Source organism: Artibeus jamaicensis, unplaced genomic scaffold (genome assembly GCF_021234435.1).
Source record: "Artibeus jamaicensis isolate MK-2021 breed Jamaican fruit bat unplaced genomic scaffold, CSHL_Jam_final contig_851, whole genome shotgun sequence".
NCBI classification, from domain to species: Eukaryota; Metazoa; Chordata; class Mammalia; order Chiroptera; family Phyllostomidae; genus Artibeus; species Artibeus jamaicensis.
Genome location: NW_026521986.1, coordinates 22019495 through 22163673, shown reverse-complemented (window position 1 = coordinate 22163673; position 144179 = coordinate 22019495). Strand labels below are relative to the sequence as shown.

General features: G+C 41.0%; 3 protein-coding genes and 1 pseudogene across 5 annotated transcripts; 1 reads left to right on the top strand and 3 right to left on the bottom strand.

The window, feature by feature from the left end:
* Positions 1-5296: 5296 nt before the first annotated feature.
* Positions 5297-6421, bottom strand: LOC119038716 (leucine-rich repeat transmembrane protein FLRT2-like). Its single transcript, XM_037131268.2, has one exon. It carries the CDS (start codon positions 6419-6421, stop codon positions 5297-5299), a length of 1125 nt encoding a protein of 374 aa, XP_036987163.2.
* A 2069-nt stretch (positions 6422-8490) lies between these two features.
* On the bottom strand, positions 8491-15059 carry LOC119038715 (40S ribosomal protein S18-like; annotated as a pseudogene).
* Positions 15060-36284: 21225 nt separating this feature from the next.
* Positions 36285-131203, bottom strand: FLRT2 (fibronectin leucine rich transmembrane protein 2). 3 transcript variants are annotated; one of them, XM_037142049.2, is made up of 2 exons: positions 130778-131203; positions 36285-43008 (listed from the first exon to the last, which is right to left on the bottom strand). In XM_037142049.2, exon 2 carries the CDS (start codon positions 42627-42629, stop codon positions 40647-40649), a length of 1983 nt encoding a protein of 660 aa, XP_036997944.2. In that variant the 5' UTR covers positions 42630-43008; positions 130778-131203; the 3' UTR covers positions 36285-40646. The 3 variants fall into 3 exon arrangements, with proteins under 3 accessions (XP_036997944.2, XP_036997953.2, XP_036997935.2); XM_037142058.2 differs by lacking the exon at positions 130778-131203 and adding an exon at positions 128117-128165; XM_037142040.2 differs by lacking the exon at positions 130778-131203 and adding an exon at positions 127399-127499.
* Positions 126459-134496, top strand: LOC128628571 (uncharacterized). The gene is made up of 5 exons (XM_053673208.1): positions 126459-126590; positions 127090-127333; positions 127450-127906; positions 129305-129453; positions 134125-134496. The coding sequence occupies exons 1-5, from the start codon at positions 126459-126461 to the stop codon at positions 134139-134141; spliced, it is 999 nt and encodes a 332-aa protein (XP_053529183.1). The 3' UTR covers positions 134142-134496.
* Positions 134497-144179: the final 9683 nt, after the last annotated feature.

Below are 144179 nucleotides of genomic sequence, written 5' to 3'. Positions count from 1 at the left end.
ACCACTGTCTTTCACAGTTAATTTTCCAATAGAGCTTCTACAAGTAATTAATACTTCTTCACTGAAATGTCATGATTTCATCTTCTAATTCAAATTCTGTCAAATAAATAATTAGTGAAATGGCCAAGAGGAAATAAAAAAGTGGGGGGAGGGTTCTGTACAATCATGATGTTAATCCAGGCTCACACTTCAGCATCTGAATAGATGTGTTTTCTAAGTGCTCATTAGGACTACAAGTGAACAACCTATAATATTTTCTGAAGTAAAGGAGGACCAGGATAATTCCTAAGGAAATGGGACACCTAAATCAATAGTGTGCAGAGGGAACACTACTCTGATTAGGTAACTGCCCTGGTATTTACTAGAGACTAAACAAAATGGATTTCATAAATGCAAAATAATATGCTCAAGGTATGTGTATATACTTCAAAGCTCTTTGTGGGAACACACAATTTAAAAAATAGAAGAGAATATTAAGATTCCATATAAATCCCTTGCATGAAAAGAATCAAACAATCTTTTACCCCTGATTTTGTCTTCAGGTAGGAGAAAGCAAGAATCCTATTACCTCCTTCATTTCTGCCCACCTTCTGTATCATCTTCAACCATCCTTCATTTCTCTTTTTTTTTACTTTTTTTTTGATTATGCCATTACATTAGTTCTACTTAACCTTCTCCATTCCCCTCTACCCTGCACACCCCTCCCCCACCATTCCTCACTTTAGTTCATGAACACGTGCCTCAAGTTCTTTAGATTCTATATTTTCCATACTATTCTTACCCTCCTCCTATCTATTTTAGGTTTACTGTCTATGCTACTTACTTATTTCCTGTGCCTTCTTCCCCCTTCTCCTTCTCCCACTCCCCTGTTGCTAACCCTCCATGGGATCTTCGTTTCTATGGTTTTGCTCCTGATCTAGCTGTCCTCTTAGTTTGCTTTTGTTTTAGGTGTGGTTCTTAATAACTTTGAGTTTGCTGTCCTTTCACTGTTCATCTTTTTTATCTTCTCTTTCTTAGGTAAGTCCCTTTAACATTTCATATAGTAAGGGCTTGGTGATGATGAACTCCTTGAATTTGATCCTATTTGAGAAGCACTTTATCTGTCCTTCTATTCTAAATGAAAACTTTGCTGGATAGAGCAATCTTGGTTGTAGGTCTTTGGATTTCATGACTCAGAATACTACTTTCCAGCCCCTTCTTGCCTGTAAGGTGTCTTTTGAGAAATCCTCTGACAGTCTGATGGGAACTCCTTTGTAGGAGTGACTGTCCCCTTAGCTCCTGCTGCTTCTAGGATTCTCTCCTTCATTTTAATCTTGGCTAATATAATGATGATGTGCCTTGGTGTGTTCCTTCTTGGGTCCAAATTCTTTGAGACTCCCTGAGCTTCCTGGATTTCCTGGAAGTCTATTTCCTTTGCCAGATTGGGGAAATTCTCCTTTATTATTTGTTCAAATAAGTGTTCCACTTGTGGGTGTTCCTCTTCCCCTTCTGAAACCGGTATAATTCAGATGTTGATACGTTTTAAGATGTCCTGGAGGTTCCTAAGCCTCTCCTCCTTTTTTTGAATTCTTGTTTCTTCATCCTTTTCTGTTTGGTCATTTTTTTCATCTTTCTGGTCCACTCTTTTGATTTGAGTACCAGTTTCCTTTCCGTTACTATTGGTTTCCTGTGCATTTCCATTCATTTCAATTAGTTTAGTCTTCATATATTCCTCTAATTTGTGACTATAATCAACCAGTTCTATGAGTATCCTGATCACCAGTGTTTTGAACTGTGTGTCTGAAAGTTTGGCTATTTCTTCATCGCTTAGATTTATCATCTCTGGGGCTCTGAGTTGTTCTTGAGCCATGTTTTGATCTGTTCATGCCTGTTACATATGAGGAGAGGAGCCTTGGTGTTTACCAGGGTAGGGCCACCCAGGTCGCTGGTTTGTGATGCTGTATGTGGAGGCGGGGTCAGAGAGGGAGCAATGGTGGTCCTCTCTGCTTGCCCAGTCCACCTTACTGCTTGCCCCAGCCTGCTTATCCAAGCGCAAATGTGCGAGTCTGCCGCCCTGCACCAGTTGCTGGGGCCTGCGAGATCTGTCTCAACGCTCACCTCTTGAGTGGTTTATCTGTGTGCAAATAAATGCATGACTGAGTGCAGACAGCCAGCAGGGCCTCTTCCCTGGGTTCTGCCCGTAGCTAGCCCGCACCTGGGATCTGCGCCCCCATCTGCCTGTGCACCGCCTGGATCTTTTTTGCCTGACTGGCTCCACTGCTGGTTTCGCCCCTCTCACTGGTTTAGCTGAGTGGCCCATTGTTTTTGGACTCCGTATTCGATTTTCTGTGTGGTTTGATTGTGTTTATTGTTGTTAAAACTTTTTTGTTTTTAGATTTGGTTGTGCGAGGATGAAAAATATTCCCACCTATGCCTCTGTCTTGGCAGAAGTCCCTTCATTTCTCTTTATCATTAAAAAGTATCAGCTTTCAACCAATAAACTTACTCAGATAAACACAATGTAGTTTTCTTTTAAAATAAGCTTTTACTGAATATATCAACAAGGTACTGTAGAGCGTAGAGTGAATTTGCAGTTAACAAAGTGTTTAACACGACAGGTCTCAGAAGATGAGTGATGGGGAATCTTCTAGCTCCTCGTGGTCCCTTGTCAGTGAGAACACACTAAATACAAACCAGCAGTGAAACATATGATTCAAACAAGAACAAATCGTCAAGATTAGCTTTCAGTGAAGATGTGCGGGTCCTCTGAGGAATGCACAGGGGAGGCACCTTCACCTTGCCTCTTAAAGGTCATAAATATGACATCCAGTAGATATTTCTACAAATGCCCCTGTGTGTGTGTTTGTCAGTGTGTACCCATGGGTTTTACACATGTGTGAGATGTCTGCTGTGATGACCTTGCTTTGTGCTCTTCTCGTGGGTGTGCTGCTAGAAACTGAGACGGCTAACAAAACAACCAGATCTGTGTTACACCGACTGCATCATGCATGTACAAACTTCCTCCCCACAGTCAGTAACAGGCATTCCCAAGCCAGCATGGTCTTCCAACCCGCTAAAGAAGTCAGAGAAGGGATTAAGTGACAGCTTTCTATGTTAGTATTTTGACTTAAAAGAGCATCCAGCAAGATTGGACAAGAAGATTAAGAACTAGGGAGGGACTTTTGAGTGTTTGTGTACGTATCTTTTCCCCAGTTGGGGACTCTTTCCTGCTTTGCCCTCCCACACAGCTGGAAAGGTAAGTCATGAGCAAAACCATTACTCTCAACTTCAAAACGGAAACCTAATGTCTCCTAGTTATAGGTTGGAAAAAAATGTTATGGAGAAAGAAGCCAATGGAAATTAACCACTTCACTGTCAGAAGTTGCAATGGGCTCTGAGCTGAGGTTGGCTGGAGTAGGCAGCATCTGCACCTGGGCACTGCCACAAAGGTGTCTGTTTGCAGTGGATGCTCTGCTCACATGGCCAGTGCATTCTCCTCAGTGGTGAAGGAAGTTCTGACTCCTAGGAAATGTCCACGACCATCGTGATCTGTGCTAGCAGGAAATGGAGCTGTGACATTCGCTATTTCAGTAACTTGCCAGACTGGGCACATGACACGGGGCACATGACACCAGGTTTTTTAACCTCAGAAAATATGGCTACTATATTTTTTACCACTATACAGATAACTAGAGATTGCAGTATTTCTCACAGGTTGAGAGTTTTCCACTTGTTACACAAGGAAAATAGGCTGGGAGCACAGTCTTGTCCTTGCCTGTGATTGTTCCATGTGATGGACCATTAATGCATCTGACAGTTTCCAGGAAAGCCCAGGGCCTCTCCAAGATCAAACACATCTCCCTAAGCAAGCAGGAATTAAAGGCACCCCCCGGCATGAATAAGGAACAGCACTCTCTCTGTGATCATGACTTTGTCTTTTCCTTTAGAACTTCCCCTGCGTGGTGGCATAGGTTTTACCTGAAATCACCTCACTTGGGCAGATGGCATCAAACTCTTTATAAACCAGTGAGGATGGCTTTGTTCATCCGTATCACTCAACTGAACACCTCAAAATACATAACAATGCCCACAACAGTGGGCTAAATAAAGGGCAGATGGAGCAACAAATTATATTCTCATAACTAAAAATGTCAGCCAAAGCATAACCCACCACTGATGGTCGTTTAGCAGGTTTCCTAACACACATTACAAATCTCATGATGTGCGTTGTGGCCTGGTGTAGGTGAGAGCCTCAGGGTTGTCACTACAAATGGGCTGAATGTCATTTGGGCCACTTTGTCACATTGGGCACCAGATGACAATGAAGCCTGTCATCAGATTCTACCTCTTCAGGAACACACCTTCTAGCAAAGGTTCCTGTTTAGATCACCCCAGCCAGTTCACGACACTAGGTCCCCAGTGTACCCCTTAGGCCCCAAATCACTCTGAGAATCCCTTAAGACAGCGAAGTCACCTCTCCAGCCTTGGTCTTCTTGGTGCTTCCAAAGCACATAACTTCAGCAGCCAAATATCCCACTGAGGGTTATACTCCCAACACCAATAACTAAGAGTGACTACTTTGTGGATAAAAGAAAGAAAGCCTCGAAGTACCATCATTTTAACACATAGTTTTATCTACACAGCCAAGTGGAAGAGGGTAGTGGAAGGAAATTATTGAGTTAAATGCACAAGACCCCATGTCGGTGTCCTGACTTTAGATGGCTGACTGCTTCACTGATCACCTGCACAGACTGTCTCATCCCTTCACTGTGTGGCCCTAGCTCTAAAAAAGCAACAGCCAGAACTCACTAGCTAATTGACTAAAACAGAGACCAAAAGCACAGTAGTGCTCTAGTCAAATTAATTCAATTTCCGAGCAACTGATTGCAGAGTTTCAATGATTGTGTCTAGAACATTGTAGCTTCAGTTATATTTTCAGCTTATTCCGAGTGATGAGAGAGAATAAAACATAAGTTAGGGCTCTATTGTTAAAGAAAATAAAGCTCTTACTACCAAGAAACAACTTACATAGCATTTTATACCTAAACATTTACAAAGAAGGCACATCACAGTTCTTTTTGTTAACAGTGAGAAAAGCAAAAATGATTGTAACATTAACTTTGGGGGTTCTTATAACAACGGCCGGTGGAAGAGGAAATACACAACACAGAGTGAAACGCCTAAATCAGGTGTTCAGACAAATTTTCCAAAGATGTGCTTTTTAGATAAAATGTGTGATTTATGTCTCTGAAATCTAAAGAAAGGAAAGGAGTGAATTATATACGCTCTGACAGAAGCATGAACATCAGTCTCCTCTCTACCCCACTTCTCTGTCAGAAGCTGTATTAGTGGTTTCGGTAAAGACATGACAAAAGTTCATATTCATCTCGGTGACAGCCATCCCGCGGACTTGCTCAGGGCCTTGGCACATGAAACCGAAGACACTGAGAGATGAAGGAATATATCTGAGCCATTCTGTGACCCATTTAATACCACAGTCACAAAACCAAGGGTTGTTTTGAGCAGTGAGCTGTTTCAGGTTGGAGAGACTGTCAAAGACCCCTTGAGTCAGCACGCGCAGCTGGTTGTTGGATATATCCAGCTGTTCCAGTTCACGGAGATTGGAGAAGGCCGTCAAAGGGATGTGGTTTATCTGGTTGTCCTGCAGATACAGCCGGAGCAGATGCGTACCTGGGAGGTCAGATGGGGGGTGGGAGAGCGAATTCCTTACCATTGACAATTCCTTGAGCTTGGTGAGATGGCTGAAGCTGCCCCTGGCAATGTCTTCATTGGTCAGGTTGTTCCCATCCAAAATCAGACACTCCAACCTCCTGAGGTAATGAAAGTCCACATCCGATACGAAAGCAATTCGGTTTTCATCCACTCTCAGCTCTTGCAAGTTCACAGGAAGCCCAAAGGGTACTCTGTTCAGATAATTCTTGGACAGGAACAACAATTTGAGGCTAATCGCCTCCCGGAAGGCCCCAGTTTCTACTCCCTCTGTGGATAAAAAGTTGTCATCAAGGTATAGTTCTTCAAGCTTCAAGAGCTGGGCAAGAGCTGTCCGTGAAATGGTCCGAATGACGTTTTCCTGCAAATGGAGAACTCGAACATTCTTGGGGAGGTTCACGGGGAACTCGTCCAGCTGGTTGCCGTAAAGGTAGACCGTGTGCACTGACTGCACGCTGTGTAGCTCTGTAGGAAACTCAGCGTTATTAATTTGGTTGTTTTGGAGGTAGAGGATGGTTGTACCCTCCGGGATCCCAAGAGGCACTGAGGTCAAGCTTCGCTCATTGCAGTAGACAAAGTTCCTGTCGCAGCGGCACACACTGGGGCACCCCAGGAGTTTGGACACTTGTGAGGAGAGTCCCAGAGAAATGAGAAGCCAAGATTTCAGGAAAAAAGCCCCATAGCTGGGCCACTGTGTGGTCTTCAGGCCCATTGCTAAAGCACAAAAATAAAATACAATGTCTTGGGGAAACAAGAACAAAGTAGAAAGCAAAACCAAAATGACTGGATGGAGTTCTATCAAAGTCCAGAAATCCAAGGAGAGGAAAAGACTCAAAGGCCCACAGTCAAAAAATCTTCCTGCAGTCCCTGGTTGTATCAGCCTGTGTTGACCTCCTTGCTATTGTCCAGCACATGCAAAAAAGAAAATTAAAAAGAAATTCAAAAGAGAGAATTTTCTACACAAGCCAGCTATAAAGCCATGTTATCAGCGGTCGACAGGGCCCCTGTTGGGCAGGCAGAACACCCACCTCCCGTTGTACGTCAGAACAGCATTGCTTAGTCTGTGAACTTCTTGGTTAAGCTCGATCTGCAACCTGTGTAGGCAAGCAGAGAGAAAAGAGTCAGTTGATGGAAGTACCAGAAGAAGTGTTGACCTGACTGTACTCCTCAAGAATGTTGTGATTGGGACCAAATGACTAGAGGCAGGTGATTGGCATTAAATAATATTTAAGTAACAATAATTTCATTGAAAAAATACTCAAGAAATGAAATGACTCAATTGTCTTCAAAACAAAACCATACTCTTACCTCTCACTGTCAATGATTATATTGTGAATTTTACAATCCCAGTCAGTACCATCTCATAAGTACTATTTGCATATCTAAATAAATGGGCACATCAGGAAATCCACTGAATCAAATAACGAGATCACCTACAAATCCAACTGGTTGAAAATTTGTTTCAAGGTGAAACACGTGAATAAGGAACTAATAAAATTTAAGAAAAAATGCAAAGACTTTTTAATTTATAAAAAATGAATGCAAATTGGGAACCAACAAAGTCAACTAAAAAAAATGCAGCCTTTTGATTTAACACCTTGAGGAAACACTACAAAACTAAGGCACAGAAGCTTGTGTGAATGTAGAGAGAAGACTTCCCTTCCCATTTTCTGCCTCTTCTCATCTTTAGTGTTCCTCTAAAACAGCTGAGATCCTGGTGACCAAGGAGAATGACCACAGTCCAGTCCAGAACTCATTGTCCCTCATCCCCTCCTTTGGAACCTCCAGATGTAGATGAGACAGGCACCTGTGAGCCCCTTGAGAGTCGCAAAACGCATGACTGAGAACACATTATTTTTTAACAACACAACCTTTTTCCCAGCTGTGAGTTTTTCTTGCCCTAAAGTAGGACTTTCGGGAAACTTTGAAATGATAGAAGGCACAGTTATGGAAGTAAAGGCAACCTACAGATAAGTACTCCTGCCTTTATGCTCCAGAACTTGTCCCAACTGTTTTTAGATTAGAGAGGTAAAGAAGTTAATTGAAAGGTGCCAGATTTGATTTTCCTACAGAATAAGCCAACATGACAGGACATGGAAAGCTGTGTGTCTCTTAATTCTCACCAATAACCTGAGACCAAAACTACTTACATCAAAAAGCACAGAAAACTATTTGAAATTGTTTCCTTAGCTTTCTTTAGAAACATAATTTATAAAAGAAAAAAAATGTTAGTGTTATTTAAATGTCAAGGATATTGTAATTTCTTTCTGTAATTTAAAAACCCCTCTATGCTTAAAGAATAATGTACAGTAGAACTAAAGGCAGTACAGAAAAATGAGTAGAATGCATAAGCATGCTGACATCTTAGCTCAGGTTCAAATTTTCAAACCATCTCAATGTTCCCTAATAGCTGGTTACTCAAGTGTGATCCTTGGTCCAGAAACATGCACTTGACCTCAGAAGTTATTAAAAACACAGTATCTACATGAGAGCCCCAGGTGGGCACATTAAAATTTGACAAGCACTGCTTGAAAGAGTGCTATCTTACTTAATCATTCAAATGTTTTAAATTTTCACATGTAAAATAAATGTAAAAGCATGTGAATTGACTGTTTTGAGAAAAGTCATAAGGCATACTCACCACTCCATCTCCAACAAATAGACTCAAATTACATCTTACATGTAAATGACATTTTATGAGGAGCAATGCAATGGATATCTATCACCTGGCCTCAGCGGACTCTTCTCTACCCAACCCCCAAGAGATGTATAAACTGTTTATTAACAGACAAGCCTACAGGTGTATTTCTTCTTGGACACACCCACAGTGTGACCCCAGAGGCCTGTGGTCTTGGTGTGCAGGCCTCAAGCACAAAGACCACAGAAGTAACACAGCCCTCTGTGGGCTTGGCTTTTCTTCAGCCACCCCAGGTCTTCACAAATCTTCTGTTCCAGACCCTTAGCCAGGACCTGGCTATATTTTCCACCCTTCACATCCTGCTGTCCTTTCAAGAACCAGTCTGCATTCCTGCCAGTCCTGGCTCTGCATCATGGTGATCACCCATTCTACCTCCTCCTCAGTGAGCTCTCCTGCCCTCTTGGTAAGGTAGATGTCTGCTGTCCTTACCATGACAAAAGTGTATCTTCACCCCACATCCCTCATTGTAGTAAGGGCAAAGGCTCTTTTCTGTCATTCATCAGTATTAGCATTGAGTCCTCGAAAATGTACTGAAACTTCTCAGGAACCACTAGAGATATCACTCCAGTGGTGTGTAGGCCTCCTGGGGAAAAGCCTCACCAGACTCCTGAAAAGTGTTTATCTAAATGATAAGCACTATTGTCTGATGGGAGTCATTGGTAATTAGAGGAAAGCCCTTTTCTATAGCATAATTTATTTAAGAACAAAAAGAAGTATGACCCAGGGGAGTCTTCAAAGTGTGATGTGAACACACAGAGCATAAAATTTCCCAAAGGTGAGAAACAGCTGTACCAGGGTCTCCAAGCAAGTTCCTCTGTACAAAGAACTGATGCTCAACTCTGTTTACAAACCAAGGTTTTAGGGCCTGAAAACAGTAAACCAGACTTGAAAATGACAGCATTTACTTGGAAAGCTCCTCAGCTACCAGCCGCAAAGCAGAAATCACTAGGAGTTAACAAAGTGCTCAGGGATGGACCTGGGGACTTTCACTGTGCAAACAAATTATCAATTTTCAACTTGCTGAGTTGTGTGCTCTGCAGAAAGAGGAGGAGTAAGTCCCTCTGCCCCAGACCTCATGCCCTTGCAGGTGTCTGTTATTGTGTTTCTTCTCCAATTACATAAGAAGAGGGAGTGGTCCTGAGGATGGCTCCTCATAGGATTACAAGGGGCAAATTATCACTGTTTATCCACCTTCCTAGGAGAAAAGTTCCATCTAGATCACAATGTCTTGATCAGTTATCACAACTGCTGGTTAGGGTGAGCACAAACTCTTAGGGTTTTCTGAGCATCTTGGGAATCCCACAAACCATCAGTGCCCAGTGTATTTGCTCTCATCCTTGGATCCACAATAGTCTAAATATCATGTCAGCCAATATATTGTATCTCTGTTCACAGTAGCACAAGTATAACATCACAAATATGCAGAAAAATATTTTTGAATTTCAGTGGGCTAAAATTTCCTCTATATGTTCAGCTTTAGTTCCTACTGAATACCTAAGGCAGAAATAGCACTAAGTGATAGTCAAAAGGCTGGGCCCTGAGAGCTCACCCCACCTCTGACCCTCAGTAGCTCTGGGACTTTGAATAAACTAGCCCTTTAAATCTGGTCTCCTCCTATGAAAAATGAGGATAATATAGTTCCCAAATCACAGAACTCTTGGGAACATTAAATTGGATAAATATGGCGAAAGGCTTATATGGTGCCTTATACATGGAAAAAACACAATATTATAAATGGTTATTTCCTGTGTACTGGTTATTATTAGTACCATCCAAAGATGTAAACTCCAACATGTAGAGAAAATGAAATCCCCTTTTTTCTGCCATCACCTGTGTCCTTTCACTTACCCCAGGATTTCTCAACTTCAGAACTATTGACATTTAGACCTCGTAAGTCTTTTTTTAAATCCTCACTGAAGGACATTTTCTTTTTTATTGCTTTTTAAAGAGTGCACAAGGAAGGGGGGAGAGAGAGAAAAAAAGAGAGAGAGAGGGAGGGAGAGAGAGAGGCAGGGGGAAGAGAGAGAGAAAGGAACATTGATGCGAGAAAGAAACACATCGATCATTTGCTTGAGTAAATAGCCTGAATGGGAAGAAAATCAGCCACCTATGTATGTGCCCTGACTTGGAATTGTACCCATGAGCTTTTTGTTTACAGGGCAAATCTCCCACCAACTTATTGGCCATGCAGAGTAAGGCCAATAAGTCTTTTGTTGTGGGTTTGCCGTGAGCACCCAAACATGTTCCCAGACAGTGCCATATGCATGTCTGTTAGGATAGCAAAACCTCCCAAGTTGAGAACCATCCTCCTGCCCCATCTTCTAAGTACTTTAGAAGGTTAACATTATTACTCTGATTTTACAGAGGAAATTGAAGGTAAGTTTCTAGTAAATGGAGCCTGAAAATGTTCCTTGCCATGGGCATGGAAAATGCAGTATGTATTTCATTTATTTCTTGAACAAATATTTATTGGGCACTAGAATGAGAATACAGTCTTTTGCAGAGCTGATGTGGTTTTTGGCTTGGTGAAGTTTACAATTTAGTGAAGGGAGAAAACTGAAGAACAGGGAATACAGTGCTGTGTAAGCAGCAAGAGGAAATTACATACTGTGTATGAAGTTCTAACCTAGCCTGCAATGTATCAGAATAAAAACACTGAAGGAGGACTGTCTAAGTGATGATCTGAAAGACAAAAAGGGGCAAGCCAGGGAAGATTCAAAAAGTTCTGCTCGTGGACCCAAGCTGATGATGATGAGGATCAAGAGGCAAATCCCAAACCAGCTGAGAAAAGGAGCAAAACTTTGACTTTCCCCCAACTTTGTCTGCTCCTCACTGAGGCAGTCCTACTTTTAGAAGATCAGAAACAAGCTCATGTTTCAAAATTGTTCTCCATTTCATTTGTGAGTCTCTATCATTGGAAACAAAAAGATTTTGCTTCCCAAGATAACTTTCAAATATTGACCACAAAAGTTGTATTTTCTTTTTCCTATTTGTTTGAATGTTTCATTGACCATGCTTCCTCTCTAGAAAACTGAAGAACATGAAAATAGGCTTCAGGGAGGTGCTAGGTAAAGACAGAAATTTTTATTGAAAAGCAGAAAACTATTTCAAAAGCCCAGTGTAAATCAACAAGCAACCAATGCACTTTGGAGACAGCAAGAGGTGGCCCTGCCAGTCTGTTAAAGATGGCAGTAACAGCAGAAGTTTTTCCAGACTACTTTACTCTTTTCATTAGAATTCAGACTCAAAGCACACAAATCATCGAAAAGCTTTCTGCAAAGTGTTTCCTTCCTAGTGCTGCCTAACAGCGTTGTTTTTTTTTAATAATTAATTCCAGGATCCTCTCTTTCAGGAGTGCTTAATAAACTCAGACTATAATAATCATAGTTCAGAAAATAGAAACTGTCAATAGGCACTGCCGATTACATAATACAATGACACTAGGAGGAACCTAATAAAATCTTAATGGTGTTAGCATTGGCTGGATTGAGACAGGACAGCACCGTGCGTGAAGTGATACAGAGGCAAAAACTCACCTAGAGACGGAGTCACCTAGAAACAATTCTGTTTACATGAGACTTGGAACTTGTGGAGTTGGGCAGTGTGTGCTTACAATCAGACACAGGCAGGTGCAGGGTCCATAGTCCTCCCTACACTGCAAATGTCTTTGTTACAATCTGGAATCACTAACGCAGTTTTAGCTTTTGTGCATTTTTCCACATTCCTGAAGATAGGTTATAAATACTGTGCACACGACAGTCAGGAGAGTTCTGTACTTAGTTGGTCAAGATGTGGGGATTAGCAGAGGAATTTTGGGGAAATATAACAACATTCACCACGTACGTAACTTGAAATCGTTTTTCCATTTCATTCACTGAGCCCCTAAGTTTCTCATTAGGCAAATATTTTTCTTTTGCTAAAACAAAGAGAGAGAAATAAGGGAAGAGAGGAGGAGGGAAAAAGGGAAGGAAAGAAAGGAAACACTTTATTTAAACAGTTGACAATTTTCTGGCTTCAGTCCATCTAGAATTGAAAGCATTAAAATTGGGGGAAAATTATTCTCCCAGCAAGCATAAAAATCTCTAACACATTTAAAGAGTTGTTCTCCTAAAACTTCCAATGCAGTTGGTTCAAATAATGGGGATAAGTGTAGAACAAGCAAACAATGTTAAAACTCAAAGGCATAAACTTGGAAGACACTCATTACTGCCACAGGCTGATCAAAACCTCTCAATCCACTAGGGAGCTCCCACTGACCATCCATTGGGTCCATTAAAATCTGCATAATCGAAATTACAGACAGAGCCTTCAAGGTGTTCAATAAATCTGGTGGTGAACAAACCCTAACAGAGAAGAATTTTACTGAAACAACATCAATAGAATTAAAGGAAAGAAAAAAGTGCATGATACATAAAGAACAGACCTCCTATGCCTCATATCTATATACGTTTAATATACATATATACATATATACATATACCTAACACATGGAAAACAGAATAATTATGTGCTGGTCATTCTTGCTAGTAGCTTAAAAACAATAACAATGGAATATTACTCAGGGATAAAAAGAATGAAATCTTGCCATTTTTGTTAACATGAGTGAAACATGAAGATATTATACTAAGTCAAACAAAGGCAACATACTATACTATTGTATTTATATGTGAACTCCAACACAAAACAAAAACAGATTCATAAATGAAAATAACATTGATGGCTACTAGATGGGAATAGTGTTGGTGGGGGTGGGACAAATTGGATAAATGGGGTCAACTGTATCGGAAAGTGATAAAAAGACTTTTAGTGGTGATTATGTTGTAGTTCAAATAGATGTCAAATTGCATGCTGTACCACCAAAATTTATAAAATGTAATATACCAATTTTACCTCAATAAAAAATAAAAACAAAAAATAATGAAAGTCTCTTGCTCTGGGGAGCTTTTGTCTCTAATTTATAGAGAGTTGGTTTGTTTAATGCATCAAATTATATTATCCTCTCTCATTCACTATCTTGATCATAGTTCTTTCCTTTGAACATAAACACATATACCTCTCTATTCATTAATCCTGCAAATAAGTGGAGATATTTATGTGTCTCTGAGATCCTCTCCTTTCCTGTGTAAATGTCCCATTTCTTCCATGTCCTTCAGACTCTTAGCAATGCTAACAACTTCACTGGTAATACCTTTCTTGGAACATGTTACCCAGAATGGAAAACAAGGCTCACAATGTGATTTGACCAGCACCAGCAAAGTCCAGCAAATGCCTGGGGAATGTTCACTTCCTGCCAGACATGGACATAGTTACTAGAAAGATAACTATCACATGGCCTTTGGTGTTGAAAAGAAGTTCATGACAGATCAAGGCATTCTCTACGTAAATCTCAGTTTAATTCCCAAAACATTTTAATGTTTCATCTAATCCTATAAAAACCCTTAACAAATATGTATATCAACCTTGAATGAAGTCCACAGAAATGAATCAATTTGCCTGAAACACATATAAATGATTTGGGGAAAACTTCCTGAAAGAAAATATGAGCTTCAGGTATGATATTATGAATAGTGTTAATTATAATAGTATTAAAACTGACACCTACTTCTCTGCCAAAATGAAAGCCCCTTCTCACTGCTTAAATTTATAAAACTAGCAGTAGCACAACACTGAACTAGGTAACACTTCCAAGCTGGACCTGTGTGTAGAGAAAGGGTAATTAGCCAGGGATCCATTACCCACTCTCCCCACGTCACTGCATGGCTCAGTGGGAGTGGGAAACCAAGTGGATGCCCAGCTGATAAACATCATTAAGGTGCTAAAGATTAGAGGTGCCTAAAATTCTTGATGGGCTACCTACAGGACGGTAGCAAGACAGGCAGATTCCCCTTGCCTACTTCAGTGTCAATGAGTCCCAATCTCCTGTCACCACATTCTACAGCTTGAAAAGGTCTCTATGTGTGGCCATGGAAGAAAAAACTCTGGAAGCTGAAACTAATCTCCAACTGCCCAACACAAGGCCACCTCACTTTTACTAACCACTTGAGATGAGATGTCACAGGTATCATGAATTCCTTGAAAAGCAACGAGAAAATACCTGTAGAATATGGCATCAGTAATCTATAAAACAGCAAATGTAGAGAAAACCTTGCTACATCTTTCTTTTCTTTACAAAAGACAGTGACCAGCCAATTTGATAAGAACGCTAAACTCCAGAAAGTGTGAAAGCTTTCTTCTTCCGTCATCTGCCCTACAAATCAAGCATGCAATGATAATTCAGAATGTGAGTGTCTCTTTCTCCGGCTGTCATGCACCCAAGTGCAATCTGCCAGCACTTGCCTAGAGTGGGGAAGGAGAGAATAAGTCACCCTGCTTCTCCCTTTTCCCTCCCCTTCTTTTTAGGAAGGAAAGCTAGGCTGACATAGAATAGAATATGCATATTTGAGGTTAATATGTATATTAGGTCTACCAGAAATAAGAAATTATTAGCCTAATGTGAGACCTCCCCATCTAGCAAGCCTATTATACTTCCCTGGAAAATACCTTCTCCCATGCTCCTCAAGATGGCACCAAGATTCACCCTTAGACCTTCAAACCTTCTCCCCTCACTCTCTGTAGACAGCTTAATTTTAATCTGCAGATCACTGGAAGACATCGGACAGCATCTTTGCCAAATGTATGAGTCTACCTGCACCTGAACCCACTTTCTTTTTTTAACCGTTGACAATGTCATTGCTTCCTTGGAACCCATGCCTTACACGCCTTTCCAGAACATAATTCTCCATCGCCTCCTTCTCTGTGTGTGAAACATCTTGTTCTCAAACTAGATCCATTTTTAAAAATTCTCCAATATTTTCCACTTGTAAAACTCCATTGATCCCAAATCCCTTCCTCCAGCTGTTGTCACATTTCTCTCCTTGCCTTTATCCAGATTCCTAATAGAAAATAGTCCATCATCAATATTTTTGTCATCTCACTTCCCATCTTCTTTCACCATCACAGTCCACACTGGTTCCTGCCCTACTTTCCCATACACATCTCTCACTGATGTCAGCAGTCAGGAAGCCATTTGGTATAGCAACAGCCCCAGGCTGCTAAAGCCAAATGGCTTTGCCTGTCTTCCTCCTACTTGAGGTCACAGCAGCATTGAGACTTGTTGTGCATGCCCTTTTTGAAATATCATCATTCCTTGGTTGCTGTGACATCAAAGGCTGCTGCCTTTCTTCCTATTCCTTCTGCTATTTTCTATTCTATACGATTTCCCTCTTTAATTCTACACATTCACTGTGAGTCCAGTAAACTTGGGTGACATACTGGTCTTATTTTCTCTCTTTAGGAAATGATCTCCAAGCCTTAAACTTAAATTGTCATCTTATGCAAATGGAACATACACTTAAATCTCCTTCTTAGACTGTCTTCTCAGCTCCTTACTTCTACATCCAAAACCCACTTGATTTATTCACTATGGTGTTTCAAGTTCACTTCCAATTTACCATTGATGGTTTGAGATATCTTTACATGCATTGTCTTCTAGTAAAGCAATGTATTTTATATTGTTACTAACCTCAGAGAAGGACTGGGTGCTTCAAGTTAAGTAGCTACTCCAAGGCCAATTACTGAATAAGTGACAGCTATGGCATTTGAATTTGGGCATATGCTGAACAGCCTTGTTCCTAACCCATGTCCTGGCTCCCTATAATTTCCACACAACTGAAAATGGCTCTGCATTGGCTCACTATTGTTTCCTCAGAACCCTAGAGCAGAATGTGGTAGGCATTCAAGAGTATTTGTAGAATAAATGATCAAGTCAAAAGTGATCTTCAGATGAATATTTTGTCTGAAGAGGCTATCTATAAAAACTCTTTGACATCTTCAACTTGAGGTTCTCCTAAGGAATTACCAAGACATTATTTCAGAACAGACTTTAAGGGGTTTAAGCTACTCTATCCTATCTAGAGAAATTGAGGAATGAATGGAGAAATGAATGAATAGTCCCTGAACATGAAGCTCAATGAAAGCTTAGAGAAAGGTGTAGAACCTTCAATTGAAAATCACTTGCAATTATGACAGCTCTCATTCTATTTTACAAAATCATATCAAATTCTGTGCCTTTACTGACCAACAGTACAACTGACCTGTGTCAGTTGGACCATTGTTATAAACTTAATTTGCTGTAAGGCATGTCTGATCCCACTAGATACCTAACAGTACAGTTCTGTGATTGTTACGACCTGAATGCAGGTAAGTCTTTATGACTTACCATGCACACACACACAAACATGTTTCTGCTTGTATGTCACCAACAACATATGTGTTTAAATAGCTTCAGTGGACAATTGAACTGTGCTTTCATTGCATAGCACATTGTCACTCGACAGAGTTAGACCCACACAGAATAGGCCAGCATGTTTGAGAGCTACAGAAATGTTTAGGCACTAATTTGAAAGAATATGTGCGCTGAAATGTTCACTGCAGTGTTATCTAAAACAGCCATGATGGAAGCAACCCAAGTACTCATCACCAGATTAGTGGATAAAAAAGCTGTGGTACCTTTATACAATGCAGCAGAAAGAAAGAAGAAAATCTTACCCTTTTCTGCATAAATGGATCTAGGTCTGATGAATATTGTGCCAAGGGAAAAAAGCCAGTCAGAGGAAGATAAAAACCATATGATTTTACTTATATGTGGCATGTAATAAACAAGATTAACAAACAGAATAGAAATAAACTCATAGATAACAGAGAATAGACTGATAGCTATCTGAGGGGAGTTGCTCTTGAGTGAAAAAGGTGAAGAGAATGGGCAAAAAAATAGAAAGCTCATAGACACAGACAACAGTATGGTTATTACTAGAAGGAAGGAAGGGGTAGAAGGGTAGAAGAGTGTAAAGCAGAGATAAATGATCAGAGAAGGAGACTTGAATTGGGATGGTGAACACACAATACAACATACAAATGATTTATTATAGAATTATATGCCTGAAATCCGTATTATTATATGAACCAATGTCATCCCAATGCATTCGAAAAATAAAAATAAAAAATAAAACTGTTTGTAAGCATAGAAAGAACGTTTGTGAAAAACATAAACTGAATCCAAAATATAAACATGATGTAGTTTCCAGCCAAAATGATGGAATCATCATAGGTGAGATATACATAATGACAGTAGCTTGCCTGTCTCCTCCATTAATACAGATTTTAATCCATGATATTGATTAGCACATGGAATAAAATTTGATTTCCAAGTGAGTTCCAGTATTGAGTCTAAAATATGAATAAAACATCAGATGAGAAGCATCTGTATTATACCCAGTGTAGCTACACAGATCATATAAGAAAGAATGAAAAGAAAAATAGTAAAAAAACAAAAAGGATTTTAAAAGTTACCTTCAAAAACTCTATACTGGTGACCTTTCTCATTTGATTGAAGTTTGAAATAGGTTCCCCAAACACAGAGGAATTTAAACATACCAGTAGACCATTTTAGAGGTTTGTCCATGGTCAGAGACTTGCTTTCATTTATGACACAGTAGTTTTCAAATTTTACCACAAGTGCATGATGGTTGTATTTTTCTTAAGGGTATTTGGTTTCTTAAAAAAAAAATCTTGCCCTGACTGGTGTAGCTCAATGGATTGAGCTCGGCCTGTGAACCAAAGGGTCGCTGGTTTGATTTCCCAGTCAGGGCACATGCCTGGGTCGTGGGCCAGGTCCCCATATGGGGCATATGAGAGGCAACCACACATTGATATTTCTCTCCTTCTCTTCCCCTTTTTAAAAACTGAATAAATAAAATATTTTTAAAAACCCACATATACCTACAAACACATTTCTCATCATTTTCTGACACTTAACATTTTATCTTTATCACCTAATTCCTTTAGATTAGAATGCTATGCTTTATAAATAGGAATATGTTCTGGCAGACTTTCTAAATCACATGAACCATAGCAGACCATTTCCAAAAGCTGGAACTTCACACCCATTCACTCATTGGACAACTGCTGAATGGCCACTCTGTGCCTGATACAGCACAAGGCCCTTGTAATGGGAGGTGAACCACACAGATGAAGTCCCTACCATCAGGAAGGTGATGGGAAGAGAGCAAGACAGAGAAAAATATTCAATGAAAACCACATTTGTGAGACTAGAGATAATGCATTTGTGAACCGTGTCAGGAAGGACACAATGAAGTATGATGAATAGCACTGGGAGGCTGTAGGTGGGGGTTTAGATGTGGTGGTCGGGGAAGGATTTCCCAGTGAACCAGGAATTCTTACTGAGGGATCCAGGACAAGGGGGTCAGTTTGAGGGAGGAGAAAGGCTAACACAATTATGAAGCCCTGGTAAGAGCAGGGGCAAAGGTGCACGGGAAGAAAAGCCTGACCACTTCCAGGAAAGACCAACATGTCTATGGGCTCCTGTGAGACATGGGGAGAGTGGCGGACCCAAGATTCCCATGGACCTGCTCAAGAAAAGGCTCGTGGCTTTGACAAACCTCTCAGATGTTGTTCTAAAGGCAATGAAAGCCTGCACTTAAATGGACTAGGGCAGGGAGGGTGCGTGAGAGAAGATGAAGATCAAAAGGAACCACCTTTATCTGTATAGTAACAGTTAAAAGATAACAGGATGGGCAGCCTGATTAACTGGAGCAGGAAACTGGATCAAGAGAAGGAGCTTGGATAAAGCTAAAAGGGGTAGGACTGAGAGTGGGAGGTGGGAGTGGTTGGGGCGGAAGGTGAATGCTGGGAGGGAAATGGATGAAACTGAACTTGAACAAAAATTTTTTACAAAATCAAAATTACTTGGGAGATAAAAAAAATAGGAGCTTGGAAAGGAAAAGTGAGCTTCAAACTTCTCCTGTCAGAATTTCCTCTTCAAAAGTTCTGTTCCAGAGAGCTTCCCCAATACACCAACTATACACACATTTTTCCAACTGCTGCAATTCTCTTTGGAAATAAATGATGTATGAATAATAAATAAATAAAACAAATACAGCTTTGACTGAACAAGAACTCTGATGACAAAGGGAGACACCCCCGCTGGGTAAAGACAGCCATGTAATTCATTAGAAGGGTCTCTCCCCTTCCACCCTGAGAACTGAAGCCTGCCCCCCTGCTTAGCATCATGTCCCTTCCACTGGGAAAGGTGCAGACCACACGCTGTTCTGTAACCAGTAAATAGGTCCTGATCTATAAATTATTCTATGTGTTGAACAAAAACATTGGCTTTTTTTCCCCCTGAAGTTATGAGCATAGCCAGAGAGGCAACCAGAGATAATTTGAAAAAGCAGCATTTAGTGACCCGAGTGACAAAAACTTTGCCAGAGAGGTCCGGAGTTGGACAAGGCTGCATCACTCATGAGCCTCTGTGCTGTCTCATGGGAGCACAGGAGAAGCTGCTGCCTAGGTTCGCTGCGGGGTGGGGGGGCCCACTCACAGGGTTCAGGGGCCAGTGCATTATCTGCTTCCACTTGAAACCTGCTCACATGTTCCCAAACCCAAGTCTCACAAGTGGTGACATGGTCCGTTTGGAGACTCATAGGTGCAGAGACCATGGGTATTTAGGGTCAGGGATTAATGAAGTAAATTCTCCAGTGAAATGGCTGCCTCTCTTAGCTAGCTCTGGACATGACAAAGCCCTGACCCAGGTATTTTCTCAGTGGGTCTCTCTTCCCAAGCTTATGACACCTTTAAGCCCATGTATCTGGGAGAAGGAGAGTACATGTCTGGTGTGTGTGTGCAAGGCCCCTTAGGGTTCAGGATGGAAGCCCCACTGTGAGTGAAGAGGCTGGGAACTGGTTCTCTCTGTGCTTTCACTTTCTATGCAGAACTTGGCTGTCTGAGGATTATAAAGTCAAAACTGCCTGGCTTTCCAGGTCATTCTGAAAGGCTGATCACTTACACAGGAGAACTGCACGTGTTTAAAACAAGTTATTGATGAGATTTACAACTTTTGAAAGATTAGAGCTATGGCGGGCCACTCTCTCACCCTTGCCCAAGGCCCTCCAAATGTTTGGGCAGGCTGCTCATGGCCGTGGCTCTTCAGTGATGAGTTACTGAGTAAACAGAACCATCACCATGGTATTTTACCTTCTAAGCATGTCGATATTCTCAAATATTGGTAGACTTGCTAGTTTAACAAATTTAGCAAAAACTTCATTCATTCATTTATTCATTCATTCACTGTTGAAGGAATTTTTGTTTCCCTGGATGAAAAAAGTCCTCAAAAGGAAATGTTTAGCCCAAGTGGAAGAGATGAAACGACAAATAGCAGAAGCACCAGAAAAGCATCACAATCAACAAGTTCAAAAACTATTGTGGAAAAAAAGTCTCAATACACATATTGCACCAACTGGAGAGGACTTTGTAGGTGACTGAAGTTTAAAGAGGTAAGAATAAATACACAATTTTTTATAAATAGATTTCTGTTTTGGAGGGTCAACCCTCAGACATAATTTTACCAAAAATACACAAACTAAATATACAGTAGCTGGCATTATGTAGCAGAAAGTTCCTTTCCATTGTTTCACTTTGTTCACATTTTGATCAATATACCATAAAAGTGCTGTGCACTCAGGCCCTACTGAAATACAAAGACTGCACCCATGACGTACTGATTGTTGCAGCTGCTCAGTATTCTTCTAGCATTTTCACACATGCTCTTGACTGGCCGGGTCTGGGCTTACCAAGAGATACAAACTTTTGTACTGTAATTATAAATGGGAACAAATATTTTCTAGAAAGAAACATAAAGGAAAAGTACAGAAAGAGAGTTACTGGAATGGAAACCTAGCTGAATGGTTCAGGAAAACATCAATGGCAAATCAATGGGAGGTTGGGATCAAGAGGACAGAATCTTAAAAATACATTGTAGTTCTGTGCTCAGATTACTCTCCAAGTACTTAAATGTTTTCATCCCAGAATAAGAATGTAAAGAGGAAATCAGAACTGATGCATTTGGTGGAGAAAACAGTATTAATTCAATCAGTGGTTCCACAGGCTGAAAAATACCTGGGCACTGTACATCAAAAGCTTGGCAAATCCACATCTACTTAAATGTTGGTGTGTATGTCTGTATAAGTAATTATTAAACATTTAATGAGCTGTTAATTTAACTCAATTTCCCAATTATGTGCAATTGATATTAGGTGACTTGTATACTGTATAAATTTTCAAATGCATATGTTTCTACCAGTCTCAAAACCTAGAAAACCTGTGACTTACTGAGGCAAAACTCAAGCAAAAGTGATGAGCACTGTCCAATGGGGAGAGCGTCCATTACTGAAATATAGTCCTTATTTCCAACTATGGTTTTTGAATTATTGAAAGCAAAATGTAGCTGAGAGAAAACAAAACACTGGGTTCCCTAAGTGGTTTTTCTTGAAAAATGTGAAAGAGACAGAAGCAGATAGAGATGATAGAATGGGAGAGAGGCAGAGAGAGAGGGAGTTATAGGTATAGGTTTAAATAGTATCAGATGGAGAGGCCTGGGTCCATATTAAGAAGAGAGATGAAATAACACTTGTTATTTAACAACACTCTGGGCCTTGGACTGGTACTGGTCCTGGCCTGTTAGGAACTGGGCCACAAGCAGGAGACGAGCTTGAATGTAATGCGCTTGAATCATCCTGAAACCACTCCCCCACCTTGGTCCGTGGAAAAAAAATTGTCTTCCACGACACCGATCTTTGATGCCAAAAAAGTTGGGAACCACCCTTCTAGACTAAGGCACTTAGGCTGCCTGAATTTTTTACCAGCTGCACTGTAGTTAGACCCCAAAGAGCTCTGGGTCTTTAGAGGTGTCTTCTTTGTGACCAGTGGTGAATCTGAACCCTTCATGTCAAAGATTCAAGTTTTTGCTAACTAGCACCAACAGCCAGACCAGGCTGGGAAAGCCAAGGCCAGGTCTCCCCATTTCCCTGGCTAATCCCTGCATTCCACCATTCAAGCATACTTACACACACATAGCAGGAAAAACTAATTTCTTCCTATTTCCTAAGCACTCTTTGAAGATATTTCTCAAGCACTGCTCTGAACTGTAGCTATTTAGAGCTGTTTCATTTATCTGCATTACTTATTTCTTCTACCATTAGTCCAATTTCTAAAACAGTAAAAAACAGAGTGGGGGTCACAAGATAGTGACAGAATAGAAAGATCTTTTTCATACCCGCTCCCAGACCAAAGTGGAAATGAAATAAAGGGGAACCATCACCTGGAATTACCAACCGAAGATGGTTACCTGAAGTCTTTTAACAAAAGATAGAGAGAAACCACCTCGAGACTGGTAGGAAGGGCACAGTAGGAAAAGATGCTGGCCTGTTCCCACAGAGAGCAGGCTGAGGTGGTGGAGAGACAGCACGGCATTGGGAGCTTACCACAGAGAGGAGTAAAGCCTGGCCACCAGAGAGGACTCCAGAACACAGAGTGCCAGCCAGAGCCTGTATCAGCTGCTCAGGTAAAATCCAGTAGTAAAAGGTGGCAGGGGCAGGGTATTTGACTGTTGGAGAGAGGCGGAGAAAAAGATACATTGCTGTTTTTTTAAAGGGCCAAAGCACAGGTTTTTTTTTTTTTTTTTGCAGCCACTCACTTTGGCCTCGGGCAAAGGGAAGGTGCAAGGCACTGGGGAGAGATGTGTGGAAACAGCTGCTGGGATCCCTGTGTTAGTCATTCACTGATATCACAGAAGACAATTTTCCTGAGAAGAGCAAACCTGCCCTGGGGAAGCAGCCTGGAGAAAAACAATTACCACACCCTGTGGGATATTGTTCATCCCACCCTCTGGAATCGTGCCTGGCCTCACCCTGCATCTTTTTTTTCTCTTCTTTCCCCATCCTCTATCTTATTCCTGTTAAAGAAACAAGAACATAGGCAAACTCAGAGGGTGTCAGAGACTGGTTTTGTAGTGCTACCATTCCCTATATCTTCCCAGGAACCAGTCTGGTGCTTCCCCCTCATAGAATAGCTCATAGGATCACCCTCCTAGTTTCTGGCAGACCCAAACTCTGGGCAACATAGGCCCCCACCCAATTGCCTAGTAGGCCTCTATCTAGCCTACTTCAAGGAAATAATCCCTGATAGATTCCCAGGTGTGGCTGGTGGGTGGGAAATCACACTCACCACCTTGCTTGAATTCTGAGTGACAACCACCCCCTACAGGAGATCTAGGGGTCCCATGCTTCTGATTCAAACCAGAAGTCCTTTCAGAAACAGTCAGTTCAGCAACTGAGATTGACAGCAGGTCGGCAGGCAGAGGCAGGCTGACGCAGCTGCCTGGAAAGGTTTGCTGACCCACCCCTGGGCCATGTACTGGTAAAAGCCAGACTGACATGTGCAGCCACGCCTAGCAGAGGCAGCCACAAACTGCATACCCTTTGTACCTTCAAAGGTTACAAAGGGTACCTTCTAGTTGAAGACCAGAAGAGGATGGCATCTGATATTGGCTTACACCAACTTCAGACAACATCAGAGCAGTATTCAAAGGGAGATCCCAGCAGGCAGATGCTAAGCTGTGCTGAGATGAATTTCACTTTGTTATTTTTCATTAATTTGTCTTTTTTTCATTGATTTATTATTATTTTTTCATTTTCTTCTGTTTTTTTCTTTTTTTCTCTCTATTTTTCTTTTACATCTCATATTTTACCTTCTCATTTTCTTACTCTGTAGTTTTCTTCTTTCTTTGTCTTCTTTTTTACTCTTTTTCTTTCTTTGTTCTTCTTTGGTATTTTTCTCTTCCTATTCTTTACTCTTATTGTTTTTTTCCTTTTCTCTTCTCATAACCATTTTTATTTCCTTTGGTCTTCTCATATCCTTTATTTTTCTTTTACTGTTCTATTTCACTTTTCTTATTATTTGCTCTTTTGTGTTGACTTTGCTCTTATTGTTGAGTTTCTTGGTTTGTTTTTTTAGTGTTATTTTGTTTTATTCTGTCAGCACCTGTACAGCAGTTCGCAAGACAAAACATCCCAAAACCATCTCCCCCCCACCACAGTCCATGGAAAAACTGCCTTCCATGAAATCAGTCCCTGGTGCTAAAAATGTTGGGGACCACTGATTATATGGGTGCTGAAGGAACTTAGTAAGAACTACAAAGAACTTAGTGGGAATTACATCAACATGAAAAAGGGCATGGAAACTCTGAATAAGAATCAGTTGCAAAGTAAGAATATAATGTCTGAAATAAAGGATACACTAGAAGTAATTAAAAACAGACTAGATGAAGCAGATGATTGAATAATCAATTTGGAAGACAGGGTCAAAAAAACCCCAAAACATCCAGTTAGTATAGCAAAAAGAAAAAGACAAAAAGAATGAGGATGATTTAAGATAATTTGGGGATAATATGAAACATAACATTATATTCATCACAGGGATACCAAAAGGAGAAAAAAGAGAGCAAGGGATAGAAAACCTATTTGAAAAAATAATGATAAAAACTTTCCTAACCTGGTAAGGAAAATCACACAAGTTTAGGAAGCACAGAGTGTCCCAATCAAGACAAACCTAAAGAAGCCCATACCAAGGCAAACCATACTTAAAATGGCAAAGTTTAAAAACAAAGAAAGAATCTTAAAGGCAGAAAGAAACAGTTAGTTACATACAAGGGAGCTCCCATAAGGCTGTCTGTTGAATTCTCAACAGAAACACTTTAGACCAGAAGGGATTCTCATGAAGCATTCAAAGTAATAAAAAGCAAAGACCTGCAACCAAGACAACTCTACCCAAAAAGGCTATCATTTAAAATTGAAGGAAAAATAAAGAGCTTCACAAATATACAAAAACTAAAGGAGTTCATTACCACCAAAGCAACACTGCAAAAGGTGTTGAAGAGACTGCTGTTAAAAAGAAGAAAAAATAATGACTTCCGCCAAGATGGAGGCATAGGTGGAAGCAATGTGCTTCCTCGCACAACCAAGTTTAAAAACAACAAAGTTTTAGCAACAAAAACGCAGTCAAACCACAGAAAATTGAACTATACTGAAGTCTGACAACAACGGACCCTTCAGCCAAACTGGTAAGAGGGGCAGAGCCAGCAGCAGGGCAGGGTTGGGCAGGAAAGATCCACCAGACCTACCTGGGCATGCAATCCAGGCACGCAGGCAGCGGTGGGTGGATCCCAGGTGTGGAGTAGCAGGCAGACTCACTGAGGGTGCAAGGCGGTGGACCCACTGAGGGCTGACCATGGTCACACATTCGTGCGCAGATAAACTGGTAAAGGAGCAAGCAGTGAGACAGACCGTGCAGGCCCCAGTGGCAGGAAGTGGCAAAGGGGACCGCTATTGTCCCTCTCTGACCCCGCCCTCACATACAGCATCACAAACCAGCAACCTGGGTGGCCCCACACTGGTGAACATTTAAGGCTTGGCTCCTCATACGTAACAGGCATGAACAGATCAAAACACGGTTCAAGAACAACTCAGAACTCCAGAGCCGATAAATCTAAGCAATGAAGAAATAGCTAAACTTTCAGATGCACAGTTCAAAACACTGGAGATCGGGATGCTCACAGAACTGGCTGATTTTAGTCACAAATTAGAGGAACATATGAAAGCTAAACTAATTGAAATGAAGGGAAATGCACAGGAAACCAACAGTGATGGAAAGGAAACTGAGACTCAAATCAAAGGAGTGGACCAGAAGGAGGAAAAAAAATGACCAAACAGAAAAGGATGAAGAAACAAGAATTCAAAAAAAGGAGGAGAGGCTTAGGAACCTTCAGGACATTTTTAAACGTTCCAACATCCGAATTATAGGGGTACCAGAAGGGGAAGAGGAACAGCCATGAGTGGAAAACTTATTTGAACAAATAATAAAGGAGAATTTCCCCAATCTGGCAAAGGAAATAGACTTCCAGGAAATCCAGGAAGCTCAGAGAATTCCAAAGAAGTTGGACCCAAGAAGGAACACACCAAGGCACATCATCATTATATTAGCCAAGATTAAAATGAAGGAGAGGATCCTAGAAGCAGCAGGAGCTAAGGGGACAGTCACCTACAAAGGAGTTCCCATCAGACTGTCAGAGGATTTCTCAAAAGACACCTTACAGGCAAGAAGGGGCTGGAAAGAAGTATTCCAAGTCATGAAATCCAAAGACCTACAACCAAGATTGCTCTATCCAGCAAAGCTTTCATTTAGAATGGAAGGACAGATAAAGTACTTCTCAGATCAGATCAAAGTCAAGGAGTTCATCATCACCAAGCCCTTATTATATGAAATGTTAAAGGGACTTACCTAAGAAAGAGAAGATAAAAAAGATGAACAGTGAAAGGACAGCAAACTCACAGTTATTAAGAACCACACCTAAAACAAAAGCAAACTAAGAGGACAGCTAGATCAGGAGCAGGACAATAGAAATGAAGATCCCATGGAGGGTTAGCAACAGGGAAGTGGGAGAAGGAGAAGGGGGGAGAATGTATAGAAAATAAGTAGCATATGCAGTAGATAGAAAATAGATATGGGGAGCCCTGGCTGGCGTAGCTCAGTGGATTGAGCACGGGCCTGCGAACCAGAGTATGGCAGTTTGATTCCCAGTCAGGGCACATGGCTGGGTTGCAGGCCAGTTCCCAGAAGGGAACACATGAGTGGCAACCATACATTGATATTTCTCTCCCACTCTTTCTCCTTCCCTTCTCCTCTCTCGAAAAAATAAATAATTAAAATATTTAAAAAAAAAAGAAAATAGGGGGAGGGTAAGAATATATGGGAAGTATAGAATCAAAAGAACTTGAGACACGTGTTCATGAACTAAAGGGGGGGATGGTGTAGGGGTGTGCAGGGTGGAGGGGAACAGAGGGGGGAATAGAACAACTGTAATGTCATAATCAATACAATTTAAAAAAGAAAAAAAGACTTCTCCAAACATGCAAAATAAACATGATAGCAGAGATGATCATTAATCTGGGATTATGGGAGATTTTCTCTGCAATATGTCTTCCAAATGTTTATTAGTTTTATTTTATACAAGAATGAAGGGTATCCACACAAACTCACATATCTCAAAGGATACAGCATCCACTTACAACATTCTAGCAACTTGGCTCTTAATAAATAAATCTATTCAGCTACCAGGCAAAGTGGTCATTGATACGAATGACTGGTTCCAAGACAAAATTATGCCTAAACTTCTCATGCCCATCTTCATAATAATTGAATGTTTTACCAAGTCATAATTGTTTTGTGTTTATACTTAATACAGAGTCCCCTTAAGCTACTCTGGCTCTGGGAACTCTAACTTGGCTTTGACCAACCCTGACAGAGACAAAGAGAGCAGGGAATGTAATCAATCCTGATTTCTCCAATTCATTCCCTGAGCTTCAGGGTGTCTTCATGAAATTGGAAGCACCACCTCTCGCCTTCCAGTGAAGAAGCTGAGTAGGGAAAGGAGCCAGGAGTGTACCAGGAATGATTCTGTGATGGCAACTCCATCAGAGCACAGAGATAGGTTGTTTTGGCAAGAGGTTTACATTAAGAAACCAGAATAAATGTGTCATCATTGGAAGACCATTTTGTTAGGAGTGAGCAAGGAAAATAAGATAGTTATATAGATATTTTCATGTAACATACATATAAATTTTATATGCATTCATGTGAACATATTAGATACACAAGTGTATTTATGCTCACAAAATACATTTTATTATATTTTACTATAAATAAGAATTAAAGACAAATTGTAGATATGCTTAAAATATGTCTGTTGTATAAAGAACCTTTCCTTCATTCCAACCAAAAAGTGCTGTCGATCCCAGAAAATGAACTCTTCTACTTGACCTCAAGGATCAACTGCTTTTAAAACCTGGTATTAAAAACATTCCATGGTAGACTCAAGGATAACTCTCCCTTTCCTTAGAACTGTATGTCAGATACAGGGCTATCCTTTGCTATTACTATTCCTAATAGATCCACACCTCTGTGACTTTACCAATAATAATGACAATTATTAAAAAGTCAGTATTGGCATGGAATTTATAATTTACAAAGTTCTAACCCATATATCTCTATAAGAAAAGTTTTGTCATCAGTCCCACTTTAAAAGTGGCAAACTGAGACTCAGGTAGTTCCACAGATTTGTTCAAACTCACCTAGGGAGTGGGTAGCAGAGCTGGGATTTCTGGGACTTAAGCCATAGCTAGGACTGGACTCTTTTCCATGCGTGAGGTCTTTGGAGTTTTTCTCCCCAGGCCATTAATTTACTGTGGCTTGCCATTCATCAGCTGCCACCACAGCCTGCTCTCTTCTATTATCCGGAGGCCCACACTCTCTCTGGGGAACTTGTGATGTTGGGCAGAATTTAAGTCCTGCTAGCCAGCCTGGGCTCCAAGACCTCTTTATTAGGAGCATGTTGCATCATTTGGCATTCAAAGGGGCTTGCAAGCAATGCTGATATAATGACTCAACAATGGTCTAGGAGTCCATGGCAGTTCAACCCAGCCCTGGTGGGTTTGGACTGACCCTACACTACTTGCCTTGGGCCACATTTTTTCAATTGGTCCGGTCCATGTTTTGCTTCTTTTCAATGTCACTCTACACTTTCTTCAGCACTTTAGCCTCTATCTACGCATCTTCACTGTCTTTCTAAGCATTAGCCTCTGCCTGGTATCAAATGAACCTACTTCTTTATGAAGTTGACTCTGTTCTTTATTCCTACCCTTCACATTACTGTCTATTATAGAATATGACTTTTATTTGTTTATTTGATTCCACTTTTAGTATTTAAATGAAGGTAATATTGATCTCTCTAGATTGATAAAGCATTAAATTAGTCATTCAATGAACATCTACTAAGCACTTGAAGTGTGCATCTTGTGCATTAAACACTCGACCTCAAATTAGGTCTTCCTTCTTGCATTTCTGTAAATTATCTCTATTTCTTATTCTCTGGCTCCTTATAATCAGCCTTGCACACCCTGAAGTTCTCTTATAATTGATCTCTAAAATGTCCACAGTATAATCTCAAAATACAAAATCTAAAAGGCTCTTCTGATCTTTTGTGTTGATTTCCCTGCTAGGACTGATATTCTGGACCAATTTTCTTTTCCCTGAACTCTCCCCTCTGTCAGTTTCTCTGATATCCTTTTACTTTCTCACCACATCTGTTTCTTACCCAACCCCTCAATGAGGATAGTCCTCATAGTTTTACTCTTATCTACCTTCTTCTCGATACATGATGAAATGCTAGTGCTTAACTCTTAAGGAAGACAGATCCCAAATCTTCAACCAGTTCCAACATCTGATCAGAAATTCAGTCCTATATTTTCATAACCATGGACATGAACAGCCGTTTATCCATTTGGAACTTCAAACCAAGTTTTTCAGGCCCTTCTGTGACTTCTTCATTTTGACCAATGGCAAAATGTTACCCACAGTGAAGAGGTCACCACCCCTCCTACTTCCTCCTAACTTACCTTTAAAATGAGTCACTGGTGATGACAATTCTTTCTTGACAGCTCCCTCTTGGAATATATATTGATTCTGCCATAAGTGAGCTGAACTTGCACTTGCCTTATACCTCATAGTCTCCAGTATCACTTTACCATCTTGCAGTTAACAATCCCGAAAGTATCATTGTATTGCCCTATTCAAAAATTCATTTGTACTGCCTCTGAGGATAATGTCATTTCAACTCTTCTATTGCTAGATGCAGCCTATCTATCCATTGTGGTCTCAGATTTAAATCTCAGATTTACCAATTTCTAGCTCTGTGACCTTGAGGGAGTTACTTAACCTTCCTGTGACCTGGATTCTTCATTTCTAAAATATACGTGCATTTGTTAACTCATTGAAGAAAGAAAGGTTTAATGAATGATTAAACTAAATATCTAAGGTGCAATAAAAAGAAGATAATTTTATTGTTCATAGCTCGTTATACATACTTGTTAATTCTTCAACTTTAATCAAGTCTTTAGCTTTAATTTTGTTAGTCCAGTGTGGTACAGAGGAAAATATGTAAGCTTGAGAGTTAGAGAAGCCAGTATTCATTCCTGAATATTCTATTGAGTACCTGTATGCCATTGTGAAGTCATTTAATATCAGAGGTTTCCTCCTGGTGAACAGGGATAAAAATACTTACATTACAAGGTTACCTTAAACATCAGGAGTAGCAGTAGGTTGTATCTGTAGTAGCCACAAACTTGATTTTAGTTAAAATTATTCTTGAGAATGGTTTATGGAAATAGCTACCATCTCTGACACTGGAAAATATTTTTAGCTCATTGGATCAAGAGTGTTTCATGGCTCCAAATGTTTGCATTTGTCTGAATTTAAACCAAGCCAAAGACCCTTTTTTCTTATTTCATCAGAGTGCATGGCACCATAAAATACCTTGCATATGATTAAATCTGTTGCTCAACACTACTTCTTAAAGAGAAGCTCTGTGAGTGATGGAAAGAGGTAAAGTCACAGATTCCAGAGACTTGGGTCTTTGTCTGAGCTTTGTCACAAAATAGATGTGTGGCCTTGGGGAAAGTCATTTCATTTCTCGGGACTTGAGCATTTTCATAATGCCTATGGTTTCTTGCAGCTAAAAAATTACATGAGCTCCAAAAATGGACTGCCACCTACTGTGTCCAACTGAGAAAGGTCTTTAAGATTTGAAGAATTCAGTGCATCTGAATGTCACCCTTAGGAGCCAAGCTCTATGATGAATGGAATGGACACAGTGTTGATGTTGATGACTGAGGTGACTTGGTTTCCTGAAACTTCTTCCAGTGTCTAGTTTCTAGTAAGTATCACTTGTGCACTGCCACCCATAATCACATGAAAATCTAAGGAAGTTTAGAACTCCAGTAGAATGCTGTTCCTCAGTTAAAAAACCTGTTTAATTCTAGGCTGAATAAATGTTGTCGGATGGACTTGTGTTTCTAAACATTTCCTTTGGCATAAGTGCACTGTGGGCAACTATTAAGCAAATCACATGATTTTTTCAATCTAAAAAGTCCTTACCCCATGGTTATAAAAATTAAATGAGGACACTTAGGCAATTTTTACTACTTCTGAACAGTGCTCAGTAAATGGTGACTGTTATATTTATCATTAGAACAATCTCTGTCTATATGAAGTGACCGGACTAATGATTTTGAATGAAACAACTGAAGTGAAATTGTGACGAGTGTAGACAACCCATTAAAGGAGTCTAAAATGGAGGGAATCAAGAGTTTATTTCTCAACTGCAAACAAATATATTTATACTGTAAGTAAGTCAATATTGCTGGTATAAAAAATGCCAACGGAGAATATCATCTCTGCAGACCCACTCAGCTTTAACATCCTGTCAGTCAGTGTATAATTCTAAGCCACACATCTTACCATATAATTCGTTGATGCCTTTAGGTTTCTGCAGAAGCAGAAATGACTGAACTGGGGACAATACATGGTGTCTCTGTTAACAGAGAAGGCTTCTCACAAAGTTTTTTATACCCTCTATGTATCTTAGAGTCAAATGCATTTTGCCATTTCAGGTATTCAGCTTTGAACTGTAAAAATTGTGTGTGGTTTAAAAAAATAACCTTGTAGACTTTTGTCCTTTAGCTGTGAATGAGAGCCAGAAAATCAAGTAGAAAATATTTAAAAGCCCAATTGACAATGACATCTCCATGATTAGGGATACTATTTGCCTTTTAATAGAAATCCTGACATTTCATTTTAATCTGAATACTCAAGGAGTTTGGGTCATCACATAAAGTTGGCAATGTCACCCTGTGCGTGTGACTTGGGTTTGGATGAAAAAGAAATGGTGCTAGTATCATTTACTCAGAGCTAGCTACTGTACCAACTGTTCTATATGCCTTCAATTCTGACAGCCACCATGTGTGTTAGACATAACTGTTTCCATTTACAACAATAGAAACCAATGAATATGAAGTGTAAGTTATTAACAAGGCCCATTGGCACGTCAGTGGCTGAGGCTTGTTTCGAAAATAAGTCAGTCTGATGCAAGTGTGAATTCTTAATCCCCACCACTGTCCAAAGCCTCCTTCTTTATGGGAATATCATTTCTAGAAAAGAATTATTTATTTTCACGTTGATAACCCAGATACTCAAAGATGTAACTTTTAATAATATATGCTGTGCTTTTGGTGTGGGATACAGCACAGTGAATAATGACTGTCTTTTTTGACATTGGTGATGGAAACCAAAAAAAAATCATCTATCTCCATGTTACATGTGGAAAGTTCATTTGGACTAGCAAACAGTCAAAATGTTTGATTTTGACTTAGTGGCTACTATACTTTTCATGATGGTGACATTTTGTTAGAATTACTCTTTAAGATATTTTTTTCATATGCTTTTTTTGTAAGATGCCTCAAATTTTGAGATTGTGAAGTGTGAAAGGGATGTTCTTCAAATCATTTTATTAGTTCTCTCAGCCTTCATGGGAATAGACACATGACGATTCCATGAGCTTTCAAGTCAGGCTAATATGTGACCAGCAAATAATCCCAAGCACAAAATTTGTATAAAAATAGTAATGGGTAACCAGGAGATTTTTAAGAAAATCTATCTGTTCTGCTCCTTGTAAAATGCATATTGTGGTGCTTGAGCAAAGCTTCTTTCACATACTTCAGAATTCCACAGTTCTTTCTGCGGCTGATTTTTAAATCATCCAAATGTAGAGAGGGACAGATCAGCTGTTACTTGAGCTGCTGCTGAGTGGAGCCCTTATTCCTCAAGGAGCCTTCCAGGCCCCATGTGCTCCATTCACACATTCTCCAAGAACGTGTACTGGGCACCTGTCGCGTTAAACTCCTTCCTCAGCACTGAATGAGATACAATAAATAGAACAGGTGCTCTGTCTCCAGGGGCCCAAACAAAAGGCAAACCCAGGAAAAATTAGAATACAAAGGTGCTATAAATGAAAGTGTTTTAAAGTTCTATTAACTGCACCAGAGGGGTCACCAGATTGACAGCTGTGATTCAAGAAGCTTTGGGGGGAGGTACCCTTGAACTATATCTTGAAAGCCAGATGTATCACCAGGCAAAGGCAAAAGTAAATGTCACAGAATAAAAGACTTTGAGCAAAACTACAGCAGTACGAGGAGCTTGAGATCCCTGGGAGGTAGGCTGAAAGCTAGTTTATTCATTTAAAATTTATATATCCAAAATAAAACACATGACTGAGGAAGAAGTATTGGTAGGAATGTCTGGGAGAAATGTGTGACAGGACATGTTGCACAAAGAATTTGAACACTATATTGAAAATAATGGCAATGGGATATTGTTTGAAAATAAGACAGAGCCACAGACAGGCATTCTTAATAGAGTAGCCTTTCTCCTACAGTGTGTAGGACAGGTTAAAGTGGCAGCAAACTGGAGGAAGGATCTAAGTCATGTAAGAGCTAGCAAAAGAGAGAACCAGGCACATGTGAGAAACCATGCCAGGCAGGCACTACCAAGGGTAGCTGATTAAATGTAGGAGAGTGAGCACACAAAGAAGGCAAAATGATGGCAATGACTGAGGCCATGTATTTGTGGAACACCAGCAGGTGCCCAGAAAGATTTTTTATGATAGAAAGTTAACTCTCCTTGGAAAATAGGCTTATGCAACAAATATCGGCTGAATGAAAACAAAACTAACAAAGGACCATACTACCCAAACCAGAAATTTTAGCAGACTAAGCTGGCATATTTTTATATTTGATTAGGAAAACATTGAGCCAATATGGCATTTTAATATATCATTGAAATGATAAGAACTTTAAATATATATTGAAAATTTTATCTAAGACTTTCTATCAAGAAAATGGACAAATGGAAATATCAATTAGTGTGTGTGCTAAAATGGCATCTGATTTGAAGCATAACATTAACAATGATTTATTCTTAACTTTGTATATAATAATATAAAGCTTGTGTATTATGCTTTAAAGAATATATTCTCCATTTGTGCTACAAAAAAATAATATAAACCTAGAACTTGGTTTGCTAATGCCCAGCAAGATTCTGACACGTGAACAGCTTCAGCAGCATCTATGAAGTACTGAGAGCAAAGTCTCAAGTATAAAACCAATTCATTCCTAAAAATAACCTGACTCAAGTCCTTTTAATAGTTCTCTCAGCTCACCCTGTGAGTGTAGACATCTCCACATTCTATCTGAACCTTTCAATTCAGGTAAGTGTGTAGCCATCAAATAATCACAAAACAGAATTTCTGGCAAACTATGGGAATGGATTACCAAGGGATTTGAAAGACATAGATATTTTCAAGCTTATAAAGATTCCCTTGATTTTCAGGAACAATAATTAATATATGCACCCAGGCTGAGGTTATATCTCCATCATCAAAGATCTTAAACTTTGACTATGAATTTGTCCTAAAGGCCAGGCAGTGTTAAGGCTAGTTAACTTATTAAGAGGCAAGTAAACAGTTAAGTATCCATGGAGTGATGCTGTGGTGAAGTCCTGACTCCTCCACTCCCAGGAGGCTGTAAAATCTGAACGACTGAGAGAATATCCCTCACAGGGTTAAAGACAATATGCAGTCATGCACATCAAAGCGTTTGGGAAGCACATTGTAAATGTAGATGCTCAATAATCGTCAGGCGCCATTATTGTTCTTTTAGTTTGACTTCCATTCTGCACTCAGTGGAAATTTTAGAGGTTGCTTGTGTAATTATGAAACACAATTCTTACATTTTCAATTGCTTGGTATAAATGTGAAAAGTTAATTCAAATTGCATTCTGATTTCATCAGTGCATCATCACTGTTTCGTCTTTTAAGCACCAAGATCATGTAATATATAAGACAGATGCATCATGAAGTTTACCAGTAGGATGTGTGTCTCCTTCATCACCTTAGGTGCTCTGTTGAGTGTAAGGAGTGAATGTGGAATAATTGCATGGGCTCTGAGACACCACATGGAATAAGAACATGAGTTTATCAATGATCTGTGGGCTCCTTACCAGTGGAGTCGCAGTTTTGTCTGGGTCCCCAGTAGAACCCCTCATAGTCAGTCCTCAGCGGAAGTGGGTGAGTTGTCAGCGCACCAAATGAACAAAGGTGTTTCTCTACAAACAGTGCAGAGTCGAAGGTCTGCTCGACCTGCCTGACACGGTGTGTTACTTGTCTGAGAGTCCTCTGTCCCAGCACAGTGCCTGGAGTGGAGCAGAAGTTCAATACCTTGTTCCAAAGAATTACAGCCTCAGCTAAGGGTTGGTCTGCATAGAATAAGGTATGTATCTCTTCTTTAAAGTAACATAAAACACATATTATTTTACATGAAATTCCACTTGTTACTACTGTTTTTCAGTTAATTTCCAAAACAGATTTACAAATAATGAATACTAGTTAACTGAAATATTATATTTTCTGGTTTGGTCTCTATCTAATGTATTGTAAATGACAAGGCCAAGAAGAAATCACCAGTGTTCTGGAAGATTGAGATTAATCCAGGCTCACACTTCAGCATCTGAATAGATGTGTTTTCTAAGTGCTCATTTAGGACTACAAGTGGATGACCTATAACTTTTTCTGAAGTAAAGGAGGACCAGGATAATTCTTAAGGAAACGGGACACCTAAACCGATAGTGTGCAGAGGGAACACTACTCTGATTAGGTAACTACCCTGGTATTTACTTGAGACTAAACAACATGGATTTCACAAATGCAAAATGGTATGTATGCTCAAGATATGTGTATATATTTCAAAGCTCTTTGTGGGAACACACAATTTAAAAAATAGAAGACAGTATGAAGATTCCATGTAAATCCCTTGCATGAAAAGAATCAAATCACCTTTTATCCCTGATGTCTTCGGGTAGGAGAAAGCAAGAAATCCTATTACGTTCTACCCACCTTCTGTAACATCCTCAACCATTCTTCATTTCTCTTTATCATTAAAAAAGTATCAGCTTTTAACCAATAAACTTACTCAGATAAACGCAATGTAGTTTTCTTTTAAAATAAGCCTTTACTGAATACATCAACAAGGTACTGTAGTGTAGTTGCAGTTAACAAAGTGTGCGACACAACAGGTCTCGGGGGATGAGTGATGCGGAATCTTCCAGCCCCTCGCAGTCCCGTCAGCGAGAGCACACTCAACACAAACCAGCAGCAAAACGTATGATTCAAACAAGAACAAATCATCAGAATTAGCTTTCAGTGAAGATGTGCGGGTCCTCTGAGAAACGCACAGGGGAGGCGCCTTCACCTTGCCTCTTAAAGGTTATAATGACACCCCAGTGCATGTGTTTGCCGGTGTGCACCCATGTGTTTTACACATGTGTGAGATGTCTGCTGTGATGACCTTGCTTTGTGCTCTTCTCGTGGGTGTGCTGCTAGAAACTGAGACGGCTAACAAAACAACCAGATCTGTGTTACACCGACTGCATCATGCATGTACAAACTTCCTCCCCACAGTCAGTAACAGGCATTCCCAAGCCAGCATGGTCTTCCAACCCGCTAAAGAAGTCAGAGAAGGGACTAAGTGACAGCTTTCTATGTTAGTATTTTGCCTTAAAAGAGCATCCAGCAAGATTGGACAAGAAGATTAAGAACTAGGGAGAGACTTTTGAGTGTTTGTGTATGTATCTTTCCCAAGTTCAGGACTCTTTCCTGCTTTGCCCTCCCACACAGCTGGAAAGGTAGGTAAGTCATGAGCAAAACCATTACTCTCAACTTCAAAAGGGAAACTTAATGTCTCCTAGTTATAGGTTGGAAAAATGTTATGGAGAAAGAAGCCAATGGAAATTAACCACTTCACTGTCAGAAGGTGCAATGGGCTCTGAGCTGAGGTTGGCTGGAGTAGGCAGCATCTGCACCTGGGCACTGCCACAAAGGTGTCTGTTTGCAGTGGATGCTCTGCTCACATGGCCAGTGCATTCTCCTCAGTGGTGAAGGAAGTTCTGACTCCTAGGAAATGTCCATGACCATCGTGATCTGTGCTAGCAGGAAATGGAGCTGTGACATTCGCTGTTTCAGTAACTTGCCAGACTGGGCACATGACACTGTTTTTTTAACCTCGGGAAAATATGGCTACTATATTTTTGACCACCATACAGATAGAGATTGCAGTATTTCTCACAGGTTGAGAGTTTTTCACTTGTTACACAAGGAAAATAGGCTGGGAGCACAGTCTTGTCCTTGCCTGTGATTGTTCCATGTGATGGACCATTAATGCATCTGACAGTTTCCAGGAAAGCCCAGGGCCTCTCCAAGATCAAACACATCTCCCTAAGCAAGCAGGGATTAAAGGCACCCCCCAGCATGAATAAGGAACAGCACTCTCTCTGTGATCATGACTTTGTCTTTTCCTTTAGAATTTCTTCTGCGTGGTGGCATAGGTTTTACCTGAAATCACCTCACTTGGGCAGATGGCATCAAACTCTTTATAAACCAGTGAGGATGGCTTTGTTCATCCTTATCACTCAACTGAACACCTCAAAATACATAACAATGCCCACAACAGCGGGCTAAATACAGGGCAGATGGAGCAACAAATTATATTCTCATAACTAAAAATGTCAGCCAAAGCATAACCCACCACTGATGGTCGTTTAGCAGGTTTCCTAACACACGTTACAAATCTCATGATGTGCGTTGTGTCCTGGTGTAGGTGAGAGCCTCAGGGTTGTCACTACAAACGGGCTGAATGTCATTTGGGCCACTTTGTCACGTTGGGCACCAGATGACAATGAAGCCTGTCATCAGATTCTACCTCTTCAAGAACACCTTCTAGCAAAGGTTCCTGTTTAGATCACCCCAGCCACTTCACGACACTAGGTCCCCAGTGTACCCCTTAGGCCCCAAATCACTCTGAGAATCCCTTAAGACAGCGAAGTCACCTCTCCAGCCTTGGTCTTCTTGGTGCTTCCAAAGCACATAACTTCAGCAGCCAAATATCCCACTGAGGGTTATACTCCCAGCACCAATAACTAAGGGTGACTACTTTGTGGATAAAAGAAAGAAAGCCTCAAAGTACCATCATTTTAACACACAGGTTTATCTACACAGCCAAGTGGAAGAGGGTAGTGGAAGGGAATTATTGAGTTAAATGCACAAGACCCCATGTCGGTGTCCTGACTTTAGATGGCTGACTGCTTCACTGATCACCTGCACAGACTGTCTCATCCCTTCACTGTGTGGCCCTAGCTCTAAAAAAGCAACAGCCAGAACTCACTAGCTAATTGACTAAAACAGAGACCAAAAGCACTGTAGTGTTCTAGTCAAATTAATTCAATTTCCGAGCAACTGATTGCAGAGTTTTAATGATTGTGTCTAGAACATTGTATCTTCAGTTATATTTTTGGCTTATTCTGAGTGATGAGAGAGAATAAAACATAAGTTGGGGCTCTATTGTTAAAGAAAATAAAGCTCTTACTACAAAGAAACAACTTGCATAGCATTTTATACCTAAAACTTTACAAGTAAGACACATCACAGTTCTATTTTTTTTTAAATGAGTGCATGAGAGAGAAAGAGAGAGAGCAAGTGCACAAAAAACATTAACTTCTTGGGTCCCTAAAACAATGGCCAGTTGTAAAGGAAATACCCAACAAAGAGTGAAATGCCTAAATTTGATTTTGAAAAAAATTTTCCATGGGTGTGTTTTTTAGATAACATGTGTGATCTATAGCCCTTCTAAATCTAAGGGAAGGAAAGGAATGAATTATATATGCCTTCTGGGGTGTGGCATGAACATTCCCTCTCTTCTGTACACCCTCTGCTCTGTGCCCAGCTCTGACAAATTTAAAGGAACAAACTCGTCTGACTTGTTTGTTTTTCATCTGTTCTCCTGTTAATAGAAGACTGATTATTCTTCCACAATTCCCAAAGAAAAGAAATATCTATAATTGAAAAGGAATAAATTTTTTAAAATGGGACAGAATCAATGTCCAAGAAAGAAATACATTAATGCTTTTAAAAACTACATTATGCTGGCCAGATGTAATGTGTCCTTACAGAATTTTAGCAGTTAAACTTTGTATCTGTTTTTAATTATGTAAGCATATATGTATATTTTGTGCAACAATGACTGGCATCTTAAAATTCTTTCAAATTTTGAGCAAGGGAGCGGGGGGGAGAAAAACGAACAGCATAAATAGCTAATTACGAAAATATATGTGAGGCAACTGGAAGACAAGAATTTGTGAGGGGGTAAAGGTATTAATTCAAGCTATTTCAACATGATACTAACAAAGGCAATTGACACAGTAGAGGAGGGGCACTGATCACTTGCTTTGTCTACATGGTAATCGATAATGAGTTGTTTTCGTATATTCAAACATCGATCCCTTGCTGATCTAAGTATCATGTTGACGTAGCTGCAATGAATCTACCCAAACAAATAATTCTCATTATCAAAAATAATTCCATTCAATATAATTTTCCCCTTATTTTTATTAGCATCTTCTAAAAAAGTATTCTAGAATATATCTCTGTTGAATGTGATTCAACCTGACATAGAATTTTGAACAGTAACACTTTTAAAGGGAATTTCCTTGCTGGGACATGTCACCTGTCCCTGAAGATGACTAATGTCAGACTCTGGTCTCTAACTCTGTTATCACAAAGGGCCAGGGAAGCATGAGGAGTGATCTTTAAGTTCCTGGTAAGAATGCCAACCCCCAGGTTTAAGGGTCTTTCCAAAATTCATCTCAGGTTTTTGACTCTGCCAGCCTTTTAGCTTCTCTCACAGGAACTGACTTCCTCGTGATGCTTTCTCCATTTCCTATTTTGGGTCAAATGAGGGTATAACTACCTCCATACTTATATATAAGCATCACGAAGCAATATATATATTTTTCATTTTTTCCAGACCAGGAAGTATAGAAATAGCATGAAGATATCCAGGTCCTTCCTTATTTGACCCCTTTTATGTAGCCTACCCTGATGAATCCATTTTCACCTACCCTCTCATCTGACCACCAGCTCTAGGAAAAGAATGCATTTCGACAGCTTCAACAGCAAAGTGGTTAATGTGCATCATAAGGAAGAATCACTCGTTCTTTTGCCTTGGCGTTGGGTTCTCTTTGTACAACCCTGTACAGTACTTCAGCAACTATATATTTTTTTAAGATTTAAAAAGCAAAGAGTTACAAAATTGTTTGTAATTAACTTGAAATAGAAAAGATAGCACTTTTTTTTAAATCCCATTATATAGTACACCATATAAATTACAGACTATTCAAATGCACAAATGCATCTGGGTAACATTTATCAAATGTAATTTTGCGTGTCTTTATGTGCACACATGTGTGTGTTCTTGGGCATTTCACTGTCTGCCTGTGCGACACGGGGCCTCGGCTGTCACGTGTGGCAGTGCTCCAGGTCCGGCACGCTGCTGTTGCAGTATCGCATGTTGTTGGGGATGTGGCAGTCTGTGTAATTAATGCCCCCATTTGGGGTGTAAATGGGCTGCAGTCGGAAATCTCCTTTAAGGAGCTGATCGTTATTTAAGGAGACGATCTGAAAGCTGGTTTCCGTCATCTCCAGGATGGAGTTGTCCTTCTTGGTGCCCGCCTCGCAGTAGTCATCTTTCCGCCGGCCTCGGTTGTATTTCCACTTCTGGGAGGTGTAGCGCCCCTTTTTGTGCATGTGCCAGCAAAAGGCGCTGAGCAAGACCACAAGTACGAATATCACTGCGCCCCCGATCAGGCCCGCCAGCAGAAAAGGGGAACCCATGCTGTGGGAGGTCGTCTGCTCATGGCTGGAAGCAGTGTTGCTGCCATTGTTCAAATAGGAGGCGTGGGTGGTGGCCTCGGAGCAAATGGTGTCTTCTACCGCTCGGTAGTTAAAAGCATCCAGTGGCACCAAACAAATCCGATAGGTGGATCTGGGCTCCAGATTTACCAGGCTCAAATGCTGCTTTTCCCCACTGACTATGCGTTCCTGAACAATGCCCCCAACTAAACTGTGGCCCATTTTCACCCAGGTGAGTTTGTAGGCCATCACAGTAAAGAGAGACAGCCAGCTGACTTGAATGGACGTATCATTCACAAAATGGACAGAGAGCTGGATCCGTTCAGAAATGGGCGGGGTCACTCTTTCTCTGCCATCCCACTCAGGAATAGTGGGAAGTTTGGAGGTGGTAGGAGTTGGAGGCGTATAGCTTTTGCTAGGAGTTAAGACAGAGAGTGTGGGTGGCTGAGTTGTTGGAGAAGCTGTACTTGGAGCTGAGGTGAAGACAGGCAGGCGGGGGGTCGTGGTGGGGCATGACAAAAGATTCATGTTCAACTCCCTGACAGCCATCCCGCGGACTTGCTCAGGGCCTTGGCACATGAAACCTCGGACATTGAGAGATGAAGGGATGTATCTGAGCCATTCTGTGACCCATTTAATACCGCAGTCACAGAACCAAGGGTTGTTCCGAGCAGTGAGCTGTTTCAGGTTGGAGAGATTGTCAAAGACCCCTTGAGTCAGCACGCGCAGCTGGTTGTTGGATATATCCAGCCGTTCCAGCTTACGGAGATTGGAGAAGGCCGTCAGAGGGATGTGGTTTATCTGGTTGTCCTGCAGATACAGCCGGAGCAGATGCGTACCTGGGAGGTCAGATGGGGGGTGGGAGAGCGAATTCCTTACCATTGAAAATTCCTTGAGCTTGGTGAGATGGCTGAAGGTGCCCTCGGCAATGCCTTTGTTGGTCAGGAGATTCCCGTCCACAATCAGACGCTCCAAGCTCGTGAGGTTCTGAAATGCCATGTCTGATATGACAGCGATTCGGTTTTCATCCACTCTCAGCTCTTGCAAGTCCACAGGAAGCCCGACAGGCACACTGCTCAGATGGTTCTTGGACAGAAACAACAACTTGAGGCTAACCGCCTCCCGGAAGGCCCCATCTTCCACCCCCACTGTGGATATAGAGTTGTCATCCAGGTGTAGCTCTTCGAGCTTCAAGAGCTGGGCAAGAGCTGCTCGTGAAATGGTCTGAATGTTGTTCTCCTGCAAATGGAGAACTCGAACATTCTTGGGGAGGTTCATGGGGAACTCGTCCAGCTGGTTGCCGTAAAGGTAGACCGTGTGCACTGACTGCACGCTGTGTAGCTCTGCAGGAAACCCAGCATTATTAATTTGGTTGTTGTGGAGGTAGAGCACGGTTACGCCCTCCGGGATCCCAAGAGGCACTGAGGTCAAGCTTCGCTCGTTACAGTAGACAAAGTTCCTGTCGCAGCGGCACACACTGGGGCACCCCAGGAGTTTGGACACTTGTGAGAAGAGCCCCAGAGAAATGAGAAGCCAAGATTTCAGAAAAAAAGCCCCATAGCTGGGCCACTGTGTGGTCTGCAGGCCCATTGCTAAAGCACAAAAATAAAATACAATGTCGTGGGGAAACGAAAAAGAACAAAGTAGAAAGCAAAACCAAAATGACTGGATGGAGTTCTATCAAAGTCCAGAAATCCAACGAGAGGAAAAGACTCAAAGGCCCACAGTCTAAGAATCTTCCTGCAGTCCCTGGTCGTATCAGCCTGTGTTGACCTCCTTGCTATTGTCCTCCATGTGCAAAAAAGAAAAAAAAATTAACAGAGAGAATTTTCTACACAAGCCAGCAATGAAGCCAAGTTATCAGTGGTCAACAGGGGCTCTGCTGGGCAGGCAGAACACCTGCCTTCCGTTGTACGTCAGAACAGCGTTGGTTAGTCTGTGAACTTCTTGGTTAAGCTCGATCTGCAACCTGTGTAGGCAAGCAGAGAGAAAAGAGTCAGTTGACGGAAGTACTGAAAGAAAGTGTTGACCTGACTGTACTCCTCTCCAGAATGCTGTGATTGGGACTAAATGACTAGAGGCAGGTGATTGGCATTAAGTGATATTTAAGTAACAATAATTTCACTGAAATAATATTCAAGAAATGAAATGACTCAGTTGTCTTCAAAACAAAACCATACTGTTACCTCTTATTGTCAATGATTATACTGTGAATTTTACAATCCCAATCAATACCATCTCATAAGTACTATTTGCATATCCATAGGCGCACTGATAAATCCTCTGATTAAAATAATGAGATAACTACAAATCAGACTGGTTGACATCCTGTTTCAAGATGAGACAAGTAAATGAGGAATTAATAGAATTTTAGGGGAAAATGTGAAACCTTTTCAAGTTATAAACAAGCAAATGCAAAATGGCCACTGACACAGTCACCTCAAAAAGATCTAGCCTTTGATCTGACACCTTGAGGAAACACTACAAACCTAAGGCACAGAAGCTTGTGTGAATGCAGAGAGAAGACTTTCCTTCCCCATTTTCTGCCTCTTCTCATCTTTAGTGTTCCTCTAAAATAACTGACATCCTGGTGACCAAGGAGAATGATCACAGTCCAGTCCAGAACTCATTGTCCCTCATCCCCTCCTTCGGAACCTCCAGATGTAGATGAGACAGGCACCTGTGAGCCCTTTGAGAGTCGCAAAACGCATGACTGGGAACACATTATTTTTCAACAACACAGCCTTCTTCCCAGCTGTGAGATTTTCCTGCTTTTCAAGGAGAACTTTCAGGAAACTTTGAAATGATAGACGGCACAGTTACGGAAGTAAAGGCAACCTACAGATAAGTACTCCTGCCTTCATGCTCCAGAACTTGTCCCAACTGTTTTTAGATTAGAGAGGTAAAGAAGTTAATTGAAAGGTGCCAGATTTGATTTTCCTACAAAATAAGCCAACATGACAAGACATGGAAAGCTGAGTCTCTCAATTCTCACCAATAACCAGAGATTGAAACAACTTACATCAAAAAGCATGAAAAACTATTTGAAATTGCTCCATTAGCTTTCTTTAGAAACATAATTTAAAAAGAAAAAAAGTTTAAGTGCCATTTAAATGGCAAGGATAGCGAATATTTTTCTACAATGTAAAAGTTTGTGAACCATATGAAAAAATGCCTTTGATGACCATAAGTGGTAAAACTCACTATTTATTATTCAGAGTTATTTTAAATTGGGGTAGAGGTGGCAGTATCTTTCCAGGAAAACAGATGTATATGATCCTTTGGAAAAAATTTTAAAAATACTTAATTTGTTAAACTTACAAATATCTGTTTTGCCTGATCATTAACCATTGCCTTCTTACAAAAACCCTCTATGCTTCAAGAATAGTCTACAGTACAACCAAAGGGAGTGTAGGAAAAATGAGTTTGATGCATAAGCTTGCTGCCATTTTTGGCTCAGGTTTCGAATTTTCAAAGCATCTCAATGTTCCCTAATAGCTTGTTACTCAAGTGTGATCCTTGGTCCAGACGCATGAGTGTGACCTCTGTTGCTGAAAACACAGTATCTACATGTTAGTCAGAGCCTTGGATGGGCATATTAAAATTTGACAAACACCACCCAAAACAGTGCCATTTAATTTAATCATTCAAATATTTGAAAGTATCACATGTAAAATAAATGTAAGAGCATGCCAAATGACTCTTTCAAGAAGAGCAAAGGCATCAGGCATATTCACCACTTCTGTCTCCAACGCATAATCTCAAATTGCATCTTACATGCAAATGACATTTTATAAGCGGAGCAGCGCAATGACTAGAAATGTTTCCTTGGTGGACTCTTGAAAAGTGTTTATCTGAATGTCAAGAACGAATGTCTGTAGGAGTCACTGGTAATCAGAGGAGTCCAATTTTGTAAAGCATGACTTATTTAAGAACATGAAACGGTACTATTTGTGTTTACTTTTCAAAAGGGGTAGGATATGAAGATGGAAAGCAAATCTAGTGTATTTTCTAGTTCTCTGCAAGAATCTTCAAAGTGTGATGTGAACACACAGAGCATAAAATTTCCCAAGGGTGAGAAACAGCTGTACCAGGGTCTCCGAACAAGTTCCTCTGTACAAAGAACTGATGCTCAACTCTGTTTACAAGCCAAGGTTTTAGGGCCTGAAAACAGTAAACCAGACTTGAAAATGACAGCATTTACTTGGAAAGCTCCTCAGCTACCAGCCGCAAAGCAGAAATCACTAGGAGTTAACAAAGTGCTCAGGGATGGACCTGGGGACTTTCACTGTGCAAACAAATTATCAATTTTCAACTTGCTGAGTTGTGTGCTCTGCAGAAAGAGGAGGAGTAAGTCCCTCTGCCCCAGATCTCATGCCCTTGCAGGTGTCTGTTATTGTGTTTCTTCTCCAATTACATAAGAAGAGGGAGTGGTCCTGAAGATGGCTCCTCATAGGATTACAAGGGGCAAATTATCACTGTTTATCCACCTTCCTAGGAGAAAAGTTCCATCTAGATCACAACGTCTTGATCAGTTATCACAACTGCTGGTTGGGGTGAGCACAAACTCTTAGGGTTTTCTCTGAGCATCTTGGGAATCCCACAAACTATCAGTGCCCAGTGTATTTGCTCTTATCCTTGGACCCGCAACAGCCTACATATCATGTCAGCCAATATATTGTCTCTCTGTTCACAGCAGCACAAGTATAATATCGCAGACATGCAGAAAAATATTTTTGAATTTCAGTGGGTTAAAATTTCCTCTATATGTTCAGCTCTAGTTCCTACTGAATACCTAAGGCAGAAATAGCACTAAGTTATAGTCAAAAGGCTGGGCCCTGAGAGCTCATCCTATTTCTGACCCCCAGTAGCCCTGGGACTTTGGATAAATCAATTCTTAAGTCTCAGTCTTCTCCTATGAGAAATGAGGATAATATAGTTCCTAACTCACAACACTCTTGGGTGGATTAAATTGGATAATAGGGTGAAAGGCTTATATGGTGCCTTACACATATCGAAAACAATATTACAAATGGTTATTATTTGTGTACTTATTATTAGTACTGTCCAAAGATGTAAACTCCAACATGCAAAGAAAAATAAAATCGTATTTGACCTGCTAACATCTGTGCCCCTTCACTTACCCCAGGATTTCTCAACTTCAGAACTATTGACATTTTGAGTCTAATAAGGCTTTTGCTGTGGGTTTGCCCTGAGCACCCAAACATGTCCCCAGACAGTGCCATGTGCATGTCTGCTAAGATAGCAAAACCTCCCAAGTTGAGAACCATTCTTCTAAGGACCTGAGGAAGGTAACATTTTACTTTGATGTTACAGAGGAAAGTCAAGGTAAGTTTCTAATAAATGCTAAAAATGCTCCTTGCTTTGGACACTGGAAATGCAATATGTTTTTCATTCATTTATTCAATCAATATTCATACAACATAGAATGAGTATACAGTCTTTTGCAGAGCTGACGTGGTTTCTGGCTTCCTGAGGCTTAACGTTTAGTGAGGGGAGAAAACAGAAGAACACAAGGAATACAATGCTGTGTAAGCAGCTCTAAGTCTGGGGCCTCAGGGAATTATATACTGTGTATGAAGTTCTAACTTAGCCCATGGAGTATCAGAATAAAAACATTGAAGGAGGACTGTTTAAGTGATGATCTGAAGGATAAGAAGGAGCAAGCCAGGGACCATTCAAAAAGTTCTGCTCATGGACCCAAGCTGGTGATCATGTGGATCAAGAGGCAAATCCCAAACCAGCTGAGAAAAGGAGCAAAACTTTGACTTTCCCTGAACTTTGTCTGCTCCTCACCTAGGCAGTTCTGTTTTTAGAAGATCAGAAACAAGCTCGTGTTTCAAAATCATTTGCCATTTCATTTGTGAGTCACTACTGTTAGGAATAAACAGGCTTAGCCATACAAGTTAAATTTAAAATATGGAAGCCACGGTTGTGTTTTTTCTTTCCTATTTGTTTGCTGCATTAACTGCATTTCCCCTCCAGGAAACCGGAGATGATGAAGAACAGCTTTGTGGAAGGTGCTAGGGAAAGGCAGAAATGTTTATTGACAAGCTGAGAACAGTTTCAAAGGCATGGGTGTAAATCAACCAATGCACTTTGGAGACAGCAAGACCTGCCCCTGCAGGTCTGGGAACAATGACACTAACAGCAGAAGTTGTTCCAGACTACTTTACTTTAACTCTTTTCATCGGAACTGAAACTCAAAGCACACAAATCATAGAAAAGCTTGCTGCAAAGTGTTTCTTTCCTAGTGCTGCCTAAGAAGGTTTTTGGTTCTTTTAAATTAATTCCAGGATCCTCTCTTCCAGGAGCACTGAATAAACTCAGACTATAAAAAATCGTAGTTCAGAAAATAGGAACTGTCAATAAGTATCACCGATTGCGTAATATAATGATACCAGGACAAACCTAATAAAGTCTTAATGGTTTCAACATGGCTGGATTGGGACAAGATAGCACAGTGCAGGAAGCAATGCTGATACCAAGAGATGGGCTGTAGACAGGTTGTCTGGATGCTGTGAGTGGACTGAGGGCGTGGCACCCAGCCAGACAGTACTGTCATGAACTACCTGGAGCCACTGTTAAGGATACTGAGTTTTATAACACTCCCATGGGCTAGCCGCTTTGCCCAGGTAACTGAGCTCCTGCCTTGTGAGGATGCTCCGCTGATACCAAGTGCTCTGCTCCTGACTGCTGACCCCCACCTCCATCCTTCAAGGTCTAGTCCTTGGCTCTGCCTGAAAGGTCAGGTGGGGTTTCCAAGGTCCCTTTACTTTGTTGGTGGGCCTGGAGTATGGGCAACTTGCTGTATGTGGGAACTAAGGCATGGGGGCAGGCACGGAGATAACTGAACTCCACCGGAGTCTCCCACCCTCCTGGGCAGGATGAGGACAGGAGGACAGCTAGGATAGGAAGAAAAGCCCCCCTATACCCTTCTGGTAATGGATTGGGGGTGGGACCAAGGGGAAGGCAGGCACTGCACACAGAGATCAGGGGCGGCAGGGGGCAGTGCCGGACCAAACAGACCTGTCAGTCTAGCCTGGGGAAGACAAGGGATAGGTTGGGAGGTGAACCCACCCAAATAATGGGAAAGTTTAGAAAGTTAATTAGTCATTCTGAGAAAGCATCTGATCTCACCTTTAACAGGAAGCTAAACAACAAAACAAACAAGCAAGTAAAATAAAAACAATGACACTGAAATAGAGAGAACAGGGGGACAGTGACCAGAGGGGAGACGGCAGGGAATTTCAGGGGAAAAAGAGGAGAGGTTTAGGAACTAGTATAAAGGACACATGGACAACAACTAAGGGGGGTGGAAATGGGAGGGAGGTGGGGAGCACGGGGCGGGGGGGGGGGCTGGGTGGGAGTAAAAGACAGAAAACTGTACTTGAAAAATAATTAAATAAAAAAATAAAAAAATTTAAAAAAAGAAAGCATCTGGTTTGTTCCAAACCCAAAGCTAATACAAACCCATGGGACAAAGAGGTCACACTATTGCTCGCAGCTGCTGCTGAGGACCAGCGCTTGGACAGTGTAGTGGACTGTCCTTTCTAGGGGCCCACAACTGCAGGAAGGAGTCTTTCTATTTTGCTGACATGGTAGAGCATTCACCAGCCTGGTGCATGAGACCACGTGGCCCTAGAAGCCACATGGCCAGTGGCAGTGCTGGCTACATACTCCATCTCCAGGTGGGAACCTGAAGCTTGCCGGAAGCTGAGAATAAGCTACGCTAACTCGATAAAAGCTTACAAGCTGCTTGGGTTTCAAAGGATGGTACTTTAAAATGGAGCAGGAATTTGGAGCACTGTGTTTTATTTCGGTCTTGCTGGGGGTGGCTAGATTTGGGCTGGGTTTCATGAAGGAGATGGGGAGTCCTCCTTGTCCCAGATCATCCTGCATTGGCATAAAAATTTCTCTCATATCTCACTAACCTCTGACCGTAGAGTTTGCCTTCTGGTGGCCATGGACAGTAGAGCCCCAATTTGGTTTGGTAACATTACGAATGTGAAAAATGACATGAAGAGGGATTCGCCAAGTAAAGATTCCTACGTTACATTGGATTTAGCGCTTCTGGAGTTGGGCAATTTGTGCTTAAAATGAGAAACACACAGGTACAGGATTTATACAGGCCTCCCTGCTCTACAAATGTCTCAGTTCCAATCTGGAATCACTAAAGCAGTTTTAGCTTTTGTGCATTTTTCCACATTCCTGAAGATAGGTTGTAAATACTGTGCACACGACAGTCAGGAGAGTTTTGTACTTGGTTGGTCAAGATGTGGGAATTAGCAGAGGAATTTTGGGGAAATATAACAATAGCCACCCCGTAACTTGAAATTGTTTTTCCATTTTATTCATTAAACCACAACCAAACCCCTTCATTAGCAAATACTTTTCTTCACTGAGACAAAGAGAGAAAAAAGGGAAGAGAGAAGGAGGGAAAAAAAGAAGGAAAAAAAAGGGAAACACTTTATTTAAACAGTTGACAATTTTCTGGCTCTAATCCATCTGGAATTGAAAGCATTAAAATTGGAGGGAAAAAAAGCAATCTCTAGGCAAGCATAAAACTCTCTAACACATTTGAAAAGTTGTTCTTCCAAGACTTCCAACAAAGTTCGTTCAAATTATGGGCATAAGTGTAGAAGAAGCAAACAATGTTAAAACTCAAATGCATAAACTTGAAAGACACATTAATTATTGCCACAAGCTGCTCGAAACCTCTCAATCCACTAGGGAGCTCCACTGACCATCCCTTGGGTCCACTGAAATCTGCATAATCTAAAGTACAGACAGAGCCTTCAGGGTGTTCAGTAAACTCAGTGGTGAACAAACAGTGATAGAGAAGAATTTGACTAAGACGACACCAGCAGAATTAAAGGAAAGAAAAGAGTACATGGTACACAAAGAATGGGCCCCCTACAATTCATATTTATATACTTTCAAACCATTTCAAAGGGTTCCTTAAAGTTCATTTGTTCATACATTCACATGTCTTTGCTGAAACAGATATGGAAAGACTAATGTTCCAGGCAATGAAAAAAACTAATTTCTTAGACTATTATCTCTGGGAGAGATTTTTTTTCCATATTCCATCCAGTGATTTCCCAACCCAAAGAGTCTGCCAAAACACTAGGGAAAGATGATGAAAAATAATTTCTGGGCATGTACATTTTGTCACATGTCCCCAGGTGGGGATGACCAGCCACTGTAAGCTTCTATTACCCAGACACTCCCTGTCAGGAATTGCTTTCAGGGCATGAAGACAACTGGTCCTTCTTTCAGCTGGTTCAAACCACCATGTGCGAGGTGAGTGCAGAGCAAAGGTTTGGAATCAGAATTTAGCTTCGATCACAGCACAGCCACTCATTAATAGCATGACAATAAGCCCATGACTGAACCTCTCTGAATCCCAATTTTCATCTCAAGACAAGAATTTGTGGGAAAAACTAGATATAATGCATGTAAAGTAACTAATACTCCCAAGCAGTGATTAAATAAACTCAATAAACTATGTTTTAAGAGAGGTAGAGATGATATAATGAACAGAAACAGGCTCTGCAGACGGTGGACCTAAACAGCTTTTGCATTTAACAGCTATGCTCACCTGGACACTTTGCTTCACCTCCTCATGCTCCACTTTATACCCATATGTAAAGTGGAGAAAAATGACAGTATTAGCCTCTTGTGGTTGGTATAGAGCTATAAATCATTTAGAATATTACCAACACATGGAAAACATAGACTGATTACTTGCTAGTCATTCCTGCTATTAGCTTAAAAACAGTAACAAGAACAATGGAATGCACTCAGCCATCAAAAGCATGAAAGCTTGCCATTTTTGAAATATGGATGAATCTTGAAGGTATTATGCTATTTGAGTCAAGTCAAACAAAGGCAAATACCACATGGTTCTACTCATACCCAAAAATCTAAAACAAAATAAAAACAAATTCATAGATACAGATAGCTGATAGTTACTGGACAGAAATAGTGTTGGTTTTGGGGAGAACAAATTGGGTGAATGGACTCAACATTATGGTGAAAATGGTAAATAGATTTGGTGGTGATCACTTTCTAGTGCATATAGATGTCAAATTACATGTTGGAACCCTGAAATTTATAAAATGTTATATACCAATTTTACCTCGATAAAAATACAAATAAAAAGTAAGTGAAGCCTCCTGCTCCAGGAAGCTTTTGTCTTTAATTTTATAGAGAGTCTGTTTGTGTGAATCTCTCAAATTCTACTATCCTTTAACTTTCATTCACTGTTGTGATCACAGGTCATTCCATGGAGATACACACATACCTTCTCATCCATTAACCCTGTAAATAAGAGGAGATATTTATGGGTCTTCGAGACCTTCTCCATTCCTGTGTATTTGTGCCATTTCTATCATGTCCTCCAGACTCTTAGCAATGTTAATGGCTTCCCTGGTAATATATTTCTTACTTGTATTACCAAGAATGGAAATCAAGACTCACAGTGTTGTCTGACCAGCACCAGCAAAGCCCCACAAATACTTGGGGAATGTTCACTTCCTGCCAGACGTGGAAGGAAGTGCCTACTCTACTAGAAAGACAACTATCACATGGCCCTTGGTGTTGAAAAGAGGTTCATGCCAGATCAAGTCATTTTCTGCATAAAGCTCTGTTTGATTCCCAAGCCATTGTAATGTTTCATCATTTAATCTCATAACCCGTAAGAAATATGTATATCAATCTCGAATGAAGTCCACAGAAATAAAGTAATTTTCCTGAAGCTAATAGTTGGTTTGGGTAAAGGATGGTATTACAGATTTACTGTTTGAAAAAACTAGCTTCAGGTGTGATGTTATGAATGGTGTTAATTATAGTGATAGTAAAACCAACACCTACTTCTCTGTCAAAATGAAAGCCCCTTCCCACTTCTAAAATTGATAAAACCTATAATAGCACAGCACCAAACTGGGTAACACATCAAGCTGGATCTATGCGTAGATGAAGGGTAACTGGGCAGGGATCTCCCCACACCACTGCATGGCTCCGCTGCCCAGCTGATAAGCAGCTTCAAGGTATCAAAGATTAGGGGTGCCTAAGAGTCTTGATGGGCCACCTATAAGATGGTAGCAAGACAGACAAACTCCCCTTGCCTACTTCAGTGTCCATGAGTCCCAAGTCTTCTGCCACCACTTTCTACAGCTTGAAAGGTCTCTCCATGTGGCCATTGAGGGAAAAGCTGTGGAAGGTGAAACTATTCACCAACCGCCCAACACATGGCCACCATTCATTTACTCACCTCCTTGGATGAAGTGTCACAGGTATTACGAGTTGCTAAGAAGTGGCAGTATTCTATTCTGCTAAACAGTAAATTTAGGGAAAGTCTTGCTAGATCTGCTTTTTCTCTACAAAAGAGTGTCTAGCCATTCACAAAAGAGCAGTGAACTCCAGGAAGTCTGAAAGTGTTCTTCTCCCTTCTTCTACCCTAGAATTTTAACATGAGCAGTCATTCTGAACGTGAGTGCCCCTTTCTACGCTGCCCCTGAGCTGTCATGCACCCAAGTGCAGTCTGCCAGCATTTGCCTAGAGGGGGAATTCCTTCAGAGGAAGTCATTCTGCCTCTCCCTTTCTTTTAAGGAAGGCAAGCTAGGCTGATATAGAACAAACATTTGAACTTAATGCTTATACATTTTCGATAATTCAAAAAAGAAATAAGTAACTATACTCACATAATTCACCCTTAGGCTCCTGTATGATTTCCAAATCGACTTCAGATGCAGCAAAATATTAAAATATCTATTGAACATTAGCCATGGCTAACATTGTGAAATACTCACAGAGCTATGAAAAATAAAACATCTTAATCCCTAATTTACAAATGAGGAAACAACCTGGGAAAAATCTGTGACTTAAATTCAAATAGTAGCATATCTTAGAAGTATAATTCCAATTCAGTTTTCATGGTTAAAAAAAAAATCAGTGCTCTTTCCACTATACCCCATTTCTCTCCCTTTTAGTTTAGGGTTCACGATCTATCATTTCACAAATTCTGCCAATACACAAGGTTCCCTGGGCTTCTCCACTCATCAAGCAAGCATCTCCCACCCAATCACAAGCCCTATCTCCCCTCTGCCTGCCTGAGTTTCAAATCCTCACCAGAGAATGTCAACTAACAGCAAAGACTAGGTCTACCTGAAATAAGAAATTATTAGCCTAATGTGAGACCTCCCCATCTAGCAAGCCTATTATACTTCCCTGGAAAATACCTTCTCCCATGCTCCTCAAGATGGCACCAAGATTCACCCCTAGACCTTCAAACCTTCTCCCCTCACTCTCTGTAGACAGCCTAATTTTAATCTGCAGATCACTGGAAGACATCGGACAGCATCTCCCATGTCTTTCTGTTGCCAAATGTATGAGTCTACCTGCACCTGAACCCACTTTCTTTTTTTAACGGTTGACAATGTCATTGCTTCCTTGGAGCCCATGCCCTACACGCCTCTCCAGAACATAATTCTCCATCGCCTCCTTCTGTGGGTGAAACCTCTTGCTCTAAAACTAGATCCACTTTAAAAAATTCTCCAATATTTTCCACTTGTAAAACTCCATTGATCCCAAATCCCTTCCTCCAGCTGTTGTCACATTTTCCTCCTTACCTTTATCCAGATTCCTAATAGAAAATAGTCCATCACAGTCCACACTGGTTCCTGACCTACTTTCCCATACCCATCTCTCACTGATGTCAGCATCAGGAAGACATTTGACTTTAGCAAGAGCCCCAGGCTGCTAAAGCCAAATGGCTTTGCCTGTCTTCCTCTTACTTGAGGTCACAGCAGCATTGAGACTTGTTGTGCATGCCCTTTTCAAAATATCGTCATTCCTTGGTTGCTGTGACATCAAAGGCTGCTGCCTTTCTTCCTATTCCTTCTGCCATTTTCTATTCTATAGGATTTTCCTCCTTAATTCTACACATTCACTGTGAGTCCAGTAAACCTGGGTCACATACTGGTCTTATTTTCCCTCTTTAGGAAATGATCTCCAAGCCTTAAACTTAAATTGCCATCTTATGCAAATGGAACATACACTTAAATCTCCTTCTTAGACTGTCTTCTCAGCTCCTTACTTCTACATCCAAAACCCACTTGATTTATTCACTATGGTGTTTCAAGAACACTTCCAATTTACCATTGATGGTTTGAGGTATTTTTACATGTACTGTCTCCTAGTAAAGGAATGTATTTTATATTGTTACTAAACTCAGAGAAGAAATGGGTGCTTCAAGTTAAGTAGCTACTCCAAGGCCAATTACTGAATAAGTGACAGCAATGGGATTTGAACTTGGGCGTGAGAAGAACAGCCTTATACCTAAGCCATGTCCTGGCTCCCTATAATTTCCACACATCTGGAGACGGCTCTGCATTGGCTCACTATTGTTTCTCCAGAGCGTAGAGCAGAATGTGGCAGGCATTCAAGAAGTGTTTGTAGAATAAATGATCAAATAAAAAATGATCTTCAGATGATTATTTTGTTTGAAGAGAACAACTGCAAAAACTCTTTGACACTTTCAACTTGAGGTTCCCCTAAGAAATCATCAAGATATTATTTCACAACAGACTTTAAGGAGTTTAAGCTATTCTGCCCTATCTAGAGAGATTGAGGAATGAATGGAGAAATGCATGAATAGTCCCTGAACATGAAGCTCAATGACCTTAGAGAAAGATGTAGAACATTCAACTGGAAAGTACTTGCAATATGACAGCACTGTTCTTGTTTTACAAAATCACATGAAATTCTGTGCCCTCACTGACTGATAGTACTGCTGAAAGGTGCCAGTCAGACCCATTGTTATAAAATGCTTTTGCTGTAAGGATCTCTGATCCCACGAGATATCTAACACCGCAGTGCTGTGACGGTTATGACCGGAATGCAGGTAAGTCTTTATGATTGACCGCAAAAATATTTTTGCTCATATAACACCAATAATTTATATATTTACAAAGATTCAGTGTGACAGTTGAACTGCACTTTAATTGTATACCACTTTACCACTGCAGAGAGTTAGAATCAATATAAAATAGTCCAGCATCTTTGAGAGCTTTAAAAATGCTTAGGCACTATCCAGGAAGCTCAGAGAGTCCCAAAGAAGTTGGACCCAAGAAGGAACACACCAAGGCAAATCATCATTACATTAGCCAAGATTAAAATGAAGCAGAGAATCCTAGAAGCAGCAAGAGATAAGAGGACAGTCACCTACAAAGGAGTTCCCATCAGACTGTCAGAGGATTTCTCAAAAGAGACCTTACAGGCAAGAAGGGGCTGGAAAGAAGTATTCCGAGTCATTAAATCCAAAGACCTACATCCAAGATTGATCTATCCAGCAAAGCTTTCATTTAGAATGGAAGGACAGATAAAGTGCTTCTCAGATCAGATCAAATTCAAGGAGTTCATCATCACCAAGCCCTTATTATATGAAATGTTAAAGGGACTTATCTAAGACAAAGAAGATAAAAAAGATGAACAGTGAAAGGACAGCAAACTCACAGTTATTAAGAACCACACCTAAAACAAAAGCAAACTAAGAGGACAGCTAGATCAGGAGTGGAATCATAGAAATGAAGATCACATGGAGGGTTAGCAACAGGGGAGTGGGAGAAGGAGAAGGGGGGAGAAGGTACAGAAAATAAGTAGCATAGTGGTAGGTAGAAAATAGATAGGAGGGAGGGCAAGATTAGTAGGGGAAATATAGAATCTGAAGAACTTGAGACATATGGTCATAAACTAAAGGGGGGAATGGTGGGGAAGGGGTGTGCAGGGTGGAGGGGAATGAAGGGGGGAATAGAACAGCTATAATGGCATAATCAATAAAATATATTTAAAAAAATAAAAAATAAAGAATATATGCAACCCTATGTTCATTGCAGTGTCATTTACCATAGTTAAGACCTGGAAGCAGCCAGGTGTCCATCAATATATAAATGGATAAAAATGCTGTGGTAACTTTACACAGTGGAATACTATTTGGCCATAGAAGCTAGAGGAAATCTTTCCCTTTGCAACTGCATGGATGGACCTGGAGAGCATTATGTGAAGTTATATAAGCCAGTCAGAGAAAACAAGAACCATACGATTACACTTATATGTGACACGTAATAAACAAAATAAGCTAACAAAATGAAAACAGACTCATAGATACAGAGAACTGAATGACAGCTATCATTGGGGAGAACTGTTGGGTGTCTGGATGAAGAACTGAAGGGAGTAAGCAAAAAAAATGCTCACAGACACAGACAACAGGACAGTAATAACCAGAGGAAAAGGAGGGTAGAGGGAGGTAGAATGAGTGTAAAACAAGGTAAATGGTGAGGGAAGGTGACTTGAATTGGGATGATGAACACACAACTCGATATACTACATGCATTATAAAATTGTACAGGGAAAATCTATATGATTTTACTGGCCAATGTCCCCCAATTAACCCAATAAAAGTAAAAATATTTGCAAGCAAAAAAATGTTATATAAAATAGAAACTGTATCCCAAGATACAACATGGCCAAGATTCCCACCAAAATATTGCACTATGTGTGCAATATGCATAATGAAACAAGTTAGGTTTCTCCTTCAGAAAAATAATACAAATTTCAGCCTATAATACTGATGAGCACATGGAATAAAATTAGACTGTGTATATTTCCTGGTGAGTTATTTAATTTTGAGTATAAAACACGAAGAATTAATTGCCATAGCCTATTTCAGTGTCACAGGAATAGTTCTGAATGTAATTGCTGTAAAGTTCCCTCACTAAGTAAATAGGTTTTATAGGCAGTTTCTTGTCTTCAGAACAGTGCCTTGCTGAAGCATCAGGCTACGTTCTGTGGACTATTCCTGAATTTAGGAGAGAAGAGAGGACAAAAAAAACGGAATAAAAATGCTTGTTTTTTATCTTTGATCCTCCCCTTGTCTCAAGGACATTTCTCTCCGAAACATAATCACATGTAGGTTAACATAAAATCAAGTGATTTCAAAATACAAAATAAAACACCGGATGAGAAGCATCAGTATTATACCCAGTGTAACTGCACAGATTACATAAGAAATAATGAAAAGCAAAACGCAAAATAGATTTTAAAAGCTACCTTTAGAAATATTGGTGGTCTTTCTCATTTGAGTGAATTTTGAAATATGTCCCCCAAACAGAGAGGAATTTAAACATAGCAGCAGGCCCTTTTAGAACTCTGTCCACAGTCAGAGCACTGCTTTCATTTAAACACTGCTGTTTTCAAACTTTACCACAAATGCAAGATAGTTTTATTTCCTTAAGACTATTCTGTGTCCAAAAAAGACCAGCCTCCTACAAACACGCACACACAAAATCAGTAGAACTTCCTTTAAAAAAAAAAAAAAAGCAAGCTACAGTATGACTCAGTCCATGCCACCAAGGTCCCCATGCACATAGCTGCCACCAGAGGGAGGCAATGCAGTTTAAGAAGGTCCCTTAGCACACATCTGCATACACACTCATCTGCACACACTCACAAATGCTCACACATACAAAGGAGTCACAGGAGAAGATAATTTTGACTGGTTTTCCACCTCTGTTTCAGTCACCTGATGGATGTCCAGAAAAGTTCTAATCTTTATTTTTAAATAAAATCAAAAAACTAAAATACTAGAGACAAATAAAATTTTTGAGATTGTTAAGCAGAGCATCCTATGAGATCAAACCGGACTGCTTATTAGTTCCTTAGCTAAAATCATAACTGACTGACATGCAGCCCCCAGTCCTCAGGAGTTAACACATTGGGTCTAACAAGATTCACCTCCTAAAATATTATGTGGAAACGGCAGACCTGGTCCTCAATCACTCGAGAAAGAGTTTAAGAAAAAAAGGCCTGTGAGTGAGCAATTACTTAATGCAATGTTGTTTCCCAACGAACCTCCTGCTACCAAAACCATGTCTCACCAGTTCCCTAGCACTTAAAATTTTATCATTATCATCGAATTCCTTTGTATTAGAATGCTATGCTTTATAAACAGGAATGTTCTGGCAGACATTCTAAATCACATGAACCATAGAAAACCATTTTCAAAAGCTGGAACTTCACACCCATTCACTCACTGGACAACTGTTGAATGGCCACTCCGTGCCTGATACAGCACAAGCCCCTGGTGATGCGAGGTGAACCACACAAATGAAGTCCCTGCCATAAGGAAGGTGATGGGAAGAGAGCAAGACAGAGAAAAATATTCAATGAAAAACACATTCGTGAGACTAGAGATAATGCACTTGTGAACTATGTCAGGAAGGACACAATGAAGTATGACTAATAACACTGGGAGGCTGTAGGTGGTGGTTTAGATGTGGTGGTCGGGGAAGGATTTCCCAGTGAACCAGGAATTCTTACTGGGGGATCCAGGACAAGGGGGTCAGTTTGAGGGAGGAGAAAGGCTAACACAATTATGAAGCCCTGGTAAGAGCAGGGGCAAAGGTGCACGGGAAGAAAAGCCTGACCACTTCCAGGAAAGACCAACGTGTCTATGGGCTCCTGTGAGACATGGGGAGAGTGGCGGACCCAAGATTCCCATGGACCTGCTCAAGAAAAGGCTCGTGGCTTTGACAAACCTCTCAGATGTTGTTCTAAAGGCAAAGAAAGCCTGCACTTAAATGGACTAGGGCAGGGAGGGTGCGTGAGAGAAGATGAAGATCAAAAGGAACCACCTTTATCTGTACAGCAACAGTTAAAAGAAACCAGAGCATAGGAAGGCAATGATGAACTCTAACAGGTAATTTCATCAAGAAAAGGAAGCTTCAGTTTTCCATCAGAATGTTCTCTTCAAAAGTTCTGCTCCTGAGAACCTCCCCAAAATGACCCCTCCCCATACACATGCATAGCTTTTTCCAAACTGTCGCAATTCTCTTTGGAAATAAATGATGTATGAATAATAAATAAATAAAACAAATACAGCTTTGACTAAACAAGAACTCTGGTGACAAAGGGAGACACCCCCGCTGGGTAAAGACAGCCATGTAATTCATTAGAAGGGTCTCTCCCCTTCCACCCTGAGAACTGAAGCCTGCCCCCCTGCTTAGCATCATGTCCCTTCCACTGGGAAAGGTGCAGACCACACGCTGTTCTCTAACAAGCAAATTGGTCCTCACCTATAAATTATTCTATGTGGTGAACAAAAGCAGTGGCTATTTTTTTCCCTGAAGCTATGAGCACAGAATGAGAAACAACCGTAGATAATTTGAAAAAGCAGCATTTAGTGACCCGAGTGACAAAAACTTTGCCAGAGAGGTCCAGGGTTGGGCAGGGCTACATCAGTCATGAGCCTCTGTGCTGTCTCATGGGAGCACAGGAGTAGAGCTGCTGCCTAGGTTTGCTGCAGTGCGGAGGGGGGGGGGGCACTCACAGGGTTCAGGGGCCAGTGCATTATCTGCTTCCACTTGAAACCTGCTCACATGTTCCCAAACCCAAGTCTCACAAGTGGTGACATGGTCTGTTTGGAGACTCATAGGTGCAGAGACCATGGATATTTAGAGTCAGGGATTAATGCAGTAAATTCTCCAGTGAAATGGCCGCCTCTCTTAGCTAGCTCTGGACATGACAAAGCCCTGACCCAGGTATTTTCTCAGAATGTTCTGTCCCTCCTGAACATTCTTCAGGGAATTCAGAGCATGGGAATACTTTAAAAGCTGGTGGAATTTCCTGAGGGATCTGCAACTGACCACAGGACCATCCACAGACCTGTGACCCACACACACCCTCCCATCAGGACAAGGGCTGTGCAGGGCAAAGGTGAAAGGTGGCATAAATGTCTAAAGCCTGGAGAACCCCTCCCTCTAGGTTATGTCTTAAGTAGACAAGTTCCAGCATTTCTTTCCTCTGCAAACCTTCTCCCAGGGCCTAGGTGCCTCCTCCACTCCTAGGCGGGCCTAGGTGTGGAGGGTTTCTTTAGTGGGTCTCTCTTCCCAAGCTTATGACACCTTTAGGCCCATGTATCTGGGGGAAGGAGAGTACATGTCTGGTGTGTGTGTACAAGGCCCCTTAGGGTTCAGGATGGAACCCCACTGTGGGTGAAGAGGCCGGGGACTGGTTCTCTCTGTGCTTTCACTTTCCATGTAGAACTTGGCTGTCTGAGGATTATAAAGTCAAAACTGCCTGGCCTTCCAGGTCATTCTGAAAGGCTGATCACTCACACAGGAGAACTGCACGTGTTTAAAACAAGTTGTTGATGAGATTTACAACTTTTGAAAGATTAGAGCTATGGCGGGCCACTCTCTCACCCTTGCCCAAGGCCCTCCAAATGTTTGGGCAGGCCGTGGCTCTTCAGTGATGAGTTACTGAGTAAACAGAACCATCACCATGGTATTTTACCTCCTAAGCATGTCTTCAGGCTGAAAGAAAAATGAACATTTTAAGAAAACTATCAATATTCTCAAATATCGGTAGCATTGCTAATTTAACAAATTTAGCAAAATTTCATTCATTCACTGTTGAATGCCCACTACATGACAGGTAGCAGAAATTGGGTCCCCCAAAGCTCATTTGTGGAAGTCCTGTCCCTCTAGCACCTCAGGAAGTGCCCAGAGTGGTTAATAAGTAGAAACAATTGACGGTAATTGCATTTCACATCTAAAAATCACAGATGTGCCTCAATTCTTTATTGAGTCTTCTAAATCAATTACTCCCCCATCTAAACCTCTGTCTCAGGAGGGACACACTCATGGAAAAAAAACAGCAGGCTCCTAAGTCAAGGCTTGCTCAACCCTGTGTTATAGAGTCAACCCTTGTCTGACATAGTGCCCTGATGTCTTGGATGGGGGAGGTTATCATCTGAAATCCGATAGATCATGCATTCTCAAAGAGGGTTTTTTAAACTGGGACTTGTGGAAAGAGTAAGAAAACCTTAGATATTACGAGAGTTTATGGACCTCCAAGTTGTCACAGCCCTTAAACAGATACACAGTACATCTGCAGTATTAAAATATCATGAGCAAACAGATATTTAGGGGAAAAGATAATAAGCAACCTCTTTACGGGGGCCAATAATGAAATAATGTTTTAGAGTCACTGCCACAGCCTACCAAGCACGGAAGAATAATAATAACTATCCCGTGCTGAGTGCCATGTCAAACCATGAAACACAAAGCCACATACTTGAGATTTGCCGACTGGTTTAACTCTCATGGCAACTGTATGAGATAGACAGTATTAACATATTACCATTTCAGTGATATAGAAATTGAGGCATAAAGTGTTGAAGTGATTTGCCCCAAATTACACAACTCAGGTATAGAGTAGCTGGCACATGTGTAGCAGAAGGTTTCTTACCAATATTTCACTCGATCAATATTGTGATCGGTGTACAGTAAAAGTGCGGTGCTGTTACACTGTAATGGAATGCACCGACTATACCCATGATGCCCTGGTTGTTGTAGCGCTCAGCACTCTTCCAGCATTTTCACACGTGCTCTTGACTGGCAGCTCTATGTTTACCGAGAGATCCAAACCATATTATGCAACTTATACTTTTGTATTGTACATATATAAAAAGAGAAAATATTTGGTAAAGCACTAAATAAGAATACAAAAAGGGAGTTACTTGTATGGAAACATAGTTGAGGAGTTCAGGAAAACATTCATGGCAAACCAGTTGCTGGTAAATTGTCAGAGGAGGGATTAAGAGAACAGAATCTTCAAAATCTGTTTAGATTCTATAATCAGATCACTCTTTAAGTGCTATAAGAATGCACACAGGAAGTCAGAATCGATGCACTTGGTGGAAAGAACAATTATTAATTCCATCGGTGGTTCCACAGGCAGACAAATACCTGGGCACTACACATCAAAAGCTTGGCAAATTCGCGTCTATTTAAATGTTTGTGTGTGCATCTGTATGAGTTATTATTAATTATTTAATGAGCTGTTAATTTAACGAAGGTAATTTCCCAGTTATTTAACTAAATAGCTTTCCAATGGATATGAGATGAATTATATACTATATATATTGTCAAATGTATAACATGGTTCTACCAGCCTTGATACAGAAGACCTGTGGTTTCTTGGGGACAAAACTCAAGCAAAAGTGATGAGCATCATCCAATGGAGGGAGCTACAATTACCAAAATAATGCTCCTCATTCCCAACTAGATGTCTGAGTTATTGGAGGCCAAATGTCGCTGAGAGAAAACAAAACGTTGGGCTCCCTAAGTTGTCTTTCTTGACAAAAGAGAAGAGACAAAAACTGATAGTGATGATAGAAAGGAGAAGAGATATAAGACACAGAGAGATGGAGAGAGAGGTGTAGGTATAAATACAACTAGATGGAAAGGCTGGGTTGATACTAATGAGATGAAATAGCACAGCTGAAGTCTTCTAGACCCAGGCACCTTGCACTGCCTGAATTTTGTACCAGTGGCACTGTAGTTAGGCCCCAAAGAGCTACAGGTTCTAAGCATTGTCTTCTTTGTAACCTGTGATGACTCTGAACCCTTCCGGTCAAAGGGTCAAGTTTTTGCTAACCAGCACTGACAGTCAGACCAGGCTGGGAAGGCCAAGTCCAGGTCGCCCCATGTCCCTGGCTAATCCCTGCATTCCACCACTCAGTGCACACACACAGCAGGAAAAACTAATTTCTTCCCATTTGCTAAATGCTCTTTGAAGATATTTCTCAAGCACCGCTCTGAACTGCAGCTATTGAGAGCAGTTTAGTTTATCTGCATCCTTTATTCCCTCTATCATGAGTTCAGTCTCAAAAACACTAAGAACAAAAAAAAAATCTCAATTTTTAGAACAATCCTTTATCTTGCTTCTAATGTGTTTTTTCTCCTTTTCAGTGAAGTTTTCTCTCTCCATTCCTTCACCCACAGCAATTTTTGCAAACAAATGCTGCCCACAGCTATCATTAATCCTTAAAGTGTGACCCGCTGTGAATAACAATGTTCAAAGACTTGAGCTTGTTTGTGAGAGATCAAAAGAAGTTAAAGATAGGGAGTCCTTGAAAAATTTACAATTTAGTTGGGTAAATAAAAATACGCACATTAGAGAAGATTACCAGGCAACAGAGAAACATGTGGGAAGTACGTGAAATAAAGCGTAACTAAAGGAGGACTGGGGAAGAGTTCGGAGACATTCTGCCCCTGAGCAGCCCGCTAACAGGAGTGCCACTTAACTGTCCTGGGCTTCATGCCTCGCATCCCTTTGGAAGGAGATGGATTCAACTATATATAAGCACCTTTCAAATTTAAAAATAAGTGAAATTTATAGGCCCCTGCAGTCAACAAAATAAACCTTCACAAAGCTGTATTTTTTTTTAAATAAGAAGGTAGGGCAAGATTAATTTAGAAAGGATAGCATCAGAAGTTCTTGCTTTCATAGAAACATATTGAAGAAAACAGTACATGTTTTCAATGAAAGCAGCACATTTTTCAAAGATTTTATTTATTTATTTTTACAGAGAAGAGAAGAGAGGAAGAAAGAGAGTAACATCCTGGTCGTCTCTTTTATGCATCCTTTCTGGGGACTGAACCCGCAACCCAGGCGTGTGCCCTGACAGGGAACCACAATGGCAACCTACTGCTGTGTGGGAAGACGCCCAAGCAACTGAGCAACACCAGTCAGGGTGAAGCAGCATATTTTACCATGTCAAAATGGTCTCATCAAGATGCAATGAAAAGTCACTCTCTTGGTTACCCGGAAGTCTGTATCACTTTAATCTCTAAACTTTTCTCTGTTCTTAACCCAGGTCAAAATTTCTTGCCAAGTTCTGACAACAACAACAAAAAAAAAAGAAGAAGAAGAAAAATTAAAGAAGGAACCCCTTCATCTTCTATTAGAAGTTTCTTATCAGTCCTTTTCTTGTCCTGAGCATAGGGCTTCACTCATCAATGAACAATAAAACAGGTCATTCTGCTTATGCTGGTTATGAGCTTGTCAGTTATTCGGTCAATGCCATTATTCTAGAAAGCCTTAATATACCAATATACCAGCTCTTTCCTTTCCCCTTCCGTGATCGATACTCACAACCTCAACTTTCCTTTTCCATACAGACACAAGCAAAGGAGCTTTATCTGTTGTTTTCTGGCATTTATGTCATTGAACAGCTACCTCAGTTACCAAGTCAGCACACACTCAGTGCAGGGCTCTGTACTAAGTGCCTTCGGGGAATTCACTAATCTATCAGTTCAGGTCCTTACCTGCAAGTTACTTAGGAGAGAAGAAGACAAAGAATATGGAGAGATGAATAATTGAAGGAGAAGGTCCTACATTCAGTAAGTATACACAAAATTATATCTAGGCAGGAAAGAGAGGGAATGTTTGGGAATATCTGACAGACTTGAAATAAAAGTATGGTTTGAGTTGTAAATAAGAAAATCAAATCAAGACTTCTCCAAACATGCAAAATAAACTGATAGCAGAGATGATCATTAATCTGGGGTTATGGGAGATTTTCTCTGCAATATGTCTTCCAAATGTTTATTACTTTTATTTTATACAAGAATGAAGGGTACCCACACAGAACTCATATCTCAAAGAATACATTACAACATTCTAGCAATGTAGTTCCTAATAAAGAAATGTATTCAGCTACGAGGCAAATTGGTCATTGATGTGAATGACTGGTTCCAAAGACAAAATTATGCCTAAACTTCCCATGCCCATCTTCATAATAACTGAATTTTTTTACCAAATCGTAGTTGTTTTTGTTTATACTTAATGTAGAGCCCCCTTAAGCTACTCTGGCTCTGGAAACTCTAACTTGGCTTTGACCAACCCTGACAGAGACAAAGAGAGCAGGGAATGTAATCAATCCTGATTTCTCCAACTTGTTCCCTGAGCTTCAGGGTGTCTTCATGAAATTGGAAGCACCACCTCGCCTTCCAGTGAAGAAGCTCAGTAGGGAAAGGAGCCAGGAGGGTACCAAGAATGATTCTGTGATGGCAACTCCATCAGAACTCAGAGATAGGTTGTTTTGGCAAGAGGTTTACATTAAGTAACCAAAATGAATGTGTCATCACTGGAAGACCATTTTGTTAGGAGTGAGCAAGGAAAATAAGATAGTTATATAGATATTTTCATGTAACATACATGTTAATTGTATATGTTTTTGTGTGAATATATTAATATATCTGCAAATACATTTATATCCAAAAGATGAATTTTATTACCTCTTGCTATAATACTTAATGACAAATTTTAGATATGCTTTAAAAGTGTCTATTGTGAAAAGAATATTTCCTCTATACCAACCAAGAAGTGCTGTTTGTCATTGACAATGAACTCTTCTACCTGACCGTAAGGATTGACCACTCATATCAGCTGGTATTCAAAATATTCCAAGGTGGATTCCAGGATAAATCTATTTCTGAATATTGAATGTCAGATACAGGCTATTTTTTGCAAGTACTATTTCTTGGGAATTCCATACCTCTGTGGCTTTACTAATAATAATGATGATTATTAAAGAGTCAATACTAGCATAGAATTTACAATTTACAATGCACTCACTTATACATCACTATAAGGCAAGTCTTGTCATTGATCCCATTTTAACAGTGACAAACTGAGGTTCAGGCAGTTCCAAAGGTTTGCTGAAGCTCACCTAAGTAGTGGGTAGCAGAACTGGGATTTAAGTTCAAGTGGTTATAGGCTTGTGTTCCTTCCTTTGGGGTGAGATCTTTAGGGCATTTCTACCCAGGTTACTAATTCTCCACAGCTTGTCATTTACCAGCAGCTAGGGCACCCATCCTGCTGACCTCTGTTATCCAGAGGTCTGCAGTTATGTTGGTGATGTTTGGCAGAATTTTAGTCGGGGCAGTCCGGCTGTGCACCAAGATGTCTTTATTACGAGAATGTGGCATCATTTAAAGTTCTAAGAAGCTTGTAAACAATGCTCAACAATTATCTATGAGTCCATGGTGAGTTCAACCCAGCCCCGATGGGTTTGGACTGCCCCTATACTCCCTGTTTTGAACCACATTTTATCAGTCAGCCTCTTCCATGTTTTGCTGCCCTTCAATATCTTCCTACACTCCCTTCAGCATTTTGGCTCTGTCTCTGCATCTTCACTGCCTTCCTGAGCATTAGTCAAACACTTGACTTCAGATTAGGTCTTCCTCCTTTCATGCATGTAAATTATCTCTATTTCTTATTCTCTGGCTCCTTACAGTCAGTCTTACACACCCTGAAATTCTTTTATAATTCCTCTCTAAAATGTCCACCATTTTGAAGTGTGACTTCAAAATCCAACATCCAAAGGACTCTTTCGATCTTTCGTGTTGACTTCCCTGCAAGGACTGATATTCCTGACCACTTTTCCTTTCCCTGAACTCACCCCTCTGTTAGTTTCTCTGATACCCTCTTACTTTTCTCACCACATCTGTTTCTTACCCAACCTCTCAATGAAAACAGTCCCCATAGTTTTAACCTTACCCACCTTCTCTTTGATACATGATGAAATGATAGTGCTTAACTCTTAAGGAAGCCAGATCCCAAATCTTCAACCAGCTCCAACATCTGACCAGAAATTCAGTCCTATGTTTCCATAACCATGGACATGAACAGCCACTCATCCATTTGGAACTTCAGAGCAAATCTTCCAGGTCCTTCTTGTGACTTCTCCATTTTGTTCAATGGAACTGACATCCTCTCTGTTACCCACAGTAAAGAGGTCACCACCACTCCTACGTTCTCATAACTTACCATCAAAATGAGTCACTAGTGACGACGATTCTTTTTTGACAACGATTCTTTTTTGACAACTCCCTCTTTATAAATTTACTGCTTCCCCTATAAATGAGCTGAACTTGAACTTGCCTCATACCTCATTGTCTCCAGTCTCTTTCTTTTCTAGTTACCCTCAACCTCTTAAAGGTAAACATCCTGAAACTACCACTGTATTGCCTAACTCAAAAGTTTACTTTTCAACTTTTCTATTGCGAGATGCAGCCTGTATTTTTATTGGGGTCTCAGATTTAAATCCCAGATTTACCATTTTCTGCTGTGTGACCTTGAGGAAGTTACTTATTCTTCCTGTGATCTAATTTCCTCATTTGTAAAACACACATGCATTTGGTAACTCACTGATGAAGGATGGATTAAACTAAACATTTAAGGTGCGACATAAAAATGAATAATTGTATTGTGCATTGCATTGTTAAACTCACTTGATAATTTTTCAACTTTAATTTTAGCTTTAATTTTGTTAGTTCAATGTGGTACAGAGGGAGATACGTGAGCTTGAGAGTTAGAGAAACCAGTGTTCAGTTCCTGAATATTCTAATGAGTATCCATATGCCATTTTGAAGGCATTTGATATCACTAGGTCAAGGTTTTCTCTTGGTGAACAGGGATAAAATACTTACAGGTTTACTTTAAAAATTAGGAGTAGCAGCGTGTTGTGTCTGTGGTAGCCACCAACTTGACTTTAGTTGTTAAAATTATTTTTGAGAATGGTTTAAGGAAACAGCAACCATCTCTGATGCTGGAAAATATTTTTAGCTCATTGGGTAAAGAGTACTTCATGGGGCCAAAAGCTTTTTCTTTGGTAATATGAATTAAAAAAAACAAACAAACAAACAACTTTTTCACTTATTTCGTCTTAGTGCATGGGCTGCATAAAATGCCTTGCATATGATTAAATCAGTTGCTCAACACTACTTTTTAAAGAGACGCTATCTGAGTAACAGAAAGTGGTGAAGTCACAGATTCCAGAGACCTGGGTCTTTGAGCTTCGGCACAAACTAGATGTGTAGCCTTGAGGAATGTCGTTTCATTTCTCTGGACTTGAGCATTTATATAAATGGTATGGTTTCTTGCAACTTGAAAACCCCATGAGCTCCAGAAACTGACTGCCACTTACTGTGTCCAACTGAGAAGTATCTTTAAAATTTGAAGAATTCAGTGCATCTGCATGCCACCAGCAAAGATGCTAAGCTCTGTGATGATTAGAGCAGTTATCAAGTGTTGATGTTGATGACAGAGGTGACTTGGTTTCCTGAAACTGCTTCCAGTGTCTAGTTTCTAGTAAGTATCACTTATGCACTGCAACCCATAATCACATGAAAATCTAAGGAAGTTTGTAACTGTTGGTGGGAATGCAGATGGGCGTCACCACTGTGGAAAGCAGTATGGAGACCTCAAAATTAAAAATGAAAATGCCTTATGATCCAGCAATTCCACTTCTGGGAATTTACCCAAAGAAACACGAAACACTCATTTAAAAGAACATAACCACCCCTACTTTTATTGGAGCTTTATTTACAATTGCCAAGATATGGAAGCAGCCCAAGTGTCCATCATGATGAGTGGATAAAACGACTATAGGACATTTACACAATGGAATACTACTTGGCTGTAAAAAAGAAGAAAATTTTACCCTTTCTGACAGCATGGATTGACCTGGAGAACTTTGTGCTAAGTGAAATAAACCACTCAGAGAAAAATAAATGCCTTATTAGGTTCCACTCATACATGGAACCTAATGAACAAGCTTGAACAACAAGGAAGACAGACACATACTCATAAAGAGCAGGCTGACATCTCTCAGGGGATTCATCAGGGGGCGGGGGTGGAAAAACTGAGCACAAAGGAAAAAGGACTCATGGATGTGGACAACAATGTGGTGACCAAAGGCTCACAGGGCTTATAAGGTGGATAAATGGTAATAAAAAAATATAAGATAAAAATAAAAATAAGAGTGCCTGAAATAAAAGGAATCACGGGTTTCTTTACCAACCACAGACAGTGATATTTATGACTGTAAATAGGTCAGTATTGCTGGTATAAAAATGCCAACGGAGAATATCATCTCTGCAGACCCACTCAGCTTTAACATCCTGTCAGTCACTGTATAATTCTAAGCCACACATCTTACCATATAATTCATTGATGCCTTTAGGTTTCTGCAGAAGCAGAAATGACTGAACTGGAGAGAAGCCTGGTGTCTCTGTGAAATGATGAGACTTCCCACAAGTTCTTTATACCCTCTAAATGTCTTAAAGTCAAGTGCATTTTGTCATTTCTGGTATTCAGCTCGAAACTACGAAAATAGTGCAGTATAAGTAAAAATTACCTCATTGACTTTTGTTGTTTAGCTGGGAATGGCAGCCAGCAAAAGCAAGAAGAATAAATTAAAAAAGAAATTTATAATGGCACCTCCATAGTGTCTTTCCTTGTAATGAAGTCAAGTACCTCTTTAAAGGCTCGCTTCATTTACTTATATATTTCTCTCAGTTAATAAGATACTATATACTAAGTAATATACAGAAATGTAGTTCATGCCTACATAGCTTACTTTTCTCTTCATCTTTCTTTCATGCTTCGACATATTTCCCTCTCATTTTCCAGATCCTTGAACTACCCTTTTCCTTATTATATTTTAATGAACTTTTCATATTAAATATTGCTTGAAAAGATGCTTTGAGTTTAAGAGCATCAAAGTAGTCATATCTTTTGAGCAAAGCCCTATGTCACATTTAATACGATTCAGATTTCAGTAGCAAATTCTGATTTGCCTCTTCATATTTTCCTATCAACACAATGAAATAAAGCTATAGATAAAAATAATAGGAAAATGAACAGTGTTTAACTGATTAAAGAGTTAAAATCGAATACTGATTTTACCTTTACTTTCAGTATTATGAAACTCTCACATTTTTAAACGTTTGCTTGCTTTCTTAGAATCAGATTGTTAAAGTCATATGCCATCTCCAAGCTCTGCATTCTCATTACCATTTAAAGGGTGCTTCAAATCAATTGGAAGTTGACACCTCACATAACAAGGCACAGTTAACACTGATCTGTGCAATAGCATGGTAACGACTTGGATATGAAGCATCCAAATTCTCCCTGGTACCATGGTGATGGACAGAAAGAGTTTTGAACAGTGGAAATGTTAAAAAAAAAAAAAAAGGAAAGAAAGAGAGAGAGAAAAAAAGAGAAAGAGAGAGAAAAGGATAAAGTACTTCAATTTAATGATGGGGTCAGTTACTTTACAATGTCTAAATCTGAAATTCTTTTATCTTCTTATACATTGAATAAATCCAGAAAATAAACTCTCATAGTGGAGTCCTTTTATCACATTAAAAAAAAAGGCAATTAAAAAAATCCTTTCTTCTCTTGTGTCTAACCTCTAGTTTAGTCCACTATTCTACAAGGCATAAGTGTCATAAATAGAAATAAGGGAGCTGGAGCATCTCAAAAAAAAAGAAGAAAATCTCTACATAAAAAGCATGCATTCAAGTGTTTTAATATTCACAGAAACCCGTGATTCATTTTAAATTTCTTGTGAAGATGAGGGCTGGTGGCTATGTCACTGACCCCACCTAAATCTGTGAGGACAGGTTCTATGTCATTCTCAGATGTGGACAAGGAGATAACATGTAAAACAAACAACTGTAAAACTCAGAGGAGCCTGCTTCCTGGCCCCTGGGTGAAATGTGGCCTCCCTGCCCTATGCAGGGAAGGAGACTGTTTGTTTTTTGGACACCAGTATTTTAAAAAAGCTCTTCCTGGACAGTCCAAAAATGAACTGTAATTTCCTGAGAGATGCGGCCACAATCCCATCTTAAGATGAATGAAAAATAGCCTGATTTCAACTGCAGAAAATCTCAGAGATCTCCAAGAGCTCCCCACGGGACTTGTCGAAATTGACTCTGAGCGACATACCAAGCCAGGAACATTCTCATCTCTTCAGTTAACTGAACTGTTCTGCACCTTCTTCACGGCACCAAGAAAATATATATGTGTAACAAGAAAACACACTGAACCAGAAATGGCCCAGTTTTCCCACTGGGTCTGCTATTTGATATTGAGAACTTATCCCCTATAGAAATAGCTATGGGTTTTACTTTCAGGCTCATCTGTATTAGGACTTCAAAGAAAATTCTGGATATTAATCCTACTGATGCCCTTTGAACATGGTAGACACTTATACACTGGATAAAAGCAAGACATTAATCCTAAGTTCTTTCCATATAGACTTCAAAAGGTTTCTCCTTATCTTGGAAAGGAATCGTAATTTTTCATAGCTCTGTGCACATACACGGACCTGATAAACATAAGTGTATGTATGATAAATGTATGATAAACATACATTCAAACTGTGGGCCTGCCGAGGACTGAGCACATTGTCAGTGCCAAGAGCCTTGCCAGGCCTTTATTTACCTCTTATCCTCACAAAACACGGGTAAGTCGTTATTCATAATTCATTTTTCAGACCTCTTTTAAAAATCTCACTTTAAGAAAATTCAAACAATTTGCTCGAATTCACATAGATTATAAAGATCAGCTCTTGAATTTGGGATTATACAATTCCCATCACCGAGGGCAAACTTGAAATACAGACAAGACCTGAACAAAGAAGGCCCTTGAGCCCATCTCCAGTCACTCCCTGGTGACCTGCAGCTTTCCTTAGGGCCACGCCCCTGTCTCTTGTGTCTGTGGAATTTCTTCTATTATTCCTTTGCTGTCTCCTCCTTCAATCAGATGGATGATTCCATCTGTTCACTTCTTTCCCCAGAATCCTTTCTTGGGCCTGTTCTTATTTCTAAGTCAGAAGTCAACGTTGTTCCATTTTTCAAGGGCTCATTAGTATTAGGACACCCTCTCTAATCAAGATGAATTATTTTCAAATGTATTCTTATCTGCAGAAAAGCCCTGGGGATGGATACAAAGGAAGGAAGCCATGCTGATGGGGAACAGACAGTGGGGCTGGTGTCTGAGGCAGGGCATGCAGCCCATGCGTCTCCTCTCACTAGCCCACACCGAAGTTCATGTTCTCAACCATGGAAAGATGCTCCTCCGGACCATGTCAAGGCAGAACCTAATCTATTTTTCACAAGCCTGTTGAATTATCTGCGTCTGCCAACTGCAATTTGAACTTTTCTAGAGAACTTAATTGGGGATGTTCAAGTTAGAGTTGGTTCATTAAAATGTTCAGAAGACCACAATTTGAAGAGACTTAAAATCTCACTACAGTTGAAAACATGTGTTAAATTATTTTGGGTAAAAAAAATTGCGCTCATACAGTGTCCAACATTTCACTGTTTGCACACTGTTATTTAAATAAGAAGATACTTACTATTAAATAATATTATTGTTAGATACACTTGGAAACACATTAATAATAGATATTTGTAAAATAATAGATATTTTACAATAATATTTTATTGTAAATAAGCAGACCAATGATGGTATCCATGGAATATAAAGTGAATAAGGATTGTGAAAACGTTATTTTAAAAAATCAGATGCTGAGTACTTTTATAATGCTCAAAGCCCAGGTGTAAAATTATTTTAATTCATGGAAAAAAAACAAGAAACTAAGAACTATGTAAACACTCCCACACAACCAAAAAAAAAATGTTAGCATTGGCAATGGTGTAAAGGGATCAGGATCTATAAAACATCATTAACTGCTTCCCAGGTAGACTGTAAATACCCAGAAATATCCCTTGGTTTCAGTCCCCTAAAAATACACAACATATTCAAAATCCTATCAGCACTTACTGATTTTGTCTCAACATGTTTTCAATCAGATCAAAGCAAAAGGGTTTCGTTAGTACTTAAAGAGAAATCATATGGCAGGCATGGCCAGCCTTCAGTTAACCTACTGTCTCCATAAAGAGCCAGGAGACGAAGTATGAAAGCAGAGTTTGAATATCATGAGGAAGAGGCAGCCGTTAACTTAAGGCAACTTCAAAAGCAACACAGAATGAAGCTGCAAAGATGTCACAGAAAAGATTAGGAATTTTAGGAAAAGTGTGAACACATGTTAATGAACCTCTTGAAAGCCACATTCAAGGACACAAAAAGTTAGTCTACGGACACAGTATAAATATCTAGTAAATAACCTTGTTTTCCTTTCTTCTGAAATTAACTTACATGTTCTTTAGGGATCATAGTATAACTCAGTGGCGATTATGTAGCATAAGAGAAAAAGAAACCATTATCCAAACGGGAACTGAGATTGGATGTGTATAGTGAGAGAAAATGTATTGTGTGTATCTCCCGTCCACTGATTTTAAAGTAGTATGCCAACTATTTATGTGATTTGAAAATGTGATGGGTTGACTACAAAGGAAGCTTTGGGCTCATGAAACTGCCAGTGCAGAATGTTTTCCATCTCTGGTTTCCCCACAACATTCCGTGTGGCATTCTGCATGAACAGGTACGGAATCGATGTGCTAGTTTTTGATTGGACAAGCAATGATGATACTTCCTGGCACACATGGGACCCTTATTCTCAGAGTTGATACACTTTTGTCACCAAAGGGAAAAGGGAGCGCCAGTTATCTTACCTGGCAAAGACAGAGGGGAGGCCTCCATTTACCACCAATGCTACCAATTGCTACCAAATTCAGAGAGAAACCAGGAATGTGCCTATTTTAATGGAAAGAACGGAAAGGGTCTTCCATCATCACTGTATATGTTGTTTAACATAAAGGAATATAAGAGCCATTTTTACCCTGTAACTTGCTTTTCAAAAAAAACTCTAAAAAAATTTTGTGTTGTCTTCTTGTCAAATCTACTTTAATGACCCATCTCAGGAAGAGTGAAATCAACTTCTCTGTACAAAAACATTAATTTGGCATTTTAGAAATAAATTTGCAATTACTTTGTTATTTCAGTTTAGTGGAATCGTTCATCTCTTTACATTTATATGTGTAAAACAGTAAGATAAATGCAAATTAAAGTTATATATAACATTCTATGTAAGCATAATGCTCCTTTATTCCCCATATCCATGAAGAGTCAGGGCTTAGCTCACAAAATATGTATTAAGCAATAAAAATGCGCTATATTCTGAGGACAAAACTCCACTCACTTATAAATCAGGTAGCCATGTAACCCTGTCACTCAATAACAAAACAAAGCAATTCAGAAAAAAACATTTTAGTTGCCAACTAAGATATATGTATAAGGATTCATTTAATGCTCAGCGAACTACTTTTTTGTATTAATTGACAAAAACAATTAGATGGGTATTTTGCAGGCCTGAAGTGATGGGATTTCTTTTTTTAAACTATGTTATTTATTTATTTTTAGAGTGAGGGAAAGGGTGGGAGAGAAACATCAATGTGTGGTTGACTCTTGTGACACCTGTCCTGCAAACCGGGCAGGTGCCCTGACTGGGAATCCAACTGGCAACCCTTTGTTTTGCAGGCCAACACTCAATCCACTGAGCCACACCAGCCAGGGCTGAGGGGATTTCTGATCACCTAAGTATTCACTTATGTTTCAAGTGTTGAATCAGAACCTGCTCTATGACTACCTCAAGCAAGGGGCAGGGCTGTGGTCTTCCCTCTGCCTGTGCATCTTGAGATCGTCCAAGTCCAAGCTCTTTTCCATGTAGACTTTCTAATCTGGAGAATGGATCCCTACTAGACAATGCACTACGAACACCTGTAGACTGAGAGAGGGTGCCACGTGTTCTCAGCTGCTGTGAAATGCATGAAGAACACCAGCATCAACACACCACTGATGTGTGCTTTTATTCTCTTTTATACCAAAAAGGTTTTGTATTTCTCCAAATGCTCAGAGACTAGAGAGGCGAGAAACTACATACCCCTGAGTGAGCCAAATCTTAGAGTGGCTTGGGAAAGACCAGCGCTCCCTCTTGACTTCCTTATTACAGCAGTTTGCATTTTGATGGCTGACCCATGGAATACAGATATATTTCATCTTGAAACCTAATTCCAATAAACAATGCTTTGCCCCCCAAAAATTATATTTATTTTTCAATAAATAGAATATCTTAGAATTCCTTTCCAAATGTTTTGCACTCAATATCCCACCACTCTCCAAAGTCAAATTTTGCCAGAAAAAAAAAGAAGTAACACAAATGATTCAGTGACTTGCTCAAGGTCATTCACAATTTTGAAGAAACAATGACAAAACGGATGTCTCGGTGAACACATGACTATGTAACCCAGGCACACATTCAGCAAGGGGAGAGAGATGAGCAATTAAGAAAAAACGCTTCCTGTCGGGTTCCTCGCCTATGCTGCTATGTCTACGTGTTGTCTTCACAATGCATAGATCTCTGTTATTTTCAACTGACTACACCCACAAAGAGAATAGAAAGGTATTTATTAATGCACTTAGCTCATCTTCAAGATAACAAGCTGACATTGGTGATCGCTTACTAAGGTCTGATACTCTCTGTTCAGGACAGAGAGAGAGAGAGAGAGACAGAGAAAGGGGAGGGGAGACTTAAGAAAAGGTGAGGACTGTAGCTAGGCACTGTATAAAGAGAAACAATATCACGCAAGAGTTATGAAGAAGGGCATTCATCTAAAGCAAGCTCTGCCCCATACCTAAGGCAATAGCTCTGCATAGGAGACAGCCTGCTTCCTCCCCTAGGGGGCATTTGCAATACTGGAGAAACCTTTATTGTAACTGGTCGGGGGGGGGGGGGGGTGTGTGTGATACTGGCATTTATGGGTTAGAGACCATGAGTGCTGCTCAGTCTCCGACAAGGCGCTGCACAGCTCCCCACGGCTGAGACCCACTCATGCCAACACTGCTGCAGGCAGGGACCCCGAACCAGAGCTATGACACTGAGCAAGACAGTGAACTTCTGGAAACCCAAGACTCACTCTTCATATAATATTAATAAATATAGCAGTACTTACCTTGAAGGGTGGGTCAGAGTACTGCAAGAGATAAAACAAGCAAAGCATTTTGTCCAGGTCCTGAAATGCTGATTGGACTGCAAGTATTTTTATTATTTTTACTACTAATAATTATAAGTAGTAAAAATAATAAAATTTGTTCTGTCTTTCACTGAACAAATACATGAAGGGAGAAAAGGAAAATATAAAACACCCCAAGAATAATCACTCATTTTATACTGACGATAGTATTAAAGAATAAAGTTCAGCCCTTGAATAGTCCCATTTGGTTCATTCTAGAATATTTAATCTAACCTCATCACCATTAGTTGTTTTTTTTTAAGCAATCTTCCAGAACATTCCCTCATTATTCACCATGGGAGAGCGCCAGAGATCTATCTCAGTAGGGTGGCAAAGATAATGTAGCCTTGTGGTAGAGTTTAATCAGGAAAAATGTATGCTAAAAGGGGCTGTTAAATATTATTATCATTTTAATATCGTCTTTGAAATATGAGCTCTCATTCCAAGGATGCGCTTTTATTTCAAGTCTTAAGGGCTTGGATTTCATTCTTTTGAACTGTCAACTGTGAAGACCACATCTAAAGAGACAGTCTGCATTTGTCCACTGAACGTGTGGTAGGGTTTGAGTAACAGCAGTGTTCACTTAAGAAAAAAAAAAATCCTCCACACTCAGGTCCTTTAATTTGTTGAAATAGTTAGAACTTGAAGAGCAAGTTCCAGTTCAAACGACCTAAGAATCAAATATGTTTTTCTGCTTGAGGTGGTGAAACGGGCCAGAAACCACAAGATTATACATCCAATGAGCAAACAAAACAAATCGGGCAAAGCCAGACGAGCAGAAGTCACTCTTCCACAGGAATTCCTTGGGACTGGGGGCCCACTGGTGTCTGCTGTCGGTGTCAATTAGTGTGACCAAGATGAGCTCTGCTGTCGGCCCTTCCTTTAGCCAGCTACGAAAACTGATGACAAGGCAGTTTCAAGGCTTAAATCTACTTCTGCCCATTTCCTGAAACGCTGGAAGAATGTAAACGTGGTCAGGTTTTGTTTTTTTTAAATATCCTTTTGAAAACAGAGTAAAACTGACTTCCCCATTTGACGACAAAATTGGAAGTTATAGCACCAAACCAAGATACTGGTTATATAAAATAGTACAGATTCCCCTACAGCCAAACCAGAGGGTACGAATCTATAAAGGAAAGCCAACTCCAAAAATTAAAAGAAAAAAAAAACTATCTACTATTTTTAATTTTCATTATGCTGCCTGGGAATTTCTTTGACTTCATGAGAACTAGCTTACCTGCCTGCGTTGACCTTTCACATGTGAACTTTTCTCCTCTGACTTCGAGAAACATCACTTCCACCCTGTACAATCCCGGCCATGAGAGTTTATAGGCCTGACTGGGGTCTTCTACCTTCAATTGTTTTAAAATAATATTAAACAAAAACTCCATTTTACCTCGAGACATATATTTTCAATTCCTAAACTGTGAATGAATTGACACATAAATAGAAGTGAGTTTTCAGGATTATGAAACACCAATTTTGTGCATCATTTTCTCCTTTTTTTAAAGTCAACCCTGTAGGGGTAAGACTGCTTCACACATATTCTCTTAACAAATTTTAAGTGCACAACACACTATTGCTGGCGCAGGAAGAATTCTTCGCCGCAGATGCCTGGAGTCTGCTCATCCCGCATAATGGGGACTTCCTGTCTGTGTACTGAGCTGCAGTGGTTGAACACCCCAGCGCCGATAATGCAGCAAGTGGAGCAGATGAAAGGACTTGCTCCTCAGTCCCCTGTGATGGAGGCCTGGCTTCAGTGCCCACTGGCTGTCAGATTTGTGGGCAAGCTCTTGACCACTCCTCTATGAGAAGAATGAATCACATCTAGGTTATACATGTGTATAGTACATATAACATATATGTGTATGTATTATAAATGCCTGTGTGTGTGGCATGTCAAACCAATACCAAGGAGGTACATTATATAAAATCATTCACTATCACTACCACTGACAACCAAGAAACCTAACTAAGAAAGGACAATGCACAGGTATATACACAATTACATTTGTAAATTATCCCTCCATAAAGTTGGGAGGGTGGTAAAAGAAGGCACCACCCTTCTTTTTTGGGGGGGTTCCCAGCTCTTTGCCTAGACTCCTGGAAGGTTCCAGGATCAGATGGAATCATCAAATCTCTTGTGATGTAGATATATCTAAATATGAAGAAAATAAAACCCATCCATCCTCGACCTCAGAAAACTTTATTTTGTAGAATCCAGAACCCTAAAGAATGTAGTAAGTAATGTAATACATGCCATATTAACTCCCCTGCATATATAATGCAGTCGCACACATACACGTATCCAGTGACTCTTGTGTGCTGAGATTATAATTATAAAGGCTGGTGATTTTATTCTTTAAGTTTGGATTTTCCAAATGATCTACAGTAAGCATGCCTTATGTTTGTGATCAGAAATACATACTGCCCTCAGAAATGACAGTCTTGGATAAACCAAATGTGAAAAATATTAGTAAGAGAAATAAAACATTTGAGCAAATGATCTCGCTGTTTCAACTGGAGGGCAGATTCTCAGTTCATTCAAACCTGAGAAGCGGTGGCTTCAAAAGGCTTCGTGGCTGGAGACCCTTATTAACTGTTGGTGACAGATGACTTGACAAGCATCATCTCCCTGCATCTCATCTCCACCTTGTAGGGAGCTCTTGGGACCCTCATTTTGCAAATAAGGAAAGCAGGGTTCAAGGTCACACAGCCAGTCAGCAGCCATGGTAAAATGCCAACTACATTTCCGGGCACTAAGTTGAATATCCTTTTACCGTGCCTTTCCTGAGCCTTTCATATCTTTATTCATGGCCTCTGCCATGCTTTTCCCTTCCAGCTCACCCCCCTTCCATGCTTTTTGGATGCTGCTCCATTTGCCATGAAAAGTAAGCAGGGTTACAAAAGCCTCATATAGCTCCCACACAGAAGGCCTGACTAGGGCAGGGCCAGAGATGCCTGAACCCACCAGTATTCTTGCAAATGTGCAGCTGCAGACATGCACACTGACTCTGCAAGGCTCATAAAGCAGCTTTCAGCACCACTTAGAACCCTGTGTTAGCGGGCATCTGCAGAGGCGCCGGCTAACGCACAGTAAGTAATTCTCTGGTGAGCCCAGGCAGGGCTGCTGTGTGAGCAAAGAAGGGGCATAGGAGCCCGAAGGAGAATGGCTGTCCTCTGGGACTCTGGAGGGCATATTGTTGTGTTCTGAAATGCAGGAAGGGGAGAAAGAGGTACAGAAATCTCTAAGAACTTCCAAGTCTGAGTGTCTTGAGTCACCCAGCCTAGGCACTCCAAATCTACTTGCTTTACCCAAGTACAGAATTAAGCCATCACAGAAAGAAAACCTTTTATGGCTTTCACTGGCTCCCACCTTTGTCTCATGTGTACTTTGCAGCAGATTTTTCTTCGTGTAATTTCTTCTGCTAATTATTTAAACAAGGGACTAAATGCAATGTGCTGAGTCAATACTACGTGGCCTGGTATGTGAACATTTCATTCATAAGAGGAGTTTCCTAGTCCTGTGCAAACGTCAATCAGCCCTCACATTTTGTGGGGCGTGTAGCTGAGGAGGACGTAGTTCACCTGGGCTTACATCGAGAAGTTAGGACAACAGAGCAATTTCATTGTGGAGTCTTCCAGAGATGGAAGGCTCCCAGGTGAGAGTCCATATTCCCCGAGGGGTACATAAATAAATAAATCCCATTGCAGGGATGAGCAGTCCAGTGCACCACAGGAACCAATCACTAACAGAAGTCTGACGCCAATCACCACCTATTCTTATAGTATCCATATAATCATTGTCAGATCCTGATTACCTTGAAAAAGGGCCGTTTTCTCTTCCTTCTCTCTGATTTTCAAGAGGTAGCTGTGTTACCAGGGCATCCCAATCAACACTCCTGTCAGAGAAAGTAAGTTCCATTTTCTTCCTTGCACAATGCCTCTAAGAAATATTAAGCGGGCCAGGTGTCTGATCTTGACTTATGCTGACAAGGAAATGCTTGGAGCTTCTCCCCTTGGCATCTCCTGCCTGATTCTGGGTATATTTGGAGCTTCAAGTAACTGTTGCCAAAATAGGAGTGTTCTGATCCTAAAATTCACTGCTGCCACCCACATTTGAATTCTGTTCATGGGACAGTGCGTGCCCATCAGACGTTCAATGGATTAACTCCTCCATTGCTGCCATTGGGGAATCTGCCCACTTTAGCTTATCAGCAGCAAGGATTCGGAATGGTTTAAAAGTGTCCTTTCAGTTTCTGCTCTAAGCGGCCAGTAGGCCTAAGAACAGGACCCTTAAACCTGGGGGTACGAAGTAGTTGTTGTTATTATCTTTCATCGTTAGAGGTATCATTCCCTCTTCATAAACTTCGTGAGAGCATGCCAGAAAGAATTCTGCTGTACAATTTAGAAACACAAAATCCTAGATTCAGAAAAATAAGATCAAATAAATATTTACGATCAGTTCCTCTTCCAAAGCCCGTGTTCTTTCCACTAACAGACAGAACCAATGCCGCTCCCGGTCTGCTACCCCACCGAGGAAAAACGAGCCAGTGCGAACTCTGCACTCCAGGAAAAGGAAGCCCCACCGCATAGCGTTGCATCGTGGCCCATAAAAGGAAACACAAAGTCAGGGCCAAACTGCAGCCATCTTCACGGGTGTAGCTGTCACCCACAGCCAAGACTTCGTCACCTTCAAAGGCGACGGTTGGAATGGAAGGGCAGAATCCCATTTATCACACATCCCAATTGCATTGCAGAATAACCCCAAATATTAGACCTTTTCCATTCAAGTAAAATATAGAAAGGAACTCTTAGGCGCCATCCTCATAATCCTCCCACCCCCATAAATAAACAGACTTTTTTTTTTCTGGACCAAATATTTAAAAACCACTTAAAATCTGTTTCTATGAATTTTAAAATCATCGATGGTATAAAACAACTATTATAAAGTGTTTATGATGTTCCCATTGCATCGAGAGAATTTAACATTTTATTCCAGAAGAACACAGAAGACTTCATCCCAGGATCAATGTCCAACGCTAACATTATTGTATTTGTGACTGTGGATGCCACCGAGGTTTGGGGCATTGAATCCAAAAGAAGGGAACAATGGCCATGTTGTTGCAAGAGGAGACTTGGTAGAATTTTCTAAACTGCTAGACCTAGGATTCAATGGTACTGTCGAAATGTTGTTTTCCTTTCTCTGACCACTAAATATAGAGGCTGGTCTTTTCTGGAGATAAGTGGCACCTGTAACGAGCCATATGAAGCCACAGGCTTGTCATTCAGAGCACTGCCTGCTCTGTCCTAGAATCCTGCACTAGTGGACCACTTACTTGCTGTTGCCCCTAAATCATTTCTACACAAATGGGAAGCTTATTTGCATAAGCCACATTTTCATTTTATTCACCCGCTGCCCAAATCTAGATCAGGATGCTTAATATCCCACTGTGGGAGGTTGTGGCAATTTAAAGGACGTTTGTGGTCAATAATTAGAAGGCATAGATAGGTTCCAGAGTAGAGTTCCTTGAAATTAAAAGCTGAAACAAGAGAAAGCCTGATGTAAGATAGAAAGGAAGAAAAACAAAAGACCAGCTAAAGTATAAACATGGAAGAAACCAGAACCATCACTAGGGTCTTCCATCTCTACTAACGAGCTACGAAGTCACTATTTAAAGACTATGATCTACAACAGACACTGTACTTGCATGTCCACATTTAATCTTTTTTTACTCTCTGATACAGATTAAAGACCCAGAGGAAAAAGAAAGTCAAAAGGCAGGTGGTTTTCTCAATGTCAAACATCCCCTAAGCAAGAGAAGTCAGATTCAGGCAGTAGCCTATTCCCTTCACCCCACTCCAGGTGACCCCTTCTGCTGACCTGCTGTTTTCTGAAATTAGCCCTTCACGTAACAGAAATGTGCCCTAATACGCGTAAACAAAAACTTCAGCGATTCACTAAGCATGTGAGTGGTTTCTTGCCCTTGAACATTAAACAGGCTGAGACAAACTGTTAAACTAAGCTCTATTCAGGTTTTTAAGCAAGACTTTTCAGTGTGCTTGAATATTATTTTCCAAGAATAAAATGGCTCAGTAGCATACTAAATGCACACACACACATGCGCATGTGTCTATCTATGAGCATTTATTTCTCCAGCAAACATGATCCTGTTAGGCAAAAGCAAAATTACTTCTGAAATCACTACAAAAAAACCTGCACCACTGACAGTATCTTCGCTGGCTCATTAATTCTGGCCTAAATTTGCTACTGTCAGGCAAATCAGAAGCACTGGCCAGCAGACACCCACCTGCTATTAGGCTGAATGTGCCTGGCATCTTGACATTCTATTGATTCCAATCCAAAGGTTATACAAAAAAGGCAGCTCCGAGTCCAAAAGGAATCTTAGCTACAAATACTTTGGGAAGAATCCAAACAACTGCAAACGGAAAGAAAGAAAAGATGCAAATCTGAGTGACAAACCTGAAATGACTCCAAAGACACTGGGGGATGCTAAAGGACAAACCTACGCAAGGCCCAGGCACCCGCTTTTGAAAACTACTTATTTTAGAAAATACTAACAGCCTATGCCCTGAATGACCACCCCTGCCTATGAGGGGGAACCCCGCAAAATGGATTATCTTCTGGAGGGTGGGCCCCTTGTAGAATAGGTTGCTCCTGTAAGGTGTTGTGTTCTAGGAGCCCATCTGTATCAGTGTACCAACTGGTGTTGTTGTGAGAGGCTGTGTTCAGCTTCAGTGAGTTTTTCTGAAGACTCTTTCAATGCATTTGCCCATTTCATGATGGGTGATTCACGAGAGCACCTGCCCACACAGTACTGAGTGTTCAGCAGATTTCGGCCCAAAGCAGCATGAACCCCATGCTCCACCCTCCCTATTCACCTGATCTCACTCCAAGCAACTTAGTGGAAGAGATAAAACAACAAATGGGAGAAGCACTAAAAGGTATCAAAATGCATGTCTTCAAAAACTGTTTTGAGCAGTGAATAAAATGTCTCGATAGGTGTATTGCATCAAATAGAGAATACTTTGAAGGTGACTGAAGTTTAAATGTGTATGAATAAATAAACAATTTTTTATAAATAAATTCCATTTGGGGAGCTCCCCCTCATAATCTGGACTACAGTATGTATGTCACAAGAGTATTCATTATTATTCCAGTGGTGTTGCTTTTGAAGAGGACCCTGTCAATTTTTCCCATATGCAGGGAAATTGCTGTACCATAAATACAGTCCTCCCAATCATGACAAAGTACTCAAAATTTTCAAGAGTTAAGATGAACTAGAACCTATGCAAAAGTGCTTCAGAAGGTTGCACACCTTAATCTTCAGAACAACCCTACCAGCTGAGAATTTTATTTTTGTTTTACCAGTAGGAAAATTGAGGTTCTGAGAGGTAAAGTAATTTCCCCCAGCTAGCTGGGGATGGCATACTAAGAAGGAGAGGGCATCAGGAGTCATTTATACATTTTCTGACACCTCCCAGCGCTCCTCCACCCCCTGAATCACCTAGGCCTAAATGAAACGGGTGTATGTCCAATTTCCAAACGCTGGCACTCGTGGCTTTGGCGGCTACCTGTCACCATCAATTCTGTGCACATAGCCTGGCTCTGGAGGTATTCTTTAAAGCCAGACCAATTCTCCCTGTTTTACTGTATCCAAGAGAAAGCACACATTTCAGAATTAAAGTGAATAGACATTGTTTTTTAAGGAGGAAAAAGAGAAACATGCAATCCCAGTGAGCAGTGTGAATTTCAGCCTCCCCCACCCCTGCTCTCCTGCTGCCCACTCCCATCAGCCCCTGCCACAGCCTTCCCTGACTTCAAAGACAGCCAAGGAGGGAGGAGCTTCAGCTCCCTCAGTGCCAGATGGAAGGACAACCTCGTGCCTAGGGGAGGGTGGAGAAGGACTGAGACTCACTGCACATGCCAGTCATCTTGAAAAGAAAAATGTTCAGTGTTTTCCAAGAGCTGATTTCTATCAGGGCAGCCAGGGAGGATCGGAAGGCATGAGGGGCCAACTGGGAGGGATGTGTTTCTGCTGCCCAGAAATGTCCCAGGCTTGCAAGTTAATTCCAGGTTTGTGAGTGCCAGGCTGCGTTTGAGGAGCAGAGACAGCCGTCTATAAGTCAATTAGACTCAATTTACCCCTTTTGCCACGGCAAGATGGCAGGGTCCCACCCTCCAAGAGAGCCATCTGTGACTTTCTGCATTTCTATCATTTGAAGCAATACTCTTTATTATAAGTGAGCTCTCCTGAATTGAGCCATACAAAGCAAATACACCAGAAGATTGGAAAGTTCCTTAAAATAGTTTGTTATGTTCCCAAACCCCACTTGCCACATGCTGCTGTCTTATCTATTTTCTTTGCCTGTGTCGGGGGTTCGAAGGCTCTGCCTGGAAATTGGGCCAACGCATCCTTCCCTCTGTTCAGTCTGTGATTTACAAGGTGACTTCCTAGAGACAGACACTTAGCCATCCAGCCTTGGCTTATCATCCGCTGGTTATCATTGTTACTGCTGCCATTATTATTCAAAAATGATTATAGACTAATAAAGATGTTCTCTGATAATAATGTCTGCAATATGCTTCTACACTGCCAACTTGACACAGTGTGCCTGTGATTTGGGGGCTGGCAGAAGTCACAAAAGCTGATAGACGGAGTGAAATGATTAGCAGTTTTCTGAATGGTTATACAAAGCACTGCGGGGTGGAGGGGGAGCAGGTGTCAATGTAAATTTTTTAATCCTCACTTGAGGATATATTTATTGATTTTAGAGAGAAAGAAAATGGGTGGGGGGAGGGAGAGAGAGGAATCTCCACGTGGGAAAGAAGCTTTGATCAATCGGTTTGCATCCTGTTATGCATGACCAAGGATCGAACCTGCAACCTAGGTATGTGCCCTGAACTTAAATCAAACCTGCAACCTTCTGGTGTCTGGGATGATGCTCCAACCAACTGAGCCACCTGGCCAGGGCACCGATGTATTTTTTTTTAACAAACTGGTTGTCCTTTTGCACACAGATGACAACAAAAAGGCAGCCCTGCATGCGCCATTTAAAACAGCTGGCCCTGTGCTCCTCAACTTGCATTTGACAAACTCTGTAAGGGTGGCGATTGCCATGTGCTGAATAAAGGCCAACATCTACCCTTGACCTTCACACGGTCAAGCCCTATCCACAGCAGGGAAAGTAGAACACCCATATAGAAATCAGGGCAGGCATGGTCTTGGGAGACTGATAAACTGACCAAAAGACAGTCCACTGTCCAGAAAGCAGAATAATCAAGGGGAGCAAGGCTGCAGGAAATTAATCAAACTCCACACATCTCCTTTATGGGTCGGTGGCAGTGGGCCTGTGAGTAGAATTTTTCTCTCCACGCACTCCCTCGACTCCCCTTCATGTCCACGGGAGGCCTGTGAGAGCACTGCAGCAGAGAGCGGATGCACACGTCACTTAAATGAATCATTTCACTTCCTCGCCTCCATTTTTACACATATTGACAAAATATAAAAATAGATTTTTAAGAAATCAATTGAGCTGTGTAGTTTTCTCCTCCAACAGCAAAAGTAGACATGAAAATGGTAAGATCCATAGCCTTTGAATAATTATGTAAATAGGGTCACCCACAAAGGGATTCCAGGGTCCTCCGATTCGCCAAACCCAAGATGAAAAATGCAAACGGCAAAGTGTTACAAATCACTTGCTCCTTATTTATTTTGAGGTTTGAATTTCCATTTTATTTTTAACAAGAGCTTCACAGTTCACTGACAAATGTCCTGAGCTATATTTAGAGGAGTAGCAATATTTAAGATCAGGAGCACACAGGGCCAGAGCTGGTTTTTCACTCTTTCTTAACAGACATATAAAGCTTGTGTGGGGTAAATTTCACAGCCAGGGCTTGGGTATGCCATCAGAATTTCTGCTCCCCTCTGAGCTCAGGGTGTCCATGTTCTTGGGGACACATCTGGAACTCCTCTAAGGTAAGTCTGCCAATGCCGTTTCCCCAGTTCCAGAGACTGTTTCCACCATCGAGCAGGCAATTAGTTTTAATACAGAGAGCTGTAAATCCAAAATGAGTTTGAAAACAGAAGGACAAATGGCTTGTTAACCTGCCCACAAAAAGTACAACCCGTTTGCACTGCCACTGCTTTAGAAATTAGATTTTCTGAATTGGAAAACACAGTCTTTGGCTTTCCTTGAAAGAACGCCAGAGGCAAGGAATACAAGGAACACACTGATTATTTTTCAAAGGAGGAAAAGAAGGTGCTGAAAGCTCCTAGTAGCATATAAAGTTCCGAGTTTGCAAGCACCCAACACAGTGATGATAATGCTTCAGCGCTTTATAAATGTCAGACACTCTGTCTGTTGTTTGGAGACAGAAAATATGTTTACACAAATTATAATCCCAAATCAAGGAAAACAGTCAAATACTGTGATGCATCAGAAGATGCCCAGGGTGATAAAAAGACATAGTTCTAATCCTGAAAGTAAAGTAAGACGACACTTATAATTAAATAGCAACGCATCTGAAAGAAATCTAAACAACTGGGGGTTTTGTAAGGAGTTTCTGAGGCTGCTGCCTCCGACGGCCAGAATTTTAAATATAGTATAGTCAACTGCCAGTTACAAAATAAGTAAGTCATGGGCACGTCAAGTATAGCATGAAGAGTATAGTCCAAAACATTGAAACAGCTTGGTGTGGGGACCGATGGTAACTAGACTTATGGTGGAGATCATTTCATGTTAGTAAATATCAAATCACTATGATAAGTACACCTGGAACTCACAGGATATCATATACTAGTTATACTTCAACAACATTTTAAAAATAAATGTTTATTGTAAAAAACAAAAAGCTATTCTTTGTATCTAGTAATGAAAAATGAAAAATAAATAAATACATATAGCAGCGTTTTAGAGTAAAGGAAGATCATTTCCTCTCGAGATTCGTGACTGGTGAACTTCATGGTAAGTTACCAATCAGAGGAAGCATAGAGAATAAATAAACGAGTCCATGAACTATCCTTGTAGAGTTCGTGCAATAGCGTCCTTTTCCAAGTCTAGAGTAAGCTCTCACAAATGGAACGTTACAGGCAGGAGGGAGTTAAGGTTTACTGGATCCCTCAAGAGCCACGTCCCTCCCAGACATTGTGCTAATCGCTTAACATGTATTACTTGCTTTAATCTTCTAGAACAGCCCAGCCAAGTCGTCAGTATTATCATTCCTTTACAGATGAACCATTGGACTCTCGGAAGGCAGAACTATGGCTAGAAGGTGGCTGAGGGCAAAGCAAGGCAGCCGGCCACTCCTCTCTTCCCTCCTGTACACTCCAACTTTCCACAGCTCTTAGGGGGAGGCTTGGCCTTGCAGCCACGGGTTATTCATTCATTAGCCCATCGGCCCCATGGGAAAGAAGTGCAGTCTGTGGCAGGGTTTCCAACGCTTGTTGTTAATCATGCTGGTTTGGGGCCTCAGTGATCCCAACTATTCATTTGTCATTATTGCATTTAGCTACCCTTGGCCTAAGACTGTTTTGGAGAAGCTATTTCATTTCCCCAGTTCTAACTTAGCATGTACTTAAAGAGAAAAGGGGAGTCAATCGGGGGACACATAACTCCTTTCTGGACCTGCAAAATCCTTAATCTATCCTAAAACAATGTTTTAAGCACAAACAGAGGTATTGGTAGATAGTTTTTAATTTTGAAGAAATTTTCCAGTGAGAACAAATCAAACTGACATCAGCCCCAGGAAGCGGGAAATGGAGCTCTGAGTCAAATTCTCTTATTCCACGGACCCCCACTCCACTCCCAGGTACTGAGATATCTATCCTACACACATATTTAGTACTTACCTGCAATGTAAGGTAGGGCGTTTTAGATGGAAGATTGAGTAGGATGATTCGGGTTGCAGTTAAAGATCTCAGTGAGAAGGCAGAAACGTGGGGACAAAGGTTAGGAATAAAGAACCTACAGACAGATAATAAGGTTGGGCCCCGTTCGTTCAACCTGGCAATCACTGCCACCCATTAGAGGCTTCCTGCCAGTACCTACGACATTTACAAGACAAGTGTTCCCATTCAATGCATAGAAAATCCCATCTATAACTTATTAGTAAATGCCAAAGAAAGAACATCTGCTTACTAAAGGCCACAAGCTTTTTCTGCTAAGCCAGTGTATAATGAGCACAAGAGGTAGATGCCCAGAGATCAAGTTCAGTGGCAACAGATGTCAGGGTTGTTAGTGCTGACCTGGTCTGCTCTTAAACAAGAGCCAATACCTCTCTCTGTCTCTTACCTTACCCGGTACGTCCGGAGTGAATGTCTTCCAAAGGAGACTAAAGAGATGCAGTTCTACGCCAGTGGAAAACATTCCACTTGGAAGAGTAACTATTTGGGAAGACAACAGCTTGGTTAACAGGGAGGTCTTAGATTCCTCATAAAACCTCACATCAAAATAGAGCGGTGCAATTGAGGAGAAGGTGGTTATATCCATGTGAGAAACACTGGGGAAAGCATTTCCACATGAAGTGATGGCTCAATAGGAGCCATGTGGCTAAATTCCTTTGCACGCTAAAAAAAAACCTCCAAATAATTAAGAAACGAAAGTGGATGCGGTATTGGCAACATGCAGCATAAGGGGAAGAAAACGAAAGATAAATTTTAAAAAAGTATCTTCAAGTGGTCCTCAAAAGGATCGAGGTACAGTCACAGGGCAGGACAAAGGCCTTTGTCCTCTGAAACCATCTTTGGCTCAGGATTCTTTCTGACCCCTCGGTATTAATTTGGAAAGAATCAAAGACTGTCCTGGCGGGAAAGGTTGCCAGGTGAAAGAAAACAAGACACCGTTCACGGGACAGAGGTATGCAATGACACACTTACTGTTGTCAGAAATGCAAACTTAACCGGGCATTCTATATTTTTATTTATTGTCTATTATCCCTATAATAGAACAACCAAGCAGTCATGAGCAAGTTTCGAATGAACTGTTTTTGACCTGGTTAATGGTGCAACCAAAGGGCCTTAATCACTAGTGAACTTCATGGTTTCCTAGGAAGCTCTTTGAAAATGCAGACTCTTGGGACCTTTCCCTGGAGATTAGTTCTCCTATGGGTGAAACACCAGCATGTGTACAAGCTCCCAGGTGAGTTTTAATGTACACGCATTTATGAATGACTGTTTTAAACCAGGATAATAAAAGGAAATGAGGAAGACATAGAAGCCAGATTTCTATAATGGCTTAAATTACTCTACTAGGTTTTTTAGAAGTGGCTCAGGTGTCTTAAATCTTAAGACAGTGCTAACTTGAGAATGTCAGAAAGCTCTAATGTAATAAGCAAATACTGGTTAAATAAGCATTGTCATGGACCACTTCTCTATTACCTAGATGAGGACTACGAGGGAAAATCGCTCACTCCAAATTAGCAATCCAAAAGCACAACCAAGAATAGACTCTCTGACACCTGATGCCAGAATTCAGCCCACGCTGTCATTTCTAAACAAGTCCTCCTCACATCCTGTTCCTTGAACAGCTGACAGAGTTGGCACACCCAACAGAAGGAGCTGAGACATTCTTCTCCCCTTAGCTAATGTGTAAACTCCTTCACTACAAAGTAACTGTCCAATTAAAATACAACAGAAGTCAATCCGTATTTGAATGGAGAACTACCTTAACAGATGTAAGCTGCTTCTTCTCTGTATCATCAGTAAATGATAATAATATAGCATTAGGAGTAAAGAAAAATCTAATGGCACTTCACTGAAAATAAAACTCCATTACTCTTTGTTTCCAAGGATATGTGTGTGTTTGTGTGGTGTGTGCATGGTCTCTGGTAGGGAATGATGGAGAAGGGAGTGTTTTCTTCTCCAATCACAAGCCAAATCTCTTCCCTGTGATATAGTGACCAATAAAAAGTCTCCCCACCACCATTCCAGTTACAATTGATAAGAACTTTCTTCCCAAGGGTTGCTAACTCTGAGGTCCAAATGTCCAAAAGGGTGCCTCAAGCAAGAAGAGATGTTAACACCGAAACTGTGGCTAATCAGTGATAAATGAACAGGAACTGGAACAATAAAACCGAGGCATGGGCCTGTATGCAGTGGAATTCAGTACAGAGGGGGACTACTGTACGTGGGGAGTACCCCCCACAGGACATGGTGCGTGGCTTACTACTAACTGGGAAGAACAAGAAGCAAGACTGTGCATTTCTGTGGACTCAGCAGGTCAGCAAGCCATCTTGTATTTGCCAGTAACTTAGGTGCAGACTTACTCTGTGTCTAGCTATGTACAGAACAAATGAGCTATAAAAGAATATCAAGACTTACCAACTATCTGAACATTCTTGTCTTATAATCAATTATTCTTATAATCAATTATCCATTAAGCAATTAACCAATGCATGTTTAACAACAACCCCTGCCATAGACACAACACCTAATTGATGTAGACAATCCAAAAAGTTCTAAAACATGCTGTCCTGCTCCCCTTGTCTTGGTGGCTCAGAAAACACACACCCGCTTCAGAAGCTAATGAAAATGAGTTACATAACAACAAAAGGGCACATGAAAGTGTAAGTGGCAGGGGATGAATAGCTATGAACAGTCAAATAGGTTGCCAATGAACTCAAAGGAAAAGGAAGCAGCATGAGTTAAAGCGGTCTGGGAATTCTTCATGGAAGATAAGCCACTGGAGGTTGGCCTTGGAAGAGGAGTAGGATTTAGTTAAGCTGAGAGGAGGAAATTCTAGGTTTATGATATGAGTAAAGCCACAGAAATGAGAAAACAGGGCTAAGTGATGACTCAGAAAAACCTGGTCTATTATCCATGTCCTTGTAGCACTGAGAGCCAGGCACAAAAGTTGCACCACTGTTCTCAGCCCACGGTTCTCGGCATTGCACTGGTTGTCTCACCACTGTCACATTGTCAGGTAACAACTGTGATCACTGTCAAGGCTTCACCCCAATATTTGGGGGGTTGCATTCAATTGGCTGTAGGTGATGTAAAACCCTAGTCCATGTCCATGATTGTCTTCCTCCCCCAACACACACACACACATTTCCATTTTACTGCTTGTATAACAACAGTGTCTCTCGGCTGCCTTGGGAAACAAGAGCCCAATCCAGAGACCCTTGATAAGGGAAGAAGGTGCTAGTTGTGTTCTTCTGACACCAAATGTACAGTCCGAGGAGGACAGGGCCTCCTCTATGGCTCTGCCCCGGTGCATGTGGGGTGGATGTGGGCAGCCCACCTCATTAAGGTTCCTGCCACTGCACCATGGGGAGAGAGTCAAAGAAACATTTAGTGCTGGATGGATAATGATTATTATTTTTTTTGGAATCTTTGATCTAGCCTTTGGATGTTTCAACAGGAGGGTAGAGGCCAGAGATTGGGTAACCTCTTCCTCCTTTTTGATGCCCACAGCAACAGCCCTGTCCATTGAGTGATACGTTTCCAAACTGCCAGTTTGGAACCGTTATATAAAAACGCCACAACACACACAACTGGGCCGCCTCATAAACCCGTATCCTCCCTCCTCCACAACTTTCTGTATGCTTTTAGTTTGTTAAAGTTCCTAAAATGAATGTATTTGTGTGATAATTTCCATTTTAAAAGAAATTCTACAATTGAAAAATTGTCCATCACACCAAATTTTAAAACATTATAGCTGCCAATGTAAAAAAACATCCAATCCTGTAAAGAATTTTTATAAGAGTTTATTTGAACCAAACCAATGACTCATACTGGGAAGTAAGTCCTCAGCTTCTCCAGAGAATAACAGCTTTATAGTTTCTTTTATGCAGTTGAAATTAGGAGGTAATGTAAGGAAGATTACATGAAGGTAGGAAGAGGCAAGGCGGGGGGTTGAAACACGGGAGAGTTAACAAAATCATATACTTTCTAGAGCATGGTCATGCTTTAAAAGGAAGGGTCTGAATGGGCAGTCAGGTATTAGAAGAAGTGGTCTTAAAAAGGGCATCTCAAAGATGTGTTCACCTAGAAACACACACACACACACACATACACACACACAAGAAAATGGAAAAGGTTTAAGAATAAGAATAACCTCTAGCTAAAAAGTTATAGGCCTGGGGAATGTCTATCCACCATGACCTAGCCAGGTAGGGAGTTATGATTTATTACAGCACCCTGTTTGCATCCACAGAGCTGACCCAAGGTAACACTACAGTGACTCTTCAAATGATGAGATCTTCTAGGGAAATACGTTAGCAGACGACATCTTGTGTTGACGTAAAGCACATCCATTTTAAATCACTCGAGCCTTGAAGAAAACAGATGAAGAAACTTGGGTGTCAAATCCTTCAGGTGTCATCAGGACCCAAGATACACCAGTCTCACCTTACAGCGCGAACACAATACCACGGAGAACCGGAACAGACACTTTCCGAAGAGACGGGTCTTACAAACACTGGAAGGGACAAATGCTTTGAAATCTAAACTCTTGACTCGGTGTAGAGTGCAGTGACAAGAACGGGGTAATGGAATACATTAAGTTTCCAGCAATGTTCTTAAAGAAATAATGACAATTTAAGGGAAAACAAACAAGCCTTGAAACCACACACTTCACCCTTGGCTTTTCCATTATGTGTAAGTACAGGAATTAAAGCACATCTATACAATGTTTTGAAAAAAATAATTGGCCTCTAAATGTGACTTCATTTAGCTGCTTTCAATACTGTGGTCAAGTTGAGATAAGAAGATAAAACTATGAAACCTAATGCTGAAAGTGAAAGAGGAGTTGGATTATTATGTTTAACTTTCCTATATGAGTTATTTACAACATCCTCACATATATTCTAATCCAGAGTTGCAATTTAAAACCTAAGATAACCAAGGGGTTTCCCCTTTAATACGCAATGCAAACTTGGGAAAATGAATGAAAGGCCATCTTTGAAAAAGCCAAAGTACAATTTATGTGTCAAAATGACAGTGCTACCCTCTTGGAAGACAGTTGTCAATACTAGAAACTAGAGAATGAGAATGCTGGAGATACACAATTTTATTTGGTGTGAAAGCTTGTCACTTTCTGTTCTTCATTTTTTTCCTAAGGCCAAAAGATGATATGACCGTTTGGAGAAAGCTTGCTTAAAAAATACTATGGCTAAAGAACTTATGACACATGGACATGAACTAAAGGGAGGGAATGTGGGGAGGAGGGGGTGCGCAGGGGGGAGGGGACTGAAGGGGCGGGAAATGGGACACCTGTAATTGCACAATCAATAAAATATATTTAAGAATAAGAATACAATGGCGAGTGAAATGGACATACAAACATCTTACAAAGACCACTAAGTCTGACTGTGCCATTTAATTAGCATGATCCCAGAACTGAAATACTCTTGGCAATGATAACATTAGTGATCACTTATACAGCTAAAGTAAAATTCCTCCAAAAGCATAGGAAAAAACGTTTTAACAAAATTCCAGGATTGGTATTTTGCCACTGTGCCACTGATTTTTAGCAAGATAAACATAATTTGTTAAATAGCTTTGATAAAACCAAAACAAACCATGGTAACCAAAGGGCTCGGGGACAAAATAAGCCTCATCTGAAATTCTGAAAACACACTTCTCACTGTGACTGTCTGCAGACTTCTATTAGAACTCTAAAGTGCACTCAGGATGCCCTGATTCTAATGGTTCCTTGTCTGTAATGGCCAAGTTCAATGCATCCAATGCGGTGTTTGCCGCAGGAAATGATCTCTTGCATCTGCTCTCTTGGCCCTGCCCTGGGACCCACAGTCCTGGCCCAGAGGACTCCACACTGGCTTCCGCACTCCTTATTGTTCCTGCTGTCATTTCCTAGTCAGCCCAGGGAACCCGAGGACCTCAGATTTCCCCTTCATTCCATCCCAGACAAGAAAGAGGAATCCAGCCCTGACCCTTGAGGCTCAAAGGGTTGGGCGTCATCCTGCAAAGCAAAAGGTCACCGGTTCAATTCCCGGTCAGAGCACATGCCTGGATTGTGAGTTTGGTCCCTGCTCAGACAAGAGGCAACTGCTCGATGTTTCTCTTTCACTTATGCTTCTCAAGCTCTCTTTTTCCCTCCTTTCTCCAAAAAATAAATAAATCTTATTTATTTATTTCCCTCCCCTCTCTCTAAAAATAAATAAATGAATAAGTAAAATAAAGAAAAAAAAAGAAAACCTGCGGGGATAACTGTGGCCTTAACAATAGGTGGTCAGCTGCCAAGAATATGCTGTAATGATGAAGCTGCTTTGGCCAGCCACGTTTCCTCTTTTTTTCCCTAGGGGAACAGTGCCCAAAGGCAAAACGACAGTCATGGGTAATGGTTACAGTGCCCTCTGTTCCCCCCAGAGCCTTCACTAGTTCGCCACAAGGCCCAAAATGTTTCACCGTGAATGTAGTCTCTTGTTTAAGCCAAGGCTGTCGCTGCTAAGAAATTACTATTAAAATGTTATTCTTTATCGTGAAAGAGTTGACTGACCCATTGGTATCACAGTCGGATTTCTAAGATGAAAAATAAGCTGGCCTGCAAATCTTTAGAGTATGGCAGAGGAATAAAGAGATGAAATGAGTGGGAGGCAGGGATGGGGGCAGTTAACACGCCATGTGCGTTAACCTCTGCAACCACTGATGGCTCCGGACCAGGTGGGGCTCCTCAGTGAGGTGTTCTGTTAACTGGGCGGGGACATTGGGTCCCTTCGGCAGTTCAGGAAAACAGAGAAGAAAAGATGAAAGAAGCTGCAGGTAAACAGGGTGTGAAGCTTAGTCCTAATCTCTGGGGCCATTTGGTCCACAGCTGCTCCAGGCTTTCTGAACATGAGCCCATGTTTGAGGAAAATCCCCATCTTCATTATATAACAGAAGTAAAAGTATACTCATTTGGAAATATGCCCAGCAATGACCATTGTCTTGGTACTAATGCTTCACACAGGGTTGTTCCGTTTCCCAACCATCTTTGAAGTTTGGCGATCACTCTCTTTACAGTAACCCTGTCCACTGACTGATCAGAGAGAGTGGAGACTCCTATTCAGGAGAAAACTAAGTGACGTACCTGGGGCAGAACTAGAAAAACCCCACACTCGGTCTCTAAAGCCCACGTTCTTCCCCCAGGACCCTCCTTCGCACAGGTCCAAAGGGTACTATGAACAAGAAGCAGTGTTGACTACCTTTTATTTATCCCCTTATGACATAGGGATGGGGTCAAACGTTCCAGGTGCCCACAAGAACAGGATGGCTGATTTCCACATACGTAGTGAGACTCCTTGCTAGTGGGTTCTGTGTAAGCCTTCCATAACTCACCTGCTGGAACGAGAGTAAACTGTGCTGTTCCTGGAAGTTGATCGGGCTAACTGATCTCCACTATAGGAAGACAACTTTCACCTACAACGTACTTTCTCTGTGCTAGGCCCCACCCTGAGTCCTTTACAGATGTTAACGAGTTTGATCCCCCCAACGACGACCCTGTGAGTAGGTGCTGTATCTGCACTGCACAGAGAATGACACTGAGGCAGAGGAATAAAGGAACTTACCCAAGCTCCTAAATAAGCGGCAGAGCTGAGGTCTGAGCCCAGGCAGTCTGGCTCTGGAACTCATGCTCTTAATCGATATAATATGGCAATAGAGCAAGTACATGGCGTATGCACACAAACAGTGTATGTTTTCCTAGAAAGCTCCACTTTGGTCCAACAGAAAAGTGTGCAGAAGGAAGCTTAGAGGTTCCAAGTAACTTCAGAGCTTCTATTACGCACAGACACCATGTCAGTGATGAGACCATCTTGGCGTTCAAGACACCACCCTCCTGACAGGGCATGTTAGACTCAGCAGCTAAACTGGGGTGGCTCCCACCATTTCTGTAAAGCTCAATCTACCATACTCTACCAATTTATGATGTGTCTGCACACACCTTCCCCAACCCCAGCTCTTTCAGGAAAAAATAATTGACCACGGAGCACAAGCATTATCACATTTTTCACTTGAAAGGTTTCCAATAGCTGTGTCCTCCCTGCAACTTTCAACGACACAGGTTGAATCATGAGAAATTTTGTGTGGAGTTAGCAGCAGAAACCATTTCCATTACTGTTTGGTCCCAACACAAATATCAATATTGTTTGAAAGTTCTACACTGCATTACCCTTCATCTGGCAGAAATGGACTGTTTTTTCATCATGAGTAATTCACAAACCATCAAACTGACAAATATTTACGCTTGCTTCATTCCTGGGAAGCTGATACATAGAAGGAATATGTTCCTTTTTATTCATGCCAAAGATTTGATAGTGCTCAATACACAGACTCTTTTTCAGCCACCAGATGACATTCTCTTTCCCTGCAACGAGGCCAGGAATATAAACCCAATGAGCTCCACCATACACACTTGGATCAACTACTGAACAATACCGAATACTGCATTTTCCAACATGCTTTCACCAAAATAGAAGCAGAAATCTCCATCTTTCTTTTAAACACACACACGCACCACACCTGAGCACAGCTCCTTCAGGAGTGGACATGAGAATTGATCAAGTGTGCCCTTACAGGCTGACAAATCGGAATCGGCCTCTGGACGTCTTTAGGAAGCCATTTTATTCTTGGCGAACAGCTCCTGCTTTCAGTCTTGAATGGAGTGATAATGTGTTACATTTATTTTCTCCATGAACTTTTCCTTGCAAGTTTCTAGAGTCAGACTGAATAATCCCCCGGTGCTATCATATTCCCTGACCCATGCATGCAAGGCTTGCCAGGTGCTTTTGGCCAGAACACTTCTGATATTTCTCCCCCTATAGAACATCTCGAAACTAGAGTTTGTTGGCTCATGGGCCTTCTTGAAGGCTCTCAAAGAGGGTGAATTAGGCAAGTGTATGTGGGAGTGGGTCTCCGGGGTATACCCTACTTTGTCCTCCACTCTGTTGTATGAGTGGATCATCAGGATGATTCATAAGAAAACCGCTGCTGGTGGAGTAGCATGTGCAAATTCCCCTGCATTTGCCATCTTCCTGTTCTGGGGCATCTGCCAGCATGGCCCAGATCTGCTGGGTGAAGACCTACCTTTCTCATTCTAATGCCGGGATGTAGGGGAGAGTCTGACAAAAACTGGGACATTTTCTCACTCATCCTCTACTGAAAGGACTTTCCAAGCACTGAAGTTTCCCTCTGGAGGATGAACAAAGAAATTACTTTTTTTGCCTTAAGATATGGCCTGTTGATAGGCATTTTGTAATAAATTCCATTATTGGTTCTAAACCGTCCCAAGGCCCCGTGGATTCAATAGGTATGACTATATCAGTCACCTCGAATATATTTTTCCTCCTAACTTTGAACAGCTCTTTCAATCTCTCTATGCTATTTCCAAGTGCCTTTTGAGCATAAACTCAAAATAGCAACTCTGTTTTATGAGCTCATGACCTGTATTTTCAAACCAATAAACTAAGCACAAGGCCTCTCAAGCATGTACATCTTTATACATCTCTGTGTATTTGGTTCCTGAAATAATTTGAAAATCTTAAAAAAATAAATACATTTGGTCAAGAGGTAGTAATATTTCCACTAATAAAGTAAAGAAAGTACCCGAGTTCCAGATACCACGTATTACTCTGAATAGTTTCATCGAGGTTATTATTTTCACAGCCAGCCCATTCAAACAACTGCAGAACCCACTTGTCTCATATCAACACTGCAACTTAAAATAAATGTGACAGGTATCATCTGAGAAAAGTAACAGCACACAGATATATTATGACAAAAGCTATTTTTATGACTCCATACATACTGAGGATATTAATATCACTCTACCTATGCAATACATATATATTCTTTGTAAATATATAGGTATTCTATATACACATGATTATTTACACATATAAGCTGCCAGCCTGCATGCCATTTGGATCAGGACGACTTTCATTATCTCCATTCTGAAAACAAAAACTACAGTTTCTAAAGCAGAGGACTTCATTTATTTTTCTTAAAATCTCTGAAAAGAATGGAGATGAGTGAACTGGAAGTTTCTAGTTTTAAAAAAACTTTAGGATGTCTGGGACTTTGTACCTTGATCGTTCTGTGTAATATTTTGTAAATTCTGTTTCTGAAACCGATAATGTTCTCAACTCTGCTACTCTTTTATTGCTGTCCTAGAAATAGTAAGACAAGATACAACCATAAATACGACTATAAATACATACGTGTATATATATAATTACTATAATACAACCAGTGTATGTTCAACAGCTCTCCACTACTGAATATAAATTAGGTGGAACCCATTAATTCAGGAGCTTAAATTTTCTTTAATATCGAGACAGCAATATGTTAAAATCCTGAACAGTGGATTGAATTATAAAATTACATTTTTTAAAAAGTCCAGAATTACACTTGAGAACTAATTCATGGCCATACAGGAAATATGAGAGAGTAATTTAGTGAGACAAAAAGAATAAATTTTCATTGGGTCCTATTATATACACTAAAGATATGACAAGACAAGTCACATGAAATACGACATAATGTATGAACTGTCCCATAGAATCACGATACCAATGACCACAAGACTTAGGCAGGAATGAATAGTCGTCTTCAACTTGCAAATTAGTTTCAGTTATAGTCTCACATCAGATCACTACAAAAAACCATTTGAGATTAGCACTATTATAATCCTCATTGTAGAGATGAAGAAGCTGTTTTTGCAGAAAGAATGTAGAGTGACCCAATTTAAGAACTACTGCATAAATTACATGTCATTTGTTTGAATCGTGACAGGCATAGTAGTAGTTTTCTGTAACAGTGTTACCCGTGTCTACAAAAGAGAAAATGGTTTATATGGCAAAATCTTACTTCCAAATACTTTTGTTCTGTTTTCTGAGTCCAACGGCACACTCAGAAAAACCAAAGACTTTTAGACTTTTTGCCAAAGTCTAAATGCGTTCACTTCTTTGATCCTCCATGAATACATTTGGAATGGCCTTGGTTGGCCCAGTAGAGTTGGAATGATTTAGACTTTTAAGTACCTAAATGTATTTTTAACTTGGGTTGTTAGTGATGGTTTTTGTTTATTTAGGGGCCAATGACCCAACTTCTGTCCATCCATTCAAGTGTTATATGTAAGACTGCCTTTTTTTTAATGATTTGAGAAAGAGAGGAAGGGGGGAAGGGAAGAGACAGACACCGATGTATTGTTCTACTTATTTGTGCATTCACTATTTGATTCTTTTATGTGTCCTGACTGGGGACAGAACCTGCAATCTTGGTGTATGAGGACAATGCGCTAGCCAACTGAGCTACCCAGCCAGGGCCCGAAGGAGGCCTTATTAAGGGCCTTTCCATGTTGGGGTTTTTACACATGTCAACATCATCTTTCTTTTAGCTGTGCTATCTTCAAGGAGAATTGGAGTCAACTACCATGTATTAAACTATATACAAATACCAAATATATCCATATCCTTCTCTCAGAGAAAATTGATATAACATTTCACATTTTTTTAGAGAGAAGTCCCTCTATCTGTGTTTGCTTTCTCCCTCAAGATCACATAAAGTACTTGGGTCTGGAAATAACAGAACCATGTCACTCATAAAAAGCACAGCATGTCTGGGACAGGCATTAAATGCATCCGGCATTTGATAAAAAGCATAAACTTTGGAATCAGACACAGCGGGCCCTGGTCCAATCTCATCATCACTTCCTGGTTGTGTGGCCCTGATGAGAGAGATAACTGCTGTGATATTACGTGGGCATAACCATGATAATTTATACTTCATAAGGTTTCTATAGTGATTAAATTGAGGCAACAGTGTTCAGAAAATCATAATCCCCAAAAATGACATATGTTTCTTTTAAGGAGTAAATATCCTATAGCTGCTTCTGGGCATCTAACATTATTTAAGAAAAAACAGATTTTAAAAATGCATTGATTGAGGATTTATTTCTGCATTTAACACTGTGGAAAGTCTTGGCAAAGCAGAACAAGAAGCCCAAGTTCTAGGGCACGTGGCTTCTCAGTTGCCTCTAGGTCTCAGGGACTCGAGAGCCTAGTCTCTTGCAGGGTCCTGTTACAATCTATTGATTTTTCCTCACGGCATAAAATTTCCTTTGCTTTAATTTCATTGGGCTATTTCCCCTGGGTCATTCTGACCAATTATGTTCCTTGTTGTTTATACTGTGCAACCATCAACAGATTTTATTTGGAAGAACATGCTGCAATCACGGGATGGCATTCTTTCCTGTTATTGAACTGTTGTTTCCTGAAGAAAGACCTAAAGAACAAAAATAATTGATGCCCATGAACATCATAACCTTTAATGCAATTAGGAAATAAATTAGGATAGTTAGGAGTTAACCTCAAGTAGCTGCTATTATATTGTATATCTATCTACTCTCTCCCTCACTCCAAATCCTGATATTGTCTCACATGACCCTCAGGATGAGTCAGTAAGTTAGCATTAACTTAATTTTACAGAAACGGAGCCTGGGTTTCCGGAAAGTCAAATAACCTGTGTGTAGTTTTTACAGCCCAAAAATGAAAGTGATCGCGCCCAAGCTTGCTTTCCCTGGTACCAACTGCAGCTCATCTCCCGTAGAAAATCTAGAAATCAAACAGGAATTTAGTTTTCTTGGTATAAACAAAAGAAATATCTAAATCTTGGTAAAGTGGAATCTCCTTTTGGAAACCTAAGTCAGAGGGACGCAACAGACTGACCAAATGTATAGGAAACTTTCAGAAGAACACGCCTTTCCTGTCATGAGCATTCTCCCCAGGTGTGCATTAGCTGTAGAACACTCCATTTCAGAAACTGAATTTACTCTAAGGCCTTACTCATGGTTTGAATATGTGAACCCTTTCAGAAAACTAACATATAGCACTGATGTCAGCCACGTTCACTCTAGTGAGAATCAGTTTCCTATGTATCTTGAAATCAGTTTTATTGGTTAGACAGCTTTGAAGACAGAAAAGAGATGTGGTGACAGAAGTATCCTGCAGAGGGGAGGATGGGGAGGGCTCTGGCACATTGGGGACACTGACTCCAAACAGCAACAACACAATACAATGGCAACAGAAACTATTTCAGAGCTTTACCAAAATGGGGGGCTGTGTTAAGGACTCATGATTTTAAAGCTACATTATGATACATACTTCAAAGGTTTTTTTATTGTTGTTCTATTACAGTTGACCTAGTTCCCCCCGCCCTTTGCCCTTCTCCACCCAGCCCTCCACTCCCAGTCAGTCCCCACACTGTTTTCCATGTCCATGTGTCATTCATACATGCTCTTTAACTAGACCCTCCCCCTTCTTTCCACCATTACCCCTCCTGCCTCCCCTCTGGTCACTGTCCATCTGTTCCTCGTTTCCATTTTTTAAAATAAGGAAATCTACCATTCTATTTGAAAAGGCTTCTGCTTTTTTAAAATCGGTTTTAGAGAGAAGAAGGGGATGTAGTAGGGGAGCAAGTAGACAGAGAGAAAGAGAGACACCAATTTGTTGGTCCACTTATTGATGCATTCATTAGTTGCTTCTTGTATGTGCCCTGACTGGGGATTGAACCCCCAAACTTGGTGTATAAGGATGATGCTCTAAACAACTGAACCACCTAGCCAGGGCTATAAAGGCTTCCATTTTGTCTCACTCCTACTTTATCATCACATATACTAGGCAGCCATTCTGCCACTTCCTTGGTTGTTGACACTATCATCTGCTGTCTAATGGAGGGAGAATTTCCATGCAGGCAAGACCATGCGTCAGGATGCCTTGCCGTCAACCTGCCAGGGTTCTGTGAGTGTTCGAGTGTCTTTCCAGCCCTTGTTCTGCACAATTCATAATCTAACAGATGGCACCATTAAGCAAGAGTCCCTGGTAGTCAGTCTTTTTGAAAATGAGGGCAAAGAAACTCAGAATAAAATGAAGTTGACTAGAATAATACACGGCCTCATTCCTTACAGTATGTTGACAACGGCTGACAAATTTCTGGCGGATATAATCTCGCAGAACATGCACGGTAACGTTTTACAGCAACATAAACCGAGATTGTAAGATACCTTGATAAATAGCTACTTTCTCACCCCAGGCTGTACTGCACTTTCTTCGGATGCGTGCACAGCTCCCATTACCATCAAACAGCCAGGAGAGAATTACACACCGCTCGGGAGATCGCATCTGAAATGGTGAGGAGATGTTCAAAAGCTGCATTCAAATCATGGGGCAGTGAGATACAAACATGCTGTAAAGGATGGAACACCATTTTCAGGGGCAAAGAAGTCGACAGTGTGCCGTGCAACAGAAAGGGGGTGGGGGACATGAGTGTTCTCGGCACTGACAGTGAGCCGTTAACAAGGTGAAATTACCCAATATTGGCGCAATTTGGAGCTTGCATTTTGTGTTTGGGGAATTATGATAATGTGACAAGGTTATCGTTATAATTAGAGGAGTAATTAAAGTAACAGAGTAATTGCTCTTCTGCATTTTTCTTAGTCAAAAAAGATCTAATTGTAGATAAAAAGAGAAGAAAAGAACATTCTTCCCTTAGTTTTTTTTGGTTTTTTTTTTATGTCTCACAAGCATCATAGAACCCAAAAGCAGCCAGAACAGTCACATTAGTAAATAGCGCCTTTCAATTTTCTTCTCATAATTTTTTTTTAGCTGCTACAAATTCCTGGTCACAGAATAGATTCTATGTCTGAAGACAGCCTACTAGGAGTCAGTCTTTTTTTTTTAATGTGATACGTTTAATTCTGATAGGTTAAAATGCTTTTCTCCTTCATGCTTCCTGATTCTGGACTTACTTTAAATTAATCATGTGCTCACACTGCCTCACTGGAAAAAAAATGAGAAAAAAACCCAAAATGGTCACCTGGGCAGTTATAAATCCACAAGTAGACAAGTAAAATTTGTAGTAAGTAAATCAACCTACCCATCCCTGAAGAGTCAAGCTGGGACAAAGTCTGTCTGCAGAAACACTTCAAAATACAGAAGTGAGGACCAAGCCTGGAAAGATCCGTCTCAATGTCTGCCTGGGGGAGAAGGGGGCAGACCTGGGAGAGCTGAGAAAGTTCACATTGTTGCTCAAATCCTGTGGGCTTCCAGCAGCAGATACAAAGTTTCTCCTGTTCGACAGGAAGTGAGAGTGACAGATACTGAGTAAATAAATACTGCTAATATCCAGAGGGATCTTAGGGTCAGAGGTCTCACCTGTAACCTGTAACCTCAGGGGGGCAAGAAGCATCACAAACTTGGGAAGAGAGAGGTGAGTCTCAAAAATGTCACTGCAGGGGAACAGAGCCACGTGAACCTGTGCAATTGATAACACATCTTTGCCCCTTCCTTTCCTGAAAAACGGTCCTATCCATCTAACTTGCTGGAGCTACCACGAGATAATGGAAAAAAGTGTAAAAGGGTTTTATAACCAACATATATGTTACATGTACTTGTACGTACATACATTACACATCACATATAGTCACTACCACAAGCAACTACGGTCTAGCTCCCTGGCTCCCTTTTCTCTGGGCAGTAAGAACAGTGCATTCAAAGAACACCTGAACGATTCAGAAACAAAACAACTCATATTCATTTTGGTATAAATTTAGCTCCAAAGTGATTACTTACTGCAACTGGATGACCTTTTTTTTGCTTATTTTTGTTCCTTCATCAGGGATCCGCTCAAAGTTTACCGCCTTGCGGAGCCCACCCACGGTCGCAGAGGAGGTGTGAGCCTCATTTCTACTCTGCTTCAGGCTGCTGTCTACAAACCCCCATCACCGCTTATCACACTTGCTCCCTTGTCTGTGCAGGGCCAAATGGCGAGCCAGGGCTGGGTCCTCAGCATCTCTGTATCCCTAGGCTGAGCACGTGCTCAGACAGGATGTGTGCACGGGGCTGAATGACCATGTCTTCCGCATGAGTATCTATGACAGTCATATATGTGTATCAATATGCACACACCTATGCATGTGCTTACATGTTCACTTATCTGTCCATATAGGTATATCTTAAGTACAGCTTACTTTGATCAGGACACTAAACCCCTTGAGAAGCTGCTAGCCACCCATGTCACCTGCTCCAGGAGAGGTGGTGTGGATAACTGTTCCTTTATTTCAGAATACATTAGTCCCCCAAGCTTATCATCAATGGCAGGTTCACAAAAAATCAGTCTGAAGAAGCGCTGTGGCCAAGATGCACGGTACAGAAGCACTGGCTAAATGCAATGGAAATCTAGAAAGGAATCATGTAGCAGGAACTCGTGGTGAATAAACACCTGGACGCGGATGCCACAGCCGCTGTTGTTCTCTGAGCGACTGCATCTTCCCCCCTTTTGTGATGGGATTTTAAACTGAAAGCATTAGGTAGCAAGGAGCACTGTAATTAAAGCTTCAAACAGAAAATGATTGAATACTGAAAGAAACTTCTCCTTTGAAAGTGCATTTCAATTCTCCCTGTGTCTCTAGAAGAAAAATGCCTCTGACAGTCCGTATTTTCCCCGTTTCATTTAATAATGCATATCGACATTTACCCAGGAGCATCGGCTGCTGCTTCACTTCTCCTTTTAAATCAGCTGAGCACCATCCCAGCCCCATGACTTCACCCCACTGCCCCGCACCTACCCAGCTTGTTTTCTCTGTTCTCTTTACTTATTTTTCAAGTTAATTTTTGAAGCAAGGATAGCTGTTGCAGGGTGAAAAGACAAATCGCCTGAAAACCTGAGCGCCCTTTGCCTCTTGCTCTGCTTACAAAATGACAATGTCATAACCCAATTGAAAACATAGACACACACAGGACACGCATATTTCAAGGGCAAAGCAGAGTACACCGAGGCGTCACTATTCTCATGCTCTGCGCTTAGAACATCATAGGAGACACTTGCTACACAACTGTTACATGCTTTCCTAAAGAGGGCCCTGGTTTAACTGCTATTTCTACACTCCCGATGTCCCTTTTGATGTGAACTAGTGCTATATACAAAATAGTTCTCAAAACTCTTTGCCCTGGCTAGCGTAGCTCAGTGGGTTGAGCGTGGGCCTGTGAAACAAAGGATCAAGGTTCAATTCCCAGTCAGGGCATGTGCCTGGGTTGCAGGCCAGTTCCCAGCGGGGGATGCGTGACAGGCAACCACACATTGATATTTCTCTCCCTCTCTTCTTCCCTTCCCCTCTAAAGGTAAATAAATAAAATATTTTTAAAAATTAGCAAGTCCAGTTTATAAAACATGTTAAAAATTTTAAAAAATAGTTCTCAAAATTCTTTTATTTTGCCCTTATTTTTATACTGAGTCTGTGTAGGAACAGCACCTAGTCTGTCTCCTTCCTGAAAAGCAGGGTACCCTACTCATAAAACCTAATACTCATGATGTAAACTTAGGGAAGAAGTTCAAGCAGATTTATCATCTCATTCAGTACTCAGTTAGCAGCTGTGGACGTACTGCAAGATGATGAGTGTGATGTGAACCCTTTCTCAAAGTATCTGCAAACTGGTAATGTAGCTACCTAGGAAAAAATGTTTTGAAAAGAGCTCTGTGACTTAATCATGGCTTTAAGCTTCCAATTGAGTAAGAGGGTCTGTGACTTGGGGGTCTATCACTTAGAAAACAGGAAGCATTCACCAAGTCATTTACTGGAACAATTACAAACGGGACAGAAATCGTGCTAGTAAAGCCTTATTTATAACTAATGGCAATAGCTAATACTTAATAGTGCACATACTGAGTGCCAGGTTCTGTTCTGAACACACTGTAGGTATGAACTTGTTCAATTCATTGAACAACTTTGTAAGGTAGACTTTATCTCCATGCTCCAGATGAGGAAACCGAGGCACAGAGTGACAAATAACTTGTCTAAGGTAGCAGAGGATGGGGAGAGATGCTATTTAAACCCCAAAGGAGTCTGGCTCCAGGATGAGCTTACCGATTTTCTACAACCTTCTCTCGGTGCGGGTGCATCCTGCAGTGGCAGTATTCCTGGGTTGAGAATGGATTCTCCTCAAGGAACACCCATGCTCCCCAGACCAAGCTCAGGCTCTGAGTCCATTTTAAAGCTAAAATACTTTTTTATCAATAGAATTTTATCAGTAACTTTTTGAAATGACGGAATGCCCCTTGTTGCTGAAATCTAGGGGGAAAAAGCAGAGTATTTGGGATACAGAACAGAGCTTGTCAAAAGGTAAGTCAAAGTAATAACCAGCATGTTAAGCCATACTACCCTGAATGCCCCTGATCCCAAAAAGGTAAGTACTGGTAAAGATGTAAAAATAAAGCTCTTACCAAAAAAAAATTACTGTGTCTGGCACATACTCCTTGCAAAACCCCGTGGGCACTGTCTCAGCAGGGCAGATATTGCAGATCAAATCTATAATTATCTCTAAAATACCCAACTTTTAAAAAAATTTAAACATCTAGACAGCACTGGTGATTACTCTTGCTTGGATGTAATTTTAAGGGAACCATCTGTATATTCCAGACGGTTTCCTGTAAGTACAAAATGTCTATATTCACACAACTGAATTTATCAACTTAATGGTAAATTTCTTAATCATATGCTTTCTCTCCATATTTTGTTAACATCTCACTGCTAGAAAATACCAACATGTACATCTTCCTCTAAATCGTTAAAAGATTTAACAGTTCTCTCTCTTTTGTGATTTTTAATAGTTGGCCTTCTTCCCATTTTCCTCTATTCCTACCCAATGCATTTTAAGATTTTAGATAGGGAAGAAATAGTTATACGGCTGCCCTGTAGCATTTTGCAGAAACCTAGGCATATTCTGACACACTGTCGAGTCATTCCTGAAGGTATTAGACAAGATCATCAAGGCTGCTAACTTCCCATGGTCCCTGCGTGAGGATCTCCATGTACTAGGAAATTTGATGGGAAAAGTCTGCACTATTGGCCACCCATAGACTTTGTCACTCTCCGTTTCAATCAATAAAGGTGGCTTTTACACAAAGAATAAAATCAAATTTCTAACTTACATACCAAGTCTCTAAAGACCCAAATTACATTACCAGAATGATGCCTATCTCCATTAGACAGGCATTATTAGATGTTCTAAGTCTTTAATCCTCATCAGTGCCTCCTGTGGGGTGTGATATATACCCAGGGGGTGAGTGGGTGTGGGAGCGGACATGCGATAGAGCACCACCTTGGACCCTACAGGACAGGAAATCACCTCGGGGAACAAGGACCTCAGAATCAGACTTCAAAGGTCACCCTACCTTAAAGGTAGCAAGGCAAACAAACTGTTTAAAACCTATATAGCAGCAGCTCTCTCTCTTTTCATCCAGAGAGAAAAGGCTAATGCCTCATATGCATTCCTTGAATTAAACACCATACCAATATGCACAATGCTGTCTCAGTCAGAGTCAGTAAGTTAAGTTTCACCAATAATGTTATCAATTAAGAAATGAGGTGGAAGATATAAAACAGGTATTCAAATGGCACAAAAGTGGTCTGATAAGACCTAGGAATCGTCTGAACGCTACTGGCAACCCTGGAAAAATGACCAAGTTGCACATGCTGGACTGTATTTCTTAGGTGTACCAATATGTCAGGAAATGAAGTGCAGAATGCTTGCACTCTGAAGGAAGGGCATTTGCAGCCTGTGTTCACTCAATGTCAACTGTTTATCTTCTAGGATGTCTTTTTGCAAGATGACAGTTTATTAAGTCCCTCGGGAAGGCTGCTAAACTAGCACTTAGAACTTTCTGGCATTTGAGACTGCGATAAATACTTGTTGATTGCCGGCCCCATGATGAATCATTTTTACTTAAATATACATGGTGTCCTGCAGAGCGTAATGGAGCCCTTTAATCAGTTAGGTTCTTTGAAAGAATAAAAGAAAACATCTTCCCCTTTCTTTTATATGAGAATAAAAAGAGAAGGGACACTTGGCTTCCCGATGAGATTTCCTTTCCAATTTAAACCCTCAAAATTACTTTGAAAAGTGTCCACCCCACCCTATAAGCTAAATGAATATAAAGTTGAATCTATTCTATTTGTAGAGCAATCCGTACAACTACGTCAAGCACATAGGCAGAGCTGAGTTTTAGCAGACTACAAACCTCATCTGTTAGGCTATTTCCTCAATTAGGGCAAAACAGCTCTGTCCCTTCTCAAAATTATAATGCAGAACCACCACCACCAAAACTATTTTCAATCACCTATGGGAGGTAACCAGAAATCTTCTTCCCTTTTTACTTCACCCTCAATCTTCCCTTCCCTCCTGCTCCCTCTTCTCACTAGTTCATTGTGCACATATTTGTTGAATGGGTACTGTATACCTGATCAGTGTTGGAATCTGAGGTTAAAAGTATGACTCAGTTGGCTGTGTGCCCTAGGGGTTCAATGAGGAGAAATGACTTTTAGAGGATCTTAGTGGCACAGCCCCCTGGAGGGGAGGTAAAAGAGGGAGAGAGAGAGAGAGAGAGAGAAAGAATGAACATGTATTGTTGGGGGCAAGGCATTTAAAAATTGGCCACTAATAAACATTCTGTTTGCATTCTAAGATTTTCCATCACATCTGTCCTAATTTCCTGTTTCTTGGCCACTAAGCCTTATCACTCTCAGTATCCATCACATCCTTTTGCTCTGCCTGATGGCTGCAAAGGAGAGTGGGTGTGCATTTCGTAACTGTGACTAATGCAGATACCTGTACAATCTTAACCCAAATCCAAAGAAAAGGGACAGCAGGTAAAAGGTGGCTGCTCTCTAAGTATGCCCTGCCTTAGTCACTGTGTCTGCTGTGCCCGCAAGTATCGAATTTATAAAAGTCCCACAGTTAAAATTTAATGTGTCTTCTACTGAGCATTGCATCAAAAAACACCATTACTCCTGCAGTCTTCTAAAACTAGATCTGGGAGGTGAGGCTGGTAAATACTTCAGACACTTTATGCGGTGGCAGGAACATCAGCTATATGAGCAATAAGACTCATCAGTTACAGCAGTGTAGGCCTTTTGAAAGGATTTCGGGAGTAGCTCCTTCATATCAACGGCTTCACAATCAGCCTTTCAAATCTGGCCATAAACCAAAAGGTCTCCTTATCTTACCTGTCTGCACCAGGAAACTCCATGCCATCTATAACAGAATCATTAATATTATCATCAGTCAACATTTTCGGAGGTCCTAAAGGGACTCAGAGGGGCCATCTCTCTTTTTAAAGAGGCCTGTGGAATTTTCCTCTGTGATCATCTGTTCTTGGTAGCTTTGCAGGGCAAGACTTAGGCCGTTGGGTCAGTAATGTAGGGACACATTAATGTCTATTACTCTCTGACAACATCAGTGTTATTTACCTTCTGCAGAAGCCATGTTGGAAGACTTGCTAATATTCATTGAGCATTTAATTGCACCAGGTATATGCCAAATACCCCACAGATATTACCTCACTTAATCCTCATGGCAGCTCATTGAGGAGGTTTTGATTTTTCTACCCCAACTGCACAGATGAAAAAGTGAGGCTTATAGGGATTAAGGACCTTTCCAAGATGAATTGTGATGCCGCTCAATGAAGCCCACGCAGACCAAGTCCAGAGCCAGGCACCGCACCACTAACACTGGCTCCCCGGATTCTCATCACTAGACTGTCTGGCAATGCTCAGTCCTCACCTGCCAAAGAAACTGAGGCTCAACCGAGTTGAGTCATTTGACAGAAACCAAAGATATTTTTCAAGACGGCACAAAAACTAGAACTCAGGCCTTCTACATGGCAACCTACTGATCTTTTGAGTATGCCACACTGTCCAGCTGAATTCATGGCATCAGTTACTGATAAGATGAGTTGGTGCGTAGCTCCACAAAACAGAAAGGGACTGACCTTCAGCAGTTTGTTTTCCTCTCTGGGAATCTATGGATTAAAATAATTACACACACCCTAACTACTATAGGAGATAGGAAAGTAAAATGATATAGCCCAACAGAAAATAATAGAAATGTGAGTTACAAAAATGGAAAGAATTATGAAAAATGGGGCCATCTTCAAGTTTCTCACTTCATATAGTATTTTATCTCTGAATCTTTATTTATTCCATCTGGGTTTACCGCAATCTTAAACAAAATGAATCTTTCAGGTAGTTGAGGGCAGAATACACATACATATTTGTGGGGGTGACTTCTCCGCAAGTCCCCCCGGTGCCACGGACATGAGTGAATGAATAAATATGGCCCGAGACAAGATGAGATCTGTTTGGTGAGGAGGAGTGGGCTGTTGCCAGTTTCTCAGGGGAGACAAAGGCCAGCAGCGGCCAGTTTCTCGGAGAAAAAGGCCCGAGCACCTTTCTCCATAGCCTTTTATTGGGTTGTAATACAAAGGAAAATAGGGTGGCAAGGATCAAACAGTAGATAACATTTCAAAGAGATCTGAGGGCTTCAGAGTCTGAGTCAGTGTCTGTCAGGAAGAGAGTTGCAGAAACTTTGGGAGACATACTCATTTCCTCTCGGACCCTTATCATATGAATGAAAGCACTCTTAGCAGAGCAGATTTCACAGGTTTTTCAGCAAGTCTTTGTGATGCCAGATTTTCCCCAGGACACGCTCTACCAAGGCAAGGAGCTGCACCTCTCCCCATCAGGTATTCAGCCTTAAGGGGATTAGAGCCAGGAAGCACTTCTCCCAGAGAACATGGGGACTCAGGCTTTGACAAAGCCAGGGGTGAGAATCCATTGCTCTTCGTTGCAGCCGTCAGTCCGAGTCCTTCTATGAAGGCCTCCCAAGTGATCCAGTCTGGCTTAGGTTGCCCCCCGCTGTGAGGGGTCTTACCTGTCATTGACTTCAGACCAAGCTCTGGGGGCAGGGAGAGGAACTGAGTCAGCATTTGCTACTAGAGACAAGCTTTTATCTCCTGCAGCTGGCATTCCAAAGGTCGTCTCTCGCCCTTAGCCACAAGGGGTAGAGATACAATTCCTAAAACTGAGTGGTCTACAGACCACTCCAGAGTGGTCTACAACACATATTTTTCTATTTCATGTGTTTATCCATTCATTCACACATGCATGCTTTTATCTGCCTATTTATTAAAGAATTTAGAATTCAGTGGTATTTAGCTGAACACACATAAAACCAACAGCAATGTAACTAAGATTATGCTCTGTATAATACCTTCCATAACATGTTTCACTGAATGTTTATAACCTTTGGAAGAGATTAAGGTCTTCGTTTTATCGAAGAGACTGATAAAATTTATAAGTGGCCCAGAGTTTCACAGGTGGATAATAGCAGCACTCAAATTCAAACTCAGTTCCCCTAATTCCAACACAGAACCGCCATGCAGTGTATGCAATCCCATCTACTCAGAAGGCTGTGGAGTGTGTCCATCACCGCAGGCCACTGACATCCCCCCTCCCTTTCTATGAAAGGAAACAACTAGAGGCAATATTGGGACCATTGCTGCTATCACTTAAAGAGTTAAGTCACCGAGTGACATGAAAAAAGAAAACATTGCCCTTTTTTAATGAATCCCCCATAAATATCCTTCGGAGAAGGTAAGCACTAACATATACAGAAAAGGAGATTCCAGGTCATTTCCACAGTGGCATGCCTGTGCCCTTTTTAAGCTTCTCCCCCACTGCCATTTGCTAACTTTGGGAACAGTCCCATCACTAATATCATTTCAGTTACAGCCTGTTCACCTTTCACAGACACCCACTACTGCTCCTCCACCAGCAATGTGCTGTAAATTTTGAAGATAAAAAGAAAGGGGACTTGAAGTTTAAATCCCTTCATCTTTCTTGTTAAGCATTCAGTCAAAAGGTGGAGTCAGAATCAAATCCAGCTACCAGTTAAATTAAATTAGGGATATCTCTCAGGATTTCATCATTTACAAGTCTCTCCTTCACTTAAGGACCAAGAATTATCTGAATACCACTTCTTTCCAGGAATCTGTTTGCTATCTACTTTCATAGAAATTAGATTAATTACTTAGTAATACGGACTCACAGAACAAGTAAGTGTAATGAGAAACCAGTCTGTCTGCTTGCCTGTCATAAAGAACAAATTTAAGGCAAGTCACCGAGATAATTATTTTTGTTCTTCTAAAGTTTGCTAATGACAGCCATGATATGATTTTTCCATAAAACCCTTTCTAGAGTTTATACAAGATCATTATTTCCACACACTGAAAAAATATAATCAAGGAAAAACTCTAATATCTATTTGTTAAAGGGAAAAAAATCATGTTCTACATATCTTCTTTATCTGTAACATTTTGTTTCCGGACTACGGATAAGCCTTTAAACTGAAATCTGAATAAAAGCTAAAACAGCATTGAATTCACCAGAAAAAAAGCCCATAAATACAACCGAACATGACTGTGAGGTTTTGATATGCAAAACACCTTCATCACTTTAGGTGACAGTAATATGATGCAGAAAAAGAAAAAAATATTCATTAGCCAATTATAATTACATTGGTTATTCATGTTCAATGAAATGTGTCTCACATCACTTCATTTTTTTTTTCCCACAATGTGGTCTGCAAAGGAATTATTTGCTTGATCTGCCTGGTTTGCTTTCCTCATTTTATAATGGCTTTTGCTTGTTGTTTGCCTGTTTCCAAACAGACACTCCCTAGGGTTCTCTCAGAGTAAATATTCATTCTCAGAAGCTCTTGCTTGAGAATTTCACCTCATGGAAACACAACACTGTCCCCACAGAATACATTATGAGCAATGCAATTTTCATGTTTATAAGTGACAACCTGGAATTTAGTAGGAAAAAATTCCTTTGCGCCTGTTGGTAAGTCAGACTCTTTTTTTCTGCGAGCAGTTGTTTTTAAGAGCACTTTCTTTGGGTAATTCTTTTCTAATAATTCATGACACCCATCGTTTTTTGAGGGGATGAGATTGCTGGTAAGATTTCTTTTTTTCCCAGAAAGAAAAGTGATTTTAAGAGTTCTTCAACAGTGAGCATGCAAATTGAGACAGAAAGATGACTATTTCTAGGCCAGCCTATTCTCTTCTGGACCCCAGAAATAGTGCTATTATGAAGAAATTAGGCAAGAAGCACCATGGCCTCAGAGAGGGCTCTTTTTGGGAAATAGTGACGCTGTATTACAGAACTGGCTTCTTCACGTAAGGGTGGGGAGGGGCCATGTGTAAGCCATAGCATCTATACTCTCTGCAGGTGAAGGGAAAAGGGGAAGGGATCTAATATGTATTAGTACTTGATGGATGGTAGTCATCATCTAATCTATTTGTCACAATGATCCCATGAGATGTGTACTATTTTTGCTCTATTTAAAATTGAGAAAGTAGGAAAAAAGATGGAGAGACATGCTTGAGTTACCCTAACTTGTCGAGGCAGAACAAATCTGGTCCGTGGGAATACAAACTCCACGGACTCCCCAATCCCCTCACCCTGCATCTTTTGGCAGCTACTTTTGATAAAGAGATCATAAAAAACAAGTGATTATTGTATTTTTCAAAACATCCAGATGTCCTCAATGTTTCCAGCAAGCCAGAATCTATTGTGCCTCAGTTTTAAGAATGCAATTCAACATAATCAAGTCCTAATGACTGTGATTATTAGAATTTGCTCTTGCCTAAAGACCTGGAAAGACTACAGGTTCTCCGGATATAAACAGAGGGCTCATGATACTGTTGGAATTCTCCAACTTCCTGTTTTCAAGAGCAAGGGTGCAATGCTTGGACAAGGGATTCCACAGAAAGAACAAAGGAAGCTTCTTCTAGTAGGTAACTTTAAAATTCAAATACATGACTTATCTGTGCAAACTCTGTTAATGCTAATTTGTCCACTCTTTAAAATTCGATGGGAAGCAGGATGCAGAGAGGAGACACAGACTTGAGTGCATGTACATTTCACAGAGGTAGGGTGGGGTCAGGTGCAGTTGTTCAGTTTAGCTCCTCAGACATTTATTAGGCACGGCCTTTGCCCTAAATGAGCTCACAGATGGTGAAGACAAAGCACTTGGTAACATTTTACATCACCAGGGGACCCCTATAAAGATAAAGTCAGGACACGCCCTAAATTTAGTTACTAAAAGAAGATTAATTCATGGGGGGCAGATTAGGAAAAGCTACAGAAGGAATGGCCTTGAGTGTCAAGCTAAGAAGTTGAGACTTGATCTTGTAATCAATGGAGGGTAATCTCATCAGTGCAGGAATGAGGAAGAATAATGAACTATATAGTGTGAAGGTCAAGGGCAGAAAGATACACAAGAGATTGCCGGTAACTACCACCGACACAACAGAACCAAAATAGAAGGGCAAGAACAGAATTTTTTAATGATGCATAAAACTAGGAATAAAACAGCTGAAAATGAATAAAAGTGAGTAATTAAGATGACTCAAAATAGTGCTTCTAGACAGCATATTTAATTTAACAGAGAAATATTAAGTAGAATGGGACACTGTTGGGAGTGATTACCTCATTCTAAATAAAACACACTAACACTGAAGTCCAGCAGAAAATCCCAGCAAGGTCAGCACTCAGAGTGGAGAGAGGAGTAATGCTGGGAAACAGGCTGATTCTTCACAGATGCCTGTGGTCCAAAGTAGGCAGCTACTTCCAGTTAAGAGTGGCACTGGAATGTTTAGGTTTCTCTCACATGGCCTGATCACGTCTCAGTAGCGTTTTGCAGAGAGCCAATGTTTTGGTTCCACCCAATTCAGTTAGACTCCCACCGCCATAGACAGAAACACCACAGAATTCACTGGAGGGCCAGACAGAGCTGGTGTTTTCATGTGGTCCTAGAGCTGGCTGTCTACAGGGCCATTCACCAAACTGCTGCTACGCCTAGGCAGAGCCCGATTTCATAAGCAACTGTATCAGTGGACCATCTAGACTGACCTAAATCAGAAACGATCGCATGCCACCCAATCCACAGTTGCCTCACGACAGACAGTGGACCTAAGGTGACAAAAAGACACGGAAATAAGAGCAGCCATGGTCTGCTGCCTCAGGGAAAATGAAGGAACTGAGAGAGGGATCACTTAATTTAGATAGTATCAATAATATTTACATGGAACGAGGAGGGACAAATAATTGAAGGGCTTCCATTATAATCTCTGAATTCATAAAACTCGACCTTGACAGGTACAGAGGTGAATGTCTCAGTGGAAAGTGGGAACAGGGAGTGATGGTCAAAAACTAAATTCAACAAGGTGAAGACTTGCAAGTCCATACTATGCTTCTTTTCAAATTTTCAGTGTGGAACAACCTTTTCCAGCCCATCTCGGCATCATTTTTTCACCCAATAAAGTCTACTGCCTGAGCAATTACATAGATGCAGAAAAGAAATGAATCTGACCTATTTACAGCACAGTCAATTCTCCACTATTTGCCAGGCTCTCTCAGAGGCTACTCACTTTATGTTATTATCTCACCTCTGGTCATTCATTCCATTGTCCATTATCACCTCTGCAGGGAAAAGCAGGTGCATCCCAAATCCATCCATTTAACTATTTATTAGTAGTCCTGGTAAAGGGTAAAGGTAAAAAATGGCACATGTTCTCCATGATAGATGCACTCTGTAATCATTAGGCATTTATTCATAAACTTTCACTAATACTGAAAACATGCTAACAGGTTTTCCCACTTTAGAATTATGATTCTTTTCCATTCCTATTTTACAGATACACATTGAAAAAACAACAATCCTTTTGACTCAAAAGTGGCAAAGAATAAATAATGACTTTTTAGATGACTGTCTATTAAAAAGGCAAATATAAAGAATTGGACCACAGGTTACCCACTGAACAGTGAGCAATCACTCTGACTTTGATTTTTAGGACACAGAGAAATAAATTTAAAGTTGATTGTGGAAATTACGCAGTCATCACCTATCTTCTAAAGATAATTAATAACGGCTACAAAATAAGTAGGCAACCTCAGGCGATTCTCTCTCCTTTAGTTTCCCTATGGAACATGGAGTTAATAGTAATATTACTAAACAGAAGCTACTCTACAGGGTTTTTTGTTAAGATTTAAATGTGCTGATATACATGAACTGCATAATATATGTGAACTGCATAAACAGCTCTCTAAATCAACCTTACCTATGATCTACACAATTAATACTGCTTATTATCATCATTATTATTCCCACTACCTCTGGATGAGAATGTGGCCTCGCTGATATTCAGTGTCATTCAAGAAACAGGAGAAATACTGTTTGTAAACAGTGCTAAAAATTATGTTGTAAGACCTTCTGTGGTGGTATTGTAAAACCCCAGTATTAAAGCAGAATCACTTGGCAAGACACTCATGTCGCATGCTATTCCATGTGCTTCTGTTGGCATAAAATTGTTGCCAACATATAGACAGCCCAGAGGGCACTAAGGGTTAAGGTAGGTGCAGATCAAAATATATTCCACCACCTTCCACTCTCTGTAATCACTGGATATTTTGCTGGAAAAGGGGAAGAAGGGACTAGAGTATTTACATGGCCATACACCCCACACATACATGTACATCTTCTCTGTCCATCATCAATAATCCACCATGAAAGAAGCAAGATGTTGTTAGAATGTTCTTTTGGTGAAGAAGAAGGATTGAAAGTCTGACTCTGTCACCATCAGGATCACATTAAACCCTGTAAGTGTAGAATGTATTGTAACCTTTGCATGTTCTTTGCCATATTCAATGTCAAATCAGGAAGACTAAGGAAGGTCCCACTTTGTGGAGACAGACTGATTAAGAAGTTATCATTTCTAGCCTTCTTTTCTCTCTGGAGGGTCCTGGCTCCTCAGAGATCTCTGTCAGGAGATAATGTGCCTAGGATAAAATTAACAAAATAAAAACACAGAACAAAAAATAAAAAAAAAGAGAAACTGCATAATTTTTTCCTCAAGTTCCTGGTTCTCTTTAATTATACCAAGATACACAAAGTTAATTTGATGCGCTAAATGTTTTATTCTATGAAAACCACATCTGCACGAACATCTACTGAACTGATAGTTTTACTTGATGCCAAGAAAGATACATCATCAAGCAAACTCATTTCTTCTTGAAACAGATCTTATAGTGTGGCACCTGAATGGCCTCATGTGTGCTTTGGAAACCTTGATGCCGATCTGAGACGGGTTCACCAACAGTCATTTGCCTGACAAACCTGCTTAGAGCAAAGTAGGAAAGTAGTAGTTGGATTCTTTCCCCATATGAAAAGGAAAAAGCACTTCTGAAGATACATTCCCTGTGACTGGATTGTGAATCTTCTCTTCCAGGATTGGCCAGCATAATTGTGCCTTTATTCAATCAATTACATCTGTGCAGAACTTGCTGTGTTGGGCACCATTGTTTGCACTGGGGTGAAGCATGAATAAGCCAAGGTTCTTGGAGAACAATGGGAGAGACACACATGTGAACAGAAACATTAAAATACAACACAAAGTAGGAACTAATGAAGGTACAAACATAATACTGGAGAAACCCAGAGAAAGGAATGATTCATTTGGACCAGTAGGGAAGGTAACGTTTATGCGGGTCTTTAAGGAATAGTCTGCTAAATTGAGAGTAAGCAAGTCATACCTTACACAAAGGGTCAGCAGTGTGGGAAATGCTAAGTATGAAGAGGAACATGCTTTATCGTCTTTGGAACATGGCTACATGGGATGGGTGCTTGAGTATGAGGCCTGAAGGAAAGTCTGAGACCCAGACTGTTATAAATCTCACAAGTCATCATAGCATTTAGAGGGACTTTATCCAGGTAGACAGGGAATAAGGTAAGATGATATGATTTGTCTTTTTTGGAAATTAACTCTGGGACACCAAGAACAACCCAATACAATGGTTTGGGAGATACTGATGGATGATGGAGGGACCACACAAAAGGCTGTGCCTACCACAGATGAAGCCAGCCTTGACGTTTGGCCTTTCTGACGGTGCTTTCCTAGAACAGTTGGTTTAAATCTAGCAATATTTCCTACATGGAAAAATACACAGGAAAAAAACACTCTCAGAAATTCACAAGTGACGGTAAACCAGATGATTATCATGGAGCCTCTGCATCAGAAAAAAATTCTAAAACGTAAGAATTCTAAAGAATTTTTAGAATTCTAAAGGTCTAAGTCAGTGATCTCCAATGCTGGGAGCTTTTGAGCATTCACAACCCCAGGCTTCATCATAGATTTAATCAATCAGATTTAATCTCCACCTTAGGGCCCAGGAACCTGTATTTTAACCACTTCCTTCAGGTAATTAAATGAATGAGTTATGTTTCAAGAGGATGACTGTGGGCCAACCCATCAGATTTCTCTGTGATCAGGAATGAGATCTTCTTTGAAAGACTATCCCAAGTGTCCAATAGGAAATGCAGTAGGGTGCCTGGCACATAGTAAAGGACCAAGCTTTGTCAAATCCCCAGTTACGAGCTCATGACTTGAACGGATGTAGGCCTCGCATTCCTTCGGGACTCAGAGATTATTAGAACTGAGTTTTAAATTCCATTGCTGTCAGCACTATTGGACTTGTTCCTTACCTATTTGGGTAAGAAAAACAAAAAATATTTAAACCATTTTCCAAAGAATTTTAATCTCTCTTATGTGTTCAAAAGAAACAAAACAAGGTCTTATTGTTTTATGTTGGGTAATAGGTTGGTTCAGAAGTTACTTACTAAGATATTAACAATTTACAAAACACAGTCTAGTGACTGCTTCTCTCTGCTCCATTTGGAATATACATATATATAATGTTATAACTATATATAACTATATATACATGTATATATATGTGTGTATGTATACATATATATGTGTGTATACACACACGCACACACCCATATATATATATTTATATATATATAATTTATATATATATATATATATTAAAATACAAGTAGGAATATGAGTTATGGGGAGAAAGGAAGTTTGAGGATTTGGAATTTTATGGGAAGTTTTTTTGACCCTTTATATATGTTATATATATGTTATATATATATGTTATATATATGTTATATATATATATATAATATTACATTACAAATTATGTGACCCTAACAGGAAAAACTTCTGTGCTTATGAACTTTGAGGTCTGTGGCATACCTATTATCTTGTTAAATAAAACTTTCCACATCAATAAACTCACAGATTCATAGTGTCAGAAAAGAAGCAAATTTCAATGAGTAGAATGAGAAAATTATACTATATACACGTGCAATTATAATGATAAAAGCTAACCCAGCAGTATGAGCCCTGCCCAGTACTCCTGAGCACCGCATCTGTTCAGAAGCATCTGCTGTAGAAGCAGTAAGCAGCTCCTTTACTTACATTAATTGAAAATTACTTCCTGAAAGAAATATTTTTCACACTGAACTAACAACCCAACGGCACCATTCTCATTCTATCATCTTTCACCAAACAAGCAAGGTATCATCATTCTCTGAGAACAAAATAAGAATTATATAAATATGGTACAAATGTACACGTTAATCTTCTGCAATAAAATACTTTCAGCACTCTGCCAAAAGTCACGCGTGTGATGATTTGGGTGAAGAAAGCGTTTGACCTTTGTTCTGATAAAAGATCTCTGATCACTGGCAGAGACATAATAACCAAAGCTCCCCGTGCCCAGTGTCACAGTCTAGACCAGAACTTGTTGCAAGTTGCACGGATTGGTTCCATGGAAGGGTGCATGGCGCCGAGTGGGGGTGCATGGAGAAGCACCCCTTAACTGACAAAAGCTATGCTTTCGATGGTCAAAAAAAAATTACAATTCATCAGGACCCAACTGACATCACTTCCTGATGCCCCAAACAAGTGCTCCTCTCTGTCCCCCACCCCCCACCCTGTCCCCTTCCCAGCATCAGCATATTCTATGCACCGCCAGCTATGAGCTCCTCCTGCCACTGCATGGAGTGTTTGTCTCCTTTGCTGTCCTTTCATGCTCCGTTACATGCATAAAAAATCACTTATTATTTTGCAGAAGAGGCTGTATTCTATTAGTGAACAAGTTGAAGGAGTCAAAAGCTTTCCTTGGGATTCCGGAGGAATGGCAGAGATACTTGTAGAGAGGGAGAGAGCAACATAATGGAATCGTTATCATTTCGGAGATAGAATGATCCACAGTCAGCATCTATTAAGCTTCTGCTGGGAGCCAAACAATTAGACACTTTACATAATTATCTCAATCCTCAGAAGAATAGCACTGTGAGGAGAAAGTACTTCCTCCTACTTTATACTTGAGGAGACAAAGTCTAAAAGTCATGTAAAATTTGACCCAAGGTTACGAAATCAACAACAGCCAACATTAGGACTCAAGACTATTCCTTTCCAAACATAAAGCTCTTTTCATTAATGCCAGGTGATCCTGGCACACTTATTGGGATTGGCTGTGCTGTTTTCAATCACGTATAAAACTGTGATGAAATGAGGTTTTGTGTCTCCCTTAGACCTCATCAGCCTAGGTAGCCGCAACCGTATTACCTGTTTATCTTTCCAGTCTTACTTTATGCCTGATACATAGTAAGTGCTAAAAATGATCTTCTGCATGAATGAAAAAGCTTTCTTCATCATCTGCTGTATACCTCCTGCATTTACAAAAATACTACCGTCTTCCTGAGTGCCAAGACTCTCACACAAAAATGTATTCCCTCTTATTTAGGATTTCCCTAGGACCTACTTGAAAAAGAACATACTTAAAAACAATTGGGGTTATCTCATTATATTATATTAGACACATAGGCTCAATTAGCACCCCTAGCTCAAAGGTAGACCAGTACTTCCTCCCTAACACTCAGATGGGTTTGTGCATCTTAAAAATGTGGGTGTGTACAAACCATGTGTACCTACAGGTTCATCTCATTTTATTAGCATAAAGAGAACTACTACTCTTCAGAGTAGTAGTCAACAGTTCTCTTCTTCAAATACTGTATCATTCAGCACTGCCAGAATAAAAGGTATTCAGCTTCTATGAGAGTTGTCATGTTAAAACATTGTGCTATGGCCAGATAGTTTGCAATGCACTGCTAAAATATTAATCAACTGCAAAAAAAGAGCATCAGACCTCTGGCAAATGCAAATTAGAGAGTGAAAAGAACATTGTCAAACACATACTATCAGACATTCAAATCACTGATTGAAATTTTCCTTCTCACCAAGAATTGTGCTCTAACCACAGATTTTATAAATACACACTTCACTTGAGAGCATTTTCTGCAGGCTTCAATTAAGCAACCTTAAATCTATCCAAATTTAACCTTTATAAAGGCATACATGTACACAAAATAGGAAGATAAAATCAACACGTTCACTCAGGTCTGACAATTACAAAAACAACTGAACAAAATACGGGGAAGTGAATTGTAAAGAATGTCCCACAAGGGTTTTGTGACGCTATGTCAAAGTAAGGCCAAGCTTTAGAGATTATGTTGGTGTCAGAAAGAGACCAGGTCTTTCCATTTACTGGTAATGGGCTCAGGAGTCTGGCCAAACTACTGAAGAGACAGTCTTTCACACTAACCTGTCTTATTTTACAAAACAAAAGTCATTAAAGTTATCATATATTTTGTTAATGACTATGTTTTTGCAAAAGGAAACTTGAATGGCCAAAGTACAAACCCAGCCAAAAGGGGGTAGGTATAACTTGACTTCAGTGAACCTTGAAGGTTCCTTTCCAAAAGATCCTCAGTGGAATCTATCTGTGATAAATTCCGTTTCCAAGCTGTCAGGGAAGGAAAGTTTGGCCCTGGTACCCAACTCACCCCATTTACCCTCGATCCTTGAAAAAATACTTGTATCAAAATAGAGCAAACTCACAAAAGAGACAACGCACCATGGAATGAGTAAAGTAAGTGATGAAGAGAGCCACCAGACATGTTACTGGTTCGGAAATGTCCCATAGCACCCCCCTCAAAAAGCTCCTGGAGAACAGAGCACTCCAGGAGAGCAAGCTCTCTCTTGTCACCTTTTTATTTATCTGAAACCTGGAACTATCCTAGCACATGACAGTCACAAAGTGACAAATGGTATCAATCTGAATAATGCCTCTTTATGGGAATATAAAACTGTGCTGTTATCAAGGTATTTTCACACACATTAATCTTAGCTGACCCTGGAACAACCCTGTTGAACTCCGCAGAGAGGAAATTAAGTCCCAAGAGATTGAGTAATTTGTCCAAGGTCATAAATGCAGAAAGGAGTGTGCTGGTGTGAGAATGCAGGGGTTTTTTATTTTTATTTTTAGAAATGCATCCTTGCGTCCCCCCAAACAACTTCCCCATTGCTCATTCCACACAAGTAAGACCCCAAATCACAATGCCTGTATCATAAAATTATCCTTACCCAGAATAGGCAAACTTATATAATGTTGGAAAGAGAGCGAAATTCTATTTTTTAAGTCTAAATATTTGTATGGTTGTCATATTTTTTACTCTTTTAATAAAATACAACTCTGACCATTTTGGGTGGCTTTAAAAGAAGAACTTCTAAACTGTATCTGGAGAATTCATATCTATGCAAGAAAGTGTAATGTCTGTCATTTCATATAATGTCAAATGGTTTCAAGGAGAACTCTGTGTAGCCTCAGGTGGGCTTCAACCTCCTCCTGGTTCCAGGTACCCAGTGCCAGTCTAGGCAAGTAGGACTTCCTCATACCAATTCACAGAGGCAGCTGAGATGAATAAATGAAATCCTGGTTGTGAGAACTAGAAAACACAAGTGAGGAGCTATGTAAATACCAGGCATGAACATGTTTTAAAATCAATTTTATTCCTCAGGGCCTAGGCAAAATGCCCTGGAACCTCTATGGCAAAGGCTTAGCCAATCTACTCCCCTAACATTTGCCTCCTCTTTATCTTGTACCTACGAAGAATATTACTATTTCCTGCATTAGTCCCTTCTTCAAAATAACGTCCCAAGTCTGGAGTAGAGGGGGCCAGGAAACCAGCACAGAGGCTATTTTGACACTGGATTTCACAAAAGTGATGCCCACAGGCAGCTGGGGCCAAGAATGACACCAACACGTGGACCTATTTTGGGACTGATGTGAGTCTAATGCTTTCCATTCAGCCACATGACCTCTGCTGACCTCCACGGACAATAAATTTGTGAACCAATTTTAAGAGCCACTGCTGAAACAGGTTTCAGTGTTCTGAGACCTAATAGCATCTATGAACTCTGGTACCTGATGTTTTTCAGTGGGTTTAAATCCAAAAGCCCTAAGGTTCTTAAAAGGTTGAGATAGAAAATTCTTTTATCTGTATCTCAAAAGCTGTAATAAAAACAACTGAAATATAACACATGCTCTGTGACCTGAGGGGAAAGGGGACCTTTTGCCAAGTTTCTTGCATATTCTCTTAAAAGCAACCAGGGAAGAAGGTGAGAGAAACAGCTAAGTTCTAATGAACATCTAATGGGTAGGAACACCAGGTATTTATTTTGTGAGTACTTCAAAAAATGGCTCAGATCTTTAACTACTAAACTGCCAGAAAAAAATGTGTGTGCCATTATCAGAAGAATAACTGGCCAGTGTTTGAGAATCATGAATGTGGCTCTTTGACTTGCCAAACTATGCAAGGCTATTTTCTTTGACCTTCCCTTATTCCAGATCCATAAAAATGACACTGCTTTGTTCAGGCGACTCAGGACACACGGTACCCCATGCTTCTGCAGAAATACATCCCACGTTAAATTAAGTTAGAGGTGGTATTTGAAAAATAAATAAATAACAGAGTTCCAATTCACTGCAAATGGTACAGGAGGCCAGTAAGTGAGAAGCCTGCAAGAGAAGGACTTCTTTTAGAAAGATGTTTTACAGGACTTTTTCTGCATCATTAACTCTTCTGGAATCCTGAACATAACATGATGAATTTCCCTAAAGAAGTAGCTACTGTTTAATTTTGAATCACTTCAAAGAGCCACAGTCGAAGAAATCAAAGAAAACCAAAAAGACTAGTGGATGCGAAATTCGCCAAGGGAAAAAAAAAAGACCCATGAAGGTTCTAACAGATTTTGACCATGTACTGAAAATACTACTGATTATTTTGCTAATACAGTGTTTTACTGTTCCATGCGACTGACTGAAATAAGTCTCTGTATTCATCGAAACACAGGATATTTTTATTATAATATTTGTGTCATAGTTCTTTAAAAGGAACATATTTTAAAACCTTGAAAAGAATCTCTGTCTTAAAACGGCTCTTAATGTATATGTATGTGTGTGTGTGTTATACTATAAACAGATACTTAACTAGAGGTCACATTGCTGAAAATACTAAAAACAAAAAAAAATACTGATAGTCTTACTCCAATCCCCAACATGTGGTTTTTAGAAGAGAAACATATTTTTTAAAAAAGCAAAGTGATTTGGAGGGTGGAGAAAAAAATAAGAAAGTTGGCTGGGGTATTATAATAGTTGTTTAATGATAATAATAATCGGGCTTTAAAAATGTCTTCTGCACAAAACCTGTCCAAGGGAAAAGAAAGAAAACCTTCCAAAAAATCCCATATCCCCAAATACCACTACACCAAAAACCATCTGGAAAATGTCTGACAATGGCATTTGCCCACCTAAGAAATTCAGCAAACTTGGTCTTCAATTACCATTTAGAATAATCAACTGGAATTGACATTTTGATTTGAAAACCCTGAGAAGACAAAGCTGGATTAGGAATCAGATGGTAAAAGTCTCCTTAAAAGACCATCGGTTTCCAGACACAGCCTGCTCACACGCTGCCTCACCCTTGCTCTGGACCATAAGTTCACAGCTGAATTGAAAAGCATACACATGCTGCTACTATGAAGTCCAGTTGCCACGTACTCGTACACATTCTGGGCTTGAATCAAGTTTCCCTTGTTATGTAAGCACTTGGGGGCAATAAAATTTCACTGACATCTCGCAGCTTTGTGAGTCTCCAAACATTAGTCTACCTGACTGTACACCCCTTTTATTGACAGCGGAGAGCTCTGGTGTTTTATTTATGCTGATCCTGTTGCCCATGCTGTATGGAGGAACCGTTTACAAGCCTGTTAGCCTGTATGAAAGATTTTTATTACTGTTGTTAAGTATCAGCACCCACACTGAACTCTGTATGAGAAAAATCAAGTTTGAAAATCTAAATCTCCAGGAAGAACTACAGAGCTGTTTCTTTTCTTCCCTCACATACTCTGTAGGCTCTGGTGAGAAGAGAGAGAAACAATGAATATTCGTTTCTCGCAGACAGAGGTCACTAATGGACTGAAGTTGAATCACCGTGGCAGCAACCACAAAGTTATTAAAGTAATCTAGTGAAAAATGAACTTGGGTTGAAATTAGAGAAAAGGTACCAAAAGATGATTATCCAGGAAGGTCTGACCTGGATAGAAATAAAATGGCATCACCTTGACCTTTTTGGAATCTGCTACCCAGAAAGCAGAACCACTGGCACCCTTGCTGTTCTTTAACTTCAGACCCTGCTGATCTTAGAAGCAGAAATTCTTCCTTGTAGAATGCAAAAGCTGACGACTCAAACTAGACCACACGTTCATGCTGAGTCCCTACAGTTTAAGGCTTCTGGACTTGCATGTACTTGAGCCTTTTTTGAAACCACAGCTTCAAACTGGAAAGATACAGGGGTTGCCTGAGGGAGATATGCCTAAACCCTAAATCAAACTCTCCAGCAGGCCGGAATATGAATGAAGAGGCAACAGAGGAGCTTCAAATTAGATCCAGCAGGTCAAAGTCAAACTCGGATATGATCACATCATTTGAAACGTAGCACACAGGAAAACCCAGGCCCATCTTGGGGACTCCAAGGTGCCCAGAATGGTGTCATTTGGGAATCTGCTTTCTTCTATCAAAAGCGGCCCCTGAAATTTCTAAAGCTGCTGTTAAGAGGTGCATTAAAAAAGAAAAAAAAAAAAACAACCCAGCATTCTTTCCATGCGAGGTTTGTTATAGGTTCGGCTCCAGTACAGCTAGCCCACTTCTTTGTACAGTGTCTTATACCCACTGGCAGAGACGTGGAATAGTGTTAGAAAACTCATCTCCCACCTTCTCCAGTCACAGTTATTTGCAACTCAATGTGACAGGATGGTGTTGCCCTGTCCACCTTGAGTATTAGAGATCCTCAGATGGTTTAACTCTATCCTGTTGGAGGCTTTTCAGGAAAGGAAGAAAAAAGGATTTTGGGGAGCAGTAAGATTGTGGGGACATAAACAACTTTTCCCTGTGTGTGTATTACCCAAAGGATTTATTCTCTTCTAATATGGTGGCCTGTCAATCTTATGGATCTGACTAATGTTGCCTAGTGATTTAAAAAAAAAAGTCCAGTCCCAACACTTCAGATAGGGACCTCAAATGTTACATTCATAATGCAACCACCAAATACATCCCTGGACAGAGGCCAAGCTGCGTTTTATTTGCCTCAAAACGTTTGGGGGATCCTTTCACTGGCGCTTTAATAAGGTCATTCTGTGTAAGTCCACAGACAATATCTTCCCGGTGTGGAAGCTAGTCTTCATACTAGCTTTGGGCTGGGAGAAGTTAGACATAATCAATTCAGCAGGAAGCCCCAGGAGGAGTGGGCATGCCCCAAAGCTCCCTAAAGCCCTGTGTGATGAAGGAACCTCCGGGCGGAGTGGGGAGCAATAGATCCCATTTAGAAGAGGCTTTGCATAGCAAATGCAGCATGGAAAGAAATCTAATCAGCACCTTACACTCCTGGGCGAGCATTTACACGGATTTGTGCCTTGCACTTGATTAGCTTACTGTAAGCTTTACAAGAGTCCCTCCACTAAAATTAATCAAAAGCTCTTAGAGACTGATTTCCACTTACAAGAGAAGGCACGATGAGTTTCCAGGTGAATTAATAATGATCCTAATAAAAATGATAGCAGCAGCAACGGTTGAGCCCCTTGGAAACTCAAAACTCCACTGCGGGAGTGAGGATATTGGGGTAACTGGGGCGGGAATCTTTTCTGTCTCTGAGCGAAAGGCGGAAGCTATTTTCTTAGCCCGAGTAAGGCTGCTGTTCTGGAAACGTTGAGTGTTTTCTCTCCACTGCCCCCTCCTGAGTATACAAACTGGACCACTCACCGCCCCCACCCCGTACTACTGTGCATCAATCAGGCCGCCCAGCAAAAACCAACCCCTCCGCACCTCCCTTAACAACCCCCCCAACACACATACGCACTGCAAATTCTCGTCACCAATGGTTAGTGTGTTTCATATCACCCTTCAATCAAAATGTGACTTCTAAAGTTCCTATTTTATGACGCCAGACGGTGAATGGAAGGAGGGAGGGCCCCGGGGATATCAAAAAGGGAAAGGAAAATTCTTCTCCTTTCCTTGAAATTTTCACATACACCTCCCCGCTCCCGCCCCCATTTGCTTTCCTTGCACCAGCTAAATTCGGTGGGTGACTGGGGATGGGTTCACCTCGTTCTTTAAATATGCTAAATAGGAGAGGAGCTGGGTGGAAGTCAGTGAAATTCGCCCATTATTTCTCTGGATTTAAGAATACTAAGAGCCCCTCAACCCACATTCTAAATTCCCCGAGCGCTACGAGATCAAACAGCAGCTGGGGCCGAGCGTTCTCATCCATTCCCAGGGGAGACTCGCCTCGCTGCACAGCTGCCCGCCGGGTGCCGAGATGCGCCGCCGGCCCCTCTAACCTGACTGTGGACCTCCCGGCGCTGGGTGCCCATCCCCGAGAACTTCGCCTCCCTCTTACTTTCAGCCAGATCTGGAGGGGCCAGACAGGCGCTGGGAGGCAGCAGGAGCCCAGCAGAGAGGCATGGAGAGAGAGGGGTGAAGGTGCCGGTTACCTGCCAAGGTTCTCGAGATATCCTTCCAGCCCCGTTGTTAATCCCGCTCAGCGCTGCGTCCTCCCTCAGCTCCAAACTTTTGTTCGGTCCTCCCGGTGGCGGCAGCGGCGACGGCGGCGGCTGCCGGAGCCCAGCCCTGTCGCCTGCAGCGTCGGGGCGCGGGGATGCGGAGGCTGGAGCCTCAGAGCGGCGCGAGCCTGCCCGCAGCCGGCTGGCGCCCGGGCGCCCCACTCGCCTCGCTCGCTCTTGCCTTTCTCCCTTACGGAGCCGCGGCATCGTCCTCCCCAGTCCTCCGCCACCTCCGCCTCCAGGGCTGGGGCATGCCACTTTCTCCTGGCTCCGGCCGCCGCGGCCCCCGCCCCTTCTGCTCCTCTGCCTCCCCCTCTCCGCCTCGGCGGAGCCAAGCAGTCCCAACAGAAGGAGGACGAGCGTGGAAGGCGATGGGAAGCGGCCCCAGTGCCGGGGCTCCTCGGAGACGGAGGACCCCGAGAGAGCTGTGGATAACCGGGTGAGTGCGCCTCGGATGCCCCGGTGCCGACCGCGCGGAGCGCGGCGCCGGGCGCTGCGCGGGGCTCGCTCTCCGTGCTGCGTCGGTCCCGCGTGGGTCCGGAGGCTGCTCCGACCTCACTGCTGCCTGGATCCGACGCGGCCGGGCTTTGTAGGCGCCGCGGCCCCCACCCCACCCCCACCCCTCCTGACGCCCCCGGGAGATGTTTACAGTAATGAATTCGCGGGATCGCCTCCGCCGCTCCTGCGCTCCTCCTCTCTCCAGTCCCTCGCGCTCTGGCGCGCTCCCCAACTCGAGCCCTCTTTCTCCCCCCTCCTTCACTCCCGCCCTCTTCGAGTCCCTCCCACATTTCTGGTTTAAAGAATGCTTGGGAGGCGCGGCCGCAACCCAAAGCTTTCCAAGAGGCAAAGTCTCTTAACCCTGTCCTCGCTGAAGCGAGTTGCAGAACACCGGGGCTAACGCCGGGTGTGCCGCTCTGACCCCGCACGCCGCCTCCTCTCCCTCGACCCGGCACCACCCCACCTGTCTCCCCAACTCCCGGGATAACGCCACCATCCGAAAGTTGAAAGCCAATTTCCTCTCTGCCCACTTGATGTTGTACTTCCAAGCCAGGGGATCTATTACTTAGACATTGAGAAATGATGGAAACATGAGATTAGAGGGTAAAAATATTACAAGTCTCTCAACCAAGATGGCGTTATGTCAAATGCAGGCAGTCTTGGTGATCGCCCCCCACCCCCACCCCATCGCTAGTTCCCTGACCCCGGACCTTCGTAAACAGCTTTAATTGGGAATATAACAAAACACTCAATATGGTTATTTTAAACGCCCCATTTTGTCCTTTCACCAAGGCCGCTGGAAAGACCGTTGCTCACTTTCCCCATAGATTCAACTTCAAAGATTTAGGAAACAGGCTCGACAGCTACAGAAACCTGACTTGTAAACAGGCAACGTTTCACTCGCCATCTCTTTGTAAAGGTGAAAGAGTAATGTAAAGCAACCAGGTGCACGTCTTCATTCTTGGGGGGGGGGGGTAGGGAGTTCTGGTTTTCTCGTCTTATTTCATTGCCGCTGCTCCTGCCGCCAGTAAGTTACTGTCGTGTTCTAACAAGTCCGTAGAGAGACCGAATCTGAACAGACGAGGGAGAATGAGCCGCGCCAACCGCTGAGCTGCGCTCAGACGCGCGCCGTCGGGGGTGCCTGGCCAAAAGCACACCCAGGAACTTGAAATTGGCTCAGGACCAACCCTCTAGGGAGAGGATCGATTAGAGCGACAGAAGAGTTAGGCGGGGGCAGTGGCCACGACCTGCTCAGGATGGTTTCCCCGTCCCCAGTTCACAGCCTCAGTCACTTGGCATCGCTTTCCCAATTGTTTTTATTTTCTTTGCATCCCTGTAGGGTCTACCGCCTTCACGTATTTGAGCGCCTAAATTGTATTAAGACGACTTGGAAAAACGCCCGATTTGCCTCTCAAGCACAAGCCACGTATGGATCCACCCAGACGCACGCCAGAGACGCAAGCTGGCACAAATGCACACAAGACCCGGGTACGTGCCCGGGAGTTGCTGTTCCTGTTACACTACGCAAAGGTGGCTAGAAAAACGCTTTGATTGTCTTATACGTAGCCGCTCTTCTGCCCAAACTCAAAGTCTGACTAATGCCCTGAGGACAAGGGGGGATGGCTGAGGGAGTTAATTGGACTAGAGCAAACAGTGAGTGCCATCCTGCTAAGGGGGTAACAGGAGCGAAGCGCCAGCTACCACACCAGCAGTGGCCTCCGCCTCCAGCCGCATCTGCTGCGGGCCGGAACCCCACGCGCTTCAGAAGTTTCCCGGCATCAGTGGGGATCCAGTCTGCCCCAGTCGCTCTCTTCCCCGACATTTCCTTTCCCTGGTTAGTGCCCTGACTTCAACTGGCAACCTTGATCTCACGACGGGTTACAAAAGAAAAGCGACTGGCCCGGTGGGGCGGGGGGCACGGCACAGCGGTGGGATGATCAGTCCAGTCGACTGCAAGCTTTTGAGGGTACTTGATACCAGGTGGCACTGCTCTGCTCCCACCCCCATCAACCTCATCTCGCCCCTGCACTCAGCGTCTGGACGTGTCACCGCCCGCTCCCCGCATCCCACACGCGAGGCCGGGAGAAAGCAATTAGGTTCAGGCTGGTAAGCCCCCAGCGCCATCATTGACCTGGTCGGTTTACGCGCGATAAGGTTGCGCTGGTTCTAGCTTAGTGCGCAGCCCCTGAAGGCCAGCAGAGCTGGAGAAAGACTTGGTTTTGGGGAAAGGAACCCCCTCCCCAATTCGAAGGAAAAGGAACTAGCATCCCCCACCTCCATCCCCACCCCGCACCTCTTAGCCAACTAACAAATCCAGGATTTCGGGCAGGGGGCGTGCTGGTGGCTTTAGACGCCAGCTCTGAATAATGACGCTGGTGACATTAACAGCAGATGGGGTGAGCGCCAGGGTGGGGTAGTAGGGGAAATGTTACTCCTAGAAGTTAACAGAGTCATTCTGGGTAAGGGAGAGGCTGATTCTGGCTACTTTAGTGGCTTTAGAAACCCCAGTTTAGTTCGGTGCTCCAGCAGACTAAAAATTTTGCGTTTTGACTCAGAGCGTAGTTAACGCAACTCCTTGAAAGAGATGGATTCGACCTGAAAATAGACCTCCTTACATTCGGGGATGAATTAAGCAACCTGTTTTCTCTCTGGATGAAAAAATAAAGACTGAAACATCCCACCCACTCTCCCGATGACCAGCCCCGCTGGTTAAAAAAAAAAAAAAATCTCCCCCTGTACCCCCAGAGACCGCGTGGTGTCCGAGTAATGGCAGCTCTGTGGCTACTGGAAACTCCATCTCAAGCCTCTTTACCTGGCGTCCGCGTCTCCCTGCTGTGGGCTCATCCGAATCCGACAGGGTCGGGAAGGTGGAAAGGGAAGAAGCTGGCGCGGCAGTAGCGGGGCTCCCGGGGCATGGTATTGTTTTAGGGGTCGCCGCCAAGGTCTCTCCTACCCATCGTTGAGAACTGCCGACCTGGTCCCGGGCTGGGTGGACACGGGGGCGGGAGCAGAGCTGCTGCCTGGCCGCTGCTGGACACGCGGGACCAAGGGCCAGAGACGCACCCGCGCAGTGGCAGCTGAACGCCTCGGCGTGGAGATTTCCGCCACGGCTGGTATCTCGGAGCGATCCTGCCTCTGTGGTGGCAATGGAAGACGCCGAACTCGGAAGTGAGGGCGACAGGTTTCGAACGTACAACTAACTACGAGGTACCCAGCCTGAGACACCAGGCTGCTTTCCCCCCTCCCCGTCCCCTCCCTCCTACGGGGCGGGGGAACTAATTTAACCCTCTGTGCGCCCTACAGTCCCCGGAGGAGCTGGAATCGACTGGGAAACCGCAGGCCGCGGTTCCCGGGGCCAGAGCTTTGTTCACGTGCGTTTCCAGTGGGTGTGTTGCTGTCTGGGGCCACTCGGATGGCAAGACGCCAGTGGCAATCTTCCAGCACCAGACTCTGGTATTGGAAGGAGCCCTAGCGTTTCATCCGGACCAGACTCAGCCCTCGGAATCTTTTTTTTTTTTTGCCTCCAGTTACCAGATTTATCGAAGTTGCCAGGGAAGTTGGGTTCTATTTCTTTCTGTCAGCCCCCTACCCACCCACGCCGTCCCCGTATTATTTCCTTTCCTAGCGGCGCTTGGAAGATGTGGAACTCTCCGATCTCTCTGATCCTAGCTTTTAACTGTTTTGCGTGCGCTACAGAATTGTGTAAGGAACCCACCCACCCACGCCAAATTTAAATGAGACAGCAAGAAAGCTGCCTCCTACCCAGTGTCCGCCTAAGCTGAACGACCACAGGTTCAGATTAGACTTAGACGCCGGAAAGTGGGGGAGGAGTCGGACTTGAGGGGCTTTGAGCTGCGACTGGGAAGCTGCAAAGGTTGGAGGGGCAGAGAAAGCGGGACCGCGCCTTAGAACGGCAAGATGTAGGGGACGCAACGGGAATGACGGTGCAGAAGATAGATCTCAGCCCCAACATCGAAAGCAGCGGGGCAGCTTTAAGAGCTTAGGTGTTGATCGTCTTTATTCCCTTAGCTCCTTCGGAAGTGATTTGAGAGAAAAAAGGGAAAAGAGACAACAGGAGCCTCTGCCTTCGACACCTAGATGCTCTGCATTTTGTGAACAGCTTCAACTAAGTGTTCTGGACTCCCAGCCAGTTAACCGGAGTTGGAGACCAGGCATCTCCCGGGCGCGGAAGGGAAGCTTAGACCGCAGAAAACGGACGGTCCAGCGCCCCCGCTGTCAGCGTCGCACCCAAAGGAGCCAGAACGCCGCCCAGAGCGCAAACGCAGACGTCCTCGACCGATTCCTTCTGTCTCCAACTCCCCTCCCGACTAAAGAAAGTAGGAAAGAAATGCCGAGCCCTTAAAAATAACTCAGAGTCTAACACGTGGATCTTGCGGAAAACGAATTATTTTAAAAAGAGAAAAATCCGTTTCTCCACGGGAAGAGGCTTTAATTTCTCTGCAACATACCTAAGCCAGTGGCAGTCTGTAATAGCCATTTCAAAGGCCTCCGAGCCAGACCAGCCCACAGAGGCAGTGGGAAGGAGCGCGGTTTCCAGCCGGCCGGGTGCAGAGTTCCGTTGTAAATCCTTCTAGTTTGCCAAGGGGGCAGCAAAGCATAGGCATAGCTCCTCGGGCTGCAGAATCAACTCGGAAGACCACATTTTAGAATCAACGCTCAGATCCGTCTGTTTTTAAACGTTCATCTTCGTGTGTGTGTAAGTTACATAAGTATCCACACGAGGCTCTTTCTTTGATACCTTGATCTGAGATAAGAGTATAATTATTTCATCCTTAAGAATGCACTTTTGTTTAAAGGCAAAACAGAACTCGTACAGGTTTAACTTTCTGATTTATGCTCCTGGAAAATGAATAAAAGTGGAAAGAGGAAAGAGAGGATGTACAAAAGGCAAATGTACAAACTTTGCCTTTTATTATCGTTGTTCCCAAATTGTAAGGAAACAATGTCATGCGGATACGGTTCCTAATGAAAATTATTGATGCCATCGTTGCAATCAGGACAAGGAGAATTGAGTATGGAAAATATTACCCCCGATTTATGAACAGAATTGAAGTAACAAATTTCTCGTGGACCTAGTCTGTGAGTCCGCTTTAGAAATGGGTGATGTGGGGGCAGGAAGAGGCAAATAGGTAACGCATTTTGGGGGGCTCCAGAGTGTAATGACTTTGCAGACACACAAAACTGTAACGCTTAGGTTACTTTATTTTTATTAAGGAAACTTTCACTCCTACACAAAGGTAGGGAAGTAAAGAAAAAAAACTAAATCTGTGAGCTTCAAAAACCAGAAATTCAACTCATTAATTATCCTTTGGTCTTTAAGGCTCAACAGACATTTCAGGTTAGTTGAAATTCAACTGCCATCTCAAATCTTCTCCCACCCCTCTCTGTGTACACACATACATTGGTCTGTCTTTCTACTATTTAGTGAAAGTAAAAATAACACAAGTTTCCTTGATTCACAAAATCGTTGTTTAAGCCCAAGGTGCTGAAAATCTGATCTTGGATATGTTTTGTTTTGAGTCACTGTTTATTCATTTGTATAATGGACATAAAAATACCTGTTTGACCAGCTTCATAATATTGTCACATTATGAGTTAGTGTATGCAAAGTTGCTTCAGAAATTTGAGTTGTTATTGCTCATGATGTTATCATTGCATCACACAGCCCCAGCCTTCAAAACAGAGGGAAATTATTACATTGACCTAAACATGCTCAGTTATCCCTAACATTATTGTCTTATGTTACCTTGGAACATCTATCAAAAAGAAGAAATCAACACCGCCACATTGCTATTAACTAAACTCCACAGTTCATTCCCATTTCATCAGTTGTGTCTTTTTTGTTTTACTAATGTCCTTTTCCTGTTCTGGACCCCCATCTAGAATACCGCATTGTCTTTAGTTACCGTATCACCTGTGCTCCGTGACAGTTCCTCAGTCTTGCTTTTTGTGACTTGAAAGTTTGGAAGGGCAATGGTCAGGAATTTATTCTCTGAGATTGGTTTTGGCTGATGGTTTCTCATAATTAAACTCTAGTCATGGGTTTTGGGAAAGAAGACCATGGAGGCGTAACAGTGGAAAATTGTAACGGTGAGAAACTATCACCCACCCCACCATTCTTTTGCCTTGTTTCCGTAGGTGCTGACTCTGACTAATATGTAGTTTATAGATGAACAGCATGTTCAGACAATAATCCCAGGGATTAACTTCAAAAGATACAGACTCCAACCTTCAGGCGTCCAAGCTCCAGGAAGGAGATTTGCTGATCTTTGGCCAAGGAGCCAGGATGCTGTGACTCCAGGATGACTAACCCAGGATGATGCACACCGGCCCATCACTTGCCTTCCCAGAATGGTCCTTGCTAGTCAGCACGTAGAGAACTTTTCAACCTCGTCCCTTGATCTCTTTGCTTCGTTCTCCTCTCCCTCTTTGTAAGAACCTTTGCCTCCACTGAGTTGAGGTAGTGGGCTTTGAGACATGAGTCTCCCATCCTCCTGATGTCCAGCAACTGAAAATAAATCACTTTCTTTTACATCAGCACCTGCCTTTGGAGTATTGGCTTTCTTAGCGGAAGGCAGCTGAACCTGTGTTTGGTTACAGAGGTGAACTGTGTTCTTATCACATTATATCAGGTGGTATGTGGTATCAGCATGACATCATTGATGATAACATTATCACTCTCCAGGGGTGTCCAGCCTTTTGGCATCTCTGGGCCACACTGGAAGAAGGAGAGTTGTCTCGGCCCACACATGAAATACACAAACACTAATGAAAACTGATGAGCACAAAAAAAGATTTGAAGTAAATTTAGGATTTTGTGTTGGGGCACATGCAGCCCATGGGCCACTGACTGAAGACCTCTGCAAGCTATTGTGTGTAAGGCTTCTCTCCACTGTAAAGATAAGCATCCTTTTTTCAAACTTTTTCCTTGGGAGATAAATCACTAAGTCCTGCTTGAATTTAGAATTTTTAAATGAGCCAAATATTCATCTAGTTCAATTTGCAAACACCCTTCACTCCCATCCCTGCACCCCAGATATTGAATTTGTCCAGGAATAATGTCCTGGGAAATTCCTCCTGTACTCTGTATCTTCAGGAAAGTGTTCAGAAGTTCCCTCTTGGCTATATACAGGATGCAACACAAATAAAGCCTCTTTTTTTATTACAAAATATTTTATTACAAAATCATAAGCATGTAATTTGGTAATATAACAGTATCAAATTCAAGCACACCACATGACATTTTAGGTGAAATATTCAAATTAAAACTAGAAATTATTACACCCATATTATTACCCTATTAACCACGCTCCAGCAGGCATTGTTTCTATTGAACCATGTATTTTGAACCCATCTTTAGAATTCTCCAACCCAGTCATTCTCCAAATCCTACTGACTCTTTTCTGAAATGCCCCCTTCCTGTCTAATCCTCATTGCCACATCCGATTGGTCATAATGCCAACTTCCCTGTAAAAAGATGACATACATGACCTTTTAGCCTTTTTTTCATTCATGGTTTTCTGACAGTATAGTATTCATATTATTCTCTTTTAAAGTGACAATAGCTATGCACATGTTTGTCTCTGGTCTAGATCTAAGTATTAAGAACTGAGTTGGTCTTTAGTTTACTATTCTCCTGGTAAATGCTCAAAACATGCTTGTTGATTTCATAAATAAGTGCCTCCTTCCTTCTAAGATGAGGAACTTTGTAAGGAAATTCATGGTCAACACTCTGTAGAGAGGTAGCTTTTTATTTCTCTCATGAGTCTAAAATATTCCTAATGTATGACACCTTTTTTGTGAGCATGGCTTGCTTCGTGTGAATCCATGACATTATTTCAATACCCTTTGGATTTTGAAATACCACACTACAACGTATAATTCATCCATTCATCTAATAGTCACTTGTAGAAAGCACAAAACACATAGCATGACTTTGATGAATAGACTCAGTCCCTATTCTGTCAAAACTCTCAGTCTAGTGGAGTCACGTAGATAAGTAGTTATACACTCATTAGGTAAATATAACAATTTAGAAATATGCAAATTACCTTAATGTCCTGAAATAGTTACTCTCTGGCGGGAAGACATCACTGAAGTGATGATAGGTTCTTTTGACAATGTACTGATTTTACAGGGGACTTCACGACATTCATTTTATATCCAGCCTCCTGCATACAGCTGCCTCGGGTACCAACTGGAGTCCCCTGTCTCATGGAAAGGTCTTTGAGCCCAAAACTGGAAAATCAGTGAGGAAATAATTGCTTGAATATCTGTTTCCCCAAGGTTTGGTTTCTTTGCTTTTCCATGCAGGTAACAAGATGGTTATGAGGGAACAAAAACAGAAGGTGCATAATGACAGGAACACACGCATGTTGAACCACAGAGATTTTCTCTCACAGAAACCATTTGTTAAGCAATTGCTCTGTTCTAAAGGAGAGCTGGCATAACCTTGAAGCAAACATTCTCTGATAGCACTGAAGAAGAAGAAGAAGCAGAGCAGGAAATGCCTTTTCTCAAAGGGTAGAGGGTGATCTACAAACATAAATTGTTTTAAGAAGAGATGAATGATTTAACCAAGAACTCCTTCAAACCTGGAAATGACCATTGTGGAAAATGTTACTGAACCTTCCAGTTCTCACTATAGGTCCGATGAAGAGGGAGGTGCTGTTTAAATCTGAGAAAAACGCATTTAAATTACTGAGCATATAAGATTCTGATTTAGAATATATGTACTTAGATTTATGTATGTAAATATATACATATTTATATTTGAAACTTCCAATTACACTATATACATATTTATATATACACACACTCGTATACCTGGCCATTATGTATCAATATATTAGAAAAACACAGCTGCAGTCTTTAGAAGGCTGGATAGGCTTTTCAAGATTAACTCATTATGGGCACAAATATTGTATCCATTAAACTTTGTGCATTGGTAAGAGCCCTGAACTTGGGCTTGGAAGGTGGTACATCACACTGCGACTACTTTATCAGGGAAAATACTGAGTTGCAGGAAGCCCTGGTTTTTCTTCTATCAAATAAGTAAAACAAAAACAATCTTCCAAGGTCAATGTATAAAGAATAAAAGAGGTGAGTGGTTCCTAAGTTCAAAATAAAAAGTCATTATTTATTTAATTGTGTTTTATATCATTTAATGTGACAAGTATTCTACCCTGTATAACCTTAAACTGTAGATTTTATATGTCTTGCTATTTTTTGCTTTTCTGGTAAGCCTTGTTCTACATGATGCTTCGGAGATTCAGTCATACAAAGCTGCTTAATTTCTGTGAAGACATTCTGAACAATGTTTTAGGTTCCACTCTTCGCTACCATGTTTTGAACTACCAAAAATATAAACTTCCTCAGCACAGAGAATTCTTAGTTTATCTTCACACCATATCATTTTAAAATTCATACAGATTGTAGCTGGCCAACTTTCTTCCACACTTTCTCCACTTAGCTAATAGAAGCAATGGAAGTTTTGCAAGGGATGCTTTTATTATTTTTTTTTAAATCTTATTGTTGGATTCTTTTTACACCTGAGTTTTCTGGATTTAGTCATCTCATTTGCTTACTCAGTTGGAACAAGTTGGAATTTAGGTTTTCCACTTTCTCCACTTGAAACATTTTTGAAAAATACAATTAATGCTAAAATTTGATTTAAAAAATTTAAAGAGATAGTTCCTCCCACATAGTGTTTCTGTCTCACCTTTAAAAGTTTCTATTGGTAGAATATTTTGCAAACATGCAAGAAAGTCATATACTATAAATGTAAGTGAGCTTATTATCATTTGATTTTTACTCTTTGTCATAATACAGGGTCAGGAGTTAAATTCTCCTTCTTAAAAATGGAATAATCATTGTGGCTCACCAGTCTGCTGAAAGTTGACAAAGTCCACAGAGTTCTCTTCTTTGAAGAAGTGATTAAGAACTTGGTTTTGAAAGGCCTTCCCATTTTTCATGGTGTTTTGAAGAGGTGTCTAGTGAATCCACAGTACAATATCAAATCACAGGAAGGTCTGAATTGCTCTGTTCTCACATTGTATATTTACTTTTATGTATAGGGATTCTGTATTTTCATGTTTATATAGTAGGATTTCCTCTTCTTCATACTTTAGTGCTTTGTAAAAAGCATATAGTGTTAGATTATTAAGTGAAGTAGGTATAAGAATATGGATTTTAAATTAAAGTTGTTAGAAAGTTAAGCAGTTAGCATTAAAAATACCTCTATCTTAATCTGCATCTCTCTGATGGCTAGGGATGCTGAGCATCCTTTCAAATGTCTCTGAGCCTTCTGTATGTCTTCCTTGGAGAAGTGTCTGTTCATGTCTTCACACCGGTCACAATGGCCATTATAAACATATCAACAAACAAATGCTGGTGAGATTGTACAGAAAAAAGAACACTAGTGCACTGTTGGTGGGAATGTAGACTGGTGGAGCCACCATGGAAAACATTAAGGAATTTCCTCAAAAAAGTAAAATGGATCTGCCTTTTGACCCAGCAGTTCCATTGCTGGAATTATACCCTAAGAATCCGGAAACACCATTCCAAAAGAATCTATGTACCCCAATGTTCATAGCAACACAATTTTCCATAGCTAAGTGCTGGAAACAGTCCAAGTGTCCATTAGTAAATGAATGGATTAAAAAAAAAAACTGTGGTACATCTACACGATGAAATACTATGCATCAGGAGAAAGAAGGAACTGTTACCTTTCACGACAACATGGATAAAACTGGAGAGCATTATGCTAACTGAAATAAGCAATGCAGTGAATGGCATATACCAAATGAGCTCACCTATAAGTGGAACCTAATCAACAAAACAAACAAGCAAGCAAAATAGAATCAGACATGGAAATAAAGAACAAACTGACAGAGGGGAGGAGAGATGGGAATATCGAGGGGAAGAAGAGGAAAGGTCAAAAGTTAAGAAACATGTATAAATGAAGGACCCATGGACAAAGGCAGCAGGGGTGGGGAAAGTTTGAAAGTGGAAAGTGGGGAATCAGAGGTCAGTGGAGAGTAATGGGGGAGGGAATTGGGACAATTGTCTCGCAGGAAGATCAAGACCATGTTAACTGTGTTTTTGATTGGGAAGGTGTTGTCCATCATGAGTACGTCCCTGCAGGCCAAACAACTACTACCTCAACGTTCTTCTTCATTTGTTGAGAGATGCAATGCAACAAAGACAGCACCTGTTATGGGCAACTGGTGACTGGCAGCTTCATTATGACAATGCCCTCCTCATGGATCACGTCTCATGCAGATTTCTTTTTTGCAAGACATCAAACCACCTAGGTGGGTTAGCTCCCCTATAGCCCAGATTTGATGCCTTGCAATTTCTGGCTTTTTCCCAAAACTAAAATCACCTTTGAAAGGGAAGAGATTCAGACCATTGATGAGATTCAGGAAAATACGACAGGGCAGCTGATGGCAATTCGAGCAAAGGATTTTGCAGTGTTTTGAACAGCGGAAGAGATGCTGGGAGAACTGTGTGAAGGGAGACTGAATCATCACTGCCTTATGTACAATGTTTCTTATATCTTGTATCTTCTTCGATAAATGTCTCTATTTTTCATAAGTATCTGGCTGTATACTTCCTGGACAGACCTCTGTATGTCTAAATATTTTTTTTAGTTTTATTTTATTTTGCATTGATCTTTATTGTGTTTTTTCCCATTCCCATTTAGTTCACTCATATGCCTCTCCACCAGCAAACACCATACTCTCGTCCATATCCATGAGTCCTTTTTCCTTTTTACTCAATCCCTCTACCCTCTAACCCTCATCACTAGCTGTCATCTGCTCTCCATCTATGAATCTGTCCCAATTTTCCTTGTTGGTTCAGTTTATTCATTAGATCCCACATAAGAGTGAAGTCATACCATACTTGTCTTTCTGTGACTGGCTTATTTCACTTAATTTTTAAATATTAAGAAGGTTGGTGTCAGTATCTATGAAATTTAACTTGGTTAATATTTCTATTAGATCCTACACCTCACCAACAAATAGGACTTGAGCCATCTTAAGGGTGATAAAGGTATGGAGAGAATTAGAAATAATAAACTAATGCGCAAGTCTAAACAATTCCTCCTATCTCCTACTTCTTCAAAACAGCAGGTCCTCTTGCAACCTAATTAAATCCACCCACATGATCCATAAAATTCAGAAGTAAAATAAACAAAGTGAAGAGTGATATGTTCTTTAAACTTCATTCTCTGAAAAAATAGAAAACGTTTTAAAAATGTCTCTGAATCAAAAAGGAAAACAAATGTTCTGCTTTTGTATGAAGTTCTCTGCTCACCAGGCTCTTCTGGCCAAAGATTCTTTTGTTTTTACAGCCCACTGTATATTTGTTTACTATGGCTTCAGGAAACATGATGTTTTATTAGTAAAAATATATCTTTGATATTAGTATTATCAATTATTTTAGCATATCCTTTGAACAGTTTAATTCCTTCCAATATTCATCAATCAGGAATCCTTTCTGTCCACTTAGGGCAATATAAATATCATTTTGTAAGGATGTGGAATTTTTATTTTTTCTGGCAAAACAAGAAAGCTCAAGACAGATGGGTTAAGAAGAAAGTCAGACACACTATCAGTTGCCAAAAGAGAAAAAAAATAAAAACAACATCTTGTCCATCAAGGAGCTCAGATCAAGAGTCTTTCTTTTCTCCAATGATGAAAGTTCCAGAGCTGTGAGCAACCAGAAAATAAATAAAGAAACCACCGAAGGTGTTTCTCCATGGTTTCCACTGCAGTGTCTGGAATAAACATGCCATTTCACTGGAAGGATTATCTTTAAAAGCAAACCTCACCACAGCAGACCAAGACAAAAGAAGAAAATTCACGGAGGGCATGCCATGTTTATCACTCTGAGATGAACTGTCATTGTGCTTTTGCCCGTGTTGCTGATGCGAATGTCCGGGAAGAATAATCTACATCTACCTTCCACAGCACAAAAGAATCCCAACTACAGATTTACAATCCCTACCCACAGAGCTTCAGAACAACTGACATTGTTCTGTCAGTTAAAAATGGGTCCTGATTGGTATTCTGCATTCATTTTTCTCAAACGGGAGTTTGCCCACTAGGTGTGGTGGAATCGAGTTTGTGCTCTCTTTAATGGCCTTTTTATGCCAGGAAGATCTTGTTTTTCAAGCCTCAGGAAACTGTTGATAGAATGAAAGAGGTTAGAACTGTGAATAGATCTACTGGACCTGTGAGTCATCCATCACCCATTCACAACAGTATCCCAGATGGGAGAGAGATGAGAGGAGGCACGTTTAATGAGGTGTGAGCTGTGAACGGACAGAAAAACAAAATTCTGAAGGTTTGGAGAGCAATATTTTAATGAAAAAATATTTTATCATAGATATAAATCATATTTTTTCCTGTTTCATATTACTCTCAGGTGTTAGGATAAGAGGACAGACTAGGCTTGAAGAAATTGAGAAGATTCATTAATTGGCCAAGATTTTTGTCAATGCCTTTTAAGATGTGTTTATGTCTAAGAACATGTTGCAGTTTATTTGGAATAGGATCAGGCTGAGTTCTGGTATCAAATACATTCCCAACTAACTGAGCATTTAGGAAAGCCACTTTTTCTTATGCCCCAGATGTCTCATCTCATAGGTGATAATAATTTCTGGCAAACTTGCTCTCCATCGTTTTGTAAGCATAGAATAATAATACATGTAAAACAAAGGGAAAAACATTTTTCTAAGCAAAGGTGTCATTTCATTAAAAAATGAGAATGTCTCCTCTTTAACCCCTTAGTTTGCTTCAGGATGAAAGCCAGTGCAACTCCTCTAGGAAAAGATCAGGTTCTGGTTTACATTTCACATGTTATGAAGGCGATAAAGGGCTGATCTTCAGATGTGACAAGTACAAAGTCTTGTGCTTGGGCTAGAGCTTGGAGAGCCTCATTAATCATGCTCCATTGTGTTACAGGTTCTGTAAACATTGCAAAAGCATAAAGTACAGCTCTTCTATTAGTGACATCTTTCCACCCTAACTCCAGGAAGCCTTTGAGATTTCCTTAAATGACGGGATTTCATTTCAGTCATTAGTTAACCCTGCGTAGTAGGTGACTCCAAATCCCACCAGGCAGGAGTAAGGGGATATGTATTCAAACAGAACAAACATAGCCTGTCTCAGTCACATAACCATTAGGAACAGTGGGGGGGTTTCCTTTCTCAGGATAAGTCAAATCATTTATGTGAGTCCCATAATATTCTACTCTTTTTTTTGCCTTTGGAAACTAATATAAAGTTATAGTTGGAAAAAACTGCTGGCAGTCCTCCTTATGGATAGTTTAGATGAAATTAAAAGGCACATATATTTCTTGCAGATTTATATATTTTACTGGCAAAGTGTTTTTAAGTATAAATGGGCCACTCTAGACAGTGAAGACACCAGGCCACCTTTGGGACTATGAATCAGAGCAGAGCTAGAATTCACTAGGACACATCTGCTTAAGGTTCCTCCTTGTATTTTTGTTATACTTAGTTTTCAAAGTCTCTACACTCCTTCCACTTGCAATTATTTATTATTTTATATTTTATTAATATTGTCTTTTTTATAAATGTTTTAAAGCATATCTGTGAGTTGGAATGTAGTGGTTTTTGAAATTAAAATAGCAAAAATCCTAACAGAATTACTGTTTATTACTGACTCCATTTAAGTAACTGTGTGAGTGAAATTTGTACAGAACCATATCAGTGTGTGTTTTAATATTATTACTTGTACATTTGAAGTAGGGTATATTAAATCCCAGTTTCCAAGTTGTTTTGGGAAGTCTAGATATGGTAAATGGAAGAAAATAATTGATTTCTAGTTTGCTTTTCTTTCTTTTGATACCCTTTATTTATGCCCCAGGAAAAGCCATGGGTATGGTGGCTGGATATTGGACTAATAAGGGAAATGTTAGCACTTATATAATAAGAAAGCTATCTTCCTTCCATATAAATGACAAGGAAAACACTATGCATCTTACAGTAGAATAACATTGGTATACAGGGAAAGAGCATAGTGACCTGGGCATGAACGAATTAAGATATATTGACAGGGAGTCACAATTAATAAAATGTTTGTGAAGGATAAAGTATGTGCTTTCTATACAGATTCATTGGTGACCGTAATGTCTCTCTGTCCTCTAAGTTTGCCTCTTTCGTACTAACAAATACTTTTCATGTATTTAAAAAAATAAAAAAATTCAAACTAAGCAATTAATCAAAATAATAATTCATCACAATGCATATCTAAATAATTGAAGTGGGTCGATTAGGATCATTAATAGCAAGATAATATGGATGTGATTATGTCAACATGCTCATAATGATGGACTGAGCGGCATGAAACACAGCTATGGAATAGTCTCCTGATTCTTGCATGTCATAATCCAGTAAAAATGTATAGCTATTGCATTATCTTTCTCATAGGTGTAGTATAGTACCTACTCAAAGTCAGCTGATTTTCCATTTTCTTTCTACCACTCTTAAGCCTTGTTTACCTCTCTTTATGTTTGATTGTTCTCTTTCTGCTACTATAAACTATATATGATAGATTTTTAGTATATTCATGGTATTTGTGTTTCACTGCTTATGTAACTTAATATTTCTGAAGCTCTATTATGTGCTGAGCGCTATATTTAATGCTGATAAAGTGGCAGCAAGAAGTAGATTACTGCAGAGGAGTAGATAGGTTTGTGGAATTACCGTGCAACTGTAGTTAAATACCGGATTGGGGAAAACACGGTTCTAAGGAATAACATAGAAGAATCATAAGGAGTGAAGAGTCCTTTCTTGCAGTAATAAGGCTTGAAAGTTGTGTTTAAGAAGTTGAGCTTTATAGAGAAAAACAGGGATGCATTGAAAGTTTTTCAATAAGGGAGTATTAAGATCCAGTTCATGCTTTTGCTACTTAACACTGCCATGGTAAATATGTAAACACAAGTGTTGATGTATTCCAATAACACTATTTAGAAAACAAGGCAGCCGGCAGAAATTAACCCACTGGCCACAGTCTGCAAAAGTAGAAAACTACCACCCTGGATGGGTGGCTCATTTGGCTGGGGCACTGTCCTGTGCACCAGAAGGAGGTTGGTTGCAGGCTTGATCCCCAGTCTGGGGGCATACAGGAGGCAACTGATAGATGTTTCTCTTTCACATC

Excerpts from the sequence above, each read along its gene's own strand:
- LOC119038716 (XM_037131268.2), bottom strand. The coding sequence starts at position 6,421 with ATGGGCCTGAAGACCACACAGTGGCCCAGCTATGGGGCTTTTTTCCTG.
- LOC128628571 (XM_053673208.1), top strand. The coding sequence starts at position 126,459 with ATGATAGCAGCAGCAACGGTTGAGCCCCTTGGAAACTCAAAACTCCAC. Across the intron at positions 126,591-127,089 it reads AAGCTATTTTCTTAGCCCGA|AATACTAAGAGCCCCTCAAC; the intron begins GTAAGGCTGCTG and ends TCTGGATTTAAG. Across the intron at positions 127,907-129,304 it reads AGAGAGCTGTGGATAACCGG|GGTCTACCGCCTTCACGTAT; the intron begins GTGAGTGCGCCT and ends GCATCCCTGTAG.
- FLRT2 (XM_037142049.2), bottom strand. The coding sequence starts at position 42,629 with ATGGGCCTGCAGACCACACAGTGGCCCAGCTATGGGGCTTTTTTTCTG.